The sequence below is a fragment of the Patella vulgata genome, chromosome 8, assembly GCF_932274485.2.
Source record: "Patella vulgata chromosome 8, xgPatVulg1.2, whole genome shotgun sequence".
Lineage (NCBI taxonomy): Eukaryota > Metazoa > Mollusca > Gastropoda > Patellidae > Patella > Patella vulgata.
In genome coordinates this window covers 38236397-38343954 of record NC_065886.2, presented here as the reverse complement: position 1 = coordinate 38343954, position 107558 = coordinate 38236397, and the positions used below count along the sequence as shown (strand labels likewise).

The 107558-nt window shown below is 34.6% G+C and overlaps 6 protein-coding genes across 16 annotated transcripts; 3 read left to right on the top strand and 3 right to left on the bottom strand.

The window, feature by feature from the left end:
* Window positions 1-403: 403 nt before the first annotated feature.
* Window positions 404-32865, top strand: LOC126831094 (brain tumor protein). 3 transcript variants are annotated; one of them, XM_050561707.1, is made up of 2 exons: window positions 404-535; window positions 19857-32865. In XM_050561707.1, the coding sequence occupies exon 2, from the start codon at window positions 19895-19897 to the stop codon at window positions 22118-22120; it is 2226 nt and encodes a 741-aa protein (XP_050417664.1). In that variant the 5' UTR covers window positions 404-535; window positions 19857-19894; the 3' UTR covers window positions 22121-32865. The 3 variants fall into 3 exon arrangements, with proteins under 3 accessions (XP_050417664.1, XP_050417666.1, XP_050417665.1); XM_050561709.1 differs by lacking the exon at window positions 404-535 and adding an exon at window positions 14327-14431; XM_050561708.2 differs by lacking the exon at window positions 404-535 and adding an exon at window positions 19530-19605.
* A 1572-nt stretch (window positions 32866-34437) lies between these two features.
* LOC126831096 (probable bifunctional dTTP/UTP pyrophosphatase/methyltransferase protein) lies at window positions 34438-42142 on the bottom strand. Its single transcript, XM_050561717.2, has 6 exons — window positions 41911-42142; window positions 39766-39903; window positions 39320-39423; window positions 37676-37740; window positions 36797-36920; window positions 34438-35674 (listed from the first exon to the last, which is right to left on the bottom strand). Exons 1-6 carry the CDS (start codon window positions 41998-42000, stop codon window positions 35536-35538), a joined length of 660 nt encoding a protein of 219 aa, XP_050417674.1. The 5' UTR covers window positions 42001-42142; the 3' UTR covers window positions 34438-35535.
* Window positions 42143-42292: 150 nt separating this feature from the next.
* Window positions 42293-56442, top strand: LOC126831095 (protein ABHD18). 4 transcript variants are annotated; one of them, XM_050561710.2, is made up of 11 exons: window positions 42293-42432; window positions 45580-45684; window positions 47374-47559; window positions 48602-48683; window positions 49172-49256; window positions 49626-49653; window positions 50598-50736; window positions 51869-51958; window positions 52682-52786; window positions 53476-54068; window positions 55284-56442. In XM_050561710.2, exons 2-11 carry the CDS (start codon window positions 45599-45601, stop codon window positions 55333-55335), a joined length of 1446 nt encoding a protein of 481 aa, XP_050417667.1. In that variant the 5' UTR covers window positions 42293-42432; window positions 45580-45598; the 3' UTR covers window positions 55336-56442. The 4 variants fall into 4 exon arrangements, with proteins under 4 accessions (XP_050417667.1, XP_050417668.1, XP_050417670.1 ...); XM_050561711.2 differs by having other exon boundaries at window positions 42313-42432; window positions 45584-45684; XM_050561713.2 differs by lacking the exon at window positions 42293-42432 and adding an exon at window positions 42460-42661.
* Window positions 56443-63569: 7127 nt separating this feature from the next.
* LOC126829287 (nicotinamidase) lies at window positions 63570-74906 on the bottom strand. Its single transcript, XM_050559075.1, has 8 exons — window positions 74616-74906; window positions 69947-70082; window positions 69313-69369; window positions 68282-68524; window positions 67258-67380; window positions 66351-66519; window positions 64625-64767; window positions 63570-63745 (listed from the first exon to the last, which is right to left on the bottom strand). Exons 1-8 carry the CDS (start codon window positions 74702-74704, stop codon window positions 63629-63631), a joined length of 1077 nt encoding a protein of 358 aa, XP_050415032.1. The 5' UTR covers window positions 74705-74906; the 3' UTR covers window positions 63570-63628.
* An 18-nt stretch (window positions 74907-74924) lies between these two features.
* Window positions 74925-89039, top strand: LOC126829285 (alpha-galactosidase A). 6 transcript variants are annotated; one of them, XM_050559069.1, is made up of 8 exons: window positions 74925-75081; window positions 76727-76895; window positions 77582-77756; window positions 78376-78550; window positions 81180-81277; window positions 83663-83824; window positions 85312-85509; window positions 86727-89039. In XM_050559069.1, exons 2-8 carry the CDS (start codon window positions 76741-76743, stop codon window positions 86982-86984), a joined length of 1221 nt encoding a protein of 406 aa, XP_050415026.1. In that variant the 5' UTR covers window positions 74925-75081; window positions 76727-76740; the 3' UTR covers window positions 86985-89039. The 6 variants fall into 6 exon arrangements, with proteins under 6 accessions (XP_050415026.1, XP_050415028.1, XP_050415029.1 ...); XM_050559071.1 differs by lacking the exons at window positions 81180-81277; window positions 83663-83824 and adding exons at window positions 80351-80445; window positions 84342-84503; XM_050559072.1 differs by lacking the exon at window positions 81180-81277 and adding an exon at window positions 80351-80445.
* A 9260-nt stretch (window positions 89040-98299) lies between these two features.
* On the bottom strand, window positions 98300-106613 carry LOC126830438 (alpha-galactosidase A). The gene is made up of 7 exons (XM_050560825.2): window positions 106570-106613; window positions 104476-104627; window positions 103486-103660; window positions 102765-102939; window positions 102494-102588; window positions 101448-101807; window positions 98300-98563 (listed from the first exon to the last, which is right to left on the bottom strand). The coding sequence occupies exons 1-7, from the start codon at window positions 106579-106581 to the stop codon at window positions 98300-98302; spliced, it is 1233 nt and encodes a 410-aa protein (XP_050416782.2). The 5' UTR covers window positions 106582-106613.
* Window positions 106614-107558: the final 945 nt, after the last annotated feature.

Below are 107558 nucleotides of genomic sequence, written 5' to 3'. Positions count from 1 at the left end.
TAGGCTATTCCGTTATACCAGACTGGATTGTGGCAGTATGGTATTTTACTCGTTAACTCTTTGAATCTTTTTTTTTTTTGTTTCTTTTTTGTTTGACAGCAGATTTGTTGTTGAAAGTCGACAGATGGGAATGAGTCATTTATTCAATGATGCATGCTAGCTTCTTATTCAAGATCCAGTCATAGAGAAACATCCACTCCCCCTTTTCACCTAGGGTTCAGCCTTTTATTTATAAATAAACCAAAAGAGATATGCCTATTTTTTGGGGCAAGAAAATTCATAAACGTGGCTCGTCTTCATTTTCCAAACTATGAAATTTAGATTCATGTGCATTGCATCGAAACCCTTACAATAAATGCACACGGTCGTTTAGACAAATAGAAAAGGCATTTAGTTCAGTTAACGGCCGCTAGAGGGCGACACGGAGCTAATTATGTAGGTGAATCAGGGTTGAAGCTTCAATCTTTTGTCATAATGGCGGGCTACTAAGGCGCACATGTCTTGCTGAAATTATTATCAAGTTCCACATCCAAAAGTAAGTTAACTTATCCATTTATTAAAGTAGATTTTGAGTAGAGAAACAACTGGGACATTAAGATATCAAATCGTGACTTGATATGGTTAGAATACGTCGATGTTTTGAGTTGAAATGATATTTTTTTTGTCTCGACTCGGGGTGAGCCATGGCGAGAATATTTTTCCCTCGAGACAATGGAGAATTGAACAAAACGGGTTAAAACTATAAATTTATGTGTAGATAGGTCTTCAAATTTGTGGTTTGTTTAGGGCTTGATCGTCTCGATTTTTTCCAACCTTGATTTTTCCTGGCAAATAATGATTAGTGGATGATTAATACTTTGTTTTTATTGTTGTGTATTCGGAAGCCGTGTATTTTCTGGGTGTTTGGATGTCTAGGCATGTTATCACACACGGCAACATTGTTGTACATTGTTGACATTTGCTTATGTCGCTATTAGAATACCCTCGGTGAACGTTCGCAATGTTTAAATTTGTTTAAATTTAGCAGATAAATCGTAGATGTGCCATGGAAACTTGGTGTGAATCACTGCGACCGACAAACAATGGATCTGCTCTTATTTCTTAAAATAGATTCGACTCTCGGCTGTCGTCAGTTGAAACCAAACAATGGTAGGCTCGCTGTTTTTACATGATCAGGGTTTCTGTAAAGTTCACACTCTTAAGTCAAAGGTGCAAATTGGTTGAGCATGGTGTTTGTGTGATGTCGATAAAGGCATTGAACTTTGTGTGAATGTTTATTTTATAAAAGGAGGGATTTAGGTCATTGACTAAAGTAAATATACTTGTTGCATAACTATCATTTTAGTGACTTTGTTTTTTAGTGTTAGGATTGCGAGTTTTTTATCTCTCTCTCCAAGATTTCACATATCATTGACTTTAAATTCTTATTGAACTATGATACCAGGCCAGTTATTCCTTTGTTTGGATTTATAATGTCAATATTTTGTTCTGGGAATCTCAAAATTTTTCTTAAATTTTCTAATACATCTATGTATGCCCTCAGTCTTGTTCAAATAGCTAGATAATATAGGTCAATAATTTCATCAAGGTTATTTTTACAGACAATATTTATTCAGTCTTACTTACAATCCATCATCAATCAGTTCTTACATTTATTATGATCTAGGCCAAATAATCACTGTAATGATAATGCCATTTTAACATAATAGAAATATACTGAAATGTGGTCACATGTTGTCACCTTTGCCTGTCCGTAAATCTATTAATCGTCCACAATTTCTTGGGATTTTCTAGACGCTAATGTTATCATCCAATTGATTTGAAATTTGTACAATGTATGTACTTACTTGAGATGAAGATGCCTGTTGATTTGAAAAGATTTCCGATAATTACTGTAAGGGTGACAGATTTGGATCGCTTTGAAAAATCTTGTAGTGTCTATGGGACATAGAATTCCATTAAATTTCAATGATTATTGACCCCCCACCCCCCTTTCACTTTGATGAAATCTTGTGGACATCACACAATGCAAATAATTATATGGCGTGCACGTAAAAGATCCCATGACAGTTGGAATTCAATATAATAGTAGGCCATAGTGCTGTTTTGGGCAAAATTTCCCTCATAGCACACTGTATGGTGTATGCCCGTCGTCATTAGCCCAGTTTGGAGCAAAACAGTAGGACGTTAAAACCCATTTTATTTCGGACCATACAGAGGCTTTGGCCATCACTTGATTATGAACTGTTTTCTAATAGCTCGAAAGCCTGAAGTTACCCGATTACAACGGTACACGTTTTGTTATTTTAACACAAAGGAAAATTTGTCAAAATTTAATTATTTCTGAAAATTACTTCATGGGTTGTAACCCTTGGTCAGTTTTTGGTGTCTTTAAAGGATAACAATGAGACAATACTTATGGAAGATATAATCGACTTGGGTGCTGTAGGCCTTTGTTTTGTTGACTTGTCTTCATTAGCCCGGTCAGTACAGGAAAGTAGAAAATTAAACCCCATATCATTTCAATTTGTTTTGTTGCCTGGCAACCGTAATTGATGTATGTGTTTGCAAACTCGCAATAGATAACCACTTTTAACATCCAAAGATAGGACTACATGTATGTGGTCTACATGTATGTCACACGTAGCTTGATTGGACCAGTGTCTATGGCTTCCTTACTTGGACTTTAGTTTCACACACAGCATTAGTTGACATTATTAAGCTCTAGGGATAATCCTAGATAAATTAATTCCTTATGTAATGTTAATCATCATTCATGTCTAACAACCCGTTAATTATTATCATTAAGTTGTTGAGATTATTTCACCACTACCGTAACATTAAATGAGGATTAAAATCATCAGAGTTTATTATTTAAGATAGCATTTGATATCATATCTCATTGAAATGTCATTAAAAACTGTCAATCAGTTCATGATTCATAAATCATGTTAGTGTACACCCAGGTTAATTAAATGTTAATAAACTTTATGTAAGATTTAGATAAAGAGCTGATAGTTCTCACTATGCTCGTTTAAAAACAGATATTGAAAATTTCAGTAAAATTACTTCACTCAAAGTTATGACTGTTTGAAGAATAGCATAGTTTTCATTGTTACCGCTGTTCCGAAAATAAAGTCTTGATATTGTCGATTTTTGAATTAAATTATTTAATGGTGACTGAAACGTTTCAATCCTTTCTAAATCACAATCATCCTATTGTCTAGAGAGTTGATTATAGGCTTGTTATTAATAATTTATATAATATTTAAGCCCAAAAGAAAGATCTGCAATAGGCAGATTTTGCTCTTTCAAATGTATCTTTAAAGCCCTAGTATACCCATAACATTAAGTTCCAATATACATGTACCCAAAATTTAAAGTACCAGTATATCCAGAGTGACATTTCTTTGGTAATATTAATACTAAAATTATTGTAATGAATATTTTTAATAATAAGTCTGTCAGCATGTGTATAAATAAAAAAGCATAGCTGTAAAAGCTATCTAAAACTAAATTTAGGAATACTGGTTTATTGACCTAATTCGAACTGATGCATGTCACGTCTTCAGAAATCGGTGCATTATGGAGATTCTGCCGAAAAAATATATTATGACTTTCTAGGGATATTCAATGTCTATCAGCGGATTATTCAATGACTATTTAAATTTAACTAACAACTGGTCAATGAAACCATCAAATGTAAGATCCAATTATTATTTTAATATCAACCTGGAATTCTTATGGACTGACCTTCGAAGACGGGGTGAATCCTGAGTTTCACAATCCATGCCAAGATGGCTTCATTCGCCACATGGCTTATTTTCACAAAATAACCTTATCGGACATGTTATGAATAACCAGCAGGCTTGTTTTATTGTACCAAATTATCAAAATTACCATTAAAAGTGTGCTAATAATTACTCGGATTGTGAATCACATGGCCAATTCTCACTTAAGGTATGACTTATTGTAACCAACTAGCAAGTTGGTTGTCGAGATTGACAATATTTTTCGTTACTGGTATATTTTTCCTGATTATTTTCTTCGAGGGGAGTCAGTTTAGACTATGACGCAATCAATAAAAAGGGAACCTCGACTGACATCCAGGCTCTTCCAAGAGAACGATCATGCTCCTTTAATGTAAAGGCCTAACACCCTGTCTTGTCAGTTTATCGTTCAGTTGCTTGTAGATGCTCTAGACTAGAGATTATAGTTAATATCCAATTGAAGTGAAATTTGTACGCTGTGTTTATATATTCGAGAGGTGAAGAATCAGATTTTCAACGATTTCAGATTTGATAATATACTTGCGATTCCAAATATGCCTTTTTTGAGAGCACATTTTGGCCCAAAATTATATTTGCAGCCTTTTACTCATGAATATTTACAATAGCAATCCTGTTATATATCTTCATGTGTTAAACCCCAACAACAGAATTTTGACATTGTTGTGTTTACATGATATATGTAGATGCATGATTACACAATCGACAGACATAATAACTGTGTAACTTTGATGGTTACAATAATTCACTGAAATGGCATGACAGTTGTTGTGCTGATGGAAGTTCAAAACTATCAGACAAAATACCAGATTGATTGAAATCTACAAGTATTAAGATTATACATTTACTAAAGTAAAACTGGCTTTGATATTGGTTGAAAGAAAAATGAGAGACCAATAAAACCAGGCCTTTATGGACAAATAAGGATATTATATCTCTGACAAAAGTTGAAAACAGAGCTGTAGATGATTGCATGCTTGCTGTATAAATAAAACCTATTGTACATTAAAAAAAAAAAAAAAAAGCTTTCATAAACTAAAATCATGTTTATAAATGTTATTGAAATTGGCCATGGACTATAATAATAGAATGCTGCATGATTTGACATTCTATTAACAAGCACCTGCCTTATATTAACGACATGTATTAATTATATTATTCACTGCCTTTCATTTCGAATTTATAAAAAAAAAATTTTTTTATAACTTCCAACACACATATAGTTGTTTACCAAACCGTTCTTGCAGTTAATGCTCTCACAATTATTTGTGTTCCCTATGAATTACCATGACCACTTTTAATTCATTTAGAAATTAGATCAACTAAAATTATAAAATAACACAGGAATGGAAAATAAATTGATTTAAAAGATTATTAGTCTCCAGAAATCTGGAAATACAGTAAAAAAAAAAATATCAAAATTGATCATTAAAGGACAATTATTGGTGTCAGCCATTGTATCACATATGTGATAGAACATGTTAAAGGGACTATCCCGATTTGAACAGTCTCAAAAATAAAAGTCTAGTTTTATCTAAACACCGTATAATACAGCTTAGGACACCGGCCTCCATTTCCAGTTTAAGACTGACGGGTTCAAGTTGTTTGAAAACGTATCACATATATTGAGTTTGTTGCTCAGCTTTAAGGTAGAGGATTTTAACGCAAAACTAAGCAGTTTTATTCTCCAAAATATTATTGGGATTGGCCCTTTAAACATTCCATATATGATTTTAACGCAGATCATTGCTACAGTAGATATGTAACAAAGATTTGAAGAAACAGGAAGTGACGCAAAAACCTAATATACATGTATAACCGACAGAACGATAATTCAGTTGAAGACGAAAAATTGTTATACGAAACTGAAATGAAATGGAGTTTAACGTCCTACTGTTCTGCTCCTAACCTGGGCTAATGAAGACGGGCATATGGTGTGCTATGAGGGAAATTTTGCCCGGACAGCGGCACTACGGCCTACTCTTATATCGAATTCCAACTGCCAAGGGATCTTTTACGTGCACGCCAATGTGTACACGGGACCTCAGTTTTTCGTCCCATCCGAATGACGAGACAGCTTTTTCGGCCAATGCAGGGATCGAACACCCGACCTCCAGGCTAGCGAGCTAGCGTCTTACCCACTTAGCCATGTGATCCCCTATACAAAACTGTGTGAGGATATCTGACAATTCAAAAAAAAAAAATAATTGACCGTTACTCGATAACAAAGGAGGTTTCCCCAACCTAGACCAGTTCTTGAATAAATTATGACATCATACACATCGGTGACGGGATCTGCAGTAAACAAACATGCCTGTCTCCAGCAGCAGTTTCACACTGGACCATTGACATTGATCTTTATATGACGTCAGAAGGAATTCCCTCCAAGACACGATTGCCCAGGTCTACCATCTATCACGACTAGAACATTGCTAAATTTCTTTTTTTTGATGGTGGAAGATTACCATTTTTGAATGTATAAAATGATTTTGAGAGCGGCAGAGTTGTGCAGTGAAGTAAATATTTACCTTTTACTTCCGAATTGTTGTATTTTAAAACTTGTTGTGGACGTATTCAAAGAATTTACTGAAAATCACAAAATCTCGTTTAAAGGTAAATAAATAATGAACAAAGATCTTTAAATAATTTGAGTAGATATTTTTTTACGTTTTTGGTGTCAAAATGTCGCTAATAACTTCTTCTTTGGTCAAAGGGAGAGATTATCGATATATCTTTTTAGAATGAATTATAGAATTTCCACGAAAACTGGTATTATTTTGGCATTTCCATGGATACCAGACAAACCAGTCAGGGTTCCCGCGGTCCTTGAATATCCTTAAATTTAAAATTTCATTTTCAAGGTCTTGAATATCCTTGAATTTTGCGGAAATAGGAAAATATCCTTGAATTTCAGTTGAGATCCTTAATTTTGTTTCAAATTGGTAATAATAGTAAGTTGATATGAAAATCCTGTTTAGATTAGAAGTTTTATAACGATAGTTGGTAATGTTTTGGTTATTTTTAAGATGAAAAATTGTAACTTTAGGCTAAAAAATGTCCTTGAAAATCCTTGAATTTGACGTATATTTATCCTTGAATATCCTTGAAAAAATGTTTGACGAAGCCGCGGGAACCCTGCCAGTGTCTATAGACAAAGGTGTTCCATAGATTTCTTGGACTTTAGCATTGTTCATGCCAAATTTGATGAAAATCCATGCAGATATAACTGAGAAAATTTAACTTTTTGTCACCAGCACCTTTTATTATAAAGCTTTTGGGCGAAGTTTGGAACATAGTTGGTAAAGAAAATTGTTTTTTTTTAGGGGGGGGGGGTAATATGTAGTTATCACTCCAAATAACCAAAAAAAATGTCATATCTTATGAACAAAACATACAGTGCTAGCTTAAATAGTACCGGTATATTCTAATAGCAGACAAACCCAACAGATCCATTCACTTGAATTGATATTTGTTGTTTATTTCTTGCTATGTCCGTGTAGTTTGTCTTGTCCGAGGTTGGTCTTTGAATTACTATTAGAATTTTCAATAGTAATCAATTTGGCAAATATTTAATTGGACCACTCATTTTCATGCTTCTATTCAATACCTACATGTACATACATACATACATATATAATGTATATAGAATTGTTTTGTTTAAATGTAAAATTGTAAACAAAACCAGTTATGATACATGTGTTTTATCAAATATACTGTAGATGTGAGATAAATTTAGAACAAAAAAAAAGTTGATAATATATTTTTAGAACATTTCTTTTGCTGATTGTAATTATAAAATGGGATAGAGTATTAAAGCTTTGAGGACCAGATAGTGTGGTTTGTTTTAAAAGTAAAAAAACCCTAGTTGATGATATTTCATTGTCGACAAGTCACACACTACTTGATAGATAATGTACAGACTATTTTTAGAGCTTATTTTTTAAGTGTGCATTCGTTATAGTTATAGAAAGAAAATGAACCATGAGTGAGTACCTTTTAAAGTATAAATTTAGTCCTCTTATTTTCATATTTCATTTGTGTACTTGTAGTCACAGTCATATATATTTCTGTCTGGTCACTTACTTAACCTCGTGGGTTTTCTCTGTGTCCTCTGGTTTCCTCCGATTGCTCAAGACCCTATATATCTTTTAAATCTTAATTTTATCAAAAAATAAATTCAGAAAAATGGTTTCAAATAAACCCTGATAAACTATTCAAATTTGAATATTTGTTTAAGTAGATGTACTGTTGTTGTCTGTATATATGCCAGTTTGGTTTCTGTTGAAGTTGGTCAAGATTAACCAAATCAAAGGCTGAGGAAAGATCTGGAATGATTTATTCTAAGTTAGGACTTTTGCCATTCAATTGTGAAATACACTGTGATGAAATACATTGCATAATACATTGCTCTCTGTATATACTGTTATTCTCTTGTCTTCATTAGTGCAGAACAGTAGGACGTTTTAAACCATTTCATTTCCTAGGGTTATCTATTAGAAACAATCTTTACAGTCTGCATTCTTTGATTAAAAGATACAATTTTCAATATTTGTAAATGTACCAGGTAATATAAGATTAGTCATGTTAAATTATCATTGAGATGTTTGGTTAGACATTGGTTCCATATGAACGAACACCTCGAGTGTGCGCTCTCCCTAGATTGTAATAATAAAGGTAGATGTTCCCACACAACACTCCCAATGAAAATATAAATGATTAAAAGAATGATGAAGTTATATGTAAGGCAGTCGGTAACCCTGTATTGTATTGAATCTAGTTTGTGGAGGTTGAATATTATTTTTATTTCCAAGTAGGCCTACTTACACTAGTTTACTTGTAAGGATGGACTCGGGACAAAAAGCTATCTGTGCAAAATTTGCTTTATCATATTGTGCATGTAATTTTAGTAGAAATGAAATTTACCATGTTTTTAATATCAAAAATAACCCAAATGGTGTGTTGATAGTGATACCATATTCTATTCTACATGTACCCAATAATCAAAGAATCATATTTTTTTACCTCAATGTACTGAATTGATACATTGACTACCATCTCGCTGTGTATTACTGTCTAATGATGATTCATGCACCACTCTGTTAAAACTAGTGATGACTCCATTTACACCAAACCAAGTCTGAAGACAGAATTTTATCAGTAAGACATTTTCAGTGTACACAGGGTAATATCTGACTCAGTGATTTGAAATTTGGATCATTGGGTAGGTGAAGCTCACTTTACATATAAATTTGACCTGATGGAAAAGGTCAATATGTTACATGAAACCAGCATTCAGATAGATTAAGATATTGTTCAATGATATCTGCAACCGTGTGAATGTAAGTTACCAAAAATAAATCAGAAAAACAACACAAACTAAACTTTTGAAAAGAAATTTGAGGAATGTATGTTTTCAATGATTAATTTCATGACCGTGTTTTGTCTCCACATTTTGCGATGTATCATTTTTGCTTTGATCTTTCACTGGTTCCTAATTATAAACCCTGCTGGTTCTGTGCACTTCGTTGACCCTAGTGAATAATAGTGTAGGGGTTTTTGTTAGTTTAACTTGAATTACCAGTTAAATCAAGTAGTAATTACCTGGTCACGGTTCAATGATATTTTTAATGCACTTCATTTTGATAGTATTTTAATGGTGACTCCTTGTGCATAGTTAAACAGGCTCAGGTGTTCAGACTTTTTAAAGAGACATTACTGCATTGAGGTTCTTCGTCTGTTCGCAAAAAAATAAACCTTTCGATTTGTACTGCTGGCACAAGTTAATCGAGGTATATTGGGATTCACCTTCTGACTATTTGTGTATTGAATCGCGAGATGCTGAATTGATTTTTCACAGTTTTTATGTTTTTTGTCACTTCAGTAAGTAACCCGTCACTCATAATTATCCATGTCACACTTTATCCATACATGTAGGTACTGTTAAATTGTTTTGGTTCTTATTTTGATCCGACATCAATATCGTGATATAAAAGAGTTATATTTCTACGACATAGGCAAGACTAAAAATATCAATTATTCATTTATCCTGTTGTTTTCTGGGTAAATATTGACCTGGTTATGAGTCGTATGGTAGCACCTGAATCGCAATATGTATCTTATCAGTGGTAATACCCAGCACTAGTGATTTGATTATATAGGGACATCCAGGTGTGCTCATTGCTCAACTCTGTTAAATTGATGTGTGTTAAACTGTTCTAGTAGGATGTAACAATGTGTTCTGTCAAATAGTGTAGACATCAGACATGTCCAATTTGGGTTGTATGCATAATAGGAGATGTTGCTGTTCCGTTAAAACCTTTATGTGATACCCCCCTAAACCCCCCTTACCATGCAATTTGCAAGTCAAGCAAATCTTCATGTTTTTGAAAGTAGTCTAATGAACCTCTCGAATAATACTTGTTGCTCAGTGCGTTAAAAGGTTTTTAGGTGAGTGTGACATTTCCCCTTTGATATCTGCACATATTTATATCTTTGTTGATGTGAAGTAGTGCTTTCGCCCAGTGGGCAGTGGCATAAACATGTAGTTTATGTTAAATTTTCCACTTTAATTGGTATGATTTTGTAGCCTACATGTGCTTATAGATATAGGCCCCCACAAATATCACACTCTTTTTTTTCTTTTTTTTTATATCCATATTTCTACCTTTTTGTTACACAAGTTATCTGATTAAAATATGCATTATGTAAGAGCTCAATCTACTTACTCTAGACCCATTTTCTAGCTTCAAATGTTATATGAATTAAATAACATTTACTCACATGACAAGCCTATAATCAACTCTCTAGACTTTCGCTTGGAAAAGATTTAAGTGGATTTGAATACACGTAAGATATAAAAAAATTTAAAAGATAAATTGGATTATCAAGACTTAGTCTGGATTGTCAAGTACTATTATTATAATAAACTATCTATGCTACATTTTCAAACAGTCATAACTTCTCCCAGAAGAAAGTAATTTGACTGAAAATTTCAATATTCAGTTTTATGTGCCCACATGAAAATGTGGATGTATATTGTCATCGCCCCGTCCGTCTGTCGTCGGCAATTTCTTGTGAGTGCCAAAAGTTATCGTTCGATTGTTTTAAAATTGATATATGTTTACATTAGTGTGATGAAGAAGCATGTTTAATTTCAATAATTTCCGTTATTTACTTCTAAAGTTATGTCCCTTGTTTCACTTTGTTGCACCCTGTGAACGCTCTAACATCAAAAGTTATCTGTCAAACTGTATGAAATTTATATGCATCTAATTTTATAGCAATTTCCGTTAATTAGATGAGTTATGCCCTTGTTTCAGTTTGAAGAACCTTGTGAACCCTAAAATGACAAAATTATAATCTGATCTGTATAAAATTGTCTTGTAAATGTCCCCAATCGTGTCTGTTGGTCGGTCCGTCCGTCACACTTTTTGGGACACAATATCAATGAGCTAGAATGTTCAAACTTGGTGTAGGTGTTTATTAGGTCAGTGTCTTGATGAAGGTCGAAGTGGAACATTTTCTGCTTAGGGTAAGCAGAGATAAGCAATTTGATTGGTTGATGCTTTACCGTAGTTATAATTAAGTGAGAGTGATGAAATTTGTATAGTTTTATTACATCAATACCTTGACTAAGTTTGATAATCATCATTTTGTGCTCAGGGTAAGCAGAGCGATAAGCAATTTGATTGGTCGAGACTTTGGAACATAACAACTCTGCTTTTAAATGAGGTAGAATGTTTAAACTTGATATAGATGTTAATTAGGTGAATGTCTTGACTAAGTGATGAAACTTAGTGTATAGTTGATAATCAGTTTGATTGCTTGATACTTTTGAAAAAAATAAATGTGCGATTTTAATAAAATGTGTCATCTATTTATTTTGGGATTTTGGCGGGGGACATCAGCCTCACTGTTGGCTTGTTTTTAACTATTATAGCAAGAATGTTCATATCTTTATCTAAATCTTACATACCTGGTAATGCATCTTAACTGAACACATACTAAAATATCAGCATAGACAGTATCAAATTCATGTGAGTTGCAATAAGACATTTAAACTATAATTTAAAAAAAAACTACATACTGTGATTCCAGTAATGGTGACATGACATTGATATATATCAAAGGGAATTCAAACTATTCAGGGCCCTGTTTCTCGAAATCTTAACTAAAGATAAAATCCAAATTTAGTAGATACTTCAATTTTGATTGTCTAAGCACTAAAATTAATCTAAAATTATCCAATCAAATTACTAAAATTTGGATTTTATCTTAATTAAAATTTCGTGAAACAGGCTCCTGACGCCTAAGGAAATTAAGGTTGTGTGGGTTGTGGCTGTGACAAAAGACTGACAAGAACCATCATGATTTTAACAAGCACGTTCTCAACACTTTGATGGGCGGATAACAAATTTTACTATATGTATCTGACTAGATATGCTGGAAGGTTGCATGCTAACATATTACTTTCTACCTAATCAATTGCTTGACCCATTTAATACTGAAAGCCTTGAGGTAACAGGATTCTATTTTTACCACATAATTTAAATTATTCAATTGACATGAACAGCTACTGTCGTGGTGCACCTGTAGCAGGCAAAATGTCAACTCAAGTTGTAGAACGTGTACACTGTACACCTGCTTAGTTACATTAAACAGTTAACATATATATATAACATACATGACCAGTTGGTCACACCAGGATTTCACCAGCTTATATTAAACATATAACATGGCCAGTTAGTCACACCATTCATTTCTCCATTAACTCCTAATGCATGATCATACTCATCTCCTTGACCGGCTCTGGTATCCTTCTGCCTTGAAAACATAACTATTCGCCAAAACCTGGCAGAAATGATAAATTCAAGTCCTTTTCTTTGATTCTACACCAAAATGTCAACAAAAATTGCCATTTGAAAAGGGTGAAAAAGGGAAATGGGATTACATTCATCGGTAACAAGTGGTAGGAATTTATTGATGTCTTGTGTCCATATAATTTTCTGGATGTTTATTTGCCAAGGTAATTTATTCAAGTTTTATCGATGTATTTTGAACTTTTAATATCTCAAAACTATATAATACTTCCTTGGAATATATACCAAAATGGGTCTTAAAGCACATATTGATGTAGTACTAATATAAAGTGATTTACATTCCATTTATAAATATAAATTATTGTAATTCCTAATGTTTGGTTAAATACACGTCGTTTGCGCCTGTTTAGTCCATTATACATGGGTTGTTTTATTATTATTTTGTTGTTTGTGAATCAGCCATGTTTACTTACTTCTGCATTGTCTTCTGGGATATGTTTTTCTTAGTTTATTACTAATCGCGCCCAAAACCATTATGTCCATAGTGTACACAAGGTTATCTACTGATTTTAAAATGTTTATTGTTTCTTGGATATTGGATTTCAAGAGTCCCTATTTTTAAGGTACATATAAGAGACAACATCAATATTGATTGAAATGGACCAGTATTGAATTCTAATCTGTGTTTTTAAGATATTATGGATAATTTTGAGTTCGAGGTTAAGCTCCTTTAAATATATCAGGATTTGGCAAGCTGTCCTTTGCTTAAAATGCTGCTGTGTTCTTCACTGCTTAAGAAGACAGTATGCAAGCGAATATATGAAATAAATAAAATTAACCTTGTTTGTCCCAAAATAAATGGTTGATTTTGTTTTTTGTAGGGGGGGGTTGGATGGCCGGATGGTTAGCACGTGCATGCTGTATCATAAGGCCTGTCATTGAGTCAACAGGCGGGGTTTTGAATCCCCGGTTGTATGTGACAAGGGGTAGGGTCGCCTGTCCAACCTCGTGGGTTTTCTCCGGGTCCTCCGGGTTTAGTCCTACTGCTAAAAGACCCCTACGCGCAAGCGAATTATTGAAATAAAATTAAACCATATGTTAGTCCTGAAATGATCTAGTTTGTGTCGAGTTGACGTTAAACCCCATTTCTCTCTCTCTCTCTCTGTTGTTTGTAGCATCCCGGTCAGCTTGTTCACCCCCCACCTTGTCCCCTTCAACCAAAGAGTAGAATTTTGATTATAATAAAATATGTCAAACATTGTTGTTTTTTTGATACGTAAAATTGTGGTTGCAGTCATCCTGTTCTCCATTAAAATCTATCTCTTAATTTAAAATGTAAAACTATTAAAATGGTTACTTAGAGTTATCCTTGCCCTGAATATTTATAGTAATGGGTGCCAATTCTTGTCAATTTGTTTGCGAATGATGTGGTCAACACATAAATCTTTAGAATCTAAAAGTTTATCATCAAATACATGTCTAATATCTTTGATATTTTGTGGTCATTCACATCAATAGCCAGAATGATATGAATAATTTATATTAAGACTCTACAGTCAGGTTGACAAGTTTTAACTGGAGTAATACAGGTTTTCACATTAAGTCTTTCTTGTTGGACTAATGTGTTCAGACAGTAGACTGTTTAGTTTGGCTACAAGCCAATCTATATCTCAGGTAGAGAGGTGAAGGTTGTTACTAATATGACCTAGACCTTGTGTATAAGCAGCATGTTAAAGAAGGGAATAGATTGATTATAAGCTGTCAATCATGGTGTTTACATTTCTACCTGCTAGTTAAGCAAACTACAGTACTTTATTATGGATGGTCAGTCTGTTTACAATAATCTGAACTCTGTCATATTGATTCATACATGTATGTATGTTCATTGTTCGGATAAACTATAATACATACTTATGGAAGTACAAGTACTAATTTATTTGATTGAGGATTTGAAGAGTATTCTCTCAAGGTTTCCAGCAAGTTCAGTAACAAATGTGCAGGGCAATTATATATACATGTAGATGAGCGAAACAACAGATCAGAAACCAAGCAGGATAAGATTCAAAGTTGTTTGGATGGGAAAAAAGGGTGTTACCAATACAATTGGCTGCACATTAATGATCCACTGATTTAGCTGGTAATGTCCTACAGCATCAACAGGGCTAATAAAGAACAGTTTGATGGTATTTCATGATGAACCTTTATACTTAATGTGACATGTATGACTTTCTCAATGACTATATTTGTAACTGTCAAAAATTTCTCTGCAATAACATACAGTAGGCCTAATGATATGAATTTGCAGAACAAAACAAAATCTGTTTAGTTGTGTAATTGTTTATCAGTGTCTCAAATAATGTAGGATTAAACAAATGTCTGAAAATTGTAAAACGTCAGCCATTTTTCTATCAGATTTCTATATGTAATTGTACAATTGCAGTTAGATTTACGAGGAAAGCTTGTTACATATTTCTTGACTAAAATGACCTAATACCGTTAAGTGCCAGGGACCCTGTTCATGAAGACTTCAAGTAAAATATTTTTAAGAATATTGAAATTTCATTGGGTGAGCACAAAAAGCATCCTTGACAAATTTTAACTCTTTAAACTAATGAAAATCCTGCATTCTTCAAATATTTTAGTTTTAAATTTTCTTAAAGGCCCCTGATGAACAACCACACATAACCATTAATTATAAACCAACAAGACAAACACACAGACATTGCAAGTCATAAGAGAAATGTCATAGAATGAATGGCTTGTGTAGTGCCAAGACAAAAAATATATTTGACTTTATTAAAATACATGTTCAAAAAAATTCAAGCCAAATATGGGCTTGCATAGCTAACCATATTGCATACAGATTGCTATTTGGTTTTATAAAGAGGGGTTGTGTGTTTTGAGTTGTCTAATTGACGTCAAGTGGCGTGGTTTTGATCCCAAGCTTGAAAATGACGAGGACTAGTGTCGTTTGCTCAAGCACATGGGTTTTCCAGTTTCCTCCCACTGCTAAAGAGCCATACGCAAAATAAATTTGTCCCAAAATGACCTATTTTGTGTCAAGTAGACATTAACCCTACTTCTCTCTATCTTTCTAATTGTATAAATGTACATGTACATATGTGTATAGATAGAGAAAGCCTGCAGCAATGTCTTTATTTATAAATGTTTTCATCGCCAGATAAAATCTAAGCAAAGCATTCCAAGATTTCAATACTTTCACCAGATGTGTAGTCTTTAAATTCATTTATATCTTGAAACTTTCCAACAACAGTTTTATTTTACCTTGTGACGTGTTAAATTTCATGAGTGGGTAATTTACAACTTCCAACATGTGCATGGTATTTGCATCATGCAGTGAACAGCTGCGTGAGAGATCTTCACACAGATAGGTCGGACAGTTCGAGGAGAAATATAGTTTCATTATTTCACTCACGATGTCGGGAAGAAAGTACAGTGACTCTTTTTAGAGTTGTGATTTATGGAAGACAAAGAAATTAGGACCTCTAATTCAGGTCAAAATAAATGTTAAATTGGGTTTATATGATTTGTAATGAATTTGTAATGAATCCAGTCTGGTTTAAATTCATTTATATCCTGATGCCTTGAGAAAAAGTGACTTTAGATTCAGGCAAGACAAAGAAAATAAAACATAACCAATGCTTTCTTGATTAAATGTTTTAAAAAAAATGGTTGATTTGGTCGAATTGATGTGCTATTTCTTTTAGCAACGAGACAAGCTGCGTCGGTTTACATTTTCAATTTGGTTTATTTTTTATTTTTTTAAGAATCTATGTATTTTCCTGTATATGTTTATGAATGTTTGAATATTGTATGCCCTTCTGATGGCTATCTTTTAGTTAGTATAAAAACATTGGTATTTTTTAAGGCAATAAGAGTGTCGTATTCACGCAAAACCAGCTTAATTGTGAAAGGTCATAGGTTATAATTAATTACACACATGTACTTGAAACAGCAAAAAGCAATGAAACGTGCATGCCCTAATTTAGACAAAGCCAGGCAAAAGAGTTACTGGAAGAACTGCAACATGCTAGTTTTTAAGCCATCTAGACTAAGTGGCTGAAGGACATTGCTTTCACGGAGTTAAGATTGGGAAATATTTTATAGGAAACAAAAGAACAAACACCGGTTTCACTAAAACTTGTTTTAATTCTATTAACTGAGAATGCTTTGTGAAACCAGGACCCCATCATATTAGTTTGTATTTAACTGACATTAAAAGTACAATTAGAATATATGTAATTATAAGGGGTTTAGGTTCTGGGTGGCTGCATGGTGTGTAGGTTCGGTGATCTTTGTAAGCAAGGATTAGGGTCCATGTTAGTCCTGACATGACACGGTTACAAGACAAAAGTTATTTCAGTCAAGGTTTACATTTGAAGTCCTGGAATTTAGTCATTTAATTTATAAAATGTGAACATTGAACCCAAAGATTACAGCTTGTTGGTAGTTGTTATGGTTACCAAGTGTACATGTTATTTATCTTTGAAGTATTTTAGGAGTGTTTTTATTGATGACCCCCTACTAGGTCTTGACAAAAAGGGCTTAAAGATAATATTGATCTATTCTGTGAGATTAGTGAACTGTTTAATAAGGGGTAGATGTACTGCTTTTCACTCCAATATAAGGATTTCTCATCTCTATAAATCTCTTGCCATGAAAAATCAACTCATTTCTCACTGATATTTTGCATACAGAAAAAAATAGCTCTTAAGAAATTTGGCGAAAACATATGCGAATCTACAGATTTTAATAGTCTAAAGAACCTCAAACAGTAACCATTTCTATGCATTAACAGTTGACAAGAATTTCTTTAATGAATAAGTAAACAATTTATAAATATATATGTACAATTTGTGATATACATTGTACATACACATTAACATGGGCCTAAGGCTTGAAAGTGTTATACATTCCATGAGTTGGAGACGAGACAATGCCTTTACATGTATTTGTCTTGTCATATCAAATGCAGAGTTTACTATTTGAATATTTTACGTTATTATTAGTAACAATTGAAATGTACAAACGTACATTGTTTAGACTATTTATGGTACATTTTTATATGCCCACATTGAAATGTTGTCGTATATTGTTGTCACCCCCATCCGTCCGTCTGTCGGTCCGGCGTCCACAATTGCTTAATATCCCATTGACTTTAAATTTATACATAGTGTTTAAGGTCATGAGACGAAGAATCCTATTGATTTTCAGCGATTTTTGATAATTACTGCCAGAGTTATGGCCCTTGATCACTTCCAAAAAAAATCTTGTGGACGCTCTAGAGGTCAAAGTTAATATCCGATTGACTTTAAATTTATAACACAGTGTTTAAGGTCATGAGACGAAGAAGCTATGGCTCTTGATCACTTTGAAAAATCTTGTGGACGCTCTAGAGGCTAAAGTGAATATCCGATTGACTTTACACAGTGTTTGAGGCCATGAGATGAAGAATCGTATTGATTTTCAACGATTTCAGATAATTACTACCAAAGTTATGGCCCTTGATCACTTTGAAAAATCTTGTGACGCTTTGTGGCTAAAGTTATGATCATCCGATTGACTCAGATTGATACAGAGTTTAAGGTCTTGAGACGAACAAGTATATTGATTTTCAATGAATCTTTATGACTTGAACAGCTAAATTCATGATGTTAAAAGTTTGGTATACTAAACGTTAGCATGGGGCAGAACTTTATAAAAACCAAACAAATTCTAATGGTTTTCTGATAATTACATAATGAGTTGTTACTCTTAATCAGATTTTTAAAGTATTATAAATGTTTCATTACCGAAAAAAGTAAAAATATACGAAGCATATGTTTTGTTGCCTGGCAACCTAACTTTAGAAATTATGAATGTTTTAAATATATTTTCCTTTATCTGTTTATTTTAGTTGATACTGTGTATTATTAAATTAGTAGTGTTAAAGATACATTATGCAAGATTTAGATAAAGAGCTTGCCATTCTTTCTATACTAGTTAAAAAAGAAAAATAGATACATTAAAAAATTTCAGTCAAATTAAATATTTTGTCGCAGGCTTGAAAAGTAAGTGCAGGACCACTGCACTACACTCGAAACAAAACCAATAAGACAAACCTGCAGACAAGACAAGCTACACAAACATTGCTAGAAATATAAACCACAAAAATCAAATCAAGTGAATGGATCTGGGGCCTTCAAAAATTATTCATATTCGGATATTGGCATGAGCACTATTATTTAATTGTGTAATTTATTAAGGAGGATGTTGTGAACATTTACCATTCATGAATAAAGTTTTATTTGTGTTAAGCTCATTGGTTTATTGAAGAAAGCTCAGTGTGTCAATTTCATTGATTGGTTCAGTTGAAATGACTCACAAAGTTTTACTCAGTCACCCTGTTTCTGATTGGATTTTTGTTAACTGGATCTACTCAGATACAATACCTTTTGTCATTGGTTGGATTTTGACGAGGTTTACTCAGATTAACCTCTCTTCTTTATTTATGTTTGATCCAAGTTCAGATTGATATTTTCTTGTTGTGGAAAGATAGATTTTATTTATAGGTCTTCCTGGTTGTCAAGCATTCTGTTGTGCTTTTGGAATTAAATTATCCCTTATCTTCAATGAGACTAGAAGTGAGACAATTGAACTGTAAATATTTTTATTTATTTGATGTTTATTCCCTTGAGAGTAGAATATATAACTAACTAGTCAACAATTCTGAACATAAGTCTCTTCATAATCTCACTATAATCTCAGTCTGTTGTCATGGAAAATTTGTTTGGTGTCCATCAATTCTGTTGTGATATTTCCCTGTACAGGTAGGTGCCTGTCAGGACGTCCCTTACTATCAGCAGGATTTGATCTGTATATTGCCATTTGCCATAACAATAAATCACCTTTGACTTCTATCTGGAAGTCTTGTAGAAACTCTAATCCTAACCCTGTACGACTATCCGAAGCTCGCGATCACCATGTCACTCGCACAGGTGCACAATGTTATACTTTATATTTTAAGCTGAAACTTTCAAGAAAAGCGCTTTCGTGGATTTTTTTTTTTTTTTTGGACATTTTGTTCACAAAGATCAATTTTAATGAACAAGCCCCTTGTGAAATCTAATGTTGCTCTGTAAATAATTAAAAAGAGCATGTTTACATAGACACATGCTGTTCTTATAATATAATTCAGGTATTAAGTAGATTATTTTTTTGCTTATGTTATATTTTCTTCTATTTTCAGGTGCAATTTATAGAAGTGGTATCTAATAAGAATTCAATATGGCATCTCCCACTCCTTCGCAGAGTGACACTTTGACGACAGCATCCAACTCGTCAGATAGTGAGATGGAGTCAACCAGTATGAATACACGATGTAACCTATGTACCGAAACGTTTACGATACCAAAAGTCTTAAGCTGTTTTCACACGTTCTGCCAGCCATGTTTAGAGAAATCTCAAGAATGCACAGATAAAATAACGTGTCCAGATTGTCAACATGACACCATATTAGGTGCCGATGGATTAATGGGCCTGAAGCCAGATTACGCAGTGAGCAACATATTGGAGTCGAATGCTTTAGAAAGTAGTGCCTTAAACTGTACAGGTTGTAAAAGTAAAGAAACTAACGCTGTAGCTCGGTGTTTTGATTGCGCCAATTTTCTCTGTGCTAATTGTGTTATGGCTCATCAGTTTATGCACTGTTTTGAAGGACATCGAGTCCTGAGTTTGGGCGACCTTCAAATGAACAAAGATGAACCTAAGGCTGACAAACAGGTCAACTGTCCCCGTCATCGTAACGATGTTCTGAAATTTTTCTGTAAAACCTGTTCACAGCCCATCTGCAAGGAATGCACCGTCTTCGAACATGGACGAGGCCACGAATGTCAATTTTTAATGGATGTCGCCCATCGACAAGTTGACACAATGCGCCACCTGGAGTCAGACGCCAGATCAAAGATCAACGAGTTACGATTATCTGCTAAAGGTATCGAGCACATCTCTTCCACGTTACAATCACAGTATACTAAAGCGCAAGATGACATCAACGACACATATAACTTCTACCGAGCCATGCTCGAGGAGAGAAAACAAGAAGCCTTGAAAGAACTGGACCAAGCCTTCAACACCAAACAAGTTGCCATTAGCACTCTTGCTCAGAAAATCACGGAATCCGTTGAAAAGCTCTACTTAGGCAGCGAATTTGTGGATAGGTTGATCAAACATGCTTCAATGACTGAAGCTCTTTTATTGAAGAACTTTATTGAACAACGTTTTCAGAACATGTTCAATTATTTACCAGATCTGAATAAAGAGAATTATTTCGAACTCGAATTCGTCTCCAACTTCCAAGCCATCCAGACAGGCGTCAGGAACACGTTTGGTTACATTCGTCAAGGTAACGAAATCACCAACGGACCAAAGCCCCAACCTATCGCCCGCCCCAACGGCTATGTTTCTACTTCCAATTTAACCAACGGTCATATTTTTGACCCATCTTGCCTGGCCAAAGATTTTGGAACCTCCAGTCTGATATTTCCCCCAAACGACACAAACCAATACGAGAAGTGGTCAAGCGGACTGGATATTTTACAGAACGGAATTGATGTGTTTTCACCACCACCAGATCCAATGGGTGACCTGACATCCAAGTTAATAAGCTCTAGTCTCTACCCACCAAAATCACAAATCAGACGTCAAAAGATGATCTATCATTGCCGATTTGGAGAATTTGGAGTCCTTGAAGGTCAGTTTACAGAGCCTAGTGGCGTTGCAGTAAATGCTCAAAATGACATAATCGTTGCAGATACAAATAACCACCGAATTCAGATCTTCGACAAAGAAGGAAGATTTAAGTTCCAGTTCGGTGAATGCGGCAAGAGGGATGGACAATTACTCTATCCAAACCGAGTATCTGTAGTAAAGGCATCCGGCGATATAATCGTCACAGAGAGAAGTCCGACACACCAAATACAGATTTACAACCAATATGGTCAGTTCGTCCGTAAATTTGGCGCCAATGTTCTACAACATCCACGTGGGGTAACCGTTGACAACAAGGGTAGAATCATCATTGTGGAATGTAAGGTAATGAGGGTAATTATCTTCGACCAGTACGGTAACGTCCTCAATAAGTTTGGCTGCTCAAAACATCTCCAGTTTCCCAACAGTGTTGTGGTCAACGACAAGGAGGAAATATTCATCAGCGACAACCGAGCCCATTGTGTGAAAGTCTTCAATTATCAAGGCCTATATCTACGACAGATCGGAGGAGAGGGTATTACTAATTATCCAATTGGAGTTGGCATCAACAGCGCCGGAGAAGTTTTAGTCGCAGATAATCACAACAACTTCAATCTGACCAACTTTACACAGGATGGCCAGTTGATTAATGCCCTTGAGAGTAAAGTCAAGCATGCTCAGTGCTTTGATGTGGCGTTGATGGACGACGGATCAGTGGTACTGGCAAGTAAAGATTACAAACTCTACATCTACAAGTATATGTAAAATACTGAAATAATTCCGCCAGTCGAAGATAAATGGCTAAGCTCCAAAATGCAATTATAATATTTCAGATTTCTATTAAGTTAAGGTTATCAAGTGTTGAGCTTCTATCATAATAAACTAGTTGCTTAGATTATCCAGTTTTTTTTTTTACAATAACCATGTTATATTATTTAATTATATTGTTAACCAATGGAAAGCCTCCTATTTACTAGTCATTCTGTAGACAAGAGTTGTCTCCCCCATGATTGGAGTTAACTCCCTTTTTACTTAATGGTCACAATGGTTACTGAGAACGTTAACGTAGCTAGTTACCATTACTACACTGATTGGTCAGTATTAGGTGATCAGCACTTGTTATGGTAACCGTAGATACCAAAATCGAAATACACATTTCAGTTTAAATCACAAAACCCCCATCAAAATCATCAATTTCTGTAACTATTTATGTCACTTATGGTTGAGTTTTCTTATATATATATATATATATAAATGTATGTGGTCTCTTTTTTCCTCCTGTTTAATTTTTGTGATATGGCCGTATTAATGTGGCTTCAAGCATAACGTCTTTCTGTTGAATTATCCCCCCTACCCCTTTTAGTTAACATAGTAATCTCTTTATTTATCTTTTAGTTTTGTTAATCACGTCTACTTGTCATTCATTCCCTAATGACTATTCAGACTGGTGAAGCACGACTAAATTATCATTTTGCATGAATTATAATTATTATTAAAACATTGTTATGATTTTTAATTAATTATTTATTAATTAATGATTAATCCTTTCCGGTCAGGTGTATTGTTGTCAAATTATTTTATTAATTCTTGTCAACATTGTAAATTTATTTTGCTTCAAATGTTTTTTCTGGACTTGATTCATCCATAGATACATGTACATGTACTTTGTACTTAAAAAATTATTTTCATTTTGTAAAACAAAAAAAGGAACTACACGTATTCAATTAATAACTTCATCAATATTAAATCATTAAAAAATAAATTTCATTTTCAAAATTCGAGGTGAATAAAATGTTTGATCAAAATAAAAATATGAAACAGATTGCCTATGGATCAATCAACCCACCGTAACTTATGCTCTTTTGTTAAATATCATATTATTATTATTATTTTTATATTCTGGGATGGATAAGTTGGAGAGGAGTACCTACCTCAGTGAGTTGCAATATAGTCGAATGATTTTCATTTTATTCTCTACGCTTGCTGTCTCCGTCAATCGGCTCCAATAATAGATATCTAGTAATAGATATCAATTAAACGAAATTTATTTATGATCTAGCTCATAGTAATTTACAATCTAGCTCGAAAGTAATTTACGATCTAGCTCGAAGTAATTTAGGATTATAGCTCGGAAGTAAATAAGGAGATCGTAGCTTGAAGTAATTTGCTGATTTATAAACAATATGGTCGCAAGCGTGGACAATAAATGATGGATCCCTTAATTGTATTTAAGATAATTATGTGTTTTTTTTGTTGAATTTTGGTTAAATCCTAACTATTTTCCAGTCCTATTAAATTTGGTTGATACATGAATTTCAACTACATTTTCAAAGGATTTTTTTTTTTGATATTATAATAGTCTATTAGGTTTGATGTAAATAGCCGTGTTTTTTTTTTTCTCTTTTTATTTGTAAATGATTTGGATACTAACAGTTTGTCAACAAAGTGATTTTGATTGCGTAAATATACATCTACGTTAAAATAAGTTTAATTTAGTGCTAAAAGGGAGATATGGTAGTAATAGCGTGGACCCAGTCTGTATCTCGTTACTTCAGAACCACAGAGACGTGTTTTTTTTTTATACATGTATAATATATATTTCATATCCAAATAGTTGAATTTGAAAATTTTGATAAAAACTTGAATTCACGTTTTTTTTTTATATCATGAGATGTTGATATTGTGGAGGAAAAGCTCCACCTGTTGTGTGTTTGTCAGCCATGTTTAAAAGGTCGTCCTGACGAGCGTACGAACGAAACGTTATTGTTTTCTAAAGGGGAACAACTGTATCAGTATTTACTCATTTCATAAATAGTCTAGATTATTGAGTCACTAGTAGTCATTTCCATCCGAGATACTGCTGGTATTTTTTTTTCTTGTTTTATAAACAAATTTGTTATTGGACGTTTTCTCAGCCATTGAGTGCAATTATCCAATCAGAATGCTTCTATTTAAATGTTAAATGTCTCGTTGATTATTTAGTCGTAGAAAAAGGTTGTCAAAATATAGAGAAGCATTTATTATTGTTGAAAACATACAGATATAAAAAAAAAAAAAAAAAAAAATCTGTGTCGCGTGAAAAATATATGCATGTAGTACTAGTTAAATGTTGGTAGCTTTGATCAAATTACAAGATGTTATTAGAGCTGCGTTTGTAAGCGTTATTGTTATTCAATAATTACTTTAATACTAAATAGATAATACATATCAGTTTGTTTTTAAATATAAAATCTTTATAAATATTTATATATCACTCTTTGCCTTCAATGTCTTGTTCTAATCTAAATGTAAATAGATTATTAAAACATGGGTAGGAAACCGAGCAATAGACATGTTGATATAAACCTTTGTTACTTTAAAAAAAACACAATATACTCATTTAAATACGTAAACCAAGATTTAAAATAATACTTTAGATATCATAAGGATTAAATGCCATTCTTCAGTTTGTACTTTTATACCCCGAGTTCGTGGAACACCAGCTTTTCAATTATCTGAAGATTTCAAATAATTTGATACTACTACAGATAACCCTTTAATTAGAATTCGGATATTTTATGGTTTTAGTTACTTTGAATAAAATTTGATAACAACATGATAAATATTAAAATCATTTTAGTCTAATAAACTGCATTTAAATTAAGAAATATTTTGAGGTCCTTTTCTGATACCAGATACCTTTCATGAAAATAAAAGACTTGCTCATTTATTTGTTACAAGAGAATTTATCGGAGCTTATTAAATCTACTATAATATTCTGAAATTTAGTTGATATTGAATAGAATTTTTATCTTGTTATTTATGAAGAACTGAAGGTTGTGCTCTATAGTTAAATGTTAAAAAAATAAATCAAGTGGCAGTTCAGTCTTCCGTAGTTACGCTTTTCTCCCACACATAGCGATGTTGTCGTTGTCTGTACCTGTGTAAGTTCGTTCGTTGTAAACGTGCGGTAAATATATTTGCACTTTGTTAAAAAGAAAAAATTGTAGATATAATATACTTGTTGGATGTTTTCTTTCTGCAAAAATTTCCAGAATTTGTATTTTTGAAATGTATCCCATTGACATGCTAACCCTTAACTGACAAAAAAATAATCTATTAAAAAAAAAAAAAGAAGATTAAACGGCATCGGTGCTTTTTTATATGTGTTGTCATAGTAAACGGAAATATATTTTTGTCTCCCTATGAGCAAGTTATGCAAATCATAATATTAAGATAAAAATATGCATTATCTTCACGTTTTCTCAATGATATAGTTTGTACGTGCAGTTACGATTGTTAAATTTGTTCTTTTTTTTCTTTTTTTGTTTTTCATATTTTTTCATACCAAGAATCTTTATATGAACAGCCTTGCTTTAAATCTTGTTGTGACCAAATCTTCATGAAAATTAGTAATCTGAGTATTTTTTCGTTTGAATGGTACGAATTTGGATGGAGATGTGATTTTTTTACGAGAAATCAGTTTAAAGATGGTTTACATGAGGTTTAACCGAGAACTAATTTTCATGAAGATTTATAGTATTGTTATAAACCATTTTATAGACTATTTTTGCATGTTTGCTATTAATCACAACATTTCATATAAAAAAAATTAACAAAAATAAGATTTTCATCAAAAAAATATTTTTTTTTAGAATTATCATTGACAAAATGGTGCTTTATCTCTTAAACTAAAGAAATGGAACTGATGTGTTTCTCTGTGAGTGTTATCTGCATGCATGTGTCGTGTTTGAAGAAATATAACCCACATCTTCGCAAATGCTTCCCTTTTTCTATGACGAGGATTCAGAATAACGTTGGGATTTCGTGACATCTTGACGGCATAAAAGTGTGACGCTACAACGAAAAATATTTTTCATAATGCAAACTAACTTAATATTCATAAAAAAAAAATCTTCACAAATTTTGTATCTTTTTTTTTTTTGTTATTTTTTTTTTAACAATGTGTTGAAGTTACCTGAACAGTTCTTGCCGAACGCCTGCAATTTGTAAAAATATAATTTTGCCAAAAAAGTTAATCATTTCAATATATTAACCAAACTTCGATGTACTATTATTATTACATAATTATTGCTTCCAAATAATTTTTCTTTTGTCTGATATCTTTTCATTAATCAGTCTTTTGTTATTTTCATTAAGGGTCTTTGTTAATTACTTAATATATTTAAATCCTAATAATCTTGTTGACATTGTATTTTGCTTACAAAATTTAAACATAAATTAATATCATTTTAAATGCCATGTTGTTAATAAACATTATATCACATTCCGAAGAGCACAAATAGAGAATTAAACTAATTTATTTGTTTAGTACTTGGGACATTTGATTATGACTTAAAATACATTTTAATAGTAATATCAACATTATTATCACTGCCTATAACTCAAAATTATCAAATCAACTGGTATTTTGCAACTGGTTATGTTTTAAATATGAAAGGTGCATGGCTTCAGAGTTTTTGAGAAACTTTTTAAAATTGAAATTAAACGTTACAATGTGTTAAAAAAACTTTGGAAGAATTATCAACATTTATTGTCAACTTTAGAAATCATTTTTAACTTACACCTTTTAAAATTTAAACTTTGAGCTACAGAAGTTGTTTATTACCAAAAATAATACCAAGAAATATTTATTAAATACTGATTTTCAAAATTTTCTATATCCAACAGCTATTGCGTCCATGACAATGAATACTTAATAAAATACATATCATATATCCATAACAAAACGCCATCAATCTTAAAATCAAATTCAGTAAAAAATTTAGGGGATTTTCTTTTTTTGTTAAAAGTGTATTATTTCTTTGTTATTTTTTTTGTTTTATAAAACAATTTTTAATAAAAAATAAATGTCAAAATCTAAAGCAATAAGACTAATTATTTGTTTCAAAATTAAGCATCTTTTGAAAAAAAAAACAAAAACAAAAAGGATTTATTAACCAATTAACGGCCTTAAAGCATTATGAATATTCATACATTTTAATTATGCAAATGAATTCCTAGCTATATGTCATTAACATAGTATTCACCTTTTTCACAATTCGTACATCATTAAACTGTCGTCATATAACCAATTAACTTTGAAACAGTTTTCCTTGAATTGTGGAATGGATTTGTATTGCTTGGTTGCCTTGGAACTAAGCTTAAGTTCAGTGTTTTAGATTTTTGTCCCAAGAAAACTTGAAAGAAAAGCTTATTGGCAATGTATTAGTCAAATATGATTTTTCATATGTCAGCGTTCAACGTTTCCTGTCCGATTATGAATGTCCGAAAATTGTTTCATTGCTTAATTAGGTTAGTTGTTAATATTATTAAAAAGTTGATTTTGTGTTTTATTTTTGAAGTGCCAAGCCTGGTACGATTTAAGCCCGCCATGGAAGAGATAACAAAGCTTTAGATATTCAGATATTAACAAAGATATATTAATATTTATTGTACTATGTATTGTTTGTAACTCCTCCGATATACCAACTGTACAACTATGGTTTATAATTGAAATTAGAACTGTATAACTAACTTTTATAAATTGAAAGTAGAAGAAATATAAACTTTACAATTAGCTTTATGTTGGACAAAGTGATGTCTAAGACAGATGAATTGGGATTTTGGGAGATTAATTTATCGGATGAAACTGTTTTCAGAAAAACAATCCACGTTTGGTTTTGCAACTGAATTTAATAAAATGACTTGTTTTTATGTATAAAAAAAAAAAAGAAAGAAAAGAATTTATGAACATGGAGATTTTGAATTGGCTCATTAGTTAATGACTTTATTTTTTCAGAAAAAATGATTTTTGAGAACTTTTGAACAATTTGTTTTTGTAAAATCTTTTGCAGAGAATTATTATGAATGTTATAAGTGTCTGGTTTATGCTGCAATGTTATCGGGGCCTTTTCTTTTTTATACGAAATAGAAGAAAATCAAAAAATTACCAAACCTGCCAAATAATATTGTTTTCCGTGTGTATTGCTTCGATTATTATTATTACTATATGGAATATTATTATATTATTACTATTATTATTAGATGTTCATTATTACGATGTGTGTAGTTAAATGGCTGTATGTTCTCATTGTTATTATTCTTCTATTTTCTAACATCTATCAATCGACCATGTTTTGCTCCTGCGTACGTCCGTGCCGTTATTTTTAGCTTCATTCCAGACATGTTTTGTAAGTGCGACGATAGAAATTGACGGAAGGTGTTGCGCACACCATGTTGCACTCGCAGCTTTTTGTGTTGTGTGATTAAATCGGATGAACTTACGAGTGCACATGAATTGAATGTTGTCAATGTGTCAAATCTTTTATATTTAAAATGAATGAAACTGTTTTTCATGTACATGGTAAACGTAATCTGAATGTGGTTATTTTTATTTTCTTTGCATTAAAAAAAAAAGCAGACAATTACAAATAATTATCTTCTGACTAAAAGCTTGCCTGACATTGGAAATAGAAATTGATCATATTGGTCAATCCTCGTCATGTGAGAAGAAGAATGATAATATGGTGAAAGAGTGTAGGCATCCATGTTGAATAAATTATGCAATTTTTTTTTACATTTGTCTGCTCATAGAAATTTTAATAGATGTTTTGAGGTGAAATTTCGATAGATACTGGTTGTTAAAACTTCCTGAATATTTTTATTATTATTATATTTTGACACATAAATCAGATCTGATATGTAATAGATTAATTGTTGTAAAAGAATGCATAAAGGGGAGTAACTCTAGTAGTCAACAGCCAGTGGTAGCTTATTATATTTTGTGCGTGTTCTCTCATACCATGTTATATTGTGTTAAATTCTGAAAAATGTTAAGTTTTAAAGTGTACCTTAGTTTTGCCTATTCTAGTTATGTTGTTTATATAGATTAGTTGATTTTATTATGTATATATGTTATTATCCAGTCATTCGTTTTCTTTGGGTCTTTTTTTTCAAATAAAATACAAAATACTTCTATTCCTTATCTTATATTTCATTATTATTAATATGATCTTAATGGGTGAAAATGTCTATATTATAATTATTATTATTAATATTATTATTATTATTATAATCCTGAGTTTAATTTATCTGATGCAGTATTGTGATGTTATTATTACTGTCATGTAGTCATATGACATGGGACAACCAATCAGATTAATCAAACAGAAACAGGTGCCCTTTTGTCATAGAGGGTTATCAGTAACGGGTCTATTGGGATTGAATGATGATGATGATGATGTAATTTAGGATCTTGAACAGATCAGAATACTGGAGGTTTGATCAAAACTTTAAAAAGTCCAGCCATAAGAAGGAAATAATTTGAATTGAAAAATACTCTTAATGTCCCATGATCATTATGATCTCATGTCCCTGCATGCTTCAACTCCACTTTCAAAATCTTTTTGAAAATTATGAATTTTGGTGTCATGACTTCAGAAATGATGGAATAATTGATTTCAGAAATGTGATTTTTCTAGCAATGTAAACCACTCTGTTGAATTAAAACTTGGATCATGAATTATACCGTGAATATTTGCTACTAAATTCCTTCTTAGAAATACACATGCTCAAATAATAAGTCTGAAGATTGAATCTTATAGTGCAATAAATTGATCAGGGTATAAAAAACAAAATTTTATAATGTAATCAAAATAGTCTCATTCAGAAAGTGGAGTTGGATCCAGTGCCCATTAAATCCATTCAGTGTTTTAAGTTTAACTGTCACATGACTTTTAGGTTTCTAGTGGAGTGGCGATAATGTATTTTAAAATTGAAATGAAAAAAATAAGATAACGTGGGGAATAAAAACAAGGGTGAATAATTAATAAAATGTTATGTGAACTTTATAATTAGATCTGAAATTATCTTAATCTTATTCCTTGTTTACGTTGTAATTTGATTTTTTGGGGGTTCAATTTTTTTTTTTCAAAACCTTCATTTTTGTTTTTTGTTGTTTTTAAAACCATTCATCATCACACCTTGCAATTCAGTTTAAGAAAAAAAACACCAAGGCACTTGTCGAAAAAAAAAAGGCTGGATATTCAGTGAAAAAAGAAAAAAAATGTTGAATTGTAAAATATGTTTATTTTAGTAGACTATTTGAAATGTTCAATCCCAGCTTGAAATTAATTTATGTCTTGAAAAACTTGACTATAACTAGAATCATTACCTCATGTCATGATAAAATACTAAACCACCAGCAGTCAGGTTAATCCTGTCTACCCGTGTGCCTTGATACTATAAATAACCATAAATAATATATTATAGAAATAAATGGTATTACTATATTGGCTGTAAGTAAAATGAATTGTTGCTAGGTAATTATTTTATTTATTTTCATCATGGAATCTCTATTTATCATCCTAACATTTTTATCTTGCCATTCTTTTTCTCTTATGATGAAATTATCTCCTCTAGAAATGAAGTTCTTTCATTTTGGCCAGTCAAACAATTGAAACTCCCATGTTCCATAAGGAAATATCAGTGGCTTGACTGATTGATTCTCTTAATAAATATTCAAAAAAGGGGTACAGCGTGGCTACGCAAACGAACGAAATATTGAATTCAGATTGTATCAAAAAACATTAAAAGCCTTAAATATTAAAAAAAAAACCTAAAAATTGATCAGGTTTTTTTAAAAACAGTATCAGGGATTTTATACGAGCCAGTAAATAAAATTTAAAAATGTGATCAAAAAGACCTGACTACCAGAGACTTCATTTCTATCATCCAGGCCATTCCACTAGTAGATGTTTTGTTAATTTATTTATTAAACATACTCTGCATAATAATCTATTATTATTATTATTATTATTATATCATACTCTCACGGCTTATGTTAAAACAAGGGTTTTATCAGAACCCTATTATCAGTTTTAGTTCAGTTATTATAATAGGTGTGTTTGTTTGACGGGATCGAAATCTACATAAGTTGTAATGGGTATAAGACTGCATTAATTTGTCCTATAAGTACAGATCGTTCCAAGCTACTCAATGGGATATTGTGTTGACTGATATATCAAATCTGGAGTATCCATAACCTAAAACAGATTTAAGCCAATTTCCGTTGCTACCCATCTTAGTATCTAATATCAACCATTGCTTCGAAATTTAAGATCGTAGATCCATGGATTTGACAAATGCCGATTTGATTTTCCTTCAATCAAGCACACCCATGATTAACTAAGTCATTATTATTATTATTATTAATGAAATAGCTACCCCCTCGTATTTCCATACTGTTATTTTGGACCAGTCTGTTTTAGTTTCAATTGTATCGAAACATTCCAAATTAGGCATCAAATTGTTAGGTTACCAGATTATCTAAATTAGTTGCCATGGAGAAATATAAATTTTTAAAAATTTATACATGTTAGTACGCAATTTCTAGTGTTTTACCAGAAATATCACTCCCCTTTTATTGTTGAAATTTAAATTAATTATTATTCCCTTAAATGATGAAATAAATTACGAATTGATTGTACGCGTTGGAAAACTAGCGATGATAAAAAAAAAAACAGGACAAACACAACTAAGAATTGTGGGATTGTTGTCTCTCAGTGTGTTGGTTGTCGTGGTGATGTATGAACGCTTTGCCAACATTATCGCACATTTTAAAGTTTGTTCAATTTAATTAATTTAGTTTATTTAGTGTTATTGATCAATTCTTTTTGACTGCTGTCTTTTAATGTCGGCTGCCTGGCAGGCCATTTATTTGGTTACTACTATTACTACTACTATTATTATTATTATTATTAGAATTATTATTATTATTATACGTTTCAATGTGTAGGATAGATTGATATTAATTATAATATTTGTTGCAAATTTTTTGATATGGTTTGTTTTCCAGTTAATGCTGAAATATATTTACCAAAATTATAATTTATTTCGTATGTATATCAAAAGTGCTTTAAGTATGTGCATTTAGACTTCAGAATACACAAGACAACATATAAATGAGCTTTAAATTTGTTATACAACTATATACAAATGTTTGTCGAATTCTGAGAGTGAATTTTGTTTTTTTTATACTGAATTCAGATTTAGGGAACTAAATTATAATTTTGGTCTATCATGTTGATTAACCCTTTAAATTGCGAGTATTGTTTTCCTACCCTCCCACTTTCTTTATTTTATCATTGGGAAAATAATTAACAGCTTAGCTGTCGATAAGTCTTATAAAAGCTAAAATCTCTTCAACTTGATTAAAAATATAAATTGGTACTCAGTTGACCAAGGGGTTTGAAGTCTGCATTAAACAAAGTTAATGTCTTGTCATTTTCCTCGCCAATTTTAAAGGGTTAATCAACACATTTTGTTTGCTTATGTTTGATTGGTCAATTTGAAATGACTTGATCTCTGTGAGCCAATCATTGGACAGGAGTAGGTCTTCATATTTATATAGCATCATCGGTATTTTGTGTCCAATGAAGAATTAAGGATAATTTTTACCCTAATACACCAGGATTTTTGTTATTATGAGTGTAACTGAATGGTATTCAATAAAGTATTTTGTTTGCTTATGTTCTTTGGTTTGAAGTTAATTTATTTCACTGAATGATTGATCTTAGGTGTGCATGATGGCATGCTATGCTCTATGAGAAGAATTTCCCCTCGAACAGAGATGTTTCTGTCTGCTCTTCATCAAATTCCAAAATTAATTTATTTCACTGAACAAGAGTGTTATTTCGAGCGGAAATCAAGGGTTATTTGTGGACGATTTTCCAAGTTCAGAAACTAATTATAGGTGAGCAGTACTGAGTACATTCAGAAATAGAGACATGCTACCTGCAGAGAAATACAACTGGCTATCATTTAGTTTCTGAACAATGGTTTAGGTTTCAAGTGTACACCACAAGTACTTCCATCTGAAAGACTAAATGCTATTTTGCTTTGTCAGGTCTCTCATCCTTCACCACAGAAATGGGGGAAAATGCTAAGAAACTCATTTACTTGTAGGAGAGAAATGGGTTTAACATCCACTCGACACAAGCTAGGACATTTTGGGACTAACATGAATTAATTAGTGGTATTTTAGCAGGGGGAGCACCTGGTGAAAACCCATCACATTGGACAGATGGCCACACTCCTTGTCATGTACAAGCCTGGATTTGAAACCATGTCACTTGACTCAATGACAGCCATGACGATAATGTGCAAACACTAAAACAATCTGTGACACCCCCCCCCCCCAAATTTACTTTAGACTTCCACATTTAGTAATGTACCGGTATTGATAAATAATATAGAGTAATTAACATATATGTAAACATTAGAATGGTATTGATAAATAATATAGAGTAATTAACATATATGTAAACATTAGAATGAAGACCGGCATGTGCCACTCAGTATGCTATGAGGGAAATTGTGCCCGGTCAGTGGCGCTATGGCTTACTCTTATTTCGAATTCCAACTGTCAGGGGTTCTTTTAGGTGCACCCCAGTGAGTACACGGGACCTTGATTTTTCGTCCCTCTGACAAGGGGGAACCATGCCTGAAAATCCTGATGAACTTTCTCTGCAAACACAGGCATCGATCATGGAATCTCCTGGTTAGTGACCCAATGTCCTGCTCACTGAGTCACCGTGGCTCCTAACAAAAGAATCCTGGTGAATTTGCAAGCACAATATTTCTCAACCTATCAATGATAAAGAGAAATGTATGCTGATTTGTGATCGTATGTCCGTCATGGTCCACAAATTCAAGTGATCACTCAACAGACTACATTTATCATCTGTTTTGAAATTGATATATGTGGCTTAATTCCAATAATTTCCATGTTTTGCTTTGTTGCACCTTGTGAACCCGCTAAGGACAAAAGTTATTATCCAATCTGCATAAAATTTATATACATTATTTAAATTTGTGAAACGAAAGATCCTATAGAATTTCAGCAGTTTCTGTTCATTACGTCTAGAATTATGGGCTTATGGCCCTTGTTTCACTTTGTTGAACCATGTGAATGCTGATGATCACCAACAAGAAATTACCTGCCATTTATAAAGGTATCTGCTTATCACCATTAAACACAAAGCCAAGTCACAAAGAAAAGTTTGAACACTCATTTAAAAATATTTTTTATTTATGTATATAAATTTACATATGTTGTATGATACAGTTCAATGATTATATCTGCTGATTGTCATTTGAGTGATTTGAAATCCCTTGCAAACTACAATATAATTAAAGTTGAATCTCTAAAAGGAATTTCAGTTCAAAAATGGTTCAGTATTGACAGATGATTGATGAATTGAAAATTGTACAACATTTGAAAATCCCTACAATGGGTGATCTAAGAAGAAATGTGTTGTTCGTTAACATCAAAATATCAGAAAGTGATGTACAACAATTGACTAGAATAAGACAAACAGATGCACCACAATACATTACAATATGACAAATTGTTCAAAATGTAGTTTTTAATTAAAATTGCTTATTGCCTTAAATATCACAGTTTCAGAAGCAGAGTGATTAGCTCTATTTTCATAACAAAATTACACTTTTTCACTTAACTTAAAAAGACATTATCACTCATTTCACTGATAATAGCATTGAAGACGAAAAGTCGATATATAAGACTGTAAGAGGATATCTAAAAGTCATAAAATGTTCGTTACGCATCTACTGTAGCAATGATCATATGTAATAATGGCTGACACCAGTATTTTCATTTAATGTTCTACTTCTCTGCACTGACTGGGCTAGTGAAGACATTCATTTGTTCTTAAAAACCAATAGAAAATTTGTACTAGTTTTAAATTAAAAGTTAATAGGCCTATATCTCAGCAATTACTTCGCAGATTTATTTCAAATTTTACATGCAATCATATTTAACCATCCCTGATGTTACTGTGTTATATATTTATATAGGCATTATGCAAGAGCTAAATCGACCTATTGCAGGTCTGTCGATTCCATCCAACGACTGCGGTTTAAGTAGATTTAAACAAAACGTTTTGTCGTCGATGTGGTTACCGTAAAAATGGATAATTGAGACTTTGCTTATTATCGTAACAACAGTAGTAATGACCATTTAGGCTAGGCTATAATTGTATAGCCGATATCTAGGCTCAGAGTGAAGTAATTTGACTGAAATGTTCAGCACATTCTCTTTTCATTTTTTTTTTTTAACTATTTTAGCGAGAACTGTCAGCTCTTTTTCTAATCTTACCTAATGCCGCTTTAAGATATTATAGTTGTTTATAGAGATTATATAATTGTTTAGAGAAATTATGTAGTGGGAATCCCATCACATTAAAGTAGTCTCCCTTGATGCCTGTAACCAGCGTTCCACCTATAGCCTGTATTCCATAACCTCCTGCTTTATCCCTGAAATATAAACACATTAATAGTTACTACAGGAGGACGACACCACACATAAAACAATTACAGAAATGAAATGGGGTTTAATGTCCTACCGTTCGACTCCAAGTGGACTAATGAAGACGGGCATTCACCATGAGGGAAAATTTGCCCGGACAGCGGCACTGTGGCCTACAGTTATAATAGTGAATTCCAACTGCCAGATTTTGGTTTTTCGTCCCATCAGAACGACTAGACAGCTGTCCTTGTCCGGCACCACTGACTGAGGAAACAAGCTGGAAATTCCTGATGAATTTTCTCGGCCAACGCAAGGATCAAATACAGAACCTCCACGTTAGTGAGCCAATGTCTTACTCTATGAGCCAACGTGGCCCCCTAAAACATTAACACAACCCCTAAATGAAATGGGAGTTTAAACAATAAATATATATATATATTAAATCATGTGAATGTTATATTTAATTCATAACAAAACGGAAAAGTTTATGCAAACACAATGATTTTGTACAATCTTGGGTAAAAAGGCTCTATTCCCCCTCTAAATATTCACACTTTCACCCTAACATGATATAATATATATTAGCAAGTGCAGGAGGACCACACCACACACAATCAAAACCCACAAGACAAACCCGCAGACAATTTAAGACACCTAAACTACATAGAAAAGAAATGAAATGGGGTTTAACATCCTACTGTTCTACTCCGACTGGGCTATTGAAGATAGGCATAAGCCATGCGCAGTGTGCTATGAGGGAAATTTTGCCGGACAGTGGCACTACGGTCTACTCTTATATCAAAGTCCAGCTGTCATGGATCTTTTACGTGCACGCCAATGTGTACACGAGACCTCGGTTTTTCATCCCATCCAAACAACTGGACAGCTGTCCTTGTCAGGCCTTCTGTCCTACACCACTGACAAGGAAAAATCATGCCGTAAATCCTGATGAATTTTCCCGGCCAACACCGGGAGCAAACCTGCACCCTACAGGCTAGCAAGCCAGCATCTTACTCACTTAGCCACTGTGTCTCCAATGGAAAAGAAGTCTGGAGATAATAAATGATTTTGGATTGATAGTATAAACAAAATAAACCAGAATAATAAATGTTTTTATATAAAATACTTACATTGGTTCCCCTGTCTCTATGTAACTATTGATAATCTCCTCTGACATGTCTACCATAATGACGTCAGTGGCCTCGTGAAATATATTTACCCTAAAACCATCACAAACACAGCCAGATTTTATTACTAAAAAGAAAATATAAAAAAGTGAAGAGAAAATAATTGTACATAAATGGAATAAAGTGTTTTTTTCAGAATTACATTTTATAAGGAGCTAAATCGCTATTCTTTGGCACCTAGAAATGGACAAAAATGGATTGCAGCACATATAATAATGTACTATGAATGTATATAAACTGATTTACATTCAATCTTTTCTATTTTTACTGTAACTTCTAATCAGTTATGTTCGGAAAAATACTTGAAGAATCCAAATTGAGTTGCAGTCTTTGAAGCCTGGTTATTCCAGTCTACACGAGTTGTATTTTCCTGTGGCGCTCGAAAGCATTCTGGCATATGATTTGTGTGCAAATTTTTAAAGTTTCATTTTGTCTTAAATATTGGATATCAGAAGCCCATCTTTTCACGGCAAGATAACAACATCAATGTTGATTTAAATTCATCAATAAGTCTTGTTTGCAATGTCAAAGACTGTGGATGATACTAATATTTTGTGGTATATTTTTCTGTACAAAACTGAGAAAAAGGTTGTTTACACATTCAAAGAATGATAAAAACTTCTATGTTCTGAAAATCTAGGGTTAATAAAATACATAAATAAGTGTCCATCTGAAAAGATTTCTGAGAAATTTATCTATTAAATGATATAGTAGTTTCCATACTTCCAGATGAAGGCCTAAATTTCAAAATAAATTACTACACTATCCTAAGCATGCAGTTTTGACCTTATGAGTTTTGGTGGCAAAATAGTGGAAACTTACTATTTGAGCTTAAAGGTGAAACAAGAACAACACCTGTATGTACAGTATGACTTCTTCCACTAAATCTACCAAAAAAACAAGAATCTAAAATAATATGGAATGGGTTGACACTTTACTTCAGACTAACATATGATAATTTCAACCAGTGGGATAGCAGTCCAGGGCTGGGGCCATTACATTACCAATGTAATTAATTACATTACCATTACATTTTAAATGTAACCATTACATTTACTTTAGCAATGTAATTAATTACCATTACTCATTACATTGAAAGTAATTAATTACCATTACCCATTACTTTATGACCATATAAACTATAAACAAACCCTTTTTTATAGATAGGATGCCAGGCAATGAAACATAATTAATTACCATTACTCATTACATTGAAAGTAATTAATTACCATTACCCATTACTTTTTGACCATATAAACAAACCCTTTTTTATAAACATTAAAAAGATAGGATGCCAGGCAATGAAACATACACCTACAGCAGCTAAGTCGTCTGACCAGTCAACAAGAGTTGTTGCATATTTTTTCTATTGTCAGTAATGAAACATTTAAAATACATGTACACTAAAATCTGATTAAGAGTAACAACTGATTAAGTAATTATCAGAAAATCCTTAGAATTGTTTATTATGCGATACATTTAATGTCATGGATTTAGCTGTTCAAGTTATCAAAAAATCATTGAAAATCAATATACTTGTTCGTCTCAAGACCTTCAACTCTGTATATCAATCTAAAATCAATTGGATATTAACTTTAGCCTCTAGAGTGTCTACAAGATATTTCAATGTGATCAAGGGCCATAACTCTGACAGTAATTATTGAAAATCATTGAAAATCAAAAGGCTTCTTTGTCTCATGACCTTAAACACTGTGTATAAATTTAAAGTCAATTGGATATTAACTTTAGCCTCTAGAGCGTCGTAAATTGTTGAAAATCAACAGGGTTCTTCATCTCATGACCTTAAACACTGTGTATAAATTTAAAGTCAATCAGATATTAACTTGAGTCTCTAGAGTGTCCACAAGGTATTTCAAAGTTATCAAGGGTCATAACTCTGGCAGTAATTATCAGACAGGGGCGACGACAATATACAACCACATTTCAATGTGGGCAAATCAAAAGGTTCTAAATCAAAAGTAATAAAATGAAATAGTTATGTTTTTGTCCTGTTCATTTTTTTAAAGCTGACTAAAAATTACACAATTCCAAAATATTGGAATAGTTACAAATATTGATATGATTTGAAAAGTAATTAAAATGTAAATAACTATTACATGATTTTTTGAATGTAATTAATTACATTTCCATTCATTTTGAAATCTTCCATTACATGACCATTACTTAAAAAAAGTAATCATTACATTCCATTACCATTACCCATTACTATTACCTATTGCCATTACCTATGGACAGTTTATTTGTCACCAGTATCATCTGTTCATGACCACAACTTGTCACAAGAATCAACTGTTCGTGACCTCAACTTGTTACCAGAATCAACCGTTCATGACAGCAACTTGCAGCTGCAAACCACCAGGTCGTTCTAGACAAAGTCAAACATGTTACTACCAATTTGTATACAAGTCCCTGTTTCGTTTTATTAATTTTCGATCAAAATCTCACCCTCTTAACATTCTTTTAGCATCCTCTTTATCTTTTGGCTTTTCATAAATATTTGTATCCATTGCTACCACTGTATCAGCACCAATAATAAAATCAGGTACCCTCTGCAAAATAAAAAAAAGAAACAAATTCCTTATAGAATAGACTAAATTTTTAAGCATGGTCTACACTGGCAGAAAGAGGTAAGTGGAAAGCATTTTAGGTCTCCTTTATTCTTTTCTTGATTTCTCTATTGTAACATATTTATTTGTAAAGCAGTGATATTACACACTGTCCACTAATTTTTTGACAGAAGGTACCTTTACAGAGGTAAGATAGCTGGATATTCACCATATAACTAGCATGACAGTCAATGATTGGTGGACAGATTCTTAAGTATAGATATCTTTCTCAATCATATTATGATGTATCAATACTGATGCTTTAATAAAAAAAAGGATACCTACCTCATCATTTTTTAAACGTTTTGCAACTTCCAAAGTTTTTAATCGAGCTGTTTCTTTTACATATTCACTTGGATGTGAAAACTGAGATTTGTCTAAATTCTCCTCAAATGTTGATGGTATCACTTCAAATTTTAATCCCTAGAGTGGGGAAATTTGATAAAATATAAATAAAAACTACATGTTTGTTATAAACTCTTCAAAAAAAGTAGGGGATATTCTGAAACAATACAAAACTGCGGAAATGCACTGCTGTTTTTATTAGAGGTAACCAGTGTATGTTAATAACAGGCCAATTGCCTACACATGAACATAAACAGTTCATATGGGCGGCTTATCTGACGGCCCCATTTCACTCGCAAAGAGATACACCGTCAAAAGTGAAAATGGACGTTTTTGATTTTGGTCTTAATAATGAGTAATTGCTCCACCAATCCTCAGACATTTAGCAATTCGTCATGGCATGCTCCTAATCAACCGTCCAACCACAATTTGGGGCAATCTGACCCACCCCTCTTGCAGTGTCACGGACAATTCTTGCAGTGTTGTTGGTTGACGTTGACGAACACGTCTCCCGATCAAATTAAACGTAACACACTAAAGCAAAGATACGTTAAACAGTAAATCTTTTGCAAGAACAGATAGGAAACCAAACATGGATAGATAAACCAGCATGCGTCAGTTTTCATCAACCCTTCCTTGAAGTGTCAAATTTGACAATGAACCCCTCCCATGTGTATGGCCCTATTGCGTATCGCACATGCATGCAGCTCAGTGGTACTGTTAGGGCGACAAGTTCTTCATCTATGAACATACTCTCAAAGCATGTCAAGTGTCCATGACTATTTATCATATCAAAACGGATGTCAGCTGTTTCGTAACCTGGCTGTTTCGTCCTTAGTTCATTTGTACCTCACATGAGCCGTTTCGTACTTCACTTCGTACCTCAAAGAAACGCGTACGCCCAGCTTCCCACGTAGACACCTTTTGGAGACTTAATTGCTGCGTTCTATTTTTAGGCTCAAATAACCCAACCATATCAGAAAGCATGCATAGTTTCACCTTACAATTGATTTTGGAATTCTTAGTATATTCAATCGTTTTTAACCGCTTTAACAACCACCAATCAATCACAATCACAACTCACTCAGCAGAATGGGTTCAATAATCAACCCCAGATAGGAAAAGGTACGAATCAATTTGAGGTACAAATAATGTGTGTATTCTAATTCTCGTTCGGCAGCCATTTTTATAAATTTAGGGCAGTCTTTGGATTTAGGAAAAGGTACGAATCAATTTGAGGTACGAAGTGAGGTGAGAGAGGCAAATGGGGTTTAACGTCCACTCGACACAAACTAGGTCATTTCGGGACTAACATATGGTTTAATTTTATTTACATAATTCGCTTGCGCGTAGGGGTCTTTAGCAGTGGGAGGAAACCGGAGGACCCGGAGAAAACCCACGAGGTTGGACAGGCGACCCTACTCCTTGCCACGTACAACCGGGGATTCGAAACCACGCCAGTCGACTCAATGACAGACTTTATGATACAGCGCGCGCACGCTAACCATTCAGCCATCCAACCCCCCCTACGAAGTGAGGTACAAATGTACTAAGTAAGAAACAGCCAGGTTACGAAACAGCCTGCACCCATCAAAACCTGCATAGGTATTTGCATTTCAATATCTCCTACTTTTTTTGAAGTTAATAAAATTAAACCAAGTACGAACAATCCAAACCATAATTATTCGAAGTCCTAAAAAACGTTATAGGCAAAATAGTGTATTCAAGCAAAATAGTGTAATCAGCAAATGGACTGCTCCTTGTGTACAAAATACACGACAAACAGTGGTATCAGGTGTCCGGAAGAGTAAGCTTACCCTGCCTGTCGCCACACCTGCCATAGCGGCATCCAAACATTAGGCGAAATGTCGGTAAAATAGCGTGATTATATCAGTACCCAATTATATTAAGATCAATAAATTTAGTGAGAATCGTACAGCACTATACATAAATAAACAAATTCTAACTAAAATTATAAATAGTAAATAATTTAGATTCACACATTGAAAATCAAATGGCTCAAGTACCAATGCCGCAATCGCAATGGCAATGATGTATTGTATTGTAATTCTTATGACAACTCACAATGTTTCCTAAAATTTGTTTCCTTCTCGGGGATCCTGATGCCAACACAATTCTTTGTGCATTTAGCACGTGCAAAATTGGTTGCAACATTTTAAATGTTGGAATCTCATTCGATTGCCCTGCTATATTTGTTGCACGACTCCACGTGTTTACATCAAATCAAAACATTGATATCACATGACAGGTGCTATTTCCGTTACCGCTGCAAGTACCGTTAGATCACGTGACCACCACAAAAAAATCCAACTTTTTAGTAGAATGAGTGTATTTGAACACTTTGATATTACTTATAGATTGTAGCTCAGCTTTTTAAACGGAGCGACCATCAAGTAATGTCTACAAAGAGAAGCATGGGGAATATATAGCAGATTCTGCGTTTATCAATGTACGATACTTAACGAGATTTAGCGAGATTTCTAGATAACGGTGACTTTCACTTTCCAAGATGGTTGGCCTTTGAAGGTCTTCAGTATTTCCTCGCAAGAATATACGATTATATTGGGAGCAAGGTCGTTGAAAACGGTACAATTAAGTCAAATTACCAGATTCATCATATTCGTTGCATTAATGCAATATCCACGAAACTCAAGCGTGTTCATACTGTGTATTTTCTCTTGGAGCCGACATGTCAATTGCCTGATTTCTCACGTAGCCTAGAGACCGAGTGCGGGTCAGTTCGCCCCACTACCGTTTCACCTCTTCAACTTCAATTAAATACTCCACAAAATCCTCAGTTGGACATAACGTGAAGGTGGGCTGTTTCATCCCAACCTTCAGTTCAGTTCAGGGTAGTTCAGCTCTGAATAGGTCTCATTACACTCGCCCTGTAATTTCAGCAACCGTCCTATTGAATCCTTGTCGAAACTGAAATCGCTTCCCAGTCAATTTTACTGGGCAACTTTTTACTGCTAAACGGTGGGATGTCAATCCATGTGAACGCCTGTACAATGTAAAGGAACATCTTAGTGAGAAAATAAGACCTTGCCTACCTCGCTAGAGTCAGTATGAGCGACACAACATGCTGTTAAAAAATACGTCCCCGTCTTCTAACCAAATTGGCAGACTTCATTGAAATCAAAATATAGGGTAACGCACAAATTTACGAACTCAGGGCGAGTGTAATGAGACCTGCGTTCATAGTTGAACTAAGTTCAGGGCTGCTTGTGAGGTCAAAATATCTCTGTGATTAATAATTTTGACAGATTTCAGCTGGTTACCCACAGAAATCAAGGTCCAAATCTCAGTTTATAATGGCGAATAAGGAGCACATTAAACTTTATTTTGTTGTGCTATATGATTACATGTCATTTCGGTCCCGCGTCATTTCAGACTTACGTCATTTCGGACTCCAAAAAATATGTCCTCGACATTTCGGACTCAGGTAAGTGACGTTTCGGACTCGGATAGATGACGTTTCGGACTCGGGTATAGAACATAGAATTATAGAACACTGACGTCAATTTACTTTATAAACTACGTATTTTATTAATTAACATAGCATAAAATGATAACAGCGATTTATAACAACGGGCATATTTATTTGATGAAATAATAGCCTCAGTCGGGTATTCATTTATTGTATAAAACATACATTTAAATTCATACATTAACAAAGCATACAGTGATTTATAACAACAGGCATATTTATTTGCTGAAAAAATAGCTTCAGTCATTTATTCATTTATTTTATAAAACATACATTTAATTTATTTTATCAGTTTCATTTTTTTGTGGGGCAAGTGGGCCGTACAAATATCTTGGTGGTTATATTCATCCCATAGTTGAAATAGTCGGCCCTCTATATGCAGATACCAGCTTTTCTGGTGCCGTCTCCGCGAGCCCTCCGACATCATGGTAATGTTGAGGGGTATCTTTTCTGCCTCTGAAAATAACTCACAATTAAGTAAATAAAATGGCACCGGACCCCTGGCGTTGACTCGCGAATTAAGCCTGTTATGCAGCCCTCAACGTCGTTGTTTGTGCGCACTAGCTTGATAAATACACACCAATCTTCTATAGGGAAGGTAATCCATGTGTCCAATGGAAAACGCATCCATAGAGATTAAATAATCTCGGCTTTGTTTCACTAATCAACAAAAGGAAAGTAGCAGTGTTTTTATTTCTCAATCGTTTCTTAACGATTTTAAGAATCGCCAATCAATTGATCAATTATCGTCAATAATCTAAACTTACTCAGATTAAATACAGTATTCGCCGATCAAGTAATATTGGTTTTACTTCAAGTTCAAGGTCTGTATGGGATAAATAAAACACAACTAACAATGTTTAATTTCTTTATTATTTTGAATGGTCTGTCTTCAGCCTCACCTAAAACGAAACAAATAAAAGTTCAAGTGCGTAAGGCCTGTATGGGATAAATAAAACACAACTAACAATGTTTAATTTCTTTATTATTGTGAATGGTCTGTCTTCGGCCTCATCTAAAACGAAACAAATAAAAGTTCAAGTGCGTAAGGTCTGTATGGGATAAATAAAACACAACTAACAATGTTTAATTTCTTTATTATTGTGAATGGTCTGTCTTCGGCCTCATCTAAAATGAAAGAATAAACAGTGCGTAAGGTCTGTATGGGATAAATAAAACACAACTAACAATGTTTAATTTCTTTATTATTGTGAATTGTCTGTCTTCAGTCCCATCTAAAACGAAAGAATAAACAGTTATTACAAATACATACATAGAATTTTTCAGCTTTTATTGAGTCCGAAAAGTCGCCATACAGAGTCTGAAAAGTCGCCATACCGAGTCCGAAAAGTCGCCAAGTAAGTCTGAAAGGTCGTCAAACTGAGTCCGAAACGACGTTTGTGTTAAGTCCGAACTGACGCGGGCCCGTAATGACGTGCTACCGTGCTATATATACCTACGATATATAACTGACTGATGTGACGAGTGATAACGGATATACGGGCGAATTTCTGCTCACTAATAATTCATTCGAAGATCAAGAGCAGAAATTCGGCCGTATATCCGTTACCACTCGTCACATCAGTCAGTTATATAGAGAGATGTCTCGTGTTTTCCTTTGGCGTTCGTCACTCAGCTATCGTAGCAATGATCTCTGTGTTAAAATTATATTTGGAATGTGTTTAACCAGCTCTATCACATATGTGATAATGACTGGCACCAATATTTTCCTTTAAGAAAAAACAGTTAAAATTGAATTGTTTATAAGAGACAGGCACTATGATTTTCACTATGACCGTATGAAAGCTGAGCGGCACAAACTTACCAGACACCTATGGTTGTGCTTATTAACAGATATCATGAAAATAATCATGTTATTAAAAATAATTCACTTTTTTCGTGATTTCCAATCCATAAACATTTATGGGATCAGAAAAGTTTGTTCTTGATATATATCATTGTAAAATTGACCGTCTTTATATTAAAATTATTTCCCAGTCGGCCAGACACCACATATTGGTCAATACTGATGTACAGTGAATATTATCAGAATCATTTCAAGTCAGGATATGTAAGAAAACATTGTGTAGGAAAGATTCTAATATCGCGGCTTGATCTTCTATTCTGTCATTATACCTGTCTTCATTAGCCCAGTTGGAGCAGAACAGTAGGATGTTAACACCATTTCATTTCTATCCTTGCTTATTCCAAATTATTTGATTATAATAATTTATATCTTTTAGATAGATTTACCAGTGAGTCATGAGTCGATTTGATCAACTTTATAGACGTCTGTTGCTTTCAAAATTCTTCACCAAAGGATGGGGAAAACCAGAAAATTTAAAAAGGTATAAGAAACAGGATTATATTGAATCTCATTCTTTGAATGGCATTTAGTAATTGGAACATACTCAAATCAAAGAAACACACTTTTATGGAATGACAATTACTATTGGCGTTTTTGTGAGTCAATTAGATTAGGTTTTGATTTGCTAGTACGATTTGGTATGATTTCGATTTGATTAGCTATGGTCCACAAATGTGAAATTTGATAATTACGATTTGGTAGGATGGCTGCCATCACGGACACCGATCAGAAAAAAAAATTGTCTCTGCTAATTATTGATGACTTGTTAAAGACAAATGAAGGTTATCTATGCAAAAAAGGAAAAATGGTTGCCGTTAGAAACAATCTCCTATGTCCAACAAGTTCAAGTATTTTTTTGAAAACTGAAGTGACAAAACATGTAAAAAGTTTACTGAGAAAACCTAGGATCGAGGAATATATTGAAAAAACTGTAAATGAATAAAATTGCTTAGAGGTGATCTAACATTCTTGTGGACTATAAAGTTAACATTAAACACGTCAAATGTGTTTTAAAAAAACATTTTTTATGGAGAAAAACAACAATAAGCATTAAATATTACTTACGACGTCGAACATTCCGCCATTTTGTAAAAGTCAAATCTAATCGCCTAAATATCTCCTGGGACGATTAGGTTGATTTGCCTAATCAGTTGAGTTAAATCGTCTCACAAATGTAACGATTAGCATAATCAACTTGGTTCACAAATGCGTATAATAGCTAATCGGTCTAATCTAATCGGTTCACAAAAAAACCTAATGATAATAACCATAAAAGTATGTTTCTTTGATAATGAATCTCAGTCATCATTTTATTTCTTGAAATAGGGATACAAGCTTGTAGATATTTAGAGTTGCAAGATAGATAAAACACAAAACTTTCAGGGAATACAATTACTGAATTTAACAGAAGTAATGTTTCAACAATGATTCTCTAGTTGTCTGTGTTTTATTTAAGGTGACTAATTACTACAATGCAAATTAAAAATAAACAAAAAAACAAAACAATATCAGTACACCGGTAGTTTGTCAAAACAGGCAAAAATTCTGTGATATTTCTAATATTTTTTTCATGCATCAGTGAATAGTTACAATACAAGATTATCACTAATACATGTCAGGGTTCCCGCGGTCCTTGAAAATCCTTGAATATCCTTAAATTTAAAATTTCATTTTCAAGGTCTTGAATATCCTTGAATTTCGCGGAAATTGGAAAATATCCTTGAATTTCAGTTGAGATCCTTAATTTTGTTTCAAATGTCTTCAATTCCTTTTAAATATGAGATTATAACGATAGTTGGCTGTTTTGGTTATTTTTAAGATGAAAAATTGTAACTTTAGGCTAAAAAATGTCCTTGAAAATCCTTGAATTTGACGTATATTTATCCTTGAATATCCTTGAAAAAATGTTTGACGAAGCCGCGGGAGCCCAGCATGTACATGACAAAAACATAACATTTAATGAATATGGGTGATTCATATATTCATTGGGATAAATGCCTTGGAGTTTTGATTATTATAACAGGATCTATAAGTCACAGTCAGACTGGTTATATTAAATATCAGTGAACAGCCTCAATTCTACTCTTAGTCTTATACCTGTTTTATTATAGACTGAAAATCATATATCAGGGCTAAAATTGAAAATGTGTTTTTACGTATTAATTTTCAGGATATTTGAGTTTCGTAAAGTCATTTCTAATCGTGAAACATGTAAGCACTTGGTAGAGAAAGATTATCCAGTTCATATTGAAAAAGATGTAACTTACAGTGATTGTCGTATTATGGAAGGATATTTGATATCTCCATTTTGTCGTTATTTACCTGGTATCGCACCTGTAGAAGTAGAAAAGGCCAGGTGAGAAGTTTTTTATAACCAGATCTTTTTCTATTTTCGTCTTTTTGGAGCCAGTGTTGAGTGACTCTTGTGAAATACAGCAATCATTTTAAATCCCTATTCACAGACAATGACACAAAATACAAACATTGTAAGCTGTAAGAAAATTATCGAACTAGCTTGGCTTACATTATGAGTGTTAGTCAGGACTGAGAGACTTTTATTATAAATGTTAGTCATGACTGAGAGACTTTTATTATAAGTGTTAGTCAAGACTGAGACTTACATTATAAGTGCCAGTCATGACTGAGAGACTATTATTATATGTGTTAATCATGACTTAGAGACTTTTATTATCAAACCAGCATGACTTATTATAAGTGTTAGACTTTAGTCATGACTGAGAGACTTTTGTTATGAAACCAGCTTGACTCAGAGATTTGTATTGTGAAAGAGAGAGAGAAATGGGGTTTAACATCCACTCGACACAAACTAGGTCACTTCGGGACTAACATATGGTTTAATTTTATTTCAATAATTCGCTTGCGCGTAGAGGTCTTTAGCAGTTGGAGGAAACCAACTTTGTATTGTGAGTAATAGTCAAACAAAACAGCTTCATTGCCCGGTTACTAACTTTTCCTAGATTTAGAAATTATCAGTCTATCCTTGTTCCGAATTCCAGCTGGCGTGGTTTCGAATCCCTGGTTGTACGTGACAAGGAGTAGGGTCGCCTGTCCAACCTTGTGGGTTTTCTCCAGGCCCTTCGGTATCCTCCCACTGCTAAAGACCCCAACGCGCAAGCGAATTATGGAAATAAAATTGAACCATGTGTTAGTCCCGAAATGACCTAGTTTGTGTCGAGTGGACGTTAAACCCCATTTCTCTCTCTCTCTCTCTCTCTCTTGTTCCGAATTCATTTAAACTATAAAGTATAATTTTGTGTGTTATATTATAGTTTTCAGGTTAGACTGTATTGTGATTTATATTATAGTTTTCAGGTTAGACTGTATTGTGGTTTATATTATAGTTTTCAGGTTAGACTGTATTGTGATTTATATTATAGTTTTCAGGTTATCTTACCACGAGAATGGAAACATCCAAGATTAAAACCTGTTTGTTTACATCTAGCTGGCACAGGTGATCATGTAAGTATATTTATTAATGGGGGTTAATGGTTGAATGAGTGTGCATAAGGTGTGGCATTGAGTTAAGTGGCATTGTTTCGATTCCCTGCTTATACTTGGCAAGGAATAGGGTTGCCTGTCCAACCAAATGGATTTTCCCTGGGTCCTCTGGTTTCCTCCTACAGCTAAAGACACCTTAGCACAAGTGAATTATTGAAATAAAATTTGTCCTGAAATGACCTAGTTTGTGTCGAGTGGATGTTAAACCCCTTTTTTTCCCTCTCCCCCTTTATTAATAGAATGTCTGAAATGCGATTGACCCTCTAGGACATACTCTTTTACTTAACTTGATCAATATAAAATTTGTAAGTTTTAAAATTTTGAACAAACAAAAAGGTTCATGGGACTCAAGTGGCTTGTTTTTTTTTATCAAAATCCCAAAGAAATAAGAATTAATTTTATTTCAGCTTAGTAAAGCACATGATATTTTTTTTACATTTTTTTTTCAGTTTTATTGGAGAAGAAGAGCCTTGATGGCTCGACCACTGTTAAAAGAAGCTGGAATAGCTTCCATAATACTGGAAAATCCTTACTGTATCCTTGTTTACCAAATCTCTCTGATTTATAAGTTACGTGATAGTACCAAGCAATGGGAAAACCGACATTACTGAACATCATTTAGTATCGGCTGACAATACTTGTCAGGTGAACATCTGAGAATGGGGGCATGGTTTCAATTCTGACCAAACAGTTTTGTAAACATGGAACAGAATTTATGGAATTGAATGAACCATTTTTAGACTTGTTATATTAGAGATTCAACTTTTACAATATTGTAGTTTGCAAGGGATTCCTGTATTGATCAAAATAGATTTTGTCAGCTGTACACCTAATCAAATAACCTAATACTTTATAGTTTTAGTGCTACGTACTGTGTTTATTCTTCCTTTATAAAAGTCTCAGATGGAAGCAGAAAACCTAAGAGTCAGACGTAAGTGTTTGATTGATGCCGTTCCGAATCCAGATTCAGAATATATTCTGTTTCTATCCTAAAGATTGTTTAACTCTGAATCCAGCAACATAATCTAATTGGTGTGTGTGGATTCTTTAAATTCAAAATGGTGGTCACTCACAAGTCAGTCTAGTTTTAAACACGGCAATTTAACCTTTTGAATCCTGAAAAAAGTTTGGGTGACGCATACCCTACCCTGACTTTACAACCCGATTCTGCAAAAATGACGTCATTTTAATGTGTGAAATGATGAAACAAAGATATTTAACCAGAAAATTTAACTTTTACTCAATTTTATCTCCAATCCGTAACCTTGGAGTGCCAATCATGCCAACAGTTTTGAACTCTGCTAATATCGCGGCCACGCCTTATTCCAATATCTCTATCACCGGTCATGTAGATCAACAATTTTTACACATCTATTACGAGTATGAGTGTTACCATCACTGTCATTTTCTTTATTTTAGTCTGAATCTAGGGTATATTCACTTTCAAAATTGCTTCCGTTGCCGTAATTCAACCCATAAATATCTTCGCCATTATTGCTCGTTATCGCCCGTTGAAATGTGAACAAGTGGACGGAAGTCGCTATTTACAACAGACCTGGGGCAAACAGTAAACGTCATTTTGATTGGCTATTTTGTTATTGTTAAGGAAGCGTGTCAGAAACCGACATTTCAGGTATATGCCCTACAACGTCAAAGCCGGTTTTGTGGCATTTCGGGTTCTATGACTTAAGGATAAAGAAATGAAATGAATTTCTTTTTATTTCTGCTCCATGTAGGCTGATGAAAACAAGCATATGCCATGTAGTGTGCTATGAGGGAAATTTTGCCTGAATAGCAGCACTATAGCCTACTTTTGTTTTAAATTTGCCCTGTCAAAGGGTTCATTTACGCTCTTATTTCTTTTTTACAATTCAGGCGATCTAGTCTACATAATGTTAGTGATTTGTTTGTGATGGGCGGGGCATTAGTTCTAGAATCATTGGCTTTATTTAATTGGTGTGAAAGACAGGGATGGGGACCGTTTGGATTAACAGGAGTTTCGATGGGAGGTCATGTAAGTTTTACTAATTCATATTTCACTCTTGTAATTGTCAGCTATCTTAAATCAGCTAGAAGTGGTAACAGATGTTTAGAAACAGTAACCATACTCTGTTTCATCCATGACATCCATCATCACTTCCAGTAAAACACTGTGATGGTGGAAACCTGGAATTGGGAAGCGTAAATCTTAAGCTTCTGTATAAAATGAAATGAAATGAAATGGGGTTTAACGTCCTACTGTTCTGCTCCGAACTGGGCTAATGAAGACGGGCATACGCCATACAGTGTGCTATGAGGTAAATTTTGCCCGGACAGCGGCACTACGACCTACTCTTATATCGGGTTCCAACTGCCAAGGGATCTTTTACGTGCACTCCAATGTGTAAAGGGACCGCGGTTTTTCGTCCCATCAGAACGACTAGACAGCTGCATCACTGACAAGGGGGAAACCATGCCGGAAAATCTGGATGAACTTTCTCGGCCAATTCAGGGATCAAACACCAGACCTCCGGGCTAGCAAGCCAGCGTCTTACCCACTTAGCCACGTATCCCCCTTCTGTATAAAGATATTTTCTAATGTGATTGTAGATGATGTGCTGTAAATTTGTGGGCGTCTAGATTGTTCCCCATCGTCAATAGAGGGTGAGGGGGAGAGAGAGAATTTAACATCCACTCAACACAAACTATGTTATTTCAGGACTAACATGGTTCAATTTTATCTCAATAATTCGCTTGAGCGTAGGGGTCTTTAGCCGTGGGAGGAAACCAGAGGACACAGAGAAACTCCATGAGGTTGGACAGGTGACGCTACTCCTTGTCAAGTACAAGTGAGGAATCGATACTACGCCACTTGACAGACCTTATGATGCAACATGCACACATTAGGCATTTTTCCCCGCCCCCCCCCCTCCCCCCAATCAATAGGAAATATATTTAAACTCGAGTTAGCACAGGATAGAATAATACACATAATGTGTGACTACAATAGTACATGATACCGCACATTTTTCAGCCAATCCACACCTAACACATTTTTGCGTAAGATGGTGATAAAAAAGCAACAAACATATCTGGGAATGACGTTAATGTATTTCCATCCTTTTAATATTAAATATTTTGATTGAGTGTTGTAATATTTATTGTAGATGGCATCGTTAGCAGCAACTAACTGGGATAAACCAATCAGTTTAGTGCCATGTTTGTCATGGAGTACAGCTTCTTGTGCTTTTACTCAGGTTTGTATATAATCTATTATCCTACAAAATGATTGAAAACAAATAATTTTAAATAATGAAATTATAATAATAATAATAATAATAATAATAAACCTCATTTCATTTCATGTCCATAATGAATGTCCAAAAAATTAACTTCATTCCAAAGATTAGATAAAGAGTTGACAGTTCTCGCTATAATATCTGTAGTTAAAAAATAGATAAATAGAATATACTAAAAGTTTCAGTCAAATTGCTCCAATCTAGACCGAGATATTAGCTTTTGAATTTTAGGCTAGCCTCGATCATGACTGAAGTCGGTACGATAAAAAACAAAGTCTCGATTATCCATTTTTATGTTTAATTATTTTTCAAAAGAATGTATTCTGATCCGCTAAATATCGCAGACTAGCGATGGTATCAAGAGTTGATTATGGTCTTGTTACACATGCATTATGCAAGAACTAAATCTGCCTATTGCAGGTCTTTCTTTAGGCCTGAAATGTTATATAAATTATTAATGATTATAGACTGGGACAAAATATGTGCAGTAATTTAAAAGTACGAATTCTGATACAACTTGTTATTTCATTGCTTTAAAGAGACATTATCATGGCAAGATAGCGATGTTGTAAGATAAATCTTGTTTACCATCTTAGCTTTGTGGTCTAAGGGGAGATAATATGAGTGTAGGGTCAATTGCGCAGAGTTACTTCCCTTTAATTATGATGTATTTGTTTATAGGGTGTATTAAGTGGAGCTATACCATGGGAAGTATTACAAACACAGTATTTTGAAGATAGTGTATATGAAGAGGAAATCAGAAACTTGATATATTCACCAGAGGCTGTAAGGTTTTTAACATTTAACCCTTTAAAGCTCCTGAAAGCTAGAAGTTTGAGACACTGGGGACATGTTAACCCTTTAGCCCTTTGACTGCTTGAAACCGCCTGTAACTAGTATTCCTTAGACTGCCCAAGTCATGTAAAAACTGGTATACAGTCCTATATGTACACTGAGAGCTGTTCTCATATATCGAACGGTTTGAGGCAATCTAAGGAACACTAGTTGTGGGTTGTCCAGAGCAGTTGGAAATATATCGTGTTCCTCAGAATTTACCAGCATGGTTCATTGTTGTAGGACGATAAACCCCATTTCATTTCTGTAATTGCTAAAAACTCAAGACTGCCCTTAACTGAAATTTAAACATATCTTATATGGTTGTCCTTTTGTTTTCAATTTGACCTTAAATTACGCTGTATCACCATTTGGTGTCCTTTTTTCAAACTAGCAGTTTGAAATATATCGTGTTCCTCAGGATTTACCAGCATGGTTCATCAGTCCGTTTGTTGTAGGACGATAAACCCCATTTTATTTTTGTAATTGCTAAAAACTCAAGACTGCCCTTAACTGAAATTTAAACATATCTTATATGGTTGTCCTTTTGCTTTCAATTTGACCTTAAATTATGCTGTATCACCATTTGGTGTCCTTTTTTCAAACTAGCAATTTAATTGAAAAATGTTTATATTTTGTAGCTGTACAAAGGAGCCTATCCATATGGACAACAGTTTGTAAAAGATTATCCAGCCAGTATGCAGAATTTAGATCAAGTCATAGAACATTATCGTCAAAGGGGACAAGAAATCATACTGAATGGTAACGCAAATGCTAATGGTAGTCATAGTTACGAATCAACTCAAGGTCAAAGTTCTTTGCCAACCAAGATAGCCATGGATGCTGAAAAAATATCAAATGTGACTAAAAGTGAACAAACCAATTTGAAATTATCCGATCCACAGACATTACAATATGCAACATCAAAATCACGATTATCAGTGCCAAACTGGGCAGCAAACGGCCTTAAATTGTCACGAAAAAAAATATCCAAGAAATCATTGACTCTGGAGTCTGTTGAGTTTATGCGAGGCGTAATGGATGAATGTACCCATCTGGGTAACTTCTCGATTCCTGTGGATCCTAGTTTAATTATTATTGTAGCAGCAAAACAAGATGCCTATATTCCACGTAATGGTGTACTTAGTTTAGATAAACTGTGGCCGGGTGCAGAAATAAGATATATAGATTCAGGACATGTGGCAGCTTTCTTGTTAAATATGGATGTGTTTAGGTGAGTATCTAGAGTGCCATATTGGATATCAGGAATTTAATGTTTAAGCAAGGTGACATCATACAGTGTGCTATGAGGGTAATTATGCCCAGACAGCGGCGCTATTGCCCGTTCTTATATCAAATTCCAAGTACCCAGAGTGCCATATTGGGTATCAGGAATTTAATGTTTAAGCAAACCTGGAAATAATGGTTTTAGTTTTAGTTGTGCCTGGGCTAACGAAGATGACATATGCCATACAGTGTGCTATGAGGGTAATTTTGCTCGGACTGCAGAGCTATGGTCGGTTCTTATTTTAAATTCCAACTGCCAAGGGATCTTTTACATGCATGGCAATGTGTACACGAGGCCTCGGTTTTCCTCAGACCTGAAAAACTAGACAGCTGTCCCTGTCAGACCATCTGTCCTGCACCACTGACAAGTGGAAAGCATGCCTGAAAATCCTGATGAACTTTCTGGGCCAACACCGGGATCGAACCTGCAACCTCCAGGCTAACGAGTCAGCATCTTACTGACTTAGCCACTGTGACTATAGTGCCCGATATATTTAACTATGTATCTAACGTGTATTAAGGCTGCATTATGTGATATTTAGATAAAGTACTGGCCGTTCTTGATATGATAGTTTAAAAATAGAGAATAAAAAATGAATATATTGAAAATTCCATTCTGAGCGCAGTTATGAGTGTTGGAAGATGTAACGTAGACTGTTTATTATCGTACTCGTAGCAATGGTAATGGCCAAAGAGACAAAATCTTGATTATCCATTTTATTATTAAATTTTCAAATCCTGTGTGTATTCTGATCCATTTTAATCTCATGTGTATTCTAATCCATTTAAATCTCTGCCATCTGATGGTCAAGAGAGTTGATTATAGGCTTGTCATGTTAATAAATGTCTAAATAATAGTTTTTATATGATTTGAAGCCAAACTAAAGACCTGCAATAGGCAGATTTAGTTCTTACATAATGTACATGTATCTTTAATATTACACTGGTCACCTGGATTCCTCCTGCTGCTATAGACCATTTGGCTCAAGCAAATTAATAAAAGGAATTTATTACTTGTTTGTTTGAAAATGATGGTAGTTGTGTTGTCTGGATGGACATGTAATACACAAATTATGCTGACCTTTACTCTGTGTCATAAAAATACCCTGGAAAAATGAATAACTCTTAAAAATTGATATGCTTTTCTTTTTTTTTTTCTCAGAAAAGCGATCATCGATTCATTTGACCGTCAAATAAAGAAATACTACAGTTGACAGGAGTGGAAGACAGTGTGTGTTAAGAGATTAATGGTTGTTTTTATATATTACATACATAAAGCCAATAGTATTAATTTTAAACTTATTTAACAAGCCAGCATCTTTAGCTGCTACACCACCAACTATTTAAGATTATAGATTAAAATTGATTTGACAAATCACTTATTTTAATTACATGTATAAATGCTTGAATATCAAGTGAAATTATTAAAATGATGTATTGATAGTGACTTTAAACTTTTACTATTTGACTTTGTGAAGATACATCGTAAGGCTTCACGATTATGTTTTAGCCAGGTCCCTATAGCTGTTTATAGTAACAGCATTATGGACTGCTCAGACGACTAAGCTGCTCTGGACATATGTTCTGTTGCTTAGCAACCGATGGCTATTATCAATCTGATTAAAATTAAAATACAGATCTATATTTCGTTTCGTTTATTTATACTTTTGATCGCCTACACTACATGAAGATCTCACAAGTTGTACTGGAAGGTCGTCGTGGCAGGGGTCGTGCGAGTGGCTTTTGACCCTATGACATCAGACATTGATTACTAAATTAGCATTGACATTTCTAGTGGTTTACCCACAGTTCCATGCATGGCACACCAAGAAGTCGCTGTAACAGACCGTTTCATTGGCTAATCCCTCACTTAACCAAAACGCGGTTAATATAACAACTCTTCCAGATCCTAGTGTAGTAAAGCCAAGTAAAACGAAATTTTGAACTATAAAAAACGAAACGAAATAGGATCTGTGTTTTAATCAGATTGGGTTATTATCTACATCAGAAATAATATTTAATGCTAAATAATATATTTGATTTGTTATTTGTTGTTTAATGTCTGTGTAATTTGTGCCTTGTCCACAGGTTTGTCTTATCCTGTAGCGTGGTCCTCATGTACTTACTAATGGAGACCTTAAAGCAGCTATTGACTGGATTTTTGTTTTGCTGTATACATGAATACAATATAATTATATAACATACTGGTTATTTTTAAAATGTGGCATTAATTGATGAATTCAAATGGAAATAATATAATTTATATATTTCCCACAGGATAATTTTATAAAAGTATTTAATTTGTTATGTTTGTTGATTTGTTAATAAAAATGAATGAAACTTCTTCAATTTGGTTGTTATCCGGCGCGGAACGAAGTTAGGGAGGGATATTGAAATGGGGTCCGTCAATCCCGATTTCTTTTCAAGCATATCTCATAAACCAAACAGTTCAAGATATCTTTCTGAAACTTTATACACATACCAACCTGTTACAGTAGTTGTGCCTTTTGCTATTTAGGAATTTCTGGGATTGATATTTTTTGTGTTTCCATAGAAAAAAAATTTGACTTAGTTTTTGGTGTTCAATTTTGTTTCCGAAGCATATCTCATAAACCATTGGAAATATTTTCATGAAAATTTGTACAAACATTAACCTATTAAAGTAGTTTTGCTTTTTGCTAATTTACAATTTCTCGGATACAATCAGTTTTATACGCCCACATTTTCATGTAGACGTATTATGCCGTCGCCCCTGTTCAACCGTCTGTAGGGGTTGGATGGCTGAATGGTTTGCACGTGCACGCTGTATCATACAGTCTGTCATTGAGTCAACTGGAGGGGTTTCGATTCCCCGGTTGTACGTGACAAGAAGTAGGGTTGCCTGTCCAACCTCGTGGGTTTTCTTCGGGTCCTCCGGTTTCCTCCCACTGCTAAAGACCCCTACGCGCAAGCGAATTATTGAAATAAAATTAAAACCATATATTAGTCCCTAAATGACCTAGTCTGTGTCGAGTGGACATTAATTATAAACCCCATTTCTCTCTCCCAAAGATCTCGGTTCCTTTCGATATTGGCATGTATCAGACCATAACATCATGGATTATGGCCCCCTGATTGTACGAAAAATCATGGTTTTAGCTTGTGGACACGATAGAGGTCACAATTTTCACCTGATTTTGATGAAACTTGAAATGCATGTTTATAACACAAAGATCTTGGTTCCTTTCGATATTTGCACATATCGTATCGGAACTTCTTGAATTATGGCCCCTTGTACAAAAAATCGTGTTTTTAGCTTGTGGTCCATTTAGAAGTCCCAATTTTTATCTGATTTAAAAAAAAAAACAATGTGTGAATATATCACCGTTACACACTAAGATCTTGGTACCTTTTGATAATGCGCATATCCGAAAGTAACTTCCTGGATTATGGCCCCTGATTGTTGGAAAAATCGCATTTTTAGCTTGCAGATTCTCTAGAGGTCACAATTTAATTTTTTTTATGATTTTAAAAAACGTTTAAATATATCAACATTCCACCATAATGAAGGTTAAAGTTGAATTTCGTGAAAATTGAAATGAAACTGCCCAACAAATTAACCGCTCTTTTTACGCAAATTGTGTAATAATAAGTAATACAAAGGTTATGGACCCTCTAGAGGTCACAATTTTTATCTGATTTAGTGATAAAAGAGGTTATGTAAGAGGTCACAATTTTTATCCAATTTTGAAATGAAATGAAATGAAATGGGGTTTAACGTCCTACTGTTCTGCACCTAACCTGGGCTAATGAAGACGGGCATACGCCATACAGTGTGCTATGAGGGAAATTTTGCCCGGGCAGCGGCGCTACGGCCTACTCTTATATCGAATTCCAACTGCCAAGGGATCTTTTACGTGCACGCCAATGTGTACACAGGACCTTGGTTTTTCGTCCCATCCGAATGACTAGACAGCTGTCCTTGTCAGGCCCTCCATCCTGCATCACTGACAAGGGGAAACAACCCCGGAAAATCTGAATGAACTTTCTCGGCAAATGCAGGGATCGAACACCCGACCTCCAGGCTAGCGAGCCAGCTTCTTACCCACTTAGCCACGTGATCCCCTATCCAATTTTGATGAAACTTAAAACATTTCTTTATGTCCCAAAGATTTCAGTCCGTTTTGATATGTGCGGATTTCAGACCATAACTTTCTTGATTATTGCCCCTGATTGTACAAAAAATTGCATTTGTTTTGGGCTTGTTCTCTATCTCTTGCAAAATGTGGGAGTGTCCTGCCTGGCACCCGCTGGTTTTGTTTCCATGGAAAGAAATTGATTGGCTGGTGACGTCACAGGGACTACACATAGCAAATAGATATACAACATATCACTGTACAATATATCACTGTCTATACACACCACCAGTTGACAAGTGTGTATTGACGGTCCAGTTAACATGTGACTGGCTTAATCATAATCACCGAATTTTCGTCTTGCGTTGTTATAGAGTGTCCTCACACTCACTAAATTAGAACTTAGTTATCGTGTCCGAAAGCATCAACCAATCAAGTTGCTTATCTCTGCTTACCCTAAGCAGAAAATTCTCATCATCTGACTCCATCAAGGCAATCACCTACGCCAAGTATGAACATTCTATCTCATGAGTCATGGCATGCTGTCGATGTTGAAGTGTGAATAATTCAACCAGGTATGGGGGTGCATTTTATAGGGCTGGTCCCGGTAAACAGCAGGTGCAGCATGAGTTACATAAAAATCATGGAGAACACATTACCATCTCAGAAGTCTGGCGCGATTTTGAGAACGTTTCCTGGGTTCAATTCTGTGTTTGGGAAGGAGCCTTATTGCTCGGTTAAAGTTGGAGATGTGGTCACAAATATACAATAAAAACATTTGGTAAGTTTTATGCAATGCGTCTATTCAGAGTAACATACCAACCTGACGTTTCTTTTCCTGCTTAATTTATTAATAAAAAGACAAAGTTTATCAGTACAACCAAGCCGTATCACAGTTCAACCCGAACCATTTGAATGATTTGATCCCATTTTTTAAATGTTAATTGGTGTGCACTGTAATAAAATATAACCGACTTTGTTGAATACTGTATTTATTATAGATCAGATAAGTCTGAAATTTTGTACTGGTTCTAATTGTTCCTCAATCAGCTAATTTTCTATAGTATCCAAACAGACAAGAAACACGTTTTATTGTAGGAATAGTGTTTTAAAATTTAATTCTTAAAATACATACATTTATGGAATAAATGGCAGAAAAATATTATTGCCAGTCAATTTGATTGATACGAGATTTTATATAATAAAAAAAATATTTATATCAGTTAATAAAAAAAACAACTTTTATGGATAATATGATCAATTGAAAATATTCTTCTTTCAAATCCAGTAATTAATTGTATTCCAGAAAAGATTTTACTGTTATTTGATGTGGGCAATAGAAGTATTTGACAGGAACAATTACTGTATTTGTATTATACATTCATTTACTGGATTGGAATATTAATACAAATTAAATATTGTTTATAACAACTATTTGTTATAATCTGTAGTGGACTTTTATCTCAATTTTCAGTAGTGCTTTATCCTATTATTTTCGTTGATACTATGACATGGCATAATATTAAATATATATGACAATAATGAGCAAATAACATATAATGAAAATTTAACATGTAATTTTGAAGGTAAAATAAGTTTACAGGTCCTGGTGTATGCATACTTAAATAGAACAAAACATATAATATAAACATATATTATATATATATATATATATATATATATATATATATATATATATATATATATATATATATAACAGTACAGCATTACTAATGTATTAATTTCAATACACATTTCTTAATATCTTAACTAGTATCCATTTGTAGCAGAAATACTGGAAAATGTGACCCGTTCCTTGTTGCATTATTTGTAAATACAACCCATTTCTAGCAACATTACAAGTGCAACCTACTGCTAGTAGCATTACAAGAAAACACATGCCACTTCACGTGGCATTTCTATTAAGTGCAACCTACTGCTAGTGAACATATGCCACTTCATGTGGCATTACTAGTAAGTGCAAATTACTGTTAGCAGCATTGGTGTACAAGCATATGTAGCCATTTCCTGTGGCATTACTAGTAGTAAGTGCACCAACTGTTAGTATCATTACAAGCAAACATACATGTATGCAACTTCCTGTGACATTACTAATACTAGTAAGTGCAACCTACTGCTAGAAGCATTACTAGTATCCATAATTATGCAACTCCATGTGGCATTACTAATAAGTGCAACCTACTGTTAGTAGCATTACAGGCAAATATATATCACTTCTAGTGGCATTACTAGTAAGTGCAACCTACTGCTAGTAGCATCACGTCATGTAGCATTTCTAGAAAGTGTAACCTACTGCTAGTAGTATTAAAAGTAAACACATTTACATGTACTTCATGTGGCATTACAAGTAAGTGCAACCTACTGCTAGTAGCATATGTCAAGCAAATAAGTGCAATCTACTGCTAGTAGCAATAGAAGCAAATATATGCCACTTCCTGTCACAGAACTAGTGAGTGCAATATACTGCTAGCAGCATTACTGGTAAACCTATCCATTTTTAGTAGCATTTCAGGGTATTTAATAGTAAAATTACAACATGTATTTTAAGACTAGACTGACCTCCAGTTTATACAAATACTACATATTTGGACAAAAATCAGATTTTCTGTTAATTTTCCATATTGATTGATACCTAAAACCTGTCACTTATTAAGCCAGTGTCAGAAATACAAAATCAACCAATGGGATAATTTTGACCAAATCTGGAAGTAAATCCCACTACAGTCTTTAAAATTGTATGATAAAATAAAATAAAACAAACTGAAGTATTAATAAGATCTATGTAAGTATTCTGTACAGTCTAGTAAAACATGAACAATAAGAGAACACCAAAATATCACAGTTATTAACATTTTAAAAAAATCTTTGATATACCAGTACCATAAAAAATATATTCAAGCCAAAACATATTTAGTTGCATTCCTCTGACAAGGATTAGGATTTGACTACACTACTATACGTTTGTACATGGAGTCTATATAAAAGCACGATGCAACTTACTGTCTTGGTGTAATAGAAGGAGGGCAAGAATCACTCTATGGAAGAATGCTCAGATTGCATACTAATAGGATTATTAAGGTAGGAAGTTGTTCAGATGGGACGAAAAAAAACAAGGTAAACCCCATTTCATTTCATTTAAGGTAGGAATGTCAGTGACTTGATTGCAACATCCAAGTCGCATTTAAAGATATATTCCTTCAAGCAGAATTATGTCAAAGTATATGTATATAATTATGTCAATACATATAATTAGGTCAATATATGCATATAATAAATAATTAGGTTAATATATGCACATAATATATAATTAGGTCAATGCAGGTATATAATGAGGTCAATACATTTATATAGACCAATACTGTGTATAATGAGGTCAATACATATATACAATTAGGTCAATACATATATAGTTAGGTCAATACATGTATACAATACATGAATATAATTAGGTCAATACATATGTATATATATAAGAATATAAAACTAGGTGGGTTTTTTTTCAATATAATATGACATGTCCTACATGCTTCACTACATAGTTCATAAGATATATTTTCCCCTAGTAGTTGGAATATCGTATATATACAGTGGATGGATATATTGTAGAAATATATCAAAATGACTTAGTAATTGTTTAATCACAGTTGATTGATCTTTTAACTAATATTTAATAAAGTGCTGCCATGTTTAACTACTGGCTTGCTGTCTTGGTAAGTTTCAGGTTTAAATTATGAAGACCTTGTTGGTTATCACAAGTCAATCCTAATACACAATGAAACAAGAAGACTAGCAATATGAGACAATGTTTATCAAGTTGTGGTATAGCAAGAACATCCTATTTATAGAGAACAATATTAGGAATGCAGTATTGAATATACTGAGGTATTGTACTTAACCTTGCATGGAACAACTATTGGGTCTGGGGTAGAAGAATTGAATATATTCAAGTACTAAACCTTTAAGAGAAGAATTGTACAAAACCTTGTAAAGACCACTTATTGGGTCTAGTATTGTATTAAACGGTGTAGAGAATTGAGTCCAGTATTGTACTAAACCTTGTGGATAAATGTGTCTAGTATTGTACTAAACCTTGCAGAGAATTGAGTCCAGTATTGTATAACCTTATGGAGAATTGGGTCTAGTATTGTACTAAACCTTGCAGAGAATTGGGTCTAGCACTATACTAAACCTTGTAGAGAACTGGGTCTAGTATTGTACTAAACCTTGCAGAGAATTGGGTCTAGCACTATACTAAACCTTGTAGAGAACACTTATTAGGTCTATTAGGAACATTGAGTATTGTGCTAAACCTTGTATTCAGATCTTTATTGTAATTTAACAATCATAATGTGCAACTAAATTTAATGATAAAATAATGAAATTCAATAACATCTCTTAAATTTGTATTTTAAATCTCCTTTCTTGCTAATCATATGGAATGGACAATAGCCTACTATTATCAATTGAAGACAAATATGATAATTTTAATTTCTACGGCTATGTATGCGATGTGATGTGACGTGAGAGAAGCTCGCCAGGACAGAGGCGTTTGTGACTATTCTTCTTTGATTACAAACTGCCAAGGGCAAAGGCATAGGAGCTGGGGGGGGGGGGGACAATCTATTTTTCAGGCAATGTATTTATGTTTTTTGGGCACAAACATAAGAGAATAAGATCATATATCATAGAAATTAATTGTGTATAATTGGAAAATGTCGCTCGCAGTTTAAGTTTAGAATACTATAATACTTTAGACCTCGTGGAATTACATTTGTGGAAAACTCGTTTTAGTTAATGATTCATTCATTCTGTAAATTTGGGAGACAAAGAAAATTTTCAGGCAAATAGTCTCAGCCCGTCCCCAAAACTGAGATTGCCCCCCTATGCCTATGGTGATGTGTACATGTTTTGGAAATTAGTTATTAATCACTTCTATGAGAATACGAAATGAGAAAGTCTACCTATAAAAAACACAAATTACATTGTACATTAACATTATAGATTAAATTATGATATTACTTTTCTACTGTAAAACAAAATAACAATCAAATATAAAGATCACCATTTACATATCAGCATTTATATCACAATATCACAATTTAGCGTTTTCCATTATAAATAAAGTGAGCAGTGGCATGCAGGGGGGGGGGGGGGGGGCTGCCACTGAAAGTGCGAATCTCCAAAAGGCTATCCAATCTTATTTTCGGAAGAATAAAACAAATGAAGGTAATTCAGTAGGGGGTGCTTGAACTTTATGAGAGGGCGGTTTATAAAAGGTGATGAATGATTGACTGATCAATGCTCATGATAAGTGAATCTAATATCTCTTTTGACTGGTCAATTTTGATTAAATCTAGGACATTAAAGGTGCTTATAAGAGATTTTGTTTTGGTTTAGTTTGAACGATATTTCTGGCTATGAAATAATTAGCTGCTGCTTTGATACCATGTTTTAAACATCTTTCCTTTGCTAAAACCATATCTTCCACCTAAAATAAAAATATTACATTACATTAAACCGAAAACTCCATATTTTCTTAGAAATGAAATGAAATGAATTGGGGTTTAACGTCCTACTGTTCTGCTCCGAACGAGACTAATGAAGACAGGCATATGCCATACAGTGTGCTATGAGGGAAATTTTGCCTGGACAGCGGCAATACGGCCTATTCTTATATCGAATTCCAACTGCCAAGGGATCTTTTATGTGCATGCGAATGTATACAAGGGACCTCAGGTTTTTTTTTTTGTCCCATCCGAACGACTAAACAGCTGCCCTTTTCAGGCCCTCCATCCTGCATTACTGACAAGCGGGAACCAAGCCGGAAAATCTGGATGAACTTTCATGGCCAATGCAGGGATCGAACACCCAACCTCCAGGCTAGCAAGCCAGCGTCTTACTCACTTAGCCACCGTGACACCCTATTTTCTAAGAAAGTCAAAACATAATTATTTCTATATCTATTACTTAATAGGTTGTCAAATTACTACTATACAATCATAGGAATCATTCTATCCCTTTAAAAAGACATTCACGTAAAAATTTGAAATAATTTCTACTCGGTATTTGGAATTTCTATCATTTCTTCTCAATGGATAACTAAGTTGCAACAATGAAGGAGAGAGTTGACTTGATTGTCTAACCGGCACACATGATAATAACACCGTAAAAGTCGACGCTGGATTTAAAAAGAAAATGATATATTTGCCAATTTCTCAACTGACACAATTGAAATATAGGACTTAGGATTAGCGGGGAATCGAAACCAAGCCACTTGACTCAATGACAGACCTTATGATGCAATGTGTTAACCATTTGGCCACCCAACACACCTGTTCCTTAGACCACCTGAATATGATTACTATACCTGATGAGAATTGGCCATTACAACTCCCATGTTCATCAGTTTATTTCGTGTTTTCTTCATATCCTCCATTATTACACCTTTACTAGCATCTTCTATGAATGTTGTACGGAAACCATGTTGTGTTGCATGTGTTGCTGTAAAACCTGACAACATCATAGATTTTAATCTGAATTCTTAAAGATGCTTTATGTAAAATTTAGATAAAAAGCTGACAGTTCTCGCTATAATAGTTACAAAATATATAATAAAAAAGGAATTGATCTCATTCTGAGCAGAGTAGTCTCTATTGTCATTGCTACTGTTGTTACAATAATAAACAAAGTCTTGATTATCCAATTTTTTAATCAAATAATTAACTGGCAATTGTGTTTAATTCCATTGAAGATGAAAACCATCTGATGGTCTTGAGAGTTGATTATTGGCTCAGCATGTGATTAAATGTCTAATAAATGATTTATATAACATTAGAGACTAAACTTACATAGTGCATCTTCAACTCCAAAGTCAAATTAAAATCATACTAACACTTTGGCTTCATTCAGCTAAACATTTAAATTTTGACAAAAGGAATGAGGTTTAATGTAAATGCTCCGACAGCAGCACTATGGCCTACTCTTGTTTAGATTTCCAAGTGTTTGAGGATCTTTAATGAGCTGCCAATGGCATATACATGATCTTAAATTTGTTCTTCCTATCCAAATGACTAGACTCTTTTCTGTAGGCCTTCCAGGATGAAAAATCCTGAGAAGCTTTCTCGACCAACACCGGGATTGAACTGTTGATCTCCTGCTTAGTGTCATATTGTCATATCTTGGATATCATTGTGGTCTGAAACCTTATGTTTAAGCAGACACAAGTTGTCTCCCTAATGTGGTAGTTCTTCTGCCTTTTTTGGGGATCACGGTGGCTAAGTGGGTAAGGCGCTGGCTCGCTAGCCTGGAGGTCGGGTGTTCGATCCCTGCATTGGCCGAGAAAGTTCATCCAGATTTTCCGGCGTGGTTCCCCCTTGTCAGTGATGCAGGACGGAGGGCCTGACAGGGACAGCTGTCTAGTCATTCGGATGAGACGAAAAACCGAGGTCCCGTGTACACATTGGCGTGCACGTAAAAGATCCCTTGACAGTTAGAATTCGTTATAAGAGTAGGCCGTAGTGCCGCTGTCCGGGCAAAATTACCCTCATAGCACACTGTATGGCGTATGCCCGTCTTCATTAGCCCAGTTCGGAGCAAAACAGTAGGACGTTAAACCCCATTTCATTTCATTTCATTTCTTCTGCCTTTTTGAGTAATAAAGAGAGAGATTGGAATTCTAACATGGAGAATGGTTGGTTTTCACTTTCACCCCAGGATCTCTTGGCACCACTGTGGCTCAACCTTTACTGATTTGCACCTGACAATGGATCTGTTAGGTGCACTACTAATTTGTTCATGGGACATCATTTTTTGTCCCCCTTTTTGTTTTTGAACAACTTGCCACACATGCCTGGTCAGCCCTAGAAGAAGATCTACATCTGACAAGTGTACTCCTGACTTGAACAATCTTGTTAGGTTCTTCTAGACTCACACTTTCCTGGTCAGTCCTAGAAGATCCACATCTGACAAGTGTAAACCTGGCTTGAACAATCTTGTGAGGTACTTCTAAACCCATCCTGGGATTTGAACCTGGGACATTCTGTTCATGACAGACTAAAGCAATAATGAATCAATAAATCTAACTTTATACTCACCAACACAGACATCATAAGCCAGGCCACAAATATAAACATCAGTCACATGATGCTCGACTAAAATATTAACCAACTCTGTTTGCGATAGTTTACCATTATCCCAGAATGCTGAGTAACTATCTATATCGGGGTTCGTTCCTTTATGTACCATAAAACCTTTATTTACAACCTGTTAAAATACACATTGATGTTAAAATACACAGTCAATCGAGGTTGAAATTCACCCAGTGTGTCCAACATCATTCGGATGAATTATATTCGCCTAGTGTGTCCGCTTCGCCAAAGCATTCTGGCGAATGTAGAATTCATTAGCCAATCACCACTCATATCGAGACGTCACGTGATTGTTTGAAGACATGGTCGGCGCCATGTTTGATCATGTGACGTGAAAGGATATGCAATATTCCGCGCCGTTTGATTCGGCTGAATGATTTGGCTAATGTGTCCACCGCTTAAATTACACAGCCATGCAGCCATGTTCAATTATCATCAATAAGGAAAGCAAGTTTGTTCTTATTTAAAGGTAAATTGTCCTTTAGAATGTGCGTATCATAGTGGCTCAGTGAATGTAGCGCTGGCTCACTAACAAGCAGGTCCATGGTTTTATCCCAGTCTTGGTCAAGATAAATTCTCAAGATTGAAACAATCAGCCAAATAATGGTATTATTAGTTACCCGAACTAGAAATCTCCTCTAATTATTTGGGGAGCCAAGGTGGCTGGCCCGCTACCCTGGAGGTCTCAGGTTAGCTCTCAATGTTGGCCGAGAAAGCTCCACAGGATTTTTCGGCATGGTTTCTCATGTAACTGGTGCAGGATGGCGGGTCTGACAAGGATAGCTGTCTAGTCATTCAGATGTGATGAGAAATATTTTAAGACTATGGTACTTAGTTACTACAATACACCAACCTTCAGATCTGGATGGAGTTGTGAGCCTTCTGTATCTTGAACGCAATGTCGGGGCCATAAAACTTGTTCAGTTTTTGGTGGACCTGAAAATTCTACTGCATCCATTACATCTACTTCTGATTTCTGTAACAAAAAAAAAAATAGTTTATAGAAAATCAGAATCATAAAGATGAAATGAAATATAGTTTTTACAAATTCTATAGTGTATAGTCATATGACATGTTCAATCTGAACGACAGACTCACCCCTACCTGCAGAGAAGTGACTCGGACACAGTGAATAGCCATGATATCCATATGACGTTATCTAAACGTCACAGGTCATCAGGTCACATCAACAAACAAATGTAAACACCATCATTATGATCATTATCAACATTACAAGACATAATGTTACATTGTATAATCCGTACAGAACGTCTTATCGCTTCTTCCAATGATTTTTCACAAAAATAACATCATCTACAACTCTAGATTTGACGTCGGCATATTGTCACTATTTTTTTGCTTCGGTCGTGTCTATTTCAGATATACACAATCAATTCTGTTAATGTTTTTAGTGTGGGGATTGACTAAAAGTTAATTTATTTCAGTTCTAAACAAAAATTTAAAACTTTAACGCAACTTTAAAAAAATAGCCAAATTCTGGCTGGGATTTCTGAGCAAAATGACCATTCACTGTATACGTGCGAAAAAAAAAAAGCCAGCTACCATTTAATTTTCGTACGTTAGTTATGTACGATGACATGTTCTAGATGAAGTAAACATATCCTGTCTAATGCAAAATACATCACTACTTACATGTACATGTATGGTTAAACAGGGTCATAGTTTCAATTTGGAATTCAGAAGTGGACATTACTCATGGAGGGAATATATGTGATTTTCAGCAGTTTGATAAATGACTTTAAATTCAGAAGTGGACATGTATGGTTAATTAAAAAGTATGATACTTTTGACTTGGAATTCAGAATGACGAAAATACTGGAGGATTTGTCGTCCAATGTTAAATATATTTACAGTACCTCTTTATTTAAAGGTGTGAAAGGACGTAACGATCTGTTATCATAAAAAGATATGTGGTTCTCCGGATGCCAATCTAACGAATATATCACTACATCAAAAGGCACGGTGTCTAGTAAGTTGTTGATAGGGGAGATAACTGAGGCACCATCTTGTTGAGCAGGACAACATTTTAACGCCAGACTTCCCGTAATAAAATCATTCTGTACATCCACTATAATTAGAGCTGTCACTGGTTTTAATATCTGTAAGTAAAAGTCAAATAATATCAATTATCATCTACTTATGATAAAAGGTTAATACATATTGTATAGAAATATAATGAAATGAGGTTTAATGTCCTACTTTTCTGATCCGACTGGGCTAATGAAGACGAGCATGCCATACACCATGCAGTGATCTATTTCGAATTCCAAATCCAACTGTCAAGGGTTCTTTTACTTGCAAATCAATGTGTACATGGGATCTCGGTTTTTTTTTCATCCCAACCAAACAACTTTTCCTTGTCCCTTGCCAAGCCCTTCATCCTACACTACTGACATGCAGTGGTCTATATTGAATTCCAATAGTCAAGGGTTCTTTTACATGCACACCAACATGAGATCTCGGTTTTCCATCCCATCTAAACGACGACAGCTGTACCTTGTCCATGCCAAGCCCTTCATCCTACACCACTGACAAGTGGGAAATTTCTTGGCCAGGACCTCCAGATTATTGGACAGGAAATGGGCTTTAATATCCACTCCACAGAGCCAGGTAATTTTGTAATAAAAAAATATGTCAATTCTGATTTTCCATGATTTGCTTTGCTTACCCGCATTAGACTGACTGCTTGCTGGGGAAATAAATGGAATGGGGGTTAACATCTTGTCAACAAAATACTTCAACCATTTATAAGTTTGGGTCGACCATGCTTATGTGTTCTACTTATTTCCGTATCCTCCCAACGCCTCGGCTGGGCCCCTCGACCAAAACTGTCCTGATCTTCACCGATACACCTCGGAAAGTGTGCTAATAACTACTACATACGAACCTGTTTTAACCAATATCTCCACACATCAGCGAATTCTCTGAGATTTATCTTTTTGTCCTATAACAAACATAAACAATATTACATTTTTCATTCACTCCTTCTAATCATCAAGTGGCGTGGTTTTGATTCCCCGCTTGTACGTGATAAGGAGTAGGGTCGCCTGTTCAACCTTGTGGATTTTCTGCAGGTTCTCCGGTTTCCTCCCTCCCACTATTAAAAACACCCATGTGCAAGCGAATTATTGAAATAAAATTGAAACATGTTAGTCCAGAAATGACCTAGTTTGTGTCGAGTGGCCTTAAACCCTATTTCTCTCTTTCCTAGTGTTGACAAGGTTTCGATGATAGGGGGGGGTAACTCTATAAAAAATTTAGAAAGGGTTCCTCCTTACACTAGATACACAAGCCTCTCACCTGTAGACCAATCCATGGATGGACCAACAGGGGTGACAACATAATACTCCCACATAGATCTTACTCCCACACTGTGGTAAAATCAAGTAAATGTAGTAAAAACATTCGGTAAACTAGGACATACAATTTATATTGCATCTCACTCACATCTGTGGTACATTATGATTTTTCGTTGTACTAGATATTGAAATGAAAAAAAAAAACAACAAAAAATGACAAACCTTATCTGTATCAAATATCTTTAATAAAGCCTCCACTAATTCTGTGGATATCTCCTCAGATTTGGTGGTATTTTGACCTTTTTTAAAAACATCTTTAACTAAAGCAAAGAACTCTTCAAAGTCCAAAAATGCATCACTAAAAATAAAAAACAAAACAATATTATAATCCTACATTGTAATTCAGTTTCAATCTTGCCTTAAATTTAATGTCCTCAGACATTTTCTTAAGTGTCTGGGCCCCAGGCAATGATTGCTTTGTATTTAGTATTGTTATTCATGAAAGGTTTTTAAATATTATAACTGTTTACATGATATATTACTGGTGTTATCTATGTCACATGTAATTACTGTGAGGGTGTATATCATATCCTGTTGTTATATTAATAACTTTATTTGAGAAGGGTAAAGGATTAGGCTGCAGAAGCCTCTCTATCATCCTGCCCTTCATGAATAGTATAATACAAAAGCTAATATAAAGAGAAGGATGTATAATGGGTATAAAACAAACAGAGAGAGAGAGAGAGAAATGGGGTTTAATGTCCACTCGACACAAACTAGGTCATTTCTGGATTAACACATGGTTCAATTTTATTTCAATAATTCACTGGCGACTAGGGGTCTTTAGCAGTGGGAGGAAACCAGGGGACCCGGAGAAAACCCACGAGGTTGGACTGGTGACCCTACTCCTTGTCACGTACAACCGAGGAATCGAGTCCATGCCAGTTGACTCAATGACAGACCTTAGGATACAGCGTGCACATGCTAACTATTCCGCCATCCAACCCCCCTATAAAACAAACAGGATGAAAGTATAATACATGAGATGACAGCACCAAAAAAAAGAGAGATACATACAACTTACAAAATGTACAATATTAAGTTTTGATCGCAGAGAAAATAGTTTGTTAGTTAATATTTATGTAGGGAGTTTCATAGAAAGACAAAAGATCGAATAGAGGACAATGCTTAGATAAAATTTCGGAGATAAAGTTACATAAATTGTAGGCATGATGTTTTTTTATTGTTAAAATTTTCAAAGTGTTTATTGTTGGGTAGGCTACAGTTCAGCGGTATGATCGACATTAATCATTACTTTAAAAGCCATGATGTCATCTAGAAAAACATTCTAGAGGGGGCCTATTATCGATCCATGGGGTACACCGTAATGAGTAGGCTTAGAGCACATAGTTCACCATTAACAAAAGTACATTGATCTCTGTTTTTTAAGTAGGATTCTAAGAATTATAATGAATTTTAAGAAAATTTAAAATATCTGCATTTCGTCAATAAAATATCTGCATTTCATCAATAAAATATCTGCATTTCGTCAATAAAATATCTGCATTTCGTCAATAAAATATCTGCATTTCGTCAATAAAATATCATGACTGACCAGATTAAATGCTTTTCAATGTGTTATCCATGTCACATATAATTACCAGTGCTGGTGTATATCATCAATGTGTTATCCATGTCACATCTTATTACTGGTGCTGGTGTATATCATATCATATCCTTTTGTTATCAATGTGTTATCCATGTGACATCTTGTTATTGTTGCTGGTGTATATCATATCAATCTATATCTTGTTGTTATTAATGTGTTATCTTATCTTATTACAAATAAAGCGTATGGATCTGAGGTATGCCCGAAAATGAAGGCACCACTGAGTAGGAATTTGGAGGAAAGCAAAGGACCTAGAGAAATTCATGAAGTTAAGCAGGCGATCCTTGTCCCGTGCTACTGAGTCCATTCACTTGACCTTATGTGTGTGTTTGTGGTGTCTGTGTGTATATTGTGTCCTGTCCATAGGTTTGTCCTCCTACACTTACTATTAATCAGCAAGAACATCTCAGAAGAATGGTATGATTTCTGTATATCCAGTCAACTGACTAATGAATGACCCTTCCTCCAACCTGTATAACAGGTTATAATGACATAGGTTATATCTAGGGAGAGAGAGAAAGGGGGTCTAATGTCCATGACACAAACTAGGTCAATATGGTTCAATTTCAATCAATTGCTTACAAGTTGGGGTCTTTAGCAGTGGGAGGAACTCGGAGGACCCACAGAAAACACACAAGGTTAAACAGGCGAGTCTATTCCTTGTCACGTCCATGTAGAGAATCAAAACCACGGCACTTGACTCAATGATGGGCCTTATTATGCATTGTGCATTGTGCACTTAAGTGCTAAGTCAAGTGACAGCCATTCATTGAACTCAGTAAAATAAAATGACTATAAAGATATTGCTGCTGGGGCATTTATTATATAACTTCAATAGCTGGTTTACTCCACAAAGTATTATTGTCTGTTGACTCTGTTGTCACTGTTAAAACAGTTGAATAGATGTGTACTGTTTTATAATGTTGTTCAGAATGCCCTGTATTATGTTGTTCACAATGCCCTGTGGCATTCAGTTACATTGTATGTAGACCAATAGTGTTTGTATTGTATTCAAATCCTTGTCCTACTTTGACTTTATACAAACAAAGAAAAAAGCTCAGACAGATCAGTCTGAATATGACTATTTTCACCTGAAGGGGGCAACAGAAATTAGTAACTTGCTGTACCGGTATTTTAATCCCGGATTTATGTGATTATAACAAATAAAATAAGACATTATTTTCCACATAATTTTAGCTTTGTTTTATTATGCAATCAATGACACTGACTACCGTAATTAATAATGACCATTGACAGGGTGGGCATGAGAATGATCTAATATGTGTGCTTTAGATCATAAGCTCTGTTATTGAGTCATGTGGCATGCTTTCGACTCATACAGTACTTGTACATGGTAAGGATTAAGGATGCCTGTCTATACATAACCTTGATATAACTTGATTGTCTAAGTAAATATATACCGATACCTGTTCTACAATAGATATGTGATATAGTTTTGCTCTATCCAGTTACTAATTGCTGTATTTATTGGATAATGCATTATCTAATATTCAACTGCTTAAAGTAGCAAAGTCTCTAATTCAATATCATCCAATATCTTCGACATTGAAAACTCAAACTATTTGTCAATTAATCAACATTGATGTTGTGATCTGACCGGGAAAAGATGGGCTTCTGATATCCAATATTTAAGACAAACATTCTACTATTGGTACACGAATCGTGTACCATAATGCGTTTCAGTGTCATTTGTAACAAGGGACTTGAAGAACGAAGCTAGACATATTCCACAAGTCATGTCAAACGGTGAAGCCATATTATTATCTGTAGAGCATGCGCAATACATGTAAATACTATGTTGACTGGAATAAACAGATGCTAGAGATTGCCATTCAATTGAGACTTTTGGCGTATTTCACCGAACATAACTGATTAGAAATTGCAGTAAAATCTGAAACCATTGAATGTAAATCAGTTTATATACATTCATATTACATTATTATATGCGTTGAAACTCATTTTTTTTTCAATTTCTAGGTCCCACATATTTGCAATTTAGCGTCTTTAATCCATGTTGAAATGTCCCCAAATTGATTACGGTACTAAAAAAATCAAAATATCAAGTGTTGATAATCTTCCAGCTTAGTTAGATTCAATCAGATTCAAAAGAAGTCCATCAAAAGATTTTAGAAAAGATTATCCATTTTATTGTTGCAGTATGTTGTGAATGTATGTAATTCGCGATATGTATGTACGGTACAAGTATTTATTTCTTATTTGTATAAATTTCTTATGTCTCACATTCTTGTTTGATATTGTTTGATTACGAGGAAAAAAAATTAAAATGTTAAATAAATTAAATTTGAAGCATTGAAAAACAACAAGATCTGTTAAAAAGTTCCTTTTTTTAAGAAGCCAATAAAAGTGCTGCCCCTCTAATTAATTATGCCAATACTGGAATATTTTAATTAATATATTTATTTAAATTCTATTTAAAAAAAAAAATACAGGTGAATATATATACCTATGGCTATGGTACATTTACAGTGGGCATACCATAGGGCACTAAAAATAGATCTATTCCAATAACATCAATTAAACTGATATAGAGATAATTAAAGGACCTAAGTCCGTAACTCAAAATCCTCCAAAATCTTTGACATCGAAAACACGAATTATTGGTCAATTTAAATCAACATTGATGATGTAAACTTACCGGGAAAAGATGAGCTTCTGATATCCGATATTTAAGATAAAATAATTTTTTTAACATTGGTACACGAATCGTGTACCATAATGCGCTTCAGCCCCAGTTGTATTGAGAGACTCGAGGGACGAGGCTAGACACATTGCACCAAATCAAATGGAGTTATGTAGACTAGAATAACTAGACGCTAGAAATTTGCACTCGATTGAGATTGCTGACTTATTTCGCCAAACATAACTGATTTGAAATTAAATGTAAATCAGTTTATATATATTCATATTACAGTATTATATGCGTTGCGACCCACTTTTGTGAATTTCTAGGTCCCAAATGTTAGCGATTTAGCTCCTTTAACATGAATATGTGAAAAGACCAACTTCTAAAATCCCTTAATTTTAATTCAATTTTTAACATGTCTAAACAGAACAATTCATCTATAAATTTATCAGACTCTATTGTCAATGTTTTGACAATGACTAATAACTAGAAAATGACTATCTCTCCTTGGCTTGTAGAATCTGGATACGAATTGGATGGGGAGTCGGACTACTTACTTATTTTGGTCATAAACCCGAAAAACTTCTTGAATTGTAATCACATCATCTTTAAAATTACCCTTCAGATAATTTTCTATCGGATTCATTTCTTCTTCAAGTAGTGAAGCACAAGTGGAAACGAATTCAGAAACCAGCTAACAGGGTCTTTGCCTTCTGCAAAAAAAAAAGTCTAAAAATAGTAAACAATTTGTTGACATCAATACGGAACAAAGTCAGCTGACAGTATACAGTTTCGATTCTAATGAGTTGAACTAATGACGTCTGTATAGACGTCATTGAGTTGAACTACACAACTGGACAAAGAAGACTATCTGTACCGGAAGTTAGGAAATCATGTGATGTACAAAAATTATCACATGATATTTGTTTATCGCGAGAAAGCTTTGCCTAGTGGAAGAAATTTTCGCTTTTTTAGTTAGGAACTAGCCGCTACTGACAAGTTCAGTTCATGGTTGCAATTTGGGTAAATAGATATGTTTCATGTTTTGTTTTAATAACATAGTCAAAGCATCCTTTTGAAGGCTCCAAAATGATCAACCATGATTGTGGACACTACGTGACTATCAGTATCTGGTACTGGTAGAACTACTAGAAGTTAAAAGAATTAGAAGTGAATCATGATTTTTGGACAAGAAAAAGTTCACATGTTCTGTTGTTCATGCAATGTAGCTTGGATGCAATGTAGCTTGGATTGGTGGGCTATCCATTTACCCTCCCAAACACGTCGTAAAAATGGATTTTATAATACAATAACTCTAAATTATACATAACTCGCTTAAAGGGATATGTAAGACTATAGATAAAGAGCTGACATACACGGTACCAGATTTTTAAAAAGTGCCATACCAGATTTTTAAAAAGTGCCATAGTCAAAACGACCATATTTGTTATTTTAAATGCAATTCCATTGATTCAATGTATATACTGAGCAGAACTGAACCATTTGTGGACAGAGATTCCTTCAGAAATGAAATGAAAATGAAATGAAATGGGGTTTAACGTCCTACTGTTCTGCTCCTAACCTGGGCTAATGAAGACAGGCATACGCCATACAGTGTGCTATGAGGGAAATTTTGCCCGGACAGCGGCACTACGGCCTACTCTTATATCGAATTCCAACTGCCAAGGGATCTTTTACGTGCACGCCAATGTGTACACGGGACCTCGGTTTTTCGTCCCATCCGAACGACTAGACAGCTTTCCTTGTCAGGCTCTCCGTCCTGCATCACTGACAAGGGAGAACCATGCAGGAAAATCTGGATGAACTTTCTCGGCCAATGCAGGGATCGAACACCCGACCTCCAGGCTAGCGAGCTAGCGTCTTACCCACTTAGCCACCTGATCCACAGAGATTCAACGTTCGCAATATTGTTGTTTGCAAGGGATTGAAAACACTTTAAATAACTACATGTATATATCAAATAAGATCATCTCCTGTTAACGTCGATATCCGGTTGTTTTCCTTCAAGCTGGTGATTTTTATTACACAGTGTATTTTTGTTGTTATTGATTGCGTTTACCACAAACAGATGTTGTCAAATGTTTTTATTTATTAATAATCAACACATGACTCAAACATGGTTGGTTTATGACTCTTACGTTTTAGCTCAAACCTGACTACAATATGGATGGAATTATAATCATGTTAGATTTAGTACAAATTTTGAGGCCAATATATTATCGAGATAGAGGCTTTGTTATAATCTGTAATTGCGACTCATAAAAAATTGGATGTCATGTTCAAGGCATCAAGCATACCATTTTTTTTATATGTCATCGCAGCATGTGACGTCCTAAGAAATCGGAAAAGTCCACCAAGAAGAAGAACATCAAGACGAGTAGCGATTGTTGACACAGTTCCTGCTTCCATGCGAAAAGATCAACAGGGTCGGATGATGTGTTTCTATTTCTTGAATGTTGATCATGTTCCTGGATGGATTCTGTTTCACTACACCTTTTTAATTATTTATTAATATGCAATGTTTCAACTAAGATATTTTATTTTTTAATCAAACATTTGCTAGTCTGTAACTGTTTAATTACTAAAATGCCACTCTGAAGCTTTTTAATGGTGTATGTTATATTGTGTTTTTTTTATAATTTTTCAGATTTGAGTTAGAAAATGTGGATGATTTTAACAATAATCAGCCTGCTTCAGGTAGTAACAGTGCATTCTCTGGATAATGGTCTGGCACGGACTCCACCTATGGGATGGTTGTCATGGGAACGATTTAGATGTAATATTGATTGCAAGAATGACCCTGACAATTGCATCAGGTAAAACAATTATGAAACAATTTTGCTGGGGTATAGATCATAAAAAATACTATAGCGTTATTGTAGCCTTAAGTCGTTTTTGGTTGAATGATATAAAAACCAAGATCAGAATTAGCATGCAAGTTTTAGTAAGCGTAAAAAAATCATTGACAATTTGAATTTGGAGAGAAATCGGCTTAAGAAATGCTCTTTTATCACATCGACTACATATCCATACAATGTTAGTCTCAATATAACCAACTGGGCTGATGAAGGCATACATACATCATATTTTGTGCTGTGAGAGAAATTGTGTCCCTACAGTAGTGCTACATTTACTCTTTATTTCTATTTCCAACTGTCAGGGGATCTTTAACGTGATACTAATTGCAATAGAGTTGTATAGTAAAATTCCCAATTTACACAAACTGTAAGTCTTACATGGTCTTTCTAGCATCAAATCATCCAGACATTTAGATGGGACAAAAAAAAGAGCTCCATCCGTGTGCCTGTTTTCGTGCACATACTTCAAATTCGTTAAAGAATAGTCGGAAATACCGACTACTGGGCACAATTTCCATCATAGTACAATGCATGGTTTATACCTGTCTCATTAGCCTGTTTAGTGCAGAAAAGTAGGGTGTTAAACCCCATTTCATTTCATTTGTTTGAGAAAGTCATGTAGCTAACACATTGTTTTATTATAGTGAGAATCTGTACATGAAGATGGCTGATTTAATGGTATCAGAAGGGTTTAAAGATGCTGGCTATCAGTTTGTTAATATAGATGATTGTTGGATGGCTAGAGAACGAGACAGTAAAGGACGTCTACAAGCTGATCCAGACAGATTTCCACATGGTATTAAAGCTCTGGCTGATTATGTAAGTTATATTATATATCCATTGAGCTAATGAAGATGGGCATACGCCATAAAGTAAGCTTTGAGAGAACTTTTGCCCGGGCAGCGGCACAACAGTCTACTCTTATATCAAATTCCAACTTTCATAGGTTCTTTTACGTGCAAGCCAATTTGTGGACCCGAAGTCCATTTTCCATCCCTTCTGAAGTACTAAACACTGTCCTTGTTAGGCCCTCCTTCCTTCACCACTGACAAGATGAAACCACACCAGAAAATCTAGAGGACCTTTCTCGACCAACACTGGGAAATTCTTATCTCTCTGAATTAATGGTGGCCTGTGTCCATTTGAGTACCTACTTTGCTCACAAGGCACACCATTCAAGCAATCAAAGTATCCAACAAATGTCATAATTTATTAAAATGGTGAAGATGGATTCAACATAGCTCAGTATCTGCATGTGCTTGATGCTCATTGAAACTGCTACTTTGAAAATGAATGACTTGAGGCCAGGAACCATTGACTTATGGTAAATGGTTAAAATATTAGAATTTTTCAAAATCAACTGCCACTGCAGTCAGTCCCAAACTTATCCATTTTTTCTTCCAACTTATACAATTTCAGTATTTTTTTTTTACAATAGATTCACAGTAAAGGATTAAAGTTAGGTATATATGAAGATTTTGGCACCGAGACATGTGGTGGATATCCTGGTAGTGAATTTTACATGCAGTCAGATGCAAATAGTTTTGCTGAATGGGATGTGGACATGTTGAAGTTTGATGGATGTAATTCAGATCCTAAAGATATGGACACAGGTGATGTATTGTCTTATTTTACCAGTCCCATCAAATTTCAAAGTCTTATTTTACCCGTTCCATCAAATTTTGAAGTCTTATGGCAAAGGATTCAGATGTAATAAATTTCTAAACTTCTACTTTCGTTTTAATGGGACTTTTCTGCACAAATTTCATGAATAATACAACTGGATTATATTTCTAATCATTTGGGGTCCATCGGTCATTTACATGGTAAATTCAGTCACTAAATAGTTGGAGACATCCTTCCATTGTTGACGTCAAATGTCTGGCATGGTATAATCAGTTAAACCCAGACATGGTAAATGATTTGACATGGCTATGATTTTGTCATACTCATTAAAAGTATTACACGGTCAGGTTATGGATACTTGATGACCAGTATGTAACTAGTAAAGGCCATTTCAATCGTTAAGTGTGCTGGGGAATAATTTTGCTCAGACTGTGACATTTTCACCTATGCTTAATTTAATTCCATGCGAATGATTAGGCACATTTTCAGTCAATGAAAAGTGAGAATCAGACTTAAAATTCCTGAATGTTCTTCTCATCCCACATCGGGATTGGAACCCAGGACATTCTCATCGACCAGGCAGCCCTTTTAGACAGGTACATTATCTACCATACCATAGCTCCACATCTAAAATTACTTAAATAAAGCATGCTTACTATTTATTGTTTCACTACAACTTTTCATCACGCCCTGACAAAGCTACTGGTAGGTCGTTTCTTTGCCTGTCAACTTTATATATATGTATGTATTATTTCTCCACTTTTATTATCAGGCTACCCAGTGATGTCTCAGTTTTTAAATCTTACTGGCCATAAAATGGTCTTTTCATGTGAATGGCCTCTTTATCAAGTTGTAACAAAACAGAAGGTTTGAGGCTGACAGATTTTGTTTTTGTTGATTTTTTAAATTAAAATGACTGGGATTTGGGATTAGAATTGGATACAGGCATACATGGGCATAGAAATCAGACAACTTAAAAACTGAAATTAAATTTATTACATGAAAGATGGAATCAGGATCATTAGATCTATTGGTTTATTCTACTTCAGAATTATCTGTGCTCATTTTTTGATAGGGTATTTATTGACATTATAAAACTATTGTAGTTAATGCAACCTTTAGTTCAATGGCTTACTTTTCTTCATTAACTGGGCTAATGCAGTGTGTTATGAAGGACATTTTTGTTACTCATATTTCGATTTCAAACTGTAAGGGGATCTTTAATGACCATATTCTTTTCGTGCCATCTGAATGAAAGCAGCCTGGATAATCTCGAGAAAGATTGGTGGCCAACAGTAGGAACAAACTCCTCTCGAGGAAGATTTGCGGCCAACAGTAGGAACAAACCCCAAACCCTCTGGTTAATGAGCCAGAGCATTACTCACAGAGCCATCAAAGCTGTCTTGTCAACATTATAAACAAGCTGTAAAAAAAACCCTGTCTTGGCAGCACTGTAAACAAGCTGTCTTGGCAGCACTGTAAACAAGCTGTCTTGGCAGCACTATAAAAAAAAACCTGTCTTGGCAGCACTATAAAAAAAAACCTGTCTTGGCAGCACTATAAACAAGCTGGCAGCACTGTTAGCAAGCTATCTTGGCAGCACTATAAACAAGCTGTCTTGGCAGCACTATAAACAAGCTGTCTTGTTTCAAACTGATACATACCTTACTAGAAGAAGTGTGACCCCTGAAAATAGCAGTATTTTAGGAATTCTGACTTTATTCAATTCCTTTTCTATTAAAATAAATTTTATTTAGTATATTCTTTGTTCCGTTTAATGTTGCTAGGCTACCCAGTGATGTCTAAATACTTAAATCTAACGGACCGTAGAATAATATTTTCATGTGAATGGCCAGTATATCAAGTTATAAACAAAATAAAGGTCAGAGTTGTTTTCATATTAGTTGAAATATTCTGGTGATGGACAAGGGTGAAAGGATTCCTGCCCAATCTTCCCAGTATTATTTTTTGTTGGTTGTACTTTTATATTTCCACAATGGGCTTTACAGACTTTACATTAGAAAATATGAAAACAGTTGAACAAATAAAAAAGTTCAACTAGTAATGAAGCCACTAAAGTCTTATGAGCTAACTGGACAATTGATATCTCATTTGAAAAAAAGGGTACCGAAGATTTTCGATTGCATGCCACTCATCCATATGATGCCAGTGTATGTTCTGATCCATTCCTTGCCCAAACCCAGTTATATATTCTATAATAAAGTGTTCAGATGGTCTGACAAAATACAATTGTTACTGTAGAGTGGTAAAATTATTACCAAACATTTAAAATTTAAGAGTTAAAATAATATTTTTTCTGTTTCTGATTTCAAGAATTAATAAAAAAATTAAAATTTTTGAAAATTTAAAAATTGAGTTTTTCTTTCACGGTTTCAAATGTATTAACAAACTACCTGAACATCATATTGGTCATCTCCCTGTTACAGTTGCGTGGTTAGTTTTCGCTATTAGAAATTTCAGGTGCTGAAGCCCCCTACATTTATAGTGGATGACTCGAATCTGTTTTATTTCGACTATTTTATGCCAGTCACCTCAAGTACTTGAATCTTGATACACATGTGTGAATTATTAGAGTTTATTTTCTATATTTGTTAGGTTATCCTATCATGGGTCAGTTTTTAAATCAAACAGGGAGACCTATTGTATATGAATGTAGTTGGCCTTCGGCTCAGTGGGTTATTGCTCATATTAAGGTTTGTTTATAAAACATATACTACATTTACCCATATATAACCTACAAGTTAATGAAGAAATATACTAAAACTATGCTTTTCAAGAATTAATGTTCTCAATTTTTACTACATGAAATATAAGATTAATTACATGTCTAAGTTGATGAACAGTTTAAAATTAACATATTTTTATCAAAAGAATGATTCTGGTATCTGATTGTTCATTAAAGAAAAATCTCTAATCATTTAGAAATGTCAATAAATTTGTTTACAATTTTGTTGAATGTCAATATCGGTGATCTAAATAGAAAGTTCAATCCGTTATCTTGATTTCTGTCCCATCAGTATTCTCAAATAAAAGCCTGTTCAGTAATGTCATTCAAGAAAAGAAATCACACTAAATGTTCTGTCAGAAATCTCAATGAATGTCTAGTTAATAATAACAACAATATTCAGTCAGTAATCTCATTTAAAGTTTATATCAAGAATCTCAGTTCAGTAAAAGCTCAATCAAAAATTTCAGTAAAAGCCCAATCAGTAATTTCAGTAAACGTTCAGTCGATAATTTCAGTTAAAGCTCATTAAGCAAATTCGGTAACAAAGGCTGTAATTTCAGTAAACATTCAGTGATCAATTTTAGTAAAAGTTCAGCCAGTAAATTCAGTAATACAATCTCAGTCAGTAATATCAAATAAGTCCAGTCGGTAATCTCAATAAAGGCTCAGTCGGTAATCTCAATAAAGGCTCAGTCAGTGATCACAATAAATGTTCAGCCAGTCATCTCGATGTACACTCGGTAATTTCAATGAAAGCTCCGTCGGTAATTTCAATGAAAGCTCAGTCGGTAATTTCAACAAAAACTCAGTAATCTTGATAAATCAGTCAGAAATTTCAGTAAAAGCTGAGTCAGTAATCTCAATAAGGTTCAGTCAGTAATCTCAATAAGGTTCAGTCAGTAATCTCAATAAAGGTTCAGTCAGTATTCTGAAATATGACTCAGTCAGTGATCTCAATAAAGGTTCACCTAGTAATCTCAGTCAATAATCTCAATGAACACTCATTCAGTTATTTCAATGAAAGCTTAGTTGGTAATTTGAAGCAAAGCTCAGTCAGTAATCTCAATAAATCACAGTCAGTAATTTCAATAAAAGCTCAGTCTGTAATCTCAATAAAGCCCAGTCAGTAATCTCAATAAAGGTTCAGTCAGTAATCTAAATAGAGGTTCAGTCAGTATTCTCAATAAAGGTTCAGTCAGTAATCTCAATAAAGGTTCAGTCGGTAATCTCAGACAGGTCGAATCAGCAATCTCAATAACGGTTCAGTCAGTAATCCTGTTAAAGACTCAGTCAGCAATCTCAATAAAGGTTAAGTCCATAATCTCAGATAAGATTCAGTCAGTCATTTCAATAACAGTTCAGTCAGTAACCTCAATAAAGGTTCAGCCAGTGAACTAAAAATTCCGTAATTGAAAAGTTCAGTCAGTAGTCTGAAAGTCAGTAGTCTGAAAGTTCAGTCAGTGATGTAAAGTAAAATTCATTTAGATAATTCTAATAAACTAATAAAGTCTAACCAATTAATTATTATTTACAGCTTCGGTAGTAACTTCAGTGACAATTTTGCAAGTAATTTCAGTAAAAAATGTCCATTTAGTGCATTCAATGCAAGGTTTAGATTCGAGTGACAGGATCAGTAAGTAATTTGAGTACAGTTCCTTTTAGTAAGTATCCCTACTGACCCTTTTTAACCCGTTGTGGCTATTGATGCATGTTCTTTGCTTTTTCCATTAATTTTAAAAAATAACCCTTTCATTTAACCTTTCTTATTAAAAACCCTTTGGTATTCTTTTTTTACTGAAACCGGGAGATGACCATGTTAATGAATTAAATAAAAAATATATTCTTTGAATTAATTTTGACATAAAATATTTCAGAATGTAGACTGATTGAACATGTTATATAGGGAGGATAGAAACACAGAATGTACATGGAATGGTTTTAAAAATGAAAATTAAAAAAATGGGCCATTCCTCATATCTGAAGACTGGAACCTTCTGGCTAATTAGTATTCACTGAAACGAAACTAGACTGAATAACAAATCCATGAAGTAATAGACAATGCAGGAAAGTTGCAAAGTAACCTAATAAACAGGGAAACGGGGCATGCAATATTAATGATATTGTTTGTGCATCAATGAAATTATATTTGCAAAAGAAACTCGATTTTACATTTGAAAACTTAACAAACAATCAGATATCAGAAATTTCCTATCAAATTCTGTAATTAGATTTAAACTATGGAAGGAATTTTGGCATATAATTACGGATTATTAATATTAATAACCTAACAAACAGTTAAAGAATCTTCCATATTAAATTAGTCAAAATAAAGTTTGACTCTTACTTCCAGCCTGATTATAAAGCAGTAAGAGAACACTGTAATGTTTGGAGAGTAGCTAGGGACGTCCAGGACGATTGGGTTAATGTTCAACATATAATCGATGTTTACGGAACAGATGATTCGGGGTTCACAAACTTCACAGGGCCAGGAGGTTTCAGTGATCCAGATATGGTAGGTTAAAGGTCACATAGCATCGAAAGGTCAACATTTTTTAGAACCTTTTGGCGTTGAGACCAAGCTGTTTTAGAATAAGTTGGATGGCGTGAAATATCTTCAGTATTCTTCTCTAACATTTGGTTCATTTAATCTTGTTATTTTTACTTCCAAGACGAGATGGTCTTACTTCCCATCAGTATAAGAACATCTGTTCTGGAAGTTGTTGGAGGTTTTCCATTGACTCAGAAGATCGTCTGAAATCGGAGACGTTAAAAGCCAAGTTCAGTCGAACACTGATCTACCAATTCCAGTCTTCCACTAAATACTTCTTGGAAACTGATCTGCTATTTATGTACCCATCTGACTTAATCTAACTCGACTTTTATTTGGTTGTGATCAAAATTGGTAATCATTTACAAAAGATTACAAATGTACATCCATGTAGAGTCTTTCCATATCCTCCCTACCGGCAGCATTCATGGGAGTCACTTAAAACCCAGTTGACCGCTTCTCTTCAAATTGAATTATTTAGCCAAATTACGCCGCCATTCGCACTGCATGTAATTTATGGCGTAACTATAGAGATGTACAAGATGGATGGGATAGCATTGTCAGTATCATAGATTTTTATGGTAAAGATGAGGGAAATTTTAGCGGTTTTGCTGGACCTGGAGGTTGGAATGATCCAGATATGGTAAGATGGGTTGTATTCAGATGACGATTTAACTTTGAGTTCTGGGTGACGTGGAATCGGCCCCTGCCCTATCTAGAAATATTTTATGAAAAGAAAAGATTTAAAAACTTATACACTTTTGATTCATGAACATTTGCTTTTATCTCAATAATTAACAAAAGGTTTGATGTATCCATGACTACAGTAAGTTTTGCTCCTGCTCAGAATTTTTGGGCCAAGATCTGGACCCCAGGTGCTACTTAACTTGTTCTCGGGGACGCTGCTCTTGGAAAAAAGCCTGAGGCTCCACCAATTCATGTATGATAGACATAAAACATGGCATGCGTGTATGATTGGGGTGATGTCATGCTCAGTTAATAGGTCCATAGTACCCCCGTACTTGTTCAGACTGTCCATTAATTGGCATCTTTGTGAATGGTTTTATCCCAAGTTTGGCCTTTTAATATGGTTCTTTTGAATCTGGAACAGATTTCTATGATCAATGTCGAATCCGTCGTTCGCTAAACTAGTAAATAGTCACAATCTCAATATTTCAATGGCTTTAAGAGATAAAGCGGGTTTAAAGCCAGATGTAAGTGAGATCAAATAAACTCAAATGCAATGAAATAGGGTTTAACATCCAAGATTTCTGCACCAACCGGGATAATGAAGATGTGGATACAGGAATTTGCCAACCCAGAGACATGTCCGCCTACTCTTCATCAAATCCCAAATGCCAACGAGCACACGGGATCCAGATTTTGCGCCCCATCCGAAAAACTAGATGCCGTTACTTGACGACTATTAAATATGTATTTATATATTTCAGTTGGTTGTTGGGGATTTTGGATTAAGTTATAATCAGCAGAAGACCCAGATGGCGCTGTGGTCCTTATGGTCAGCACCATTATTTATGTCAACAGATTTGCGTACAATAGACAGCGCATCTAAAGCATTATTACAACATCCGGGGCTAATAGCCATTAATCAGGATCCACTAGGAGCACAGGCTGTTAGACTTTATCAGGTAATATAGCACAAATACATAAATTCATAGATCTAAGATTAAAATTCCACGGGCATGGGGAAGAGGCATTTGGTTTTCAAATAAGATTGATTCGATAAAGCTCTATACCCAAGTTTTGATATTATGCTAGGGACGGGTATCGGATTAAAATGCGATATAGAGCGATAAGTATAAATTTAAAAAGTCAAAGGGTTTCCATTTTTATACGACCACATTTTCACGTGGACGTGTAATTGTCGTCGCCCCAGCCCGTCCGTCCACAATTTGTTTGTGAACTCTCTAAAGTCACAAATCTTATCCGATTTTGACAAAACTTGAAATATAGGTGTATCTCAAAAAGATCTCGGTTTCTTGGCATGTATCGGATCGAAACTTCATGGATTATGGCCCCAGATTGTACGAAAAATCACGTTTTTAGCTTGTGGTCCCTCTAGAGTTAACAATTTTTATACGATTTGAAAAACCGTTTGAATATATCACCGTTACACCCTAATGAAAATCGGACCAAAACTGCCGGTCAAAATGGCCGCCTCTCGTACTCAAATAGTGTAAATATATGTGGATCTTGAAATACATGTTTATAACCCGACGATTTTGGTTCCTTTCGATATTCGCGCATATCGGATCGTTACTTCCTGAATTATAAAACTTGATTGTACAAAAAATCGTGTTTTTAGATTGTGGTCCCGCTAGAGGTCACAATTTTTATCCGATTTAAAAAAAACGTTTGAATATACCACCGTTACACCCTATGTAATACCAAGGTTGTGGACTCTTAGAAGTAACAATTTTTATCCGATTTTGATGAAACTTAAAATATATCTTTATCCCAAATATCTCAGTCCATTTCGATATTCGCGCATTTCAGACCATAACTTCCCGGATTATGGCCCCTGATTGTACGAAAAATCGCATTTTTTTTTTTAGCTTGTTCTCTATCCATCTCTTGCAAAATGTGGGCGTATCTTGCCTGGCAACCGCTGGTTTCGGCTCTTCTCTACCGAATTTCTATCAAAAGTCAAATGGTTTTTCTATACTAGCAGAATCGCGAATACTTGATTTCAAACATCCACACCCCAAAAAAGGAAATCTCAACCTCAACCGAAAATGGAAAATAAATTGTTAGATACATTTTCTGTAAAATTTTAGCTCCTATCTCCTACGTTACGTTCCCTGTGGAATCAATCAATATTTATTACAATTTCTTTCTATTTCAGATAAGTAGCCTTGGAGTATGGTTAAAACCATTAGCTAAAACAGGGAGTTACGCGATAGGTATTGTCAACCGTGATAATCAGGGTATGCCGAATACAGTCAAGTTACAACTAAATCAACTAGGATTACCAGGACCAAGCTATAATATATCAGATGTATTTGAAAATAAACCATTAGGAGTTTATACATCTACCGATATGTTTATCATGTCTATTGAACCAACTAGTATATTTATTGGTTTAGCTGTTCCTTCATCTTAAAGTCTAGTCTGAATAATCTGTCATCATCAAACAACCTTTAATCTGCCTTTAATTATACTAATGGTTCAACATGCATGTATATTAATTAAGAAATTCAAAGAGTGTTCGCTCTCGTATTTGTGATATTGTCGGGGAATCCCCGTTGTTTATCTCTAGTTTATCAGTCTCTAATCATACTAATGGTTGACTGTAATGAATATCAATTAAAAAATTCTAACAGTGTTGGTTTAGCTGTTCCTTAATCTTCACGTGGCAGTGTATCAATAATCTGTGGTCATTGATCGACCTTTAATCAAAGTAATTGTTGAATATGCATATTAATTTTCTTTAAAGAAATTTGTCTTAGTTACCGTATTTTTAATATTGTTGGGTAATCCCCGACGTCTTGGGTAATTTGATCAGCTTTTACTCATGTTGAATATGCATATTAATTAAGGAATTCAAACTATAAGTAATTCATTAGTCAGCCCTTTAATCATATTAATTGTTGAATATGCATATTAATAAAGAAATTCTAACAGTATATTAGTGTTGAGTCATGTCCGTTGTTTATCACTCCATAACGTCATTTACGTTAGAGTTTTCAAACGTTATATTTGAGAAATGTGAAGGTGGTAAGATTCTATACATTTGTAGATGATCATAATATATTATATTTTAACCCCATGAATGGATGTGCTTTGTTTTTTTACGAATTAAAAACAATATTGCAATGTATTACTCCATAACGTCATTTACGTTAGAGTTTTCAAACGTTATATTTGGGAAATGTGAAGGTGGTAAGATTCTATACATTTGTAGATGACCATAATATATTATATTTTAACCCCACGAATGAATGTGCTTTGTTTTTATGAATTAATAATAATATTGCTATGTTAATACCTTCATTTAAAACTATCCTATTGTGTATCGTTTTTTCAAAATGTCTACAATCAAGCCAACTACTAGCGTTTTCAGAGGTTTAGTTGTTAAAAGTTTACCTTAAAAGTTTGTTGATATATAGACTCAAGCTAGATATTGAGTACGTTTAACCAAGTGAACGTAAAAAGTTCGTCTTAAGCCCGTTTTCCATGTACGCGGTGGAAATAGTCCCATCACATTGGCATTAGATCGAATTTACATCGGCGAAAAAGGAAAACGGGCCTTACAGTGAACCAAATTCTGTATGTACATGTAATAGGTTTAGCTTCTTTAAAGAGCTTTTATTACTTCCACCAAGAATTTAAAAAATCTACAGTGCTGTATATTATCATTAGTTCAATAGTGACTCTTGTACATTTAAACATTCCAGGAAGTTGATAAATATTTATTTTCATCTATATTTTTATAATTGTATTCAAATGTAACGCATGTGATATTTGTATTAATTATGTGATTATTACACGTGATATTTGTATTAATTTGTTATATGTATTAATTGTTAGGGTAGACCGCATTCGCAAGAAAGAGATCGCAGCAAATCGGGCCTCATACATGAGTCATCTGATATGTTTATCCATGACTGGATTTATATCTATTATTTTCTCGACTACTTTCGTTTTGTTAGTTACTTATGTATTCAATCCTACAAATATTTTAACTGCCTAAGATATCTCACTATATGTTGATTTTTGCATTTGCACTTATTTCTGATTATTGAATAATCATTATAATCATTATAATAATTTATATCCTGAAATTTCGGATAGTAAAATGATGAATAGATGTTCCATACATAATTTGATACTCAGGCAGTTTTTGATCTGGAATCAAAGAAGGGTTCCAGGTTTTAGTGATTATCATCTTGGCATCTTTGAGGTTATAAAGATTAACATCATTAGAATGATAAAAATATTTTATAGACCACGGGATGACATGGATTTAATTGACGTCAGCCATTAGAGAATTACTGGTCTTATTCCCGATGCCGATACCATGGCCTATTTCACCAAAGTGTCCTATATCATATGATTGTAGAAATCCATACAGCTGTATATTTTTGTCATGTGCCTTATTATTAAATGTTTATAATAAATGTGATACATGGTTGTCAATAAACATGAATAAATATTCTTTATGGTATTATTATTAAAGTGCACATAAGATGGGCTTGGAAACTTTTGGATATGTGTAGCCAATGGTTACTATATCAACTTTACGGCAAGTTCACACCAATCTGATTGAAATTAATTCAGTTATCTTCACTCAAAGTCGTAAAAATAGACCTCCCTTAAAAACGACTTTGCCAATTATCGAAAACACTCTTAATCCCCTCGGACGCCAGTGACATCACAGTGACCGAATACATATTCGGAATGTTTATTCCTTAATTACCTATATACAACCGGCGTGTGTACTCATTAACGCCTGACTGGTTCCTTAATCCCCCTTAGTTCCTTAATTAAATAAAACAATTGACTACGGAATAATTTGTTTTGTAATTCATTTTAATTTATGATTCAATTTAGAATTTGTTTCTCATGACAGGAATTTAATACCCTCTAACATCGTGTGCAGTCCAATTGATTAGAGATACATTTTCGTCAAAAGAGTATTGTGGTTCTAATTTGCGCGAGTAAAAAAGTACAGTGTTAAAAAGATGTGGTCTTGCAAATTGTATCATAAAAGTCAAACATGATTGAAAAGCGATTTGTAAATGACGATCCGTTATCATCGTACGAGGGATTTGACTTCATTACTCTGAAATAGACCGTAAATATGAAATGCGAAAAAATATCTCAATATATAGTACAAATAAATTTTGAGGGTAACCATCTAAATGGAATAACAGACAGATTGAGAAGTGTCATCTAACTATCTTTGTGTATTGATAATAATATGATAAGTAGTGTTGTTAATATCTGTCATTAATTAATCAATGCGACTAAACTTATACAGACTTGGGGGTCATTAATTAATTTACATCTCGGTGTTATCAGTGATTGTTAGTGGGATTAAGAATGCTGATTAGGTAATTATCTTTTTTACGCCGGCCAGATCAAAGACAGACTTGGGGGTCATTAATTAATTTACATCTCGGTGTTATCAGTGATTGTTAGTGGGATTCAGAATGCTGATTAGGTAATTATCTTCAAAGACATCACTCTAGGTGGAATGTGTGCGTAGTACCCACAAATGAACTAATGGTAGAATCGTACACACACACGTCATATTAATTGTATAAAATAATTAAGTTTTACTAATAAGTTTGTTTAAAATTACTATATACCCAATAGTTATTGCTCACCGGTGTTTTTGTAATCAAGTGGCCTCGTATTATTTGTTGATTGGCGTTTAAACAATATTTAAGTGATGGATGGATTAACGTTTTTGATACGATTAGGTTATAATGTCTAACATCGGTTATCTTCTTTATAATAAAAGTATATATTTTACAATTGCATTGACAGTTTAATCACTCACCAAACGGCACCAGGAACTCCACGAATGATCCCGTGCAATTTTCGCGGCGAAGTTTAACCTCATTTACGACACCCGTATGAACTAATGGTAGAATCATACACACATTAATTGTATAAAATAATTAAGTTTTACTAATAAGTTTTTTTTAAAATTACTATATACCCAATAATTATTGCTCACCGGTGTTTTTGTAATCGAGTAGCCTCGTATTATTTGTTGATTGGCGTTTAAACAACATTTAATTGATGGATGGATTAATGTTTTTGATACGATTAGGTTATAATGTCTAACATCGGTCATCTTTATAATAAAAGTATTTTACAATTGCATTGACAGTTTAATCACTCACCAAACGGCACCAGGAACTCCACGAATGATCCCGTGCAATTTTCGCGGCGAAGTTTAACCTCATTTACTACACCCGTAGTACATGGAACGGTACATGATAATAAGATACCAAGCGTTGATTGGCAGAGAAATGAGTGCGATCTATTGTACATGTTTTGCATAGTCATCGGAAAATTCCATATTCACTGTTCTTTATGTATAGAAATGGTTATTATTATTATATATAGCGAATAATGAATATATCGGAAAATGACTGGCACCATTTGTATTTCTGTACTTAAGTTTGGGATATCAAGTATTACGGGGTTATCCAAATTACCGGTAAATGCGCTAATTTCTTGAGTCATCTTCATTTGACACGTGACCTATTTAAACAAAGGCAGCTTAAATTGATCTACGGCATGATATGGCATTTTAAATTCACTCTAAAATATTCCAATCACAAATGTCTAATCTATACCAATGAAAGACGATAATTCGGTGATTATGATTAGGCCAGTCACGTGGTAATTGGACCGTCAATAGACGCTTGTCCAGTTGCCGTGTGTATTGATAGTGCTATATTGTACGGACAGTGAGATATTGTATAGATAATGTATATCCCATGTGTAGTGCCTGTGACGTCACCAGCCAATCAACCGGATTAAGGTCGTAATTGATAATTCGAAAAGCGTTTTGGCGTTTCGGATACTTAAACATTAACAGCGGACTTAATTTTAATCAGATTGGTGTGAACTTGCCGTAAAGTTCATATAGAAACCATGGGCTATACATAGATGCAATTTAGATTTTTGATCTTACGTGGTCTTTAATAATGTCTGCCTTGTTGGTGTTGCGATACAGTCTAATGAAATTCGGGAATTTCTGATAATCACTCCCAAAGTTATAATTCTTGCTCACCTTGTAGAAGTCTGTGAATGCCCTAACAAGAAAAACTGTCATTGTATCAAATTTCAACAATTTCCGTTCATTTTGATGATTTTGCAGAACCATAGAAAAATTGGTGCGACACGCGTTACCATTGGTATGCTTAAAATATATATGCAATGAAATGAAGAAGCCTATCGGTTAGCAAATATTTCAAATTAATTACTGTTAGGTTTATTGCCCTTGTTCACTTCGTATGATTTTATGAACGCTCTAAACACTAGTTATCGATCCGTCGATCTGCTTGAAAATTATATGCATTGTTCTCATAAGTACCCATTTATCCTTGGTTGCATTATAGAATCTTGTCAACGCCATTTATCATTGATTAAGCGTAGACACTTGTTAAATATATATTCAAAAGTATCCTAGACTCACCTATTAAACTTCTTAAAAAAACACCTGAACCCTGAGCGACGGCTAATCAGACGGCAATTTGTGTTACATTGATGTCGATTAAACTGTTAAAAATATGCGCAAATCTTAAATTGAAAAAATTAAAACAGCTATAACATCTATTAAATCCTTGATTATATAACAGTATACAAGAAATAACAACAGATATGCTGTTATATAATAGCTTGTAATCTATAGTCTGAAGTCCATAAGCCTCGCACTCAGCCCTTACAGACTGTAAGAGCCAACGCTACATCCCAAGGAGGTGTATGATGTGTCCAGAAACTCTGAATTATGCTTTTCTAGGATCGCCGAATGATGCCTGTCTCCCAGTCGGAACGGTGTCTTAATAATACAGTATGGTAACTCCAGATGATAGCCTGAGTTCCACGAGAACATTGTTTACACATACGTCTCACACTATATCAACACAAATGTCTTTTCAGAAGTGGAAGCTCAACCAAACGATAATGTGACTTTAAAGGTTCCGGGGCTGAGGATGTTTTATTGGCGTCGATTAATCTGATCGAAAACCACTAAAAATGTGCTTATCTCTTAAATTAAAAGTTAAAACATCTGAACACGCATACTCTTAGCAAGCATCCCTATAGCCTTCTCATATAAGATCAGCAATTTCATTTCATAGCCTATTATAATACAACCCAAATAGTATTAAATTGATATATTCTAAAACAATATCTTAAATCTAACGTTAAAACATCTATAATATCTAAACGGTGGCTTGTCTAATGTTTCACACAATCTAAATTCGAACATGCCCTGAAGAACGGTATAGTCCAATCGAAAATGATTGTTTTTTTTCGTGGACCGAAGCAGATCTTCTAAACGATAATCCACTTTTAAAAGTTCTGGCTCTGGTTTTCAAATTGGGGTTGGGGCCGACATAATATTCTTGCTACCATTTCCTGTCGACAGTTCTTGAGTCGTAAAATATATATAAGAGGATTGATAACACTGTTGATTATAAAGAACGTTACCATGGTTGTGAAGACAGTTTTGTCGTTTGCGTCAACGGCGAACACATCAGAAACAATATGTCCACAATACGTTATATAAACGGCAGCTGGGCAATAGGACGCCCCGAACATACCAACAATAATACCCACAGTCACTGTCATACGTAATTCAGCTTTGCTCTGGAAAGACCTTCTCTCGTCAATTACTGGAGTATTTCCAACTATTGTGGTGGAAATTTGCCGGATGTGACGTCTTGCTACTTTAACAATGTACGTATACATTATAACGTTAATCAAAAATGCAACAAAGATGAACGAACCGAGGAAAACATGGCCATTTGAATTTGCAGTAACTATCAATTGACAAACAGGCACGTCAAAGCCATTTGGATTTCCAGAAACTATAAATTGACAAATAGGCCCACCAAAGCCATCGGAGAAAAACGAAAACGTTAACAAACCGGCCAAGCTCCACAAAAAGATGACGACTACCGTAAGTTTTTTCCAAGTTATTTTCTGGTATAAGTTCATGGGTAAGATTATGCAAAGAAATCGCTCAGTAGTAATAAGTAGATTGGATAAAATGGTCGCAAATATAAGAGTAATGCCAGCAAATAAACGAGATTGACAAAGAACATGCTCGCTGATAGAGTCGATATGCATCAATCTAACTAACAAAACGTGCATTCCAAGAATCATATTGGAGATCAGCAGCGAAAAGAGCACAACCTTCTGTCGTTTAGGAAACGATCTACTCTGAAGAATGGACACTAATGATAGACTGTTTAACAGAAAAATTAATATGCCCAAAACTCCATTGACAATTATCTGAGTTCGAGGTTTGGATCCTTCCGTGTTTACCATTGTGTACGTCTGCTAGAGGTGAACAGAACACACAACCTTCTGAAAACAAAGGTTTCTGGTTTTTTTAAATTCTAGAATCGGGCAGATGTCGTTACACTACATTGCCTTCTTCGTGAAATTTTTCATCTAGTCCGCCAGGGTATTTTCTTTATCCCAAAATATTTTGTCACCCGAAAGGAGCTATCTTTTAATCTAATGGGTCCATGTTCTAGTCACCCAGTTTCACCAACCTGTTATCAAGACGTGATGACCAGATGTAAAAACCATGAAGTATTCTATCAATTGAAAAATCAAAACACAAAACTACGTCACTCATATGTCAGCTATCCTAAAATAACACGAAATTCACAAAATAGAAATCCCTTTTTTTATTCTTCAATAACATTGAAAGATAAAAGCACAACTTTCTTAACATAATTCCATAGTTCAGGAAGAACGCGCGCACATTCTCTCTGACACTTTTATTTGATCTTTTGGTACCTTGGCAGTTAGCTGACTTGATTATCCAATCCACCCGCAGTTATTCTTCACGTGACGATTTCACTTTCTTAACATAATTCCATAGTTCAGGAAGAACGCGCGCACATTCTCTCTGACACTTTTATTTGATCTTTTGGTACCTTGGCAGTTAGCTGACTTGAATATCCAATCCACCCTCAGTTATTCTTCACGTGACCATTTCACTTCCGTATTCGACAACTAAGTTTATACCATCATTGGCTGACGTATTTCACAACCAAGTCTATTCCTTCATTGGCTTGGTAGTTAAAAACATTCCCACGAAAGTATAGGGTAGTGAGGCATATTTGGTAGAGGCCTATATGGAAAGTAGAGATACTCACTTTTAATAGAAAAATACTGGATTCACTGAAAAACACCAATGGGGCGCCCACTGGAGAAAACAGAGGTGTCTCTGAAGGTCCGTTTATACTGAATGTGAACACGACCGCGAACGCGGAGACCGCATTTGAATGCTTAACTGCTATTTCAATGAAGCCGTTTTTACTGGCGGCGAACGCGAACACGGTTCAATTTTTGTTCAAGCGGAAAACCGCAGATTGCTTCAAGAGCGAATTTTTGGGAACAGTTCGCACGAACGATTTTCATTAGCCAATCACAGTGCGGGGTCAAAAGTCATACATGTGACGTGACAGAAGAGCGAATTTCAGTGCTATCGTCGCTTTCAGTACGAACGATGATTTGCGCAGAAAATCGCAACTTGTCTGCTCGTGTGAATCATGTATGGCCGGCTAACGATTCTGAAGACGGCCCGGTGAAATAGTAGACGCCTATTAAGGAAGTTAGACTAAACAGTAATCAATTACTAATTACATGTATTTATTATATACATCAATTATTTCAGGTCTGTCTATACCGCAAAAACATATCACTCAAATTAATCTTAGAACATCTGTGATTTTGGTTAGCGTTAGTCTCTAATTATATTATTTAATCGCATCAATAAATAATCCGGATGGACTAATGAAGCCAGATGATGCTTAAAATAACATGTATTAGACTACTTTGAGAGAATTCATTCCAACCCTAATTTGAATTCCATAATTGCCACTGACGTATATTGTCGTCGCACCTGTCCGTCCGTCCGTACAAATTGTTTGTGGACACTCTACAGCTCACAATTTTTATCCGATTTCAACGAAACTTCAAATATAGGTTTATCTCTCTAAGATCTCGGTTCTTTTCGATATTGGCATGTATCGGACCGTGGATTATGGCCCCTGATTGCACGAAAAATCGCGTTTTTAGCTTGTGGACACTATAGCGGTCACACTTTCTTTTATTTGATTTTGTTGAAATTTCGATATTTGCGCATATCGGACCGTAACTTCCTGAATTATGACCCATGAATCTACGAAAAATCACGTTTTTTAGCCCGTGGACCCTATGGAGGTCACAATTTTATTCCGATTTAAAAAACCGTTTGAACATATATCACCGTTACACCTTAATGACGGTTGAGTGCGAATTTCTTGAAAATTGGATCAAAGCTGCTGGACAAAATGGCCGCCCCTCGTACGCAAACAGTGTAAAAATATGTTATATCAAGGTTGTGGACCCTCTAGAGCTCACAATTTTGATCCGATTTTGATAAAACTTGAAATATACATTTATAACCCAAAGACCTTGGTTCCTGTCGATATTCGCGCATATCGGATCGTAACTCCCTGAATTATGGCCCTTGATTGTTCGAAAAATCGCTTTTTGTTTAGCTTGTTCTCTATCCATCTCTTGCAAAATGTGGGCGTATTCTGCCTGGCAGCTGCTGGTTAATGTATTTATTGACGGCGCGATACCTGTATTGGTTTCTCAAAAACAAACTTTGACACAGGGGATATGTAACACTATTTTAGTGATAAAAGAATATCAGTTTCATAAATATATGATTTTTTTTACATTAGTAACATAAATATAAAACAGCTACATAAATACCACGGGAACATGAATTAAACAGGAACTAAACTACACCAAGAACACACTGGTAAACAATAACATCAACACAGTACATGAATAGTTTAAGATAACCATTCTGCCCCTCTGCCCCGGTAGCGGCTGAACTCGGGGAAGTCCATACTCTCTTCCCCTGTCTCTCTCCTCTCATCTTCTCCTAACTGTCAGCAAACTTATGGTTATATGCCTTTCAACTGGGTCTAAATCACACTATATGGAGTTTACAAGTTATCTTAATTTAGCTGACTGGTAGGCTATAAATGTATACAGGTCATATCTACATTGTCTATACATGTGGAATTGATAGTCTTTAATTACGTGCTTATAGATGAATAACAATATCTTATAGTATCAAAACCAGTTGTGGGTCAATAAGTTTAGACACGTCGTCACAGATATGCTGAAGATTTCAGTCAAATTACTTTACTGTAAGCCGAGAAATCGTCATTTTAATAACACTGTAGCCTCGATTTTTATGGTTAACCATCAACGGCCGTTGAACCGCAGATAGGATTCAAACCTGTGGACAATCGTACCCATCAGATAGCACCGAGAGTTGAATGTCGTCTTTTCATGTTAATAAATGTCTAATTAATAGTTTCATGCCTAAAGAAAACCCCGTAACAGGCAGATTTAGCTCGTGCATAATGCATATTTAACATTTAATTACGAAAACAAATTCAAAATGCCAACGCTAGATATTCTCCCTTCGTGAATTCAATCGGATTTAAACAGACCCATCCATTTGGTTCACGGAAAATAAAGATGGCAGCGTTTGTTACACAGGAAGCAGCATAGATCGATTTGATTTTCAATTCGTCATATCTTTGTAAATATTGAACGGAATTAATCCCTTTTTGGACTGATGTTCCATTTAGAAATCCCACTTGTACAATATTGTAGTTTGTAAGGGCTTTCCATACCGTTCAAATCACACTCTGACACTTTAAGAGCTGAATCTAAACAATATACATGTCAAGGACAGTCGTAAGATATGAATTGATAATAAATATATGCTTGCACTTATCAAAACTCCCAACATTTTGTTATCTATGTGAACAAATGGTAAATTTTCCTCCTGTAGCTTTAGGATAATTCACGCTCGGTTCCAGCTTGGCAGTGGAGGCACTTACGGGGCTGATCATGAAAAATAAGTGTAGTCATTTGGATGTGACCAAAAAGGAACGAGGACCCGGGCACAAATTTATAGTACCTGGCAAAATCACACCCTTCGCATTGGACATGTAACCACAGACATTTGTTAGAATTGTATAGAGTTGTTAAACCCCATTCCATTCCAAATAGTTTAGATGTTATAGAACACACGGAAAAATATACAAGAACGTGTTCTAAAAGACACTGAAAAACATGTAAGTACGTGTTTTAGAACACCCCGAAAATATACAATTACATGTTCGAGAACAAACGGAACAATACGTGTTATAGAACATAAGGGAAATATACAAGTGCGTGTTCTATAACACACCGAAATATACATGTACATGCCCTAGAATATACGGCAAAATACACTATTACATGTTCTAGAACACACAGAAAAAAGATACAATACCATGTCCGTGAACACACGAAAAAATACACTAGTACATGTTCTAGAACGTACCGAATAAAAACAAGTATATGTATTAGAACACACGGAAAAAGATACAAGTACATGTATTTGTATATTAAAGAATATTTCTGTTATTGTATATTCAAGTATTTCTGTAATTGTATATCAAAGTATATTTCTGTAATTGTATATCCAAGTCTATTTCTGTATCTGTAATTGTATTTAAAGAATATTTTTGTAATTATATATTCAAGTCTATTTCTGTATTTTTATATCAAGGTCTATTTCTATAATTGTATATTCAATTCTATTTCTGTAATTGTATATTCAAATATATTTCGTTAACTGTATATTAAAGTTTATTTCTGTAATTGTATATTAAACATAGTAATACCAGTAGGATTAACAATAATCTTATAATTAACATTAGATGAAGCGTTATTATAAACAACAGACATTGTAAAGGCGTCGTATACAGTATATAGAGACCCAGATACAAGTCCTAGGTCACTTCCGGTTACAGGAACAATAGATGGTTTACCACCCGTATCTTTATTAATGAAGGCTGTCGCCATATTGCCCACGGGGGTCAGAGGTCGATTCCATATTTCAACTAAACCCATCTGAAATATTGCAAAATATAAAGAACAACAAATTTTAACATCTCAGGGGTGAGTCATTCGTGACAAGAAAACACAATTGGGCTAATAAAGACAGGCAAATGCCATGCAATGTGATATTACCCATGCAGTGTGCTATAACCCATGCGGTGCGCTTTAAGTTAATTTGTATCCGAATAGCGACGTTTCCATCTACTCTTTATCAAGTCAAACTGGCAAAGGTTCTATTACGGACACGTCAACGTGTACACGGGGCCTTGGATTTTCGTACCGCCCGACCGACTAGGATGCCCTTCCTGCACCACGAATACGGGAAAAAAAGCTTGAAAAACCCGAGAAATTTTCGCGGCCAACACAGGGACCACACCCGGGAACTTCTGATCAGTGAGTCGGAGATACCTGGCTCCAATGGTATACAGGGGACCTGCGTTTTTCGTCCATCCGAAAACTAGATGGTTTCCTTTGAGAGTGGTATGAGCAATATCTGTTTTTTTCGTCTCATCCGGAAACTAGGTCATATAAGACAGAAAACAGTGCTATTACATCAATAAATGGAGATATCGGTCTAGTTTAAAGGCAACAAATCTGTTACTTACCTGTTGAATTCTGACTCCAATTATACCCATAGCATCTCTGAGTTGTTACTTACCTGTTGCATTATACCCCTAGCATCTCTGTATTGTTACTTACCTGCTGCATTATACCCCTTAGGACAGGGCTCACACTGGCTTTCTATTTTTTTTCCGCCAAAATGGATGATAATTTTAATATAAGAAAAATGTTCATATTTTTTTCCGCCAACTGAAATACTTTATCTGCCAGAAATGTGTGATAAAAAAAACAACATCTAACAATTTTATGTCTCAGCTAGGCTTATTATAAAACAGTTACCGATATATACACAATACATTATACAGCAGCTTTAAAAATCTGTCTTTACATAATAGATTAGCAAAGTTTGGATTTAATAAGATCAGATTTTAGTTTTGGTGACTTTAGTCTATTTGAACACCGTACTGCACAATATATTTTCAGTATTTACACGTCAAATATCATCCAAGGATTGCTAATTTTCTATAAATTTATGTGTTGCGTGCACAGTGGGCCTATTGTTTTTTTCAGGTACCGTAAAGATATCAGAATCTGAATCCCTGATAGAATGGTATAAATTTCAATTATATTTGTTAAGAGATGCTTACAATATACCCGTCGTTAACTTTCAGAGCTGGCGACAGTAATATGATACAAATGGCGAACTGTTTTCTCGCTCAAGAATCGTCACTGTTCAACTCGTTCTTACGTTTTCGACGAGTGGTGATATTATAATTTGGAATAATGATATCCGAAAGGCATGCTTGTATTTTTTACATGACTTATATGGAGCCACTGTAAACGAATTCAGCTATCAAAAATATTTAATTCTCTTAGCAAGGAACTGTCGGCCATTTTGATTACATGTATTATCATTTACAGTGTATTTTAAGACGAATCGAAACGGGGTCACCCCACTATACCAGTTTTTAATCCCTGAACAGTTAATGATTATCGGATTATAATTAAGACCTTAATCAAGTGGGCCAGTTTCATGGTGTAGAGAACTTAGTAGGCTTGTAAAATTAATTTTAGATTTATTGAAAATGTATATTTTATAGGAAAATGTTTGTAAGTGAATGGAAAATGATTAATGGAAATGTTTAAATAACTTGTACATTCTATGCTAAAATGATAAAAATGTATAATAATGTGTAAAAAAGTGGACGTGAAATGGAATAAAGTATTGAATTGAACTGTCTTTCAGTGAATGATAACTTGTACATTCTATGCTAAAAATCTATAATAATATGTAAAAAAGTGGATGTGAAATGGAATAAAGTATTGAATTGAACTGTCTTTCAGTTCAGTTCAGTGAACTGTTTTAATCCACTGGTAGACCCTTAATTAATCCTAACTAATCCCCATTGTTGCATCGTTAATTGTCCATTAATCCCTTAACAAAGGAACTGGTATAGTGGGGGTAAATCAACGAAACATCAATTAATCACCGCTTGGATTAATCATTAGGAGTAAATAATTACCTGACATAGGCTTTATATATATCATTCACAATTAACAATCAATTAATCAAAGACAACTGATTAGTATTACTCATTGACGCGATCCGGATTATCGGCGGCTAGTTGATTAATTTATAGTATCCCGCCACGTGATTGGCACTCAATAAATACGATTAGAATTTTTAGATTTTTTTCCCACCAGTTCTCAAAAAGAATCGCCAGTACCGCAAAACATTATCGCCATCATCATCGCCAAAATCAAATTTTAATCGCCACTTTCATATTTTTATCGCAAATTGAGACTTTGGCGACCGACAGTGTGAGCCCTGCCTTAGGATCTCTGCGTTGTTATTTACCTGTTGCGTTCTGACTCCCAATATACCCAAAGCATCTCTAGGTTGTTACTTACCTGTTTCGTTCTGATTCCGATTTTACCCATAGCATCTCTGGGTTGTTACTTACCTGTTGCGTTCTCACCCCCATTATACATACTCATTGCACCCCTTGGTTGTTACTTGACCTGGTGCGTTCTGACTCCCATTATATACCTAGGATCTCTGGGTTGTTACTTACCTATTGTGTTCCGACTTTTTTTCCGCGCACCTTATACCCATAGCATCTGGGTTGTTACTTACCTGCTGCATTATACACCTTAGGATCTCTGGGTTGTCACTTACCTGTGCTTTCTGACTCCCAGTATACCCCTAAGAATATCTGGATTATTACTTACCTGTTGCACTCTGACTCCGATTTTATCCCTTATGATCTCTGGGTTGTTACTTGTTGCGTTCTGACTCCCATTAAACCCATAGCATCTCTAGGTTGTAACTTACCTGTTGTGTTCTGACTCCCATTATACCTCTAGGATCTTGATTTATGGCGATAATATTTTTATTTTGTAATAAAGCCTTTGATTCTGGTCGGATGTTTCTCAGGTCAACAGACATCATCAACGGAGACGCCATCATGGCCCACATCCCGAATTGAACCCTTTCCTGCTCTTGACTTAATCCAAAATCCCCAACAATCAACTGGTCGGGATTGTTCCACCCACCAGGGCCGGCGAAACTACTAAAATTACCAACATCATCTCCCATGTGGTCAATGATCTCTATTATACTGTCCCACGAGTCCTGGACATCCTTCCAGTTCCTCCAGTAGTTGCAGGCATCTCGTATACCGGTGTAGTTAGGCTTAAATTATAATAAGATTCATATCTTATGTAAGTTGCATGACGCATACAATACTGTCAATCCTGTCTAATAATTAACCAGTTGTCGAATCAAATGGCGTTTAATGTCCCGTGTGGGCATGTATATATATACATGTATATGTGACAGTCAATGTCTACAATCATACAATGTGTACAATGCCTGAAATATACCAGTCAATGTGTACATTGCCGGGTTAGGGTTAGGTTTAGGGTTAGGGTAAGGAATGGGGGGTTAGGGTTACAAAGGCATTGTACGCATTGCCTGATTGTAGACATTGACTGTAACATATACATAATAATTATAACTAACAGTATGAACGGATAGACCCGGAATCTGTTTTATAAGTGAACTGTTGATTTCTAGATCGGACCCCGGTTTTTTTTATACAATCCAAAGGACTAAACATATTCCCCTGGATTCATTAACTTGAATTGATGTTTGATGTTTATTTCTTGCAATATCTGTGCAGTTTGTCTTGTCCGCAGGTTTGTCTTATCGATTTTGTTTGCGTGCAGTGCTTACTTTTAAAAGTGGCGATGGTTCTTTACGACCGACGTTGGAATTCGGATCAGTGACATTCCAGATGTGATTCCAGTCCTTTAACGCCACGCCACACCCCGCCCTCTCCGAAAACCACCGAAAAAATTTGGTATAAGTATACATACCATGATGCCTTGCGTAGTCTGGTAAAGAGGCCATTCACAAGTAAATACCATTGGTCGACCTGTTTGATTTAAGTAGAAACTCATAGCGGGGTAGCCTGAAACAATTAAAGTATATTTATTGAAAGAAAAGGGTGAACGCCGTTATCGAACCAGGGACCACCGTGTCTCCCATAAGCACCCGCTCCCCAATCAGCTGATTTTAACACAGTAACTCTGAAAATAAATCAGAAATTGGTTATGACAGTGAAAACCATTCAGTACCTATACTTACCACGATCGGAATCGTCTAATTGTGAATTACATCCATCAAACTTAAGTAAATCCACTTCCCACGAAGCAAATGTCTGGGCATCCATCTGAAGATAGAATTCTGATCCCGGATAACCTTCACATGTCAAATGTCCAAAATCTTCATAAATACCCAGTTTTAGCCCTTTACTGTGAACCTGCAAATCATATTTTTAAACGATCAATATCAGTCAAGCGCATTTTACCCTGGGAGCCGCGGTGGCTCGATCCAGGTGTTGATCGAGAGCGGTCCCTCGTATTTTCCAGCATGGTCTCCCAGGAACTCTAAGCAATGGTTTAAATACAAAATCGCCAAATGAACAGTGAACTACAGAAACAATAGACTGGCTCAGTCCATTCTACACAGTTTTTATTTGTTTGTGAATCAGTCATTACTGTCTTGTAGGATATGATTTTCTTTGTTTATTACAAATAGAATACACAACTCCGGTACTGATTATAAAATGTTCATTGTGTCTTAAATATTGGATATTAGGATTCGATATTTTCACGGCATGATAATAACATCAATATTGATTGAAATGGACCAATATTGAATCTAATTCGTGTTTTTAAGTACGAATATTGTGGAAAATATTGGGTTAAAGTATTTTTTCCCTTTAAATTTGTAATAAGCAAGAATCCGCTGTATTTATATTATATAATTCCTAGCTGAGACATTATGTTTTATTTTAATAACTTACATAATCTGCTAGACCCTTTATTCCACTCGGGAATCGTTGTGGATCAGCTACCAGACTTCCATTAGCAGCTCTAGACATAGACTGCCAGCAGTCATCCGAACAAACATACTCGTAGCCAGCATCCTTATATCCTTCTGATATCATCAGATCTGCCATTTGCTTTATTAACTTCTCGCTGGATTAAAAAACCAATACAAACTGTTATTAAAATGGTTGAGATTAGAAATGAGGTGTATATTAAGTCTGTTCTCCTATCGTAATTAGAGATGTATGTGTGAATCTCTATCTATGTAAATTGCACATATTAAAAGCTAAACAAATTATTCATTATTTTTTTTAAAAAAAGATATGAAATGAAATAAAATGGGATTTACGGTGAACTAGGAGGGAAATTTTGTCCGGACAGCGGTGCTACGTCCTGCTCGTATTTCGAATTCCAAATGTCCTGCACCATGGACAAGGGGAAACAACATTGGAAAATCTGAGAAGCTTTCTCGGCCAACACCGATAGCGAACGCAAGATCTTCTGGTTAGTGAACCAACGCCTTACCCACTAAGCAGCCGAGTTAAGAACACAAAATACGTTATATCATTTCTTGCTACCGATATTTTTTTAGTAGTTCCGTAGATATTCCAACAACAGAAAGAGGAACATATCACACCCACATCCATTCTACTTTTGCGAGAAAAAACTATTAAACTGGAGGAAAGGGGGTCTTTGAACCCAGCGTTGTCTTGAATTGTAAACATAGTAGAACACGGATGCCTTCGTGATATATCAATCCCGGTTTTAGCTTTTGAGAGGTGCGAGAATTGGATAATAAGTAGACCATAGCACCGCTGTCCGGTCAACATTCGCCCCAGCTTAACTCCATGAATAAACCTTATCAATCTTTAACCTTTGACGATATTTAAAAAAATGGCCTATTAGAATTTCATTAATGATACCTTTGGCGATATTTAAAAATGTTTTATGTATTTCCATATTACCTGATACAATTATCTGGGTCATTTACACAATCAACATTACAACGGAAGCGTTCCCATGACAACCAACCCATAGGCGGAGTCAAGGCCAAACCATTATCCAAAGCAGTTGTTATGGAAACAGTTGCTATGAGCACCGTAATTAGTAACGAATCCTAGAATATACATAAACATAACATAGCGCTAGGTTAATATATATTTTTTGGACTATGAATTAGATCATCGAGATTCAAATAGATAAAAAAATAATGAAAAGTGGGAAAAATCTCGACAAATATCCCGGACCTCCCTCATTCTGGGTACAACTTAAGATCAAAAGCTAGATGACCGAGAGATTCTAATTTAGAATGAAGGCCTTTCTCAGCCCTCATTCAGTTCACAATCGGGAGTCCCATTTTAACCCCTGGCTGTGGACACTTTTTCCACCGCTGGTAGACATATTTATCACACCGGTATAAATTATTGACTGTTTGGGATATATGACTATACATTATTTAAAGGACAATATTGGTGTCAGTCATTATAAAATATGTGATAGAACTGGTTAAATACATCCCAAATATAACTTTAACACAGAGATCATTGCTACGGGAGATGTGTAACAAGCACGTGAAGAAACGGGAAGTGACGACAAACATGACAAACACGAGTTATCCTATATAACTGATTGAAGCAAAGAGCGATAACAGACACGCGATCGAATTTCATTTCACTGATAATTCAGTTGATGATGAAAAGCTATTATATGAGACGGTGAGAGGATATCTGACAATTCAAAAAAAGAATTGGCTGTCATTAGATAAAAGATAACGAGAACAAATTAGAAAAAGTCCGTGCATTGCCATGTTTTTATTAAGAACAGAATGAATAAAAACAGGGGAATGCACGGGATTTTTCTATTTTTCACGTTTATCCTTATCTAGTGACAGCCAATTCTATTTTTGAATTGTGAGATACCCTGTCACCGTCCCATATAATAACTTTTCAACTTCAACGGAATTATCAGTGAAATGAAATTAGATCGATGGTCTGTTATCGCTCGTTACATCAGTCAGATACATAGAAGGATAACTCGTGATTGTCATGTTTGGTGTCACTTCCCGTTTCTTCACGTGCTTGTTACACATCTTCCGTAGCAATGATCTCTGTGTTAAAATTATATTTGGAATGTATTTAACCAGTTCTATCACATATGTAATTATGACTGACACCAATATTGTCCTTTAAAGTTCGCGAACAGACCCCTGAATGCACCAAATCGAATTAATTTTTCAAACTTTTCGCACTGTACAATCGACTTGCCGCTCCCAAAAGGCCCAGCGCCCGCACAAGTTTAATTCTGCCCTGGTGTTGGCCGTAAAACTACCTCGGGATTTGTCAGCGGTACAGAGAGATGGTTCTGACAAGAACAGCGTCTGGTTGCCCGGGTGGCGGTACGAAATAAAATGAAATGGGGTTTAACGTCCAACTGTTCTGCTCTGACTGGGCTAATGAAGACGGACATACAGTGTGCTATGAGGATAATTTTTCTTGGACAGCGGCACTAAGGCCTATCCTAATATATAAAATTTCAATTGCCAAGGGAAATTTTACGTGTACGTCTCGGGTTTTTTTGTCCCATCCGAGCGACTGTCCTATCCGTCCTGCACCACTGACATGGGGAAACCAGGCACGAAAATCCCGATAAACTTTCTAGGCCAACACCGGGATCGAACCTACGACCTGCTGGCTAGCAAACCAGCGCCTTACTCACTAAGCCACCGTGGTTCTCTTCCGGTACGAAAGTCTGAGTTCCCATAATTAATCTATACGTTGGCGTGCACGTGAAAAAACACTTTACAGTTGGAATTCGATGAGTATAGGCTGGTAACGCTGCTCTCTGGGCAGATATCCCCCACCCACCTCACAGCACACTGCATTGCGTTGGCCCGTGTGTATAAACCCGGTTAGTTCAGAGAGCAAAATGTTAAAAATAAAACTAATTTCATTTCCAGGGCACCTGATAACACTTCTCGTATATTTTGAAAGTTCATTTGATTGACCGTTTATATTGTTATATGGTATTTGCAGGATACTTTTAAAGAAATAGGTACTCACCATCATTATCATGTTTTTATTCCCATTAAATTATCGCCTGTCCAACTAAAACTATCCAGACACGTGTATCAACTAATCTTCTCTGATAAAATATAATGACCGATAAGCTTCCCAACCTTAAGGTTTGTTGGATTAAAAAAAATGTTAGAAATCTTATCAATGTAAAACGAACTTACTTGGTAGATCTGTGACTTGTGAAACTAACTTAAAGGTGGACGTCTACTTTTTAGATCTGTGAAACTAACTTAATGGTGAACTTTTACTTGGTAAATATTGTAACAAAGTACTCTATAGGAGCTTTTACGGGTTTCCCTTTTGACGTCATTTTCGGACATGCGCAGATTCTGGCCTTATTCGTAGACTGAAACCCATAGGCCATTGTGTGTTTTTTTGTGAAAATACCGTCGTACAGTGAGCTTGTTTTACATAAAATGAAACCGATCGCCATTTCTACATATGTGTAAGGTTTACCGACCGATGCCAGAAACGATATTAACAAAAACTTCGATGTAGAAAAGATACGGCAAGTTTACCAGACCCGTATGCAATTGAGGAAAACAAGTGGATGACTGATCCGTGTTCATGACCCGAACTAGAATTTGGTGAAGTTTATTACGCATTTTACGACCAAACAGATGTTATCTATTAGTTACAGGACTATTAACACAAAAGATTTAAATGGTCTATCCTATTTACATTCAACTGCCGACTGGACAGTACTTGCGGGGTCGTACAATCAGGGGCCATAATTCAGAAAGTTACGGTCCGATATGCGCGAATATCGAAAGAAACCGAGATCTTTGGGATATAAACTTACATTTCAAGTTTCAACAAAATCGGATAAAAATTGTGACCTCTACAGTGTTCACCAGCTAAAAACGTGATTTTTCGTACAACCAGGGGCCATAATCCATGAAGTTACATACGGACTCGGACTAGCAATTATTTGCCCATTGACTTCAATGTTAAAGGACAATATTGGTGTCAGT

What these genes read in the sequence shown, in the direction of transcription:
- LOC126831094 (XM_050561707.1), top strand. Translation starts at nt 19,895, where the DNA reads ATGGCATCTCCCACTCCTTCGCAGAGTGACACTTTGACGACAGCATCC.
- LOC126831096 (XM_050561717.2), bottom strand. Translation starts at nt 42,000, where the DNA reads ATGTTGCAACCAATTTTGCACGTGCTAAATGCACAAAGAATTGTGTTG. An exon ending in GCTAAAAGAATGTTAAGAGG is followed by an intron (nt 37,741 to 39,319) that starts GTGAGATTTTGA and finishes TTTTTTTGGTAG; the next exon opens with ATTTAGTGGAAGAAGTCATA. An exon ending in ATAGAGACAGGGGAACCAAT is followed by an intron (nt 35,675 to 36,796) that starts GTAAGTATTTTA and finishes TTTATATTTCAG; the next exon opens with GGATAAAGCAGGAGGTTATG.
- LOC126831095 (XM_050561710.2), top strand. Translation starts at nt 45,599, where the DNA reads ATGAGTCGATTTGATCAACTTTATAGACGTCTGTTGCTTTCAAAATTC. An exon ending in TAGCTGGCACAGGTGATCAT is followed by an intron (nt 48,684 to 49,171) that starts GTAAGTATATTT and finishes TTTTTTTTTCAG; the next exon opens with TTTTATTGGAGAAGAAGAGC. An exon ending in CTTCTTGTGCTTTTACTCAG is followed by an intron (nt 51,959 to 52,681) that starts GTTTGTATATAA and finishes ATTTGTTTATAG; the next exon opens with GGTGTATTAAGTGGAGCTAT.
- LOC126829287 (XM_050559075.1), bottom strand. Translation starts at nt 74,704, where the DNA reads ATGAATCCGATAGAAAATTATCTGAAGGGTAATTTTAAAGATGATGTG. An exon ending in CGGGTTTATGACCAAAATAA is followed by an intron (nt 70,083 to 74,615) that starts GTAAGTAGTCCG and finishes TTTTATTTTTAG; the next exon opens with TGATGCATTTTTGGACTTTG. An exon ending in AACTCCATCCAGATCTGAAG is followed by an intron (nt 66,520 to 67,257) that starts GTTGGTGTATTG and finishes GTATTTTAACAG; the next exon opens with GTTGTAAATAAAGGTTTTAT.
- LOC126829285 (XM_050559069.1), top strand. Translation starts at nt 76,741, where the DNA reads ATGTGGATGATTTTAACAATAATCAGCCTGCTTCAGGTAGTAACAGTG. An exon ending in GACCCTGACAATTGCATCAG is followed by an intron (nt 76,896 to 77,581) that starts GTAAAACAATTA and finishes GTTTTATTATAG; the next exon opens with TGAGAATCTGTACATGAAGA. An exon ending in AGGCTGTTAGACTTTATCAG is followed by an intron (nt 85,510 to 86,726) that starts GTAATATAGCAC and finishes TTTCTATTTCAG; the next exon opens with ATAAGTAGCCTTGGAGTATG.
- LOC126830438 (XM_050560825.2), bottom strand. An exon ending in GACCCAGATAATTGTATCAG is followed by an intron (nt 103,661 to 104,475) that starts GTAATATGGAAA and finishes TTTTTAATCCAG; the next exon opens with CGAGAAGTTAATAAAGCAAA. An exon ending in ATTAGACGATTCCGATCGTG is followed by an intron (nt 102,589 to 102,764) that starts GTAAGTATAGGT and finishes TAATTGTTTCAG; the next exon opens with GCTACCCCGCTATGAGTTTC.